Below are 133,483 nucleotides of genomic sequence, written 5' to 3'. Positions count from 1 at the left end.
ACACAATGCAACAATAAAAATACATTCCCCAAAGGGAGAGCAACAGATGAAGCCAGGCATATAAAATGGGAGCCTGATGTCTGGCCTGAGGCACGTCCGTCCTCACTGGGGACCTGTTGGCTGTTGGTAACAGGAGGAAAGGTACATGCTTATCCACACACCAGCTTCCCAGCAAGGTCAGAGGCACTGAAATAGACACGTTTCATGTGCATACTACTTACCTAACGAATCGTATCATGTGTATTGAGCAAGAGATTATCTGTAAGGCCTCCCAAACCCAGAATGGATTCCTATTCCTGCCTCTCCTTAAATCTTTTCTTTCAATCAGCCCAGATGTCACTTTTCCTACTTTCTTTTCTCCCCCGACCCCCACCCCCGACTGTGCCAGAAAATACAACATCCCTGCTGAGGGACAGGGATGTCAGGAAGTTTGGTTTCACCTTTCACACAGCTCTCACAAGTGGAGCTCTATAGGAAAGGCCCCAAGAGAAGCTACCACGTGTTGCCACCGCCCTCATCAGCAAGACAGTTGGTCCTTAAGCCCCATTCCAAGTCCATCACCATGATGTGGGTGGACGGCCAAGTTCAAAACAGCCAGGATCAAACTGCTATCCGCTTACGAAGCCTCTTCCAGTCTTTTCTGCAGCCACAGCTATGGAGGTCCATTCTTCTTGTGACGGGTGGAAAATATTTTCATTATTTGCCATCTCTCCATTCTCTGCCTGCTGAGGGCTCTCCTCCAGGAGAATCCATTGTTGTGCTGTCTCTGAGGAAGGAGTAACTGAGACAGTGGGAGGAAACGGCACAGGTTACACGCCAAGAGGGCTTCCCTAGTGACTCAAAAATCCACCTGCAACGCAGGAGATGCGCCTTCAGTCCCTGGGTGGGGAAGACCCCCTGGAGGAGGAAATGGCTACCCACGCGAGTATTCTTGCCTGGGAAATCCCATGGACAGAGGAGCCTGGCAGGGTACAGTCCGTAGGGTCACAGAGTCTGACACGATTTGGCAACTACAGACCTAAAAGACTCTGCAGGGATTCTGGGCAGGTGGGGCAGGTGTGAGAAGCAAGGGCCAGGGCAAGAGGAGAGCAGGAGAGGGGAGGACGTGCGGGCAGACAAACCACACGGAAGGGAGCGGAAGCCACAGAGCACTATGTGACTTGAAAGCTCTGATGCAGAACAGCAACTCCAAACCAGATGGCTCCTCTGGGGAAAGGTACCCCACCAGCCAAGTGAACAGGCTTTTAATCTGTATCCAGGTCACCTGGGGCAGACGATGTGAGTACACTGACTTTGACAGTTTGCTTTGACCAGAAAAATCAGGCTTTTAGGAAAGGAAGGTGAAGTGTAAGTTCCTCATGAATTGCCTAAGTCTGCAAGTCCTACTGAAGAGGTGAGAATAAAGCCCTATTAGCTTCCACTAGTAAATGTGCAGCATAACCACCTCCATTCCCCCTTAAAAGCACATTCCTGAGATGTTCCCGGCTCTCATTCCACTAAATGGCCGGTCTGGGGAACTGACAACTGCAGAGGATGTTTGCTTTTGTCCAGCATTCTCTCATTTGGTGACTCTGCTTGCTTCTGGTGTAGCCACGAGTCACAGTACCCCCGATCACCCTGAGTACGGACACACATGACCTACATCTGGCTTATTATCATGCCCCAGCCCTCAAGGCAGTCAGGGACCCTGGAAGGAGCATATGACCCAAGGCAGACCAGTCAGAATCTTCCTCTAGGATGGAGGTTTGTGTGTATATAAAATACACACAAACCTTGTAATAGGCAATGGGTCAAAAAGCCTTTCCTCTGGGGACAGTAAAGCGGAATGATGTAAGCCTGGAACTGTTTGTTCCTGCCCTCCCCAGCAGCGTGGAAGAAATCTACCTGCAAGAGCAAATGATGCAGCCACTGCAAACAGAAAAGACTATTATAATGTCATAATACTATTATGTCAACAGGACTATTCCTGTTGACGTTTGAATTCACGCCACCTTAACTTCTAGACATCCAATTACAAGCAAATGCTTCCTCATTTAAAATATTCTTTTAACTATTAAGCTAATCAGCATTGGACTTATCTTTGGCAAACTGTTTACAGTAATCAAAGGCAAAAGTGTCTATCAGTGCACCAAAGAGAAGTCATAGTTTGACTTCTCCCCACCCACATATGACCACTTTCCCCACCCTGTCCCTTTCTTCCCCCCAGCTTACACTGACGGAGGGTGTTGTATGTATTCTCCCCATACTCTCCATATTACATTAACTTGTGAGTTTGCCCGTTTCCTACTAAACTGTGAACTCAGCACAACACCCAGCCTGGTATGATCAGGGCTGGCTGGCTGACCCCACCCAGTGTATGTTTCAAACTAGGAAACAAATCTTTTTATTGTAGGACTGAATGGGGTTTGTAAAGTGATCAGTCAATATTTGAGTTCAAACATCCTCTTCACAGCATCCAAGGTCACCAGTGAAAGGGAAAGCTTTCAGTAGAGCTGTATTTACCTCACCCCACTCCCAGAGACGAACCATTTAACCAGTTGGCTCCAGATAGGGCAACTAAATGAAAGGGCACCAAATTCAAAGGTCCTCACAAGTCCATGTAACTATAAAATCTGTGCTCCACTTTATTCAGTACTGTCAACAGCACAGCTTTCTCTGGCATTATGCTAGAGATTAAGATACTAGTGCAGTTATTATTTTGCAGGACAGAGAAAGCTGACTCACTCAAACCACATTACCACTGCCACCTTTGACACCAAGTTTTCATTCCCTTAGAGGTCCCATTCACTTTACCAAGCCCAAATCTACTTAACACATCTTCCCATATTAAAGAGAAAGGAAAAACACAAGTAACACGGTGCTGTGATCTTTATTTCATTTAATGACCTTAAAACTAAGAAACAGAAACATGCTTTTAATATACTAATAGCATAATCTAATCCATTGCACTTTTTAAAAAGTATATTAAATTTTAAAGCCATTCAAAAAGTCTAGGAGGAAGAAAGTGCTTTTAACAAATCTTTTTTTTTTTTTAAAGAAAGCAAAATCAGAGAAGAAAATTTGTATATGCTCAAATTAGTATTAACTCCTTTAAGTCCGTGACAGCATTTATGTATCTAAACTGGAACACTTTGGGAATCAGATGCATTTTCCCCTGGTCATAAGAACACTACATTTATAATTTTAGTTCTGGCATGTGAAACTCCTTTCCCAAAAAGAAAAATTTCTTCTAAAATCTTTCTGCCCTTAATCTTGAAAGCCCCTGGTAAGGGGTACTCTGTCACTAATTTTCAAAATTATGATCCTCTCTGTCCTTTTTGCTCATTTTTACGTATGGCTTACGGTTTTCTGTGCGTGAAAAGATTCGGAGGTTTAAGTCACAGTGCCAAATTTTTGCATTTTCAAAGAAAAACAACTTTCAAACTAGTTTTTTTAATCCTAAGTACACCTGTTGGTAAATAGGATACCTGTACATTCATTTTTCAGAGAAGGCACTAGGACTTTCTAATTTAGAGAAACGTTTTCATAGAGCTTGGGTAATCCTCTGGACAAAATGCATCCTTGTCACTCCTAACACTAAACTCTCAGTGATTGTATCTGGCAGGAGACCACCTACTCTGAATCTCAGGCAAAAGGTGTTCACTTGCCACCCGGCAACACTGAACTGCACTTTCCCATCCCTCAGAGCAGTCTCTCCCACTGTGCTCTTCGAACCACCTGTGATGCTGTTTTTAAAAGTTGTGATTCCAGGGCCACAACCCAGACCCAGATCCAAAGGCAATCCCTGGGTACAACACTAGCAATTTAAATTTTTTTAAACATGCCTCCCAGGGCTGTTTTATGCAGGTCAAGATAGAAGAGAGCCACCATTCAAAACACAGCTATAATGTGACTTCACAGAAGGAAAACTATTCAACTACAATTGGTCTCTTACAAATGGGCTTCGGAATGTCATTTTAAAACACCACCTACACAAATAGTTGGTATGTTAGTAACTGAAGCTTTTCTTCACTATGCCCCTATTCCTTGACTAAAACTTTGACAGATCTAAACATTAAGCCAAATGATGCAACCAGTGTTGGCTACCTTAGATGGCAGCCATCCTAAATTACATTTCAATAGTTCCAAGGGGGAAAAAAATAGCTCTATTAAGATATCCATATAAGTTGCGTTATTTTGTTTAAAAAACCAGGGAAAAATAAAACTATTTGTTTTTTAATCACTTTTGCCTGGACTTAAATCAACTACGTAATTTTTCTGTAACTCATACATACTTATCCAAGACACCATTTTCATAAGCCAGGTGGAACGGTGGGTATGACCTGTTAACATGCACTGCCAGTACAAGGCAGTTTGTCTGTTCACCTAAAGCATTTTACTTCACGAGAGACAAAAAAAGGAAAGACCAGGTAAAACAAAAACTATACTCATAAGCAACTCTACCAAGAGTGAAACTACAGAGACCTCCAGGCGACAGCTTTCTTGGTATAAAATAAGGCGTGACTCTGAGGCTATTTCATCATCTTACGTGATAGTTCTCCCTCATTCCGTCTACACATCAATCTAGAAAGAGTCCTCAGTGAAAGAATTGAAATTCTGATTATATTACTTTTACTTAGAAGCTAACTGGAAGTATTAAAAACAACAACAACATTTAACCTCTCCTAAAATGAATTCTTTTCATAGAAAATTCTGAAAACCTTTTAAATGTTAGTAGGAATGTGCCCCATATACTCTTGCTGCTGTTGCTAAGTTGCTTCAGTCGTGTCCGACTCTGTGCGACCCCACAGATGGCAGCCCACCAGGCTCCCCCGTCCCTGGGATTCTCCAGGCAAGAACACTGGAGTGGGTTGCCATTTCCTTCTCCAATGCATGAAAGTGAAAAGTGAAAGTGAAGTCGCTCTTAGGAATGTGTAAACTAAAAATGCTTGCATGGAAAGGCAAGAGTGGCAGAGAAGCAAATACCAGGCAAAACCTTACAGTCCTAAGTAACATCCTTGACCCACAAACTAACAGCTGAGGGGAGGTAAGAAGAAAAAGGCATTCTTTTCAACCTGGTCATAAACCTCCCCAGGACTACTTACAGCCAGCAATGAGAATGTACCTTTTATTGGAAAAGTTGATATAAAGTTATCAATTCTCTTAAAAAAATAAAAATAGAGGCCAAAGGAAACTCATAAAAATCCTCACTGAGAAAACTATAAACAATTTCCAGAGGCAGAAAAAGTAAGACCAAAAAAAAAAGGCTTCCCCAGGGTAATTAAACAAAGTTATTCCTTTATGATCAAAACAGAAATTTGCTGAATTTAAACAGTAACTAAATTCTAAGGTTTCATTAAATCATACCTGATTGCATGTTTTTTATTTTTTAAAAATCAAGTATTTTAGTATTGAAATAAGTTTTAAACATAGCATCCTTTTCTCATCATTAAAAGTAGGCTAATTCTAGACAAATCTGAAATCTATAAACATGCTTATATAGTGCATTAAAAGCTAAGTATGTCAACATCTGTAAGGCCTTTAACAAATAAGTATCAATCTTCAGAAAGATGACAGGCCACCTGAAAATGCACCAAAATTTCAAAACTAAGGTTTTAATTTATTAAAGCTAAGTATTACTGATATGCAAGTAAACAGTTTTTAGAACAACTTGGAATTTTTCTAAAATTTAACCATGACTGAATAAAATAGCAAGAACTTCAGGGCAAGATGGTATGTAAATATGAAAAATACATTAAACACTTAGAATTAATTCAAAACTTACAAAAATACTTGAGTGGTAAAGTGTTAAAAATAGTCAAGAGAAATACTCTTTGATAAAGAGATGACAGACTAGAAAAGACTTTTCCACCATCCATTCATACTTCACCTGTATAGAACTTACACTCGGAATTTGCCTAAAACTCCCTACCTCCCTCCCACAACAAAAAAAATTATCTTAAGAATTAAGGCTCATTATACCTGAATGCTTATATAAATACTTGCAGGCAAGTTGTATGAAGTTTTAAAATCCACAACAATTCACCATGATAAAAAAAGGAAAAGGCAACTGATAAGACAAAAATTTTTATCACACAATCAAAGTAAATAAAGAATTTAGATACTTTCTAGATATTATATATCCATTCTTGGGTGGGACTTGGTCCTTACTAAGCCAAAGATATTTTAAAGCTACCAGACTAGTCACGTATAAAGTTAAATAAAGGATGATTCACTAAATAAAACTGACAGTTTTAGCTTCTTTATTAAAAATAACAGACTGTGAATAGGAGACTGCAAATAAACACTGTGGATAAAGACCTGATGTACTGCTAAGCCACATGGAACAGGACATCAATTAAAGGCAGCATGTTTGGTAAAAATCCTCCCTCTAGTTCTTGATAAAGTTCTGTTCTCATGAATGACAACTGTGTGTGAGTTATGTACAATACACATATGTTATAAACCTACAATCAGCGAGTCTGACCAAGGCACAAATTCAGATGACTTAACAGAGGTCACATGGTTCATTTAAACTCAAGTTTTTTCCTTAAAGTATTAAGCTCATTCCTTTTATTATGAGCAGCTCTGCTTTTTCAAGGCATGTTTGCCTCTTTTCTAGAAAGAAGCTATAGGAATGAATGAAGGAAAAAAAAAAACAAAAAACCCAGAATATGTTCTAACAAAACTGCCAGCCTGTCAGGAAACAGACCTTAAATTTCAGTGTATGGTAGATTTAAATACAATTTTTCCATATTATGTGGCAAACACAATTCTCTAATATCATAAGATTTAAAAACTATAATAGCATCATTTTTAGTCAGTCTTTAGTTTTGAAGCTTTTGCCAAGTTTTGTAAACTTTTAAAAAAGGAATCCTTCTCAAAAGAGTACGGTACAAACAAACTGACAATTCACCTCAAAACAGCATCTCTCACGTGCGTGTCCTCAATTTCCTCCCGATCACATCCTCAAAAGCATGGGTTCAATCTTAAAAGGCACTAAGCGGCACAAAAAGGACTTAAAATCTCATTTCCATTGTTCTTTTAGCTTTTTCCCCCATAAAGTGCACAAAGCAGAGAGTAATAAGAAAACAGACACAAGCTTGGATCTACACCAGCAAGGTAAACAAATGCTTCCAAGAGAAATGGAAGTGTGTTTAAGAATTTGAAACCACAGGAAAGGTCTGTTCATTTATTAGTGCCGTGTTTCAGCTCTTCCCAGATGGTCCCGGGTCTGCGTTCCTGGAGACCTGGGCCTGTGGCTGTCGCAGAAGCCCAGAAATCAGAGGGAGCTAGAAGGGTTCTTGTCTGATCCTCTCGTTAGGATGCTACTGAGCTTTTTTATCCGAGGGTGGTCTCCCAGCAACTGCATCCCTTACAGCAGTCTGAGTGGAATTACCAATGTGAGAAGTGGCCTGCAAAAGTCCATTTATTCAACATGTCAGTTAATAAAATTACAGCACAGTGTCAAAAGAGCAAGCCATGACAGACAAACTTTCAAAAATCTGTCTACACTGAGAAAGAAAATTAGGGAATGAAAATGCAGGGGTCAGGGAGCCTGTGGCGGCTGCTAATGCCCCAGAAAGTAGGTCAGCTGAACCTTTAGTGGGTGGGCAGCTAGCCAGCCTTCACCACAAGCTTCTAACTTAACTGATCTGTTCCTGCTACTCAGGAAAACAGAGTCTCAAATCTGTAAACCTGGAGATCATGTCAATGTCAAGAGCCAATGGTCTGATGAACCAATTTAAGTGAAAGAGATGCCATCCACTGGTAGATCTCAAAACAGAACATTTCACTAAATTCATATTTTTCAAAGCTCATGACTTTCTGGGAAGCAAACTAACCTTGGATGTAGGAGATAATCACACAGAAATTATGTCTGGTGAACACATATTTAAAAGTTTCCCGTGAAGAACACAATGTATGTTAAGTTGGAAAGTTTTTGCATTAATGAGCAGGTTTTAGGCATGGAAACAAAATATTAGGAATAAACATTAATATCCGAAAGAACGATAATAAAACATAAGGCCTATCCAAAAAAAAAAAAAGCATATTTCTCATGCCTTCTATCACTATTGAACTCTTCCAAAGGGAGATATTTTACAATAGAAGCACAGATATCTATCTGTTATCAACTGTCAGCCTCCTGGGTTGGCACCACTTACCTGCTCTAATACATACGCTGCACCAGAATCGATTGCACCGCCCAGCTCACGATACTGACCAGAGTACCTGATGTACCCCCAGGTGAGAAGCGCTATTAATAGCAGTCCAACCATACAGTTGAACAGCTGAGCCACCACCTCAAGACCAATAAAGCCAGTGAGGCCGGAGGCGATGTACAGAGCCACGATGCCCGTGAAGAGCACTGCGGGGGTTCGGAAGGTGCTAAAGACGTTCTTGCTACTGTTGTGCTTGCAGAAGTTCTCATAGAGTTCCTTGATCTCCTCCTCCAGCTCCTGCTGGTAACGAAGGCTAAAATCCTTCCCACCCATCTTTTTTGTCTTCTTAAAATGGTCCAGAGCAAGCTGTTTGAATTCGCAGTGCTTCTCCTCTAGAATGTCTGGAGACAAATAAGGTTTGTCTCCCCCACAAACCTGACAAGAACAAAGACAGAACATGGTAAAGAATCCTTCAGAAACAAGTGCCAAATAAAACAAGTGAAAACGCTGAAAAGCTTAGAAAATTTCAAGATCCTAAAAATGAACTTTAAAATGATGACTAAGATCAATAAAAGCCTGGGTTCAATTCTTCTGAAAAGCACACTTACTAACCGGGGTGATATTGATCGGTGAGAGCAGTGACACTGTAAGAAAGTCTTGCTTAGAAAGGGTCATAATTAAAAGGCCCCAATAACCAGGATAACCTGAATGTTGCCTCATTCAGGTTATGCATCATAAGATACACTAGGCAGGATCAAGCTTGGACTTAAGAAGTTAAACATATTGCCCAGGTTAGATATTTCAGAATAAGATTTATGTCCGACATACCTCTTCCATGTTGTTGTAATAAATGTCCTTGGCAGAGGCTGCAGCTGCTAAATTGTTGGCTTCAGCAGTGGCCTTTTAAGAAAGGAATCCACAAACTATAAATTCTTTCTCTTTTAATAATCTTCCACAAATAACCAAACAGAAGTTTTGTTTCCCTCTATTCCCCATTCTTCCTTCTTTATGATTCTTCTGTTATTTTTCAGGTTTCCACAAAGTCCAACTGATTAAATAAAATACACCTTTTCTGCCAGATTTTCCGCCAAAAAATATTCTCATACATAAGAATCTTTGTCATAAAACTAAACCTCTGAAATTATTTCCTTTGCTTCAATTTTGTATGTTAAGAAATAGATGTAACTCAGAAGAGAAAAAATTTATCTTTACAATACCAATCTCGCTAATTCCCTTTGTGAAAATGTTTGTCTACTAAACAAACATTTGGCAATAAACAACCTTATCTTCAGCATGCGTAAGTCAGAAATCGTATGCACTCAAAAAAATGACATCTTGAAAACATCAAAATGTTGATAATAAAACTTGCTGAAAATGAAAAACCTGATTAGTAAATAGATAAGTCAGGATATGCTTTATGAAAACAGACAATAGGCAATAGGAGAACGATTTGTCTAACGGAATGGGGTATGTTTAACCTGCGTACAGTACATTTGGGGGGAAGCTGTTCTGTTCTAACTCCACCACCATAAATACAGTCAAGAAAATCAGAAGGCAGTCACACTGCTGAAAACATGCTAAACATGAACAGACCTCAGCATAATGAAAAGGAGGACCTTCCCTGGTGGCTCAGTGGAAAAGAATCTGTCTGCAAATGCAGGGGACAGAGGTTTGATCCCTGGTCCAGGAAGATTCTACACACCATGAGGAAACTAAGCCTGTGTGCTACAACTACTGAGCCCGTGCTCTAGAGCCCGTGAGCCAAAACTACTGAACTAACTCACATGCCCCAGAGCCCAACTAGAGAAGCCACTGCAGTAAGAAGCCCAGTGCACTGCAACGAAGAATAGCCCCCACTCCAGAAAGCCCTTGCGCAGCAACAAAGACCCAGCACAGCCAAAAATAAATAAAAGTTTTTTTAAAAAAGAAAAGGGGAACTACCAGGACTGCCAAAGAACTGCTTACCTGAAGCATGGATTTGGGGTGAGGCAGATCTTCTCCTTGGTAAATTTTAATATATGCCTTAGATATAAACATAAAAACAATTATGAAAAACGCCATTCATCATATTTAACTGCAGCTTACTTTTCAGAAACAGTGACCATACAACTGCATTTTCCTAAAGACCTAGATCCACACGCAGGAATTAGCAAAAACACAGCACGCCTTTGAGTGCATGTTAGCATTTTTTTAGTTAACTAAAAATGTTCTCAAAGCAGCACACGCCTACCAAGGCTATGGCTCCCGCCAGACTCCCCATGCACGCTGGCCTCACCACCGCCTGTGGGCAGTGACCATCCGCTGTGAGGTAATCGTGTCACATCTAGGTGCCGTCTCCTACTCACAGCAACTTCCTAACCACCTCCTCTCCACCATCTTCCTTGAGCAACAGTCTTCATTTAGCCACAGTAATCACTCCTCTAAGAGAGTGCAGAGAACATCCATTTGGTGCCTAGACCAATACTGCCACCCAGTGGCCCACTCCTGGAAGGACAATGGAGTCTGAAAAGGCTTTTCCTTCCAACTTCCCTCAAGCTTTAAAATACCTGAACCGAGTTAGTTCATAACCTATTATCAGTTTCACCAAGAGTCAAATATTTTAATAATGTAAACCCCATATTTACCTTAAAATACTCCAGCAGTCCCCGACAGGTGACTTTTGAGCCATTGATCTCCTTTTCCATTAAGTTGGCTGGGTTTAATACATGCACTATCAGTGTCTGTAACTGCTCTTTGAATTCACTGGCAATGTCTGTCCGCAGGACCAAGAAAAAGGAAACAATGAGCCAAACAGATTTATTCAGCCAAGAGGAACATAAAGCACAATCTTCAGTCTATTTGGTTGTTCTACCATCTCTAGCTGAAAGATAGGGGAGGAGCAGGGGTCCCAGACTGTGAGCCTGACCCTTTCCAGCAATGACCAGGTTGCTGACGGGTCTGTTCTTATGAACGGTCTCCTTCCCTTCTGCAGTATTAAGTCCTCTCTAGTCCATAACAGAACATGCAGAATATCGCTACCCTGGCTTTCACTCTGCGAGATTCACGTCTACTTTCTACACATCCAAGAAATTTTACTTTTTATTTTACGGGACTTCCCTGGCAGTTCAGTGGCAAGGCCCTTCCCCTTCCAATCAGGAGGTGGGGGTTCAATCCCTGGTCAGGGAACTAAGATCCCACATGCCTTGTGGCCAAAAAGCCAAAACATAAAACAGAAGTAGTGTTGTAACAAATTCAATAAAGACTTCAAAAACGGTCCACATCAAAAAAAATTTTTTTTAATCTAAAAAAAAAAAAGCATTTCATTAACATTTCATTAACATATCTTCCGGAGAAGGCAATGGCAAGCCACTCCAGTACTCTTGCCTAGAAAATCCCACGGACGGAGGAGCCTGGTGGGCTGCAGTCTGTGGGGTCGCTAAGGGTCGGACACGACTGAGCGACTTCACTTTCACTTTTCACTTTCACACATTGGAGAAGGAAATGGCAACCCACTCCAGTGTTCTTGCCTGGAGAATCCCAGGGAAGGGGGAGCCTGGTAGGCTTCCGTCTATGGGGTCACACAGAGTCGGACACGACTGAAGTGACTTAGCAGCAGCAACATATCTTCAGGAGAATCCTTATCAGCACCTCAGGTTCTCCCTTTGCCACACCCTCCCCCTCCCCCTTAAAAGCATATAAATCACTATTTGTCCATTTGCTTTACTTTTGCTCATTTTTTTTTAACATTAAAGGAAGTAGAAGCACCTGAACCTCATGATATTTATTTTCTATCATCTCCTCTGGGCCACCCCAAAGGAAAAAGACTACTATTTCAGGAAACATGACAGCTTCTTTCCTGCTTCTATAGAGTTCCCAAAGAAGGTTCAGGAAGCTATTAAACAGAGCTCTTTCCTCAAAGTGAGAACTAGCTGGCCCAAGTATGAAAATGCAAGGAATTTGATTCATATGATCCAGCATCTTTGTAATTCAAGTTACTGAATTCAATTCAAACTATCAGCTAAAAATAAAGTAGACAGGAACCCACACAAAGGTAGGAACTCCTTAACACTACATAACCCAAATTTACAAAATGAAGACAGTCTTATGTATTCACGTAACAGATTTTGACCACCTTTTTGTGGCAGGCATTGATGTAAGACTTGGGGATAGAGCAGTGAATAAAACAAAAGTGGTTTACTAAATTTTTTCCAGCTACAAGGATCACCATAAAAATCTCCACAGGAAAAAATTTCAGGTTATTTTATTTCTAAAGATTATAGGGTCTTCTAAGAGGAATTACTAGGTAAGTGATAAAAATATAAATTTCTGGAAAATATTCAAAACTATTAAAAAAAAAAACCAACCGTCCATAAAACCCACCATCAGACAATCAAAATTAACATTCAAAATACTCTCCCCTTCCTTTTTAAGTCTCTTATATATTGCTGGAAAAGGTCAGTTTTCATTCCAATCCCAAAGAAAGGCAATGCCAAAGAATGCTCAAACTACCACACAATTGCACTAATCTCACACGCTAGTAATGCTTAAAATTCTCCATGCCAGGCTTCAGCAGTACGTGAACCGTGAACTTCCAGATGTTCAAGCTGGTTTTAGAAAAGGCAGAAGAACCAGAGATCAAATTGCCAACATCCGCTGGATCATGGAAAAAGCAAGAGAGTTCCAGAAAATCATCTATTTCTGCTTTATTGACTATGCCAAAGCCTTTGACTGTGTGGATCACAATAAACTGTGGAAAATTCTGAAAGAGATGGGAATACCAGACCACCTGACCTGCCTCTTGAGAAACCTGTATGCAGGTCAGGAAGCAACAGTCAGAACTGGACACGGAACAACAGACTGGTTCCAAATAGGAAAAGGAATACGTCAAGGTTGTATATTGTCACCCTGCTTATTTAACTTATATGCAGAGTACATCATGAGAAATGCTGGGCTGGAGGAAGCACAAGTTGGAATCAAGATTGCTGGAAGAAATATCAATAACCTCAGATATGCAGATGACACCACCCTTATGGCAAAAAGTGAAGAAGAACTAAAGAGCCTCTTGATGAAAGTGAAAGAGGAGAGTGAAAAAGGTGGTTTAAAGCTCAACATTCAGAAAACAAAGATCATGGCATCTGGTCCCATCACTTCATGGCAAACTGATGGGGAAACAGTGGCTGACTTTATTTTTCTGGGCTCCAAAATCACTGAAGATGGTGATTGCAGCCATGAAATTAAAAGATGCTTACTCCTTGGAAGGAAAGTTATCACCAGCCTAGACAGCATATTAAAAAGCAGAGACATTACTTTGCCAACAAACGTCTGTCTAGTCAAGGCTATGGTTTTTCCAGTGGTCATGTATGGATGTGAGAGTTGGACTATAAAGAAAGCTGAGTCAAAGAATCGATGCTTTTGAACTGTGGTGTTGGAGAAGACTCTTGAGAGTCCCTTGGACAGCAAGGAGATCCAACCAGTCCATCCTAAAGGAAATCAGTCCTAGGTGTTTGTTGGAAGGATGGATGTTGAAGCTAAAACTCCAATACTCTGGCCACCTGATGCGAAGAGCTGACTCATTTGAAAAAGACCCTGATGCTGGGAAAGATTGAGGGCAGGAGGAAAAGGGGACGACAGAGGATGAGATGGTTGGATGGCATCACCAACTCGATGGACATGGGTTTGGGTGAACTCTGGGAGCTGGTGATGGACGGGGAGGCCTGGCGTGCTGCAGTTCATACAGTTGCAGTCGGACACAACTGAGTGACTGAACTGAATTGAAACTGCTTTTGTAGAAGATTGTACCAATTTATATCCCTATCACCAACACATGAGAAGGCTTGTTCATTACTACGAACGCACGAGATTTTTATTGTTTTTAAAACCTTTAACCAGAGCATTGAGCTAAGTACATGTGAAGCTGTGGCTCATTTGAGGCCATTCACTACAATTGGGTAACAAACTTTGAGAAAAATAATTCCTGAATTAAGTTGGATCCTGAAACAGGACTGCAATGGTCCTGGGTTGGTAAGCGCCTAGCTGCCCGAAGAAGCAAACACAGATCAAGTCTCCTCTGGAGGAAAAAAGAAAGATCTGAATAATATACCAAAGAACAGCAGAGAGAGATCGGATGATCCAAAATAAGGAAGAATACTAAGATATGGAAGACAGAATACAAGGTTCACAACTTAAAACAGACATATAGAATCTTGACACTGCAGAGAAAGAACACCCAATCGAACACTAGACAAGAAGAACTTCAGGAGAGGAAACATGAGTGGAAATAAATACATGAAAAGATATTCAAACCCTTTAGTAATCAAAGAAATGCAATTTAGGATCACAATGAGATACTATTTTATAATCACTAATTTAACAAAACTAAGATGGCTGTTAATACCAAGTGTTGCCAAGGTCATGCATCAATGGGAATTTTTATAACACTGATGAAGGGAGTATAAATTGGAATAAGAACTCTGGAAAACAATTTGGCATTACCTAAGGAGAGTTCCTTGTACCGCAAGGAGATCCAACCAGTCCATTCTAAAGGAGATCAGTCCTGTGTGTTCATTGGAGGGACTGATGCTAAAGCTGAAACTGCAATACTTTGGCCACCTCATGCGACGAGTTGACTCACTGGAAAAGACTCTGATGCTAGGAAAGGTTGGGGGGCGGGAGGAGAAGGGCATGACAGAGAATGAGATGGCTGGATGGCATCATCGACTCTGTGGACATGAGTTTGAGTGAGCTCCGGGAGTTGGTGATGGACAGGGAGGCCTGGCGTGCTGTGATTCATGGGGTCGCGGAGAGTCGGACACGACTGAGCGACTGAACTGAACTGACTCAAGGTGAAGATAGATATATTTCAATTATCCATCAATCCCGCTTTTAAGCACATAACCTGGGAAATTCCCATATATCCACATCCACAAGAATGTTCATAGCAGTGCTATTCATAATAGCAAAAAAAACTGGAGCAGCCCAAGCTTCCACTGAGAATAAATTGTTATATTCACAGAAGGCAGTTATCCTACAATGAAACTGAATGAATTATAATTACATGCAATAATACAGATAGCCTTAAAAATAAAGCACACAAAGACAGTAACGACAACCCTATATGCAAGACAGCAAAAGAGGCACAGATGTGAAGAAGAGACTTTTGGACTCTGGGAGAAGATGAGGGTGGGATGATTTGAAGGAATAGCATTGAAACATGTATGTTACCATATGTAAAATAGATGACCAGTGCCAAGTTCAATGCATGAAGCAGGGCACCCAAAGTTGGTGCTCTGGGACAACCCAGAGGGATGGAGTGGGGAGGGAGGTGGGAAGGGCGTTCAGGATGGGGGGACACATGTACACCGTGGTTGATTCATGTCGATGTATGGCAAAAACCAGCACAATATTGTAATTAGCCTCCAATTAAAATAGGTAATTTAAAAGAAAACAAAAATAAAAAAATAAAGCTCACAGTGAAAATGCAAATTAGCCACATACTATATTTTTATAAAGTTCAAAAAAGAACTGAAGAAACTTAGCAAAAGACTGTTAAGTGAATCAAACACAAGGGCTTCCCTGGTGGTTCAGATGGTAAAGAATCTGCATGCAATGTGGGAGACCTAGGTTTGATCCCTGGGTCGGGAAAATCCCCTGGAGAACGGAATGGCTACCCACTCCAATTTTCAGGCCAGAAGAATCCCATGGACAGAGGGTCAGGCAGACTACAGTCCATGGGGGTCCCAAAGAGTCGGACACGACTGAGCAACTTTCACTTCACGTCACATCACATACAAGTAATAACTTTTTTAATTCAAGGACAGAATAAGCAAAACTTAGAATAGTAGTTATTTCTGTGGAGAGGCAGGGAGAAGGAAAGAAGCATACCAATATAGAAAACAGCACTGATAATGCTCTTAATAAGAGACTGGAAATCTACAGCCCTTGGGTCAAATATGACAGCTAACTATATTTATAAATAAAGTTTTATTGAAATATAACCATGTACATTTATTAATATAATTGTCTGTGGCTGCTTTCTTGCTACAAAGCAGAGCTAAGTAATTGTATGGCCCACAAAGTCTAAAATATTTACTGTTTAGTCCACTACAGAAAGTGTGCCAATTCTAGTTCCAGATACTAATAGTAAGTTGGGTAGTGGGTTGATGATATTCATTACATTTCATACCTTACATATACACATTATGTGTATTCTTTCTTATATGTAATACTGATGCATTATTTTGGATAGCAAATAGCAAATTTAAAAACTTAATGGTAGATCATTCTTTTATTATTTTTTTTAAGTGAAAATAAAAGTGGTTTATTATATTCCAACAATGTACTCTTTTTTTTTTTTTTACTTTACAATATTGTATTAGTTTTGCCATACATTGACATGAAGCCACTTTTAATTTGCTTTTATTGATTTTATTACTTGTTAGGCCAAACTCCCTCCCATATCTGTTCATCAGCTTTCAGTGAACTTTCAGGGCCTTTACCTCAGTCACTCGTCGGCCAGGAAACAAATGCAGTGCTCTTTATGTGCACTACGGCAAGTAAAATCTTTATCCGTTTTGTTCACCTTCTTATAAACATGTGTAAGATTATGATGGACTCAAAACCACAGCACTTTTTCTTGACAATTTCTTTTATTCCTTCTGATTTTTTAAAGAGTCCTTCCCCAATTCCAGAGGTCAAATAAAATTAATTTTCCCCATGCTTTCAATTTTATAATTAGAGTTTACTTATGTCTCATAAATTGAAATCTGCATGAAATCTTTTTTTCTAAATAGTAACATATACTTCTAATCACTGATTTCTACACCATCTTAAATAATCAATCATAAGATCTCTTGACATCAAAAAATGTTTGTTTTTTAATGAGCTACCTAAATAAACATACACCTATCTCCATCTAAATACCCTTAATTTCATAGTCTTCTCAGGATGGCACCAAAATATGGCCCTATACCAACTTTAAAAAGGGGTTGATCCCTACATTTAACATTTGATAAAGGTGACATTTCAACCAGTGAGGACAAGTTGGACAGTGTTGAGACACATAGGTAGTCATTCGGAAAATAAGCTGGATCCAAACTGGATCACTGGAAAAGACCCTGACCCTGGGAAAGACTGATGGCAGGAGAAGAAGGGGACAACAGAGGAGGAGATGGCTGGATGGCATCACCGACTCGATGGACATGAGTTTGAGCAAGCTCTGGGGGTTGGTGATGGACAGGGAAGGCCGGCGTGCTACAGTCCCTGGGGTCGACACGACTGAGTGAACTGAAGTGAACTGAAACTGGATTACAAATTATAATGTGAAAAAATGGGACCTCAAAATTTCAAGAAAGAAGTGGGACAAATTCTTTAAAACCCTGAAGTGAAAAACACACAAGCGTACATATTAATAATATGCTATCCTATGTATATTTACATTTGCTTTGCATATACTAAAGAAACTCTAGAAGCCTACAAAAATGGAACAGACTTTTCACTGAAGACATTTTAACCCTTTTAGGGATTTAAAACATGTGACTGCATTATCCACCTGGAAAAACTTTTTTTAAAGGTTTCAATGGTCATCACACGGAAAGACTGAGAGCTTCAGAAATATTTCACACAAGAAATAGCAGGATCCAGACACCACAGATGGTATTGTCCAGGGTTTTACCCAGATTTAACAGACCCTCAGCTATTAATGTTTCAATGAAGGCTGTACCAAAATATGAGTTTCAGACTTAAGCACAGACAAGAATTACTGTCACATGACTTAGACAATCTCAACATCTCATGGCGTACAAGAAAACTGCTCCCTACAATGCCTTCTATTTAATTTCTAGCTAAATATCTAAGTAGTTACTGTATTAGGTCTCTCTACTCTAGTAGAAAAGGAAGACAGTTTTCTGTATGGTGATGACAGTCATCCTGTGTCTGTTGAAAGGGAGTCTCAAAAATGAGCTAATCTCCTAGCTAACTACTGTAGGAAGAAGCATCTTAGCACTGATTATACCATAACTAAGATTGTGTCTGGCAGGTGTTCACCTCTAAATAAATGGTTATTCTTTTAAAAAATAAAGTAAGACCAGTAAAACAATCCCTGAAGTAATTAGGGGAACATTTGCAGAAACAGCTTCAGAATGAAGTTCTTAATAAATTTAAATGTTCTACGAAAACTACATTCAGGTCTTTTTCTGGATTACCCCAAAACATTCTCAGGCTAATGTCTTATCCAGGTTATATACAGCAGAGCTTCAGGATCTCAGCCAAGTCACTGTACAAGTATATGCTTGAGAAAATACAATGTCTAGGTAATTTTTTTAACTCTGAGAAGTGTTATCAACTCTACTTAAAGGTCCCCACAATGAAGTTTATGTGGTTCTCAGCCAGGCACTTGCCAAATATTCACAAGTCTCACACTATTTGCAATGTAACATCCTCAATTTGCTCTTCACTCAAAACCCTTCAATATCTTGTCTTAAAGGTTCCCTAAAATTACAAAATACCCGCATACATGCACCTTTGCAGAGCTAACAAGAATTCTTCATCAACAACCCTCCTAATGACTACAGTTCTCTTAACAGACACACAGGGCAAACTATTAACATATTTTTAAAGTGACATAAGAAAGGAAAATTTTATTTCTCAAATCCTTCCTTTTTAAAAAACAACCTCATAAATATTGTTTTAAATAATTAGGATCATACAATATATGCTATTCTGCACTTTCCACATTTAACAACATGTCATGAACATCTTTCTGTGTAAATACAGATGGATCCATCTATCTACTTTTTCCTTTTAAATGATTTATTCTCATCCCTTTGTGAGATGTACCATAATTGAACCAATTCCTCAGAAATATATATTTGGGTTGCTTCCAATGTTCACTATCATAATAATGCAACAGGGGTACCAGTCTTGTCCACAAATTTTTAATCTACTTATACATGGATAATTCCTTAGGAAAATTTCCTAAAAGTGAAATACTGGATCAAAAGTTGTGAACATTTACAATGCTGCTACTGTGGTACAGAGTATACAAATTTGTACCAACACATTTGCACTTTCTTGATTATTATTAGGCAACACATATTTTCATGAATTATGCCTTGACCATCTGTATTTCTTCCTTTGGGACTTGCCTTTCCATGTAGCAAGAGAGGATTTTAACCCTAAAAATGTGTATTACAGTTTTATCACACATAGTGAATAATTAAAAGCCTAAAGTTTGCTTATATAAAATTTGTTCCCTATTTTATAATATGAAGCTTAGCACCCTTAATGTTTAGTGACAAACCCTTCATACCTGTAAATCTGTGTACTCTGGAGTTTCCCCCACTAAAATGCATGTCTATCTGGAATCTCAGAATGTGATCTTATTTAAAAATAGAGGCATTACAGATGTAAGAAGTTGAGATCATACAGGATGAGAGTGGGACCTAAATTCAAAGAGCAGTGTCCTTACAAGAAGAGAGAACACAGAGAAGGTGGCCATGTGACCACAGAGGCAGAGAGCAGAGTGATGAAACTAAAAGCCAAGTTATTCCAAGGACTGCCAGGAACCACCAAGAGACGGACAGGACAGATTCCCCCCAAGAGCCTCCAGGAGGAACCTAGCCTGACAACACCCTGATTTTGGAATTTTGGTCTCCTGAACTGTTAGCAGATGAATTTCTTAAGAAATCTAGTTTATGGCGCTTTTTCACAGCAGTTCCTAGGAAACTAACATAAAATACATACCCAAGAGTGACAGAAAATTTCAAAAGTCAAGGTTACGGAACTTTAAAAAGCTCTTCCTGTTTCCTAGAATAACATGATGAAAATTAATTTTAAAACAGAATATTCTGAAATATTTCGATGTTGAATAATATGGAGGAATGTCATGTTTGTACATTATGTATGTTTAGGCCCAATAACCTGAAACCACCCTAAAGCAAGACAAAAGGTGTGAGGAGTCACTCCCACCCACCCTCTCTTCAACATCTTCAGTTAAGATTCCACTGGGTAGCTTCCCTACCAGTGATGAATATAGCAGAGCTCAGATCTGGTAAACGCATGTCTAATAATGGAGCGCTAAAACCCTAAAGAACAGCTCACCGACAAACTCAACTTCCTCACCTGTTCAACTCAGAGAATTCACTCACAACTGCTTCTGTTTCAGCACCAGTGTTGCTGAAACCAGATTTCTCTCCAAAGGCAGGCCCCAACCTTGGGTTTCTGAACTGCCAACCTATAGGCTGTGAAAGTTTCCCACTCAGGAAAGCTGCCAACTACATAAAATGTCACACAGGTGACAAATAAGAAGGTAAAGGTAAGCCTTTCAGACTCAATGTTTTTTGCAATAATAAGACCAACTGGAATGTAAATCTTATCCACTGAATTACGTAAGTTGAAAATTATGCATTTTATGTTTAATACGAAGTAATAAAAAACTTCCACTTCACGAGGCAAGTTCTAGTAACTAAGCAGTGTAAATCCTCTAAGTGACTTGCCCAGTACAGCAGAACTTCTGTTCTAGCACACTACAGCTTTGAGCAAGAAGGATCTGGACGTGGATCTCTTCCCCACCACCTACTAGCTGAGTACTCTGAGCAAGTTACGCAACTTTTCTAAGCCAGTTTCTGCATTTGTATGATACAGGGAATAGTATCAGTTCCACGGAATTACTGGGAGCATTAAATATAAAAGTAACTAGCAGAGTGTTGATGCTCAGTCGCTCTAATTGTCTCTGATTCTTTGTGACCCCATGGCTGTAGCCTGCTGGGCTCCTCTGTCCTTGGGATTCTCCAGGCAAGAATACTGGAGTGGGCTGCCATTTCCTACTTCACATAGTGTTGCTGCTATGGTCTGAATGTATGTGTCCTTCCAAAACTCCCATGTTGAAATTCTAACCCCTTAAAGTGATAGTATTAGTAGGCGGGGCCTTTGGGAAGTGATTAGGTCATGAGAGTGAAGCCAAGTGGGATCAGTGCTCCTACGAAACAGATCCCACCATGTTCCCCAGCCCATTCCCCCCAGGAGGATACAACCAGAAGTTCTGAGGCCAGAAACACAACCTCACCGGATCATGCAGGCACTCAGACTTCGGAAATCCAGCATCCAGAACTATGAGAAATGAATTTCTGTTTTTTCTAAACGACCCAGTCTATGGAATTTTGTCACAGCAGCCTGGAGAGACTGACAGCTGGGAACACAAAGGGCCTCTAAAAGTGGCAGCTATTATTTCAATTTTACTAGGAACCTAAGAAGCTCAAATGGGCTTCCCTGGTGCCTCACTGATAAAGAATCCACCTGCCAATGCAGGAGACGTGGGTTCAGTCTCAGGGGATCGGAAATATCCCCTGGAGAAGGAAATGACACCCTCTCTAGTATTCTTGCTGGGAAATCCTCTGGACAGAGGAGTCTGGTGGGCTACAGTCCATGGGGTCACAAATATAGTCAGACTGGACTTAGTGACAACAACAACAAAAGCTCAGATTAATTTATAAACAAAAGTGCTTGGTTAAACCATGTGTAAACTGAGGACCAGCCATTAAATGACTCAAGGTTTCAGTGAGGAAGGATCAAAAATAAGACAATGGAACCCAAGAGTCCCACCTCTGATTTCTCTAAGCTACCATCCGGTTAGCACTTCCTGATAGTAACTCATGACCCAGCACCAAGTTTGCTATAATCACAAATAAGATGAAAACAACAGCCATGCCATGCATCATACGACCTTTGTTTGGGACTTTAGTTTTACTTCATAAAAATGAGCTGACTAATGTTGAGTCTTCCTTTATCTAGCATTTTTATCTCTTGTAAACCAGGAATCACACATCATTCTTAGAAAGATCATTAATGGGTATAACCACAACCATTTCAGATGGAGAAACTAACATAATATAATTCTGATGGCCACACTAAGGTAGGAGAAAAAAACTGAATTAGACTCTAAACACTGTTCTTTCTAAAAGAACATAGTATTTCTGTTAAGGACTTACTATTCACAATTGATATTTTCCGGTCACTCTTTTTAATTCCAAAGATAAAAATCACAACATCATTATAAATAACATCATTTGCAACACACCTTTCAATTTGCCATCAAAGTCAGGGCTTGTGGCCACCTGGAGTCCCGGATGTGGTAGTAGAAAACAGGAGACGCTGGAGAAACATGAATGGATGTGATTCCGGACATTCTGAATTTCTTCATGTTGATGTTCTTTTACCTGCCAATAAAGGCCAACAATTTACAAATGACCATGTGCTTTTCCTAACCAGCACTCGCTAGTACAGGACAAAGGGAAGAAGACTTTCCAGCTCTAAGATCATAGTGGCCCAGGTGTTGTCCAATGAGAAAACTCAGAACCCTGAGAAGCAATAAACACATAAATTTGATTAACTATGGCTTGGCTCCTAGAGCTATAGAAGAACAGGTACTAAAGAGTTTCTTAAAAGAGTATTACACAAGACTTATGAAGAATAAGGAAAGATTTGTGGGCACGAAGGCCAAGGAAAGGCTTGTGGGCATGAACCAGTGAGCAGTAATTGACAAAGGACCCCTGTGTTTTAATTTTGGAAAACAGGCTAAGCCTGTTTGTATCCACACCAGAAACCAAAAGCTCATATAGACTCACATGTGAATTGTGAAATGGAAATTGCAACCAAAGCTTGGGCTTTTGCCTGGGGTTTTTCTCTCCTATCCCTGTGAGTTATATACACGGGTTCTATAACCTTACCATGATTCTCCAGGCAAGAATACTGGAGTGGGTTGCCATTTCCTTCTCCAGGGGATCTTCCCGACCCAGGGATTGAACCCGGGTCTCCTGCATTGCGGGCAGATGCTTTAACCTCTGAGCCACCAGGGAAGCCGTGAATAATATCAGTTTGTGCTAATTAATATTCCTAAGTGTTTAACACACAATGGAATTTTCCATAATCTGCTTTAAATACAGCAGTGGAGAGTGGTTTAGTCGCTAAGTCGTGTCCGACTCCTGTGACCCCACGGACTGTAGCCGGCCAGACTCCTCTGTCCATGGCATTTCCCAGGCAAGAATACTGGAGTAGGTTGCCATTTCTTTCTCCAGAGGATCTTCCTGATCCAGGAATTGAACCCAGGTCTCCTGCATTGCAGGCAGATTCTTTACCAACTGAGCTAAGAGGGAATCCCTTTAAATACAGTAGCTAAAGGCAAATGAGAAAGTTATCACTACTTTTAGGTAATTCCTCTGTTCTGTTCTGTTCAGTCGCTCAGTCGTGTCCGACTCTCCGCGACCCCATGAATCACAGCACGCCAGGCCTCCCTGTCCATCACCAACTCCCGGAGTACACTCAAACTCATGTCCACAGAGTCGGTGATGCCATCCAGCCATCTCATTCTCCGTCGTCCCCTTCTCCTCCCGCCCCCAACCCTTCCCAGCATCAGAGACTTTTCCAGTGAGTCAACTCGTCGCATGAGGTGGCCAAAGTATTGGAGTTTCAGCTTTAGCATCAGTCCTTCCAATGAACATCCAGGATTGATCTCCTTTAGAATGGACTGGTTGGATCTCCTTGCAGTATAAGGAACTCTCAAGAGTCTTCTCCAACACCACAGTTCAAAAGCATCTATTCTTCGGCGATCAGCTTTCTTCACAGTCCAACTCTCACATCCATACATGACCACGGGAAAAACCATTGCCTTGACTAGACGGACCTTGGTTGGCAAAGTAATGTCTCTGCTTTTTAATATACTATCAAGGTTGGTCATAACTTTCCTTCCAAGGAGCAAGCGTCTTTTAATTTCATGGCTGCAATCAGCATCTGCAGTGATTTTGGAGCCCAAAAAAACAAAGTCTGACACTGTAATTCCTCAGAAGACTATATTTCTATTTACCTGTAGACGCTTTTCCAAAAATGACATTCCTCCCTGTAATCCATAGTTGTATTCATAAGGGAAACTCCAGTCTCGAACCAGGAACATCAGTGTCTATTTAGAAAAAACAGCAGAACGCATTATAAAACTGCATAAATGTATTTTCAAAATAACCACTGAAACACTTCTTTGCAAAATGCCAGCTTCTTCGAAAGGAGCAAGAAAATGTGCTAAAGGATTTATCCACCCAATCCTACCCTGTAATGTCTCAGAAAACCGATAAAGACGAGAAGGACACGTATGAGCCGTTTGTGAGGTCAGTATATCCCATCTGGTATTTTTGTCCTCATGGGTTAAGAGGAAGAGATTGATGAAAATAGACTGATGAGCAAATGCTAAATTCAGGGGTCTGCTCAAAAGGCAAGTATGAAGAATATGGTGAAGGACAAGAAAAAAAAGAGCACTAGCTAATCATAAAATGAGATCTGTTAACGTCAGACAGGAAAAAAAACTAAAATAAAAAATACTGCTTAGAGATCCTTTAATCTTACTGAGGTTACTGTGCATTCTCATCCTCATAAAGCAATTAGCTAAAGCTGGGGTCAGCAAACGTTTTCTATAAAGGGCCAGAGAGTAAATATTTCAGACTGCTGTAGCAAGAAGCAGCCATGGACATATACAAATGAGTGTAGCTGTGTTCCAATAAAGCCTTCACTATGGCCAACTGACATTTAAATTTCAGATTATTTCCACATACCATGAAATATTATTCCTCTTTTGATTTTTTTCAACCATTTAAAAATGTAAAAAAAACCATTCCCAACTCACAGGTCATATAAAAACAGGCAGCTGGCCATATTTGGCCTGTGGATTATAGTTTGCTCATTTATGAATTAAAACAAAGATGTGACTTATATTTACAGTTAACAGTCTACCTGGAAGGGTTTTTGGAAAATTTCATCCATCGCCAGACGACCATATTCTGTGAAGAGCTTTAAAAAAGAAGAGTTATGGTTTGTATTACATAAAGTATTTTAATGGCTATTATTTAGCAAATAATTCTTTTAACAGATTGAATACTACTTCTATGAGACCAAAATTCTACACTCCCAAAGAAGTCACGAACCTTAAAATAATCTAGACTATTCCTCTCTCACAAATTCCTCATCCCAATTTATTAGCAAACCCAAAATCCAACCATGTGCAACTTCCACATGGCTTAGAATATTGCGATAGCTTCTCACTGTGTCAGCCCCACAGACTCTCCTCAATACAGCGGCCACAGTGGCTGTGTTATACCTAAGGTTAGTCAGACCACATGATGCCTCTGCTCGAAACCCTTCAACCTCATTGCGAATAAAAGCCCGACCCTACAGTGTGATCTGGCCACGCTGGCCCTCCTTGATGTTCCTCAAACTTGCTGCGTGCACTGCCATGCTAGGGCCTTTGTTCCGATGCCTCCTTCTGCCGCAATGTCCTTCCCCCCAAACACCACATCACTCCTTCAGGCATTTACTCCAATGCCTCCTTCCTAAGGAAGCCTCCCACAGCCATCTACCTAAAAACATGGCACCTCTCCACCCAGTATTTCCTGTCCCATGTCCTTTCAAACTCTTCTCCTCGCTTGTCTATACACTATGCCTTTACTCATCTTGATTAGTGTCTGTCTTCACTAATAGCATTTAAAGTCCACGAGGGCAGGGATGTTCTGCGCACTATGGGCCCTCCAGCACCGAGGACAGCATGGACCAGACCTGTAGGATGCATGCTGTTCGAATGACCCAATGAAGGAATTCTTTAACGTTAGGGTTTACACATTTACCTCTATTTCTTCATGAAGCTGCACCAAAAAGTATAGCAAAATGAAGTGCAAAAGTCATAAACTCACAGGACAGAGAGGAAGAGAAAGGGTATGAAAAAGAAGAGCTGTCACAAACACTCTGGAAGGAGAACAAATGAGAACTGTCTTGGGTTTTGGCATTCTCCACCCCACTAAGAATAAGAAATCTATGAGGCAGGGGCCAAAAAGTAACAAGCAGAGTCTCTCAGCAGAATCCCTGAAAGGCTCAGAAATTAAAGCACCAGTTACCCTGACAGAGGAGGTGAGGGAGCGGGGCTGACGACTAAGGCAATGGCTGGAAGTCTTTATATACGTTATATGCACATATCACGTCCTGCTTCCCCAACTGTGAGATGACACATTTCGGCTGTTTTAAGCCACCCAGGTCATGGTGCTCTGTGACATGTGTGCAGCAGTCCTGATGCATCACTCATGCCTAGGCGTGTCTGCACCCTCTCACGGACCGGACTACAAAATCCATACAGGATCGGGTCTACCTCACACACTAGCGTTATCTACAGCACTTGGTCCACTGCCGCACACTGATTGCTGCTGCTGTAGTTTAGCTGCTCAGTCAAGTCCGACTCTTTGTGACCCCACAGACTGTAGCCCACCGGGCTCCTCTGTCCATGGGATTTCCCAGGTGAGAATACTGGAGTGGGTTGCCATTTCCTGACCCAGGGATCAAACTCATGTCTCCTGCACTGGCAGGTGAATCCTTTACCACTAATCCACCAGGGAAGCCCTCACAAATTAGGTATTACAAAAAATGTGTGAAAGAAAGGAGCTTGGAAAGGAGTCAGTTTCGGGTGAAAAGGTATCAAACTCAAGTTTTGATGGATATGTATCACGGAGCAACAGCTCTCAACCACTGAATGATGGCACTGGTGTAGAACCACCAATTATAAAGTACAAGTAACTGCTAATAGTAACATTAAAAGCCAAAATTTCAGAATTTTTTTAAAGGAATATAAATTAAAACTAACTCAAGGTAGTCTCCATAATAAATGACACCCCCACTCTCATATTCTGATACATTTCTTGAATGTCAGTGGGAGGAGCAGAATTCGAGAAGCACGCCAGACTGCATCCAACTCTGGGATACCCAACGAAGAGGATTTCAGAGAGAAACGTGTAAGAACTACTGCTATGGAGACGAGAGGACAATGGCTAATAACAGTAACAGGGTTAATAAGTAACAGCACACATTAAGCACATACTATTTTCCAGGCAATGACCCTATGCCTTTGATAAATATCAATTTATTTCGCCTCACTTGAATTATTGCAGTAGGTTCATAAGCAGTCTCGCTGAATGCATCATTGCACCTCTAAAAATACACTCTAAACACAACAGTCACCACGATCCTTTTATCACATGTCAAACAATATCACTCCTCTGATGAAAACATGGCTCCCATCTCACCCAGAGGAAAAGCCCAAGTCCTTACAAAGCTTCATCACTGGAAGCTGAGGGCCTGCCTCTCTGACGCCCTTCTCCTGTCTCACCCTCCAACCTCACCCACTGGCCTCCCTGCTGTTCCTGGATCCCACCAACGACACTCTACCTCAAGGTCTTTCTTCTTGCTGTTTGCTCCCCTGCACCACTTTCCCCCCAAAATATATGCAGGATCTACCTACTCACTTTTTTTGGTCCCCTGCTTAACTCAGTAAGAGTATTCCTGACCACTCCAATCATAGATACGCAGAGTGAAGGATCACCATGAACCCACACCTTCCTCCACATTTCAATCTTTTGCTGAAACTACTCAGTTGTAAAATGCACCTTGGCATTAAAACTTTTAAATGACATTATTAACATTTTTATGAGGAATACACACCTGCAGCTGTTGAAGATCATCTTCTTGAATGTTCTGGGACAAATTATAAATCTAAAAAACACAAATTCAGATTGATACTACTCTAGTCTACTTCAGATGAATCCCATCTAAGTCTAAAGCAGTGAACAGAAGCTTGTACAGTTAAAGGTCTGCATATAAGAATACGAGGTCTATTTAAACAATAATATTATCTGTCTTTTTGGAGAACCATGCATATAAGGTTGAAATCGCATAATTCTTCCTTTATAGTTTAAAATACAGTTTTCATACTTTTTTCACCAAATCTACATTTCCTGTATAATGCAACTGATTTAACTTCAATTTCCACTTTTCAGACTTTTCCTGGAATATACTATATATATTTATGACCAAAGTGGAAAAATATTCATAATTTAGGCTGCTTCTTGAGCTTATAAGAGCTTCACTTATATCTGTAGTATGAAAAGAACATTTACACATCACCACAGGAATTCCGATAACAGAACAATAGCTGAAACTAGATGTGTCCTCTTTATCTTATTTCTTCTACAAAATTTTTTCCTAGTCAAGTGGTTTTACCTGAACGGAGCTAGTCATGGTGCTCAGAGCAAAGATGGTAGCACAGTCTTTCACAGTGGACTGGCTGTCAAATGCCCCCTGGGTATCCATCAGAACAACTGCAACCTATAAAACACACAAACACACACACACACACAAAATATGTTAAAGTGAGAAGGGGGAAGCACATGCTTATAGGTTCTATCAGAAAAGCACAATTACAGCTAACCCTTGAACAACACAGGTTTGAGCCACTTATATGCAGATTTTTTTCAATAAAGATAAGTACTCAGATGCCTTGCTTTTTTGACCAGAGAACTTTTCTGGAAAAGATTATCTGCTCTGACAGACAGTACAGAACAGAGGCTTTCAGAGCAATATGAAAAGAGAGGAAAATCACCCTAACAGTCAAGACAGCCAAATGTTGAAATCAATTAGCTCACTTTTCAAGCCAGTCCTGTGGATATTTTTGTTGTTGAAAAACAAATTTAAAATGACGACTTAGTTTAAACTCAGGCATTATCCAATAAAATAAAACACATGGCCTTTATGGCATTTCCCTGCAAAGTTGAATACTTCTTTTTAATTTATACGATTTTCTGGTCATTTGATAAAAGAAAAACAAACATTTATTTCAATCTTTACGAAAAAGAGACCACACCACAGATGCCAAATGAAAGCAACAGAATCAAAGCTATTGTTCACTCTATGTAACTAGGTTTCACGAAGCCTCATTCTTTCCAAAAAGAACTTAATGACCCAGTCCCACCTTAAAAGTGAGATTGATGTAAAATGTTAAAAAAAAAGATGTAGTACCTACCATAGTTATATAACTTCCTATAATTGAAAAGATATCTGCACTCCCACATTCACTGCAGCATTATTCACAATAACCAAGGCACGGAAACAGGCTAAATGTTTGACTGATGACTGGATAAACAAAATGGAGTATATATTCATACACTGGATTATTTTACCATCGAAATGAGTCAAGTCTCAATACACGTTACATCATGGTAAGGCCTTCAGGGCACCGGGCTAGCTGGGAGAGGTCATACAAAAGACCCATTTTTTTATACGATTCCAACTGTATGAAACAGCAAACATGGAGGAGGAAAGGAGATCGGCTATGGCCAGGGGCTGGGAGAAGAGGGAAATGGGACATGACTGAGTTTCTTTTTGGGGGTGATGAAAATGTTCTGGCATTAGATGGTAATACTTGCACAGTCTTATGAATGTACTAAAAATAGCTGAATTACACACTTTGAAAGGATGAATTTTATTGTAGGCAAATTATATCTCAATGAAAAAGAAAATCATAACATCTGCTAATAAGAAAAATGAGGCTAACTAGAGGGAAAAAGAAGAAATACTGAAGAGAAGCTCTTTGAGGAGTGGGAGTCCCATGAACACTTAAAGTGCTGGATATTTGGAGGGAAATGGTATTCATATATCATGTAGTGGAACAGTAACATGCCCTAACAACCTTCAAGAACAGTTTGGCAATAGTGCGAAATAGAGGAAATGGGTATTCTCTGACCCAGTAATTCCACTTTTAAGAGACTTTCCAATGTTTTTGACTAGACACCACAGTAAGAAATATATTTTACATTATAATCAAATATGCACATGCATAAAGCTGAAACTTAATTTTTATCTGTTCTATATATATTCTAATACTTTCTAGTTCTTATTTTTTAAAAACTGGTCATAATAGTCCAAGTTCCATGCATTAGACAAGGCACTCAAAACTGGTGCATTGGGACAACCCAGAGGGATGGGATGGGGAAGGAGGTGGGATGGGGACTCGGGATGGGGGACACATGTTACAACCGTGTTCAAAATTCTCCAAGCCAGGATTCAACAGTATGTGAACCATGAAATTCCAGATGTTCAAGTTGGTTTTAGAAAAGGCAGAGGAACCAGAGATTCAATTGCCAACATCCACTGGATCATTGAAAAAGCAAGAGAGTTCCAAAAAAACATGTACTTCTGCTTTATTGGCTATGCCAAAGCCTTTGACTGTGTGGATCACAATAAACTGTGGAAAATTCTGAAAGAGATGGGAATACCAGACCACCTGACCTGCCTCTTGAGAAACCTGTATGCAGGTCAGGAAGCAGCAGTTAGAACTGGACATGGAACAACAGACTGGTTCCAAATCGGGAAGGAGTACATCAAGGCTGTATATTGTCACCCTGCTTATTTAACTTATATTCAGAGTACATCATGAGGAATGCTGGGCTGGAAGAAGCACAAGCTGGAATCAAGATTGCTGGGAGAAATATCCATAACCTCAGATATGCAGATGACACCACCCTTATGGCAGAAAGTGAAGAAGAACTAAAGAGCCTCTTGATGAAAGTGAAAGAGGAAAGTAAAAAAGTTGGCTTAAAACTCAACATTCAGGAAACTAAGACCATGGCATCTGGTCCCATCACTTCATGGGAAATAGATGGGGAAACAGTGGAAACAGTGATAGACTTTATTTTGGGGCTCCAAAATCACTGCAGATGGCGACTGCAGCCATAAATTAAAAGATGCTTGCTCCTCAGAAGAAAAGTTATGAAAAACAAGAGAGCATATTAAAAAGCACAGACATTACTTTGTGAACAAAGGCCCATCTAGTCAAGGCTGTGGTGTTTCCAGTGGTCATGTATGAGTGTGAGAGTTGGACTACAAGGAAAGCTGAGCGCTAAAGAACTGATGCTTTTGAACTGTGGTGTTGGAGAAGACTCTTGAGAGTCCCTTGGACTGCAAGGAGATCAAACCAGTCCATCCTAAAGGAGATCAGTCCTGAATATTCATTGGAAGGACTGATGCTGAAGCTGAAACTCCAATACTTTGGCCACCTGATGCAAAGAACTGACTCATTTGAAAAGCCCCTGATGCTGGGAAAGACTGAAGACAGGAGAAGGGGACGACAGAGGATGAGATGGTTGGATGGCATCACCGACTCAATGGACACGAGTTTGAGTAAACTGTAGGAATTGGTGATGGACAGGGAGGCCTGGCGTGCTGCAGTCCACAGGGTTGCAAAGAGCTGGACATGACTGAGTGACTGAACTGAACTGTACACCCGTGGCTGATTTATGTCAATGTATGGCAAAAACCACCACCATATTGTAAAGTACTTAGCCTCCAATTAAAATAATTAATTTTAAAAAATAAAATGAAAAACTAATCAAAAAAAAAAAAAACTGGTCATAAGCAATAAATTGACTTCTCTACACTTTACTGGGTCATGGACACAGTTCAAGTAACTGTGGCCTGGAGACATGCTTGCACACTATTCAGAAAAACATTTTTCAGATTGCTCACTATAGCAGGGATTACAAAATGAAAAAAAGAAACAATCTAAATGCCCACCAATAGGGAAATGGGTAAACAAAATACAACATATTCATTTGATGATTACTATCCCTGGTGGCTCAGACAATAAAGAATCTGCCTGAATTCAGAAGACTCGGGATTCAATCTCTGGGTTGGGAACATCCCCTGGAGAAGGAAATGGCAACCTACTCTGGTATTGTGGTCTGGAGAATTCCATGGACAGAAGAGCCTGGTGAGCTACAGTCCATGAGGTCACAATGAGTCAACATGATTGAGCAACTAATACTTTATGAAACAACAGTTGCAAGACACTGGGCATCAGGTAACAAAGGATAATGATCCTTGAGAGAAAGGAAACAGATGAGGTCAGCCCTACAGGTGACACAGCTAACTGGCTAAGGCACAGGGAGGGGGAACCCAGGCAGAGCCAAGAGAGTCCCTGAGTTGAGGCAACGGGACTCAGGCAGAGCGCCTGAGAGGACAGGGCTACAGAGACAAAGAACACCACGGCTCGCAGAGAGCCCCCATCAAGCATTCAGCTGAGTCTTGACAAGCTCATGTGAATAAGGAAATTACCTGATGCTGGAGAAAGAGCCATTCAAAAGGCTTAGAGGGAAGAGTACTCACTGCTCCCAGAGGGCCAAGAATAGCACCTCTTCCCTCCAGTCAGACTACAAAAGCCCTGTAATTCTAAAGTCTTGCTTCAGTAGTAAGGAACAAATAGGTCTAGATTAAATACAGTTGTCTCATTTAACAAACCCTAAAATTTAAAAGCAAGACCAAAAAGGATCCATCACCTTCCAAATTTCTTAACTGCATCCCATATAACAAGCTAAGTATTTTATGGGAATTCAAAAATATCCAGCAGCCAACTAGTTAAAATTCACACATCTGGCATCCAACCAAAAGTTTGCAGGCATGCAAAGATATGACCCAAATGAGCATGCAGAGATACCACCCAAATGAGAAAAATCATTTAAAACTAACCCAGGACTGTCACAGACGTAAAACTAACAGAAAATGACTCTAAAACAGTATTCTGTATACCTGAACTTCACACATTCAGAAAGTTAAGTGCCATAAAAAACGTTTTAAAAAAAAAAAAAGACCTAAAATAAACTGAAGATGAAAATGCAGCCCCCAATGCAGGGGGCCCGAGTTCAATCCCTGGTCAGGGAACTAGATACTACATGTATGCTGCAACTAAGAAGCCCCCATGCCATGACAAAGATCCTGTGAGCCACAATTAAGACTCAGAACAGTGAAAATAAATAATAAAGAAAAAATATTTAAAGAAAAAAATACACTAGCTGGGATTAACAACAGATTTAAAAGACTGGTGAACTAGAAGACTTAGCAACAGAAACTATCCAAAAGGAAACAGAGAAATCAAATTTTTTAAAATCAACGGAGCATCAGTGAGCTATGGGACAACTTCAAGCAGGCTGACATACATGTAATAGGAATCCCCAAAGAGGATAAGGGACAAAAAAATATTTGAAGAAGCAATGGCCCCCCAAACGTTTGAATTTTATAAAAATTATAAACCTGCAGATTCAAAAAGCTCAACAAAATTCAAACACAAGAAACATAAAGAGAAATACACAGACATATCATAATCAAATTGCTAAAAAAACAATAACGATAAAGAAAAAAATTTTTAAAGCAACCAGACAAAAAAGACACATTAAACACAGAGACAAACAAAAATAAGGATAACAGCAGATTTCTCAGCAGAAACAATGTCAGTAGAAACGCGGGGGACTGACATCTCTGAAGCACTGAAAGAAAAAACTCCCATCCTAGAATTCCATACCCAGCATAAGTATTTTCAAAACAAAGGTGAAATACTTTTCAGACACAGAACAAAAGCTAAAAGAATTCTGCACCAGAAGAGTAGCACTACAAGAACTATTAAAGGAAGTCCTTGAAGCGGAAGGAAAAATGAACACGTAAAATAAATAGAAATCTGGACACAGAAACCTGGACGCAAAAAGTGAAGTACATGTGTAAGTACATGGCTTTTTTCTTATTATTTAAATATCTTTAAAAGACAACTGAACATTTAAACATAAATAAATAAAAATAAAAACAATGTTATTATAGTAAAATATATGACAAAAGTTGGGAGGGGAGAAATGGAATATCAATTGTATCTTAATAAAGCTGTTAAAAAAATTAAAGAATGGATAAAACAATATCTAAAGATTCTTCCAAGCAAAAGTTTCTAACATTTTATTTCAAAAAAAGCCTCATTCTCTTTCAGTCTCTTCCTACCCACCCCGTCGCCCCCATAGCTTATGGGATCTTTGTACTCTGACCAGGAATCGAACATGTGCACTTGGCAGTGATCACACAGAGCCCCATCCACTGGACTGCCAGGAAATTGTCTACATTCTCTTCCTTTAAAAAAAAAAAGTGTAATAATCTCCCTATTTTGCTACACATTTTTTTGTATGCATATCTAGGCACTAAAAAAAAATTAGAGGGTTTTCTAATATACTTTTCTCCTGAAACTTCACTAAAACAGAGAGAAAGAAACAAAATATTTAAAGAAATAATACGGAAGTTCATAAAATGAAACAAAAGCTGTGGAAACAGTGATCAAGAGTCATGCATCAATTCTCCATCTCCCAAAATATTTAATAACTTAACATCAAGGAAAAGGCTGAAATTGAACAACGTGATCAGTTCAGTTCGGTCGCTCAGTCGTGTCCGACTCTTTGCGATCCCATGAATCACAGCACGCCAGGCCTCCCTGTCCATCACCAACTCCCGGAGTTCACTCAAACTCATGTCCATCGAGTCGGTGATGCCATCCAGCCATCTCATTCTCTGTCGTCCCCGTCTCCTCCCACCCCCAATCCTTCCTAGCATCAGACTCTTTTCCAGTGATGGGGAGATACTAAATCTTAAGCCTTGGAAAGACTCAAAAAAATGAGAGGCACAAACAACCATGAAAACATGCTTTAGGGTGAGACTAAAAACAGAAGGAAGGGGTTAAAGTCTATTTAAGAAATAGTCGTAACCCCAAATTCTCTCTTTCCACTTGAGGAGACACATAACTTGCCCCAGCTGACCCTTACAAAGAAATTTGGGGAGAAGCTCTACAAACTGAAGCTTTCGAAGCTCAAGAGATGAGCTGCTGACAGCTGGAGGGATGGGTGGAGTGAACGCTGACAGGGTAAGAGTGTAAAGTGACTTCTGAACAGTTGACAGCATTAGCCTCTGGGAAGTGAAAATGAGCAGAGGGAGGACTAGGTCATCTTAGAAGCCTTATGTTACCACTGACTTTTTAAACTGCATTCACGCATTATTTTTAAATCTTGAACTTATATCATGTTGGTAAAAATCGTTTTAACTGGATTATCAGACTACACATTAAAGTTTTCGTTTTACCGTGTTTGTTAGTCTTTTTCTTCCTTACCTTCTTTCCACCTGGCTTCTCCACAGTGAAAACCTCACTCCACATCTGAATTCCGGTGGTTTCTGGGTCAGAGCCCCCTCGCCATGAAAACCCTGTCAACGGTTCTTCTGGGTCACCCAACCAGTTTGAATGGCCACCTTCCTTCTACAGGAGAAATAAAGAAATTTCCATTAAAACTTATTCAAGTAACTTTACACATCAAGGATAACTCATGAGGTGAGTTTGCTCTTTTGGACACAAAAGTCTCCACTTTCTAATTTGAAATGAAATAACCCTACCTTACCTGGAAATATAAGTATCGTAGCATGAAGTCCAGAAAGAAGGACTTGCCCTTTCGGAAGGCACCGGCCACCGACACCACCACCACATCAAGCTCTCGGATGTGGTCCTGTAAGAGGATGCTGGCCAAGGCTTTCTCTTCTAGCTCAAAGGAGTGTTGGTCTTTCTGAACCAAAACAACCTGCACTGGACCAGGCTTTCCACTCTCCATAGCATCACCTACATTGTTATAGAGATTAAAAAAAAAAGTTTCAAATAAATGTATTTTTAGCATGGAAGAGTAAAAACTTCTTAAACAGAGCACAAAAGCACCCAATCATAAAAGAAAAAAAAAAGGACAAATGAATTACACTTCGTTAAAATTAAGAATTTTGTTCATTAAAAGACATCATTAAGGGAGTAAAAATGCAAGTTACAGGCTAAAAGAAAATATTTTAACATCTAAATCCAAAGGACTCATATCCAGAATCATTATAGAAATCCCAAAGAAAAAGACAACTATTCCACCCTTAAGAATAGTAATAAGCAAAAGATTATGAACAGGCATTTCATTTAAAAAGGATATCCAAATGATCAATAATCATATGAAAAGGTTCTATACCATTATTTAACAAAGAAATGTAAATCAAAACCATAGGAGATCCCACTGTTTGCCCATCAGAATGGTACAACTGTAATTCTCACACACTGATGGGAATGGAACCACTCTGAAAAACGGTTAGGCAGTATCTACTAAAACTAAACATAACTATGACCCAGCCAATTCCACTCCTAGGTATATACATAAGAGAAATAAATGTGTATATCCATCAAAAGACATATACACAAGAATGTTCACATCAGCTTCATTCAAAATGGTCCAAAACTGAAAATAAACCAAAAGTCCTCCAAGAGTAGAAAGGGCACCTGCCACTGCCAAGCCTTTCACATACATCATTTTACTTAATCCTTAGACCTCTACAAGGTAAATAATACTGCTCCATTTTTAAAACAAAGAAACTAAGGCTTACAAAAGTTAAGTAACAGGTCCCAACAGGTCCTGGAGAAAACTTAAAAAGATCTGTAGGTGACTATGCTTTGCAGATCACTCTTTAAAACCTAGTCAAGGTTTTCAGCTCAGTTCAGTTCAGTCGCTCAGTCGTGTCCGACTGTTTGTGACCCCATGAACCACAGCACGCCAGGCCTCCTTGTCCATCACGAACTCCCAGAGTTCACTCAAACTCACGTCCATCGAGTCAGTGATGCCATCCAGCCATCTCATTCTCTGTTGTCCGCTTCTCCTCCTGCCCCCAATCTTTCCCAGCATCAGAGTCTTTTCCAGTGAGTCAACTCTTCGCATCAGGTGGCCACAGTATTGGAGTTTCAGCTTTAGCATCAGTCCTTCCAATGAACACCCAGGATTGATCTCCTTTAGAATGGACTGGTTGGATCTCCTTGCAGTCCAAGGGACTCTCAAGAGTCTTCTCCAGCACCACAGTTCAAAAGCATCAATTCTTCGGCGATCAGCTTTCTTCACAGTCCAACTCTCACATCCATACATGACCACTGGAAAAACCATAGCCTTGACTAGATGGACCTTTGTTGGCAAAGTAATGTCTCTGCTTTTTAATATACTATCTAGGTTGGTCATAACTTTCCTTCCAAGGAGTAAGCGTCTTTTAATTTCATGGCTGCAATCAGCATCCACAGTGATTTTGGAGCCCAAAAAAATAAAGTCTGACACTGTTTCCACTGTTTCCCCATCTATTTCCCAAACTTTCCATAAATCCACATAGCTAAATGGCTCTGAATTTCAAAGAATATCTTTGTGTGAGACATTGATCAATGCAAAGTCAAGGTTTTAGAGGCAAGCAATTCTCCAGCTCAAAATTAACACTAACTCGTAGTTTCTCTTCTAGAGTTAAAAACACAAAGATATTCTTTGAAATTCAGAGCCATTTAGCTATGTGGATTTATGAAAAGTTTACAAAAAAAAAAAAAAGGCAGCAATGGAACCTGTGAAATGAGGCAAAGCACTAGTTCCAGCACTAAAGGATATGTTCTTAGGTAGTTAAAAGGACACCTGTTGCTGTTTAGTTGCTAAGTCACGTCCGATTCTTTGTGACCCCATGGACTAGACCGCCAGGCTCCTCTATCCATGGAATTCTCCAGGTAAGAATACTGGAGTGGATTGCCATTTCCTTCTCCAGGAGATCTTCCCGACCCAGGGATCAAACCCATGTTTCCTGCATTAGCAAGCAGATTCTAATAACTGGGTATTTAATGAATATTAGGAAATTATGAATGAGTATTAGGAAACAAAACCATGTTCTAGTGGATTGTTGCTTAGAAAGAGAGAAAGTTAAAGAAAAAAAAAGCACTAATGAATTTAAAGTAAATCGAAGGACAAACATTGAGTTGAGCATAGTAGGGGTAGGTAGATATGGCCAAAATCATACATACGGTCCCAGAAACCCTTTCATCTGGGAAGCATTGAAGGCTGAATGATCATAGCAGGCAAAGTATACAAAAACAGCCTGACTGCCAGACTCCACCCTTTAAGTATGCACTGCTGCTCAGTTTCTAAACTTACAGTATCAGATAGCAACAAAAGGCTTGCCACTTTTTAATTTTTTGCGAACTATTAGAAAACAACCTATGCTAACTGCTACTGCTGCTAAGTCGCTTCAGTCGTGTCCGACTCTGTGCGACCCCATAGATGGCAGCCCACCAGGCTCTGCCATCCCTGGGATTCTCCAGGCAAGAACACTGGAGTGGGTTGCCATTTCAACCTGTAACTATAGATTAAATGTCATGCTGGCATTATAATACACAGATACTAACACTTTTCTTTCCCATTATTTCCCATTACAAAAAGGAAACATTTTTGTGAATAATCTCTTGGAATTCTAATTGACATAACAGCAGGTGAATCTGGGGCCTGAAGACCTTCAGTCTTTCATATAAAAGAACAAATGAGAACAACTTATTCACACCTTATGGATAAGGCACGGGGTTAAGTGCTGTGCAGTCCTCAAAGCAGCACCAAAGTCCCTGAGACAGCTGGCTGCTCCCCCAACATCCCTTTTTCTCCTGTTGCTGTCGGAATATTTTTAGCTGGGCACATAAATGCTCAGAAGAAACACATTTCCAAACCAACCCTGTATGCAGGGTATCACTATGGGCCTAAGTTCTGACTGGAAATGACACAGCGACTTTCAGATCATGCATCTTCCCCCTTCCTGCTGGCTAGATGCAGAAGGAGGAGCAAGTCACCCTGGACCAGGTGTGTGAGGGTTAACACCTCAGGAATATTAGAGCAACGAGAGAGGTAGGGCTGAGGACTTAGTGTCGCAGAACTGCTACTGCTGGCTCACTTTCACATGAAAGAAAAACATCTACCTTGTTTAAATCACTTATTTGGAGGGTCTGTGAGATACAGCCAAACCAAGGAACCAATACAATAGTCCCCCAGGGCTTCACAATTAACTTCGTGGTACTGGTAGTTTCCATTTCACGTATTTCACCATTAAAGTTTACTGAGCAACGTGAATTTCCAACAGAAAGCAGGCACACAATAAACAACTGATAAATAAGAATGAATATGTATGTAATATAGTCGAAAGCTACCACACTAAGGATGCAGGTGGTACTGTCAGGGCAACAGGCATGAAAGATAACGTTACCAGGACGACAAAGATAGAAAAATTCCGTGACAAAAATGTATGCACTGTACACAATGAACTGCGCATCAAGAAAAGATGAAGACCACTACGGACAGTCTTTTATTAAAAAAAAAAGATAAAGCCTTTCCTCATCTCTTCCTCTTTCTGCCTAAAGTAAAGTGAAAAGGAAGAGAACCAGGCTATATTTAGTTGAGTGAGCCGGGCAGATCCTGCATTTCTCTCCAGCAGTATACTAGGCACACAGGACTTTAAAAGATCTCGGTTTTGGTCCACTTAAGAGAAAAATCATTTTGAACTATACACATCAAGAATTCAAACAGAGGTGCTCACTTTTCACCATACCATCTTTATCTCTTACTTCCTAAGACAATAAAACTATATTATTGATCATCCAAGTAAAAATCTCATTTTTGGGTATCATGTAAATGTCCTTTGCTCAATTATCCTTGCATCTCAGAACCCTCCTTAATCAAAACCTCAGGGCCCTCTCCTTTAGCCATGCCAGCTTCCAACATTTCCTGCCTATTAGGTTGATCATTCAGGTCAACATCCCCAGAGTATTGCTTTGAATTGTCGCCTCATTTCCTCGGGCTGAACACCTGCATTACAGTACATAAACGTACCATGACAGCAACTAGAAACATTTTATGGATTGATGGCTCAAAGCTAAAATCTTAATTCTGTAAGTCAAAGCCTTTCACCATTCACCCTACTGCCTTAGTTTTTCCAACGCTTTATTCCCCTCATCCTTCCAGGTAAAGTTATACTCCTCCTAGGAGAAAGTTAGGATCCAGGTGCTGTTCTAATTTCGAAATTTCAAATATACAGCCTATTCAAGTATTTGTTTCCACAGCCTGAAATGTGCCTTCCGCTTGACTCCAGCAAACCCTTGGTCACCCTCATCACTCACCTGCACCCTCTCTCAGGCCTGACCTCCCACCCAGTCCTCTCATAGCCCATCACTTTACACTAAAAAGCAATCAAGAGAGTCCACAGGGCTTGAAGTCTTACTCTCTCACCTCCAGAATGTAAGATCTATGAGGAGAAATTTTTGTCTCTTTTGTTCAATGCTATGTCCCCCAAGAACCAGAACAGTGCCCACAGAGAGGAGACATCCAGTACTTATTTGCATAATAAACAAGCAAACTCCGCCTCTTAGTCACAATGTGATTGTGGATAAACATCTAACCATTTGTAGTTCCTTTTATTTATAAAACTAATACCATCTCAAAGCAACAGTGTCTGACACAAACTGTAAGCGTGCTCAGTCACATCCGACTCTGCAACCCCACGAACGGTAGCCCGCCAGGCTCCTCTGTCCATGGATTTCCCAGGCAAGAATACTGGAGTGGGTTGCCATTTCCTTCTCCAGGGGATCTTCCCAACCCAGGGATCAAAACCAGGTCTCCTGTGGCTCCTGCATTAGCAGGTGAATTCTTTAACACTGAGCCACCTGTGAAGCCAGTATGACACATATTATGGACTCAATCAAATGAACCTGTTTTCCTGTTTCCACTACTAGTAAATACTATTGGGAGGTGGGGGGGACGTTGAAGAGGGAGGGAACATGTGTATACCTATGGCTGATTCATGCTGACGTATGGCAGAAAGCAACACAATACTGCAAAGCTATTATCCTTCAACTTAAATTAATTAAAAAAAAAATACTAGTACATACTATTATTCTACTTGGGGCTTCCCTTGTGGCTCAGCTGGTAAAGAATCCACCTGCAATGCAGGAGACCTGGGTTCGATCCCTGGATCAGGAAGATCCCCCTGGAGAAGCGAAAGGCTGCCCACTGCAGTATTCTGGCCTGGAGAATTCCATGGACTATATATAGCCCATGGGGTCGCAAAGGGTCAGACACGAGTGAGCGACCTTCAGTGATTATTCCACTCATTACAACTTTATACTATACTGAGATCCTGGGGAGTAAGGAAACCGTCACATTCAGGCCCAGTATCTACCACAGGATAACAGCTCCCTCATATTGTGAACACTAAACCTAACGGTACAGGGTAAAAATTGTGGGAAAAGTCAGTTTCTTCCCTTCCTCCTCCCAGTCTCCTGTCCCCGTCAGCCTCCTGGAAGTCTGTCTCCATGCACTCATCTACCCATTCCCTTCTCACCACCTTGCCATCTGACTTTCTTCTCAGTCTCTCTGTTGAAACCATTCTCTGGTTCATCAGTGACCTCACCTGCCAAATGCAACAGGCCTTTCTTGATTCTCATTCAACCCTCCGCCTGTGATAAAACACAATGGCCAACGACTTCTAACACTTCTTAAAACCCTTGGCCTCTACAACAGTGCCTCCTCCTTCCCTTCCAGCCTCTTTATCAACCTCTTTTCAGCCTGTGATACCCACCAATGCCCTGCTTTAGCCTTGTGCAGTGCTCATCCTCTCCCTGGTTGAGCTCTCTACTCATTAATTTCACTAAAACCTGCTTAGTCATGTCCGACTCTTTGCGACCCCATGGACTATACAGTCCATGGAATTCTCCAGGCCAGAATACAGGAGTGGTTAGTCTTTCCCTTCTTCAGGGGATCTTCCCAACCCAGGGATCGAACCCAGGTCTCCTGCACTGCAGGCAGATTCTTTACCAGCTGAGCCACAAGGGAAGCCCATTAATTAATTAATTTCACTACACCCTCTACTTTGGTGATGCAGGTCATTAATTTCTAACCTGCACTTGGGTCCAAATATGCAACTGCCTAAGGCACACATTCACCTGGATATTCCACCATCAGCCCACTCTCGGAGGAGTACTACATAGAAATAAATGGGTGTAAGAGTCAGAGGACAAGTTCCTGTTCCAGTTCTCCCACTAACCACCTGTGTGATTCTGGGCATGTCCAGCCTTCAGTCTCAACAGTAAAATGAGTCAAGATTAAATCTCTACCATTTTATAACTCTGCATATAGTATCATTAGTCATTTAGTATCATCAAAGTGAATCCTGTCAGCCACTCCACTCTTTCAAATCTCTACCTTTCAGCCTCTACATCTTTCCTGACTCATATGCAATGTACCACCAAACCCGATCATTTCTTCCTTCTATAACTTCAGCTCCTGGTTTGGCAAAGATTGTTATGCAAGTGAGGGAGTATGTAGAGGAGAGAGGCCTTCCCTAACAACCAGAAGAGGCCTGGCTTCAGGGCCGTTTCCTGCTAACTGTAGCAGCATGAGTAAATCATTTCACTTACCTGTGTCTCAGTTTCTTCCACAAAATTAGGCAGGTAGGTAAAGCCATTTTTCAGCTCTAAAATCCAGTGCCTCTTGAACAACCAAAAATTTCCTGAATATCTAAATTGGCCAAACTTGCTACGGAACCTATTCATGCTTTGGTTTAACTTAAACTATATAGGCCTAGCTAAAGAACAGATCAAAATTCATGATTAAAAAAAGCAACGGGCACAGGAAGGAGTCCACAAAAGACTTGAGGCTCTTTTAAGGGGGAGGGACACCCCATTTGCAGTGAAATTACTTCCATTTCACTTGAGGCTCTTTTAAGGGGGAGGGACAGTGCTAGAAAAACCTTATATGCCTTCTCCCTTAGCAAAGCAATCATCTTCCAAGTTGACCTTTTCTGAGTAACACTCACTTATATGAACAATTAATAATATTTATTTAGTATATGAAGAGTTCATGCTTTATTATGTTCACTTACATGAACAACAGATGTGACATTTTATACACATACAAAAGATATGGCCTGACCAGTCGTATCTATCCTCAGTATACACTTTTTTTTGGGGGGGTGGAGGGCGCACCACAGAGCTTGTGGGATCCCAGTTCCCAGACCATCTGTTTACATTTAAGTAAACTTATAAACATAAGTTTAGGAAAAACTGAAGTTTAGTGAACTTAAAACCTAATTAAAAAAAAAAAAAAGGTGAGTGGCAAAACTATTATACTGCCAAATATTAGCGCTGTAAATAGCTCAAAGTAATACTCTATCAGTCATCACTTCAAAGTATGTAGAAATGGTGAAAATATCTGGATAATTATAAAGGATTCCAATAATTGACATGGAAGTTTTTTCTAAGTACTTTTAAAGCACTGACTTAGCCTCTTCTTTTTAACACACACCTTAATCCAGATTAATCACTAGGTTTGGTAAAGAATCTGCCTGCAATGCGGGAGACCTGGGTTCGATCCCTGGATTGGGAAGATTCCCCTGGAGAAGGGAAACGCTACCCACTCCAGTATTCTGGCCAGGAGAATTCCATGGACTGTATAGTCTATGGGTTCGCAAAGAGTCGGACACGACTGAGCGACTTTCACTTTCACTTAAATATGCTTATTTAATCGATGTATAACTGGACTCAATGGACGTGAGTTTGAGCAAACTCCAGGAAATGGTGAAGGACAGGGAAGCCTGGCATGCCGCAGTCCATGGAGTCACAGAGTCGAACACAACTTAGCAACTGAACAACTTCACCAAAAGGACAAATGGAATGGCTGAAAGACTAACAAGTGAAATTAATTATTATTGGGAAAAATTTGCAGAGACTATGCAAATTACAACACTAATTCTTCCTAGGTTTCTGAATTTTTAAAGGACAGATGAAAACAATGTAGCAGCACAGGCTAAATAAAAGTAGACAAGACTACTGAATTATAAGTGGCCTTTCTGACCCTATGGAAAACATACATTTTAAGAAACAAGTTTTATCAGAAAAAGCATTATGGGGGAAGGAAGTTTAAATGCTCCTCAAATATTTGAAAACAGTGATAAACTCAACGAAACCAGCTATTTGGAAGCAATCACAATTGCTATTTCAGGTAATTCAGACAGAAGTCAGTAGATCAATTGAACAGTGTAGACCAGGGTTTCTCAACCTCAGCACCACTGGTATTTTCGGTGCATAACTCTTTGCTGTGGGGAACTATCCCACTCACTGCAGGATATTTAGCAGCATCTCTCACCTCTTCTCACCAGCTATCAACTGCGCTCCCTCTTGATTGGGAGACCCAGACATGTCTCCAGGCATTGCTAAGTGTCCCAACTAGGCAAAACCTCCCTGGGTTAAAAACCACGGGGGCAGAGCGAGCCTCAGTTCTCATCCTTACTGTCCAGAGAGTTCTGAAAAGCAAACCCTAACTATACTTAAAGAAACATTTCACTGAGCAGCGTGCATGACTCAGGGTAAAGTTATGACCTGAGTTTTCCATTCTCCTTTTGAAATACCACATTTTCTAAAGAGCAAAAGCAACACACCCAAAACAGAAGCATTCCATTTTCATGCCTTGTTCTTGCTGGCAGTCTTTTAAAGCTCCCAATTCGCAGAGAACGCCAAAGAAAACACATCATCATATACAAAGGTACACAGAAGCTCTCAGCCAACTCTAGAACTACTGGGTGTGGGCTCCTTTTTGCTGATGGTGGGAGTGCCTTTTGTCTTAAGGCAGTATATTGGTAGATATACATATATTTCTAAGGTTGTTTCCATGAAAATACTATTTAAACACAACTCAAGAGAATAGTAGGGAAAATATACATTCTAATTAATTAAAAGGTTTATGAGGAAGATTATTTTCGTCTGTCGTAGAAAATTTTTTTATTTTAACATAGGTAGTGGTTTGGTCACTAAGTCATGTCCAACTCTTGCAAGTCCATGGATTGTAGCCTGCCGGACTCCTCTGTCCATGGAATTCTCTTGGCAAGAATACTGGAGTGGCTTGCCATTTCCTTCTCCAGCGGATCTTCCCAACCCAGGAATGGTACCCAGGTCTCCTGCACTGCAGGCAGATTCTTTACCTACTGAGCTATGAGGGAAGCCTCCACAGAATGCTTAGGGCACAGAATGTGGAACAAAAGCACTTTTTCTTAAGTCAATTCAGAATTTTGCAGTGCTTCATGGATTTATGAAAATCAATTATGTCAGAAATGCAGAGATTGAGTCTAAAAATGAGAAAAAAAAAAAAACCTTTTTAATAGAAAGAATTCAATATTCACCTTATTTGACTTTACCCTAAAAATAAGACCACCACCAAAACCAACCTGGTTATCTGAAGGTTTTAATTATCTGTATTCCAGTTGAATAAGACTTTCCTAACTGGCAATATTTGATTTGGATTCCTTATCATTTCAAAGAATTAAATAATTAATCTACTTCTCCGCTTTTTCACCTACTATGTCTGTAAAATCTACTTTCTAATTTGTACTATACTTTAGCCTGCCTATGGACTGTAGCCCTCCAGGCTCTTCTGTTCATGGGATTTTTCAGGCAAGAATACTGGAGTAGGTTGCCATTTCCTCCTCCAGAGGATCTTCCCAACTCAGGGATGGAAGTTCCGTCTCCTGTCTCCAGCAATGCAGGCGGATTCTTTACCCGCCAAGCCATTGGAGAAGCACAGAAGAGTAACAACTCGATACAAAAATATTGACATTACAAATTATACTTCCTATAAAGAAAGAAATCCAAATTAAGCAACCACCTATAGGGAAATTTTATTATCTATTAATATAAAAATTAAATTACTTGGGTTTTAGGGGCTTTTTCATTAGTGCCTGGCCTCTCAATGAGTTAAATCAGTCTGTGAGTGAGCTCCAAGCATTGGCAGGTTTTGAAAACCCCAAGTTATTCTAAAGTGCAGCAGAGCTGGGAACCACAGTTCTACAGCAAGTAAAAGATTTTTTTTTCCTTTTAACTAAAAGCTTTCCCATCATGTTTCCCCCTTGATGTATTTTAGAGAATATGCTCTTAGAATCTCAAAGTCAGGAGAATGTTTTAAAATTCAGACTAACTTTAACTATAGTTGTGTTGTTCAAACAATTTCTCAATATGAAACACAAGGCCACAGAAACTTTAAAGGCATGCCTAGTCATCAGAGGTAAATTTTAAACCAATTCTCAAACAAGTTCACACGCCCTAGGGTTCCCTAATATTTCAAAGAAATATTAGACTCTATGACCAAATTGTGAGTAATGGCTACCACTGAGGAACTGGGGAGGCAGAGAAGACATTACATTTCTTCTTACAAGTCTCCATTTTTTAAACAATTAGTGAGTATATCTTGTATGACTTAGGAATCATAAAAATGAAAAAATGCATGTGCTACACCTTAGAAAACCAATTCTGCAAAAGCCTATTCTAAACAGGGAAGCCTGGTGTGCTGCAATCTATGGGGTCACAAAGGATGGGACACGACTGAGCGAATGAACAAGCCCTGTTTAGTGAAAACTAAAACAATTATGCTAGCACACATCATCACATTTCTTCTCTACTACTGACTTTTCTTAACTTTATGACTCCAATAAGACAGTAAACAATAGCTAATAAAACAGTCTGCTCTGCGAACGAAATGCCTCATTAGGTAGAGATCTTCAGTCAAGCGTTTCCTTGACAGGTGTTAAAGCAGCAAGAGATTTCTACACTATGATCTACTTTCTGTGGGGACTGGAAGAAAAGCACTCATTTGAAACTCAACACTGCAATGCTGAATACGTGTCTCGGTTTAAAACTACTTAGGTTTTGATTCTCCAAAAGCCAGCCAGAATGTGAAACCACGTCTTTGGTCCGTTAGTTCTTTTCTCTCCTTCTCAAAACATTCTACCCAACTGCGTGTTCAAATTTCAGGGCTGTGATTTATTGAAGAGTCTTCAATGTTCTGTTGTTGCCTTTAGATTTCGCAAATGAAACGTCTGGTCATTTCAACAGAACACAGAGCAAACAAAAACAAACTCAGGTAAAATGACAGATGAAATCAAAACCCACGAATTTATGGTGACCATTTGTTTTTATTTAATACTTTCACTATTCTTTATGTCTTCAAGAAAGCAAAAGAACGTATTGTACCACACGTACTAAAAGAACTTAAAAATCAATTTAGGCCACATTCTATTATCTCCTTTAGGGAGATAAGTGTGGGCTGAAAACCAACCTTCCTAATACTTCTTGTAACTCAAGGTCGTTCGGATAAAAATAAAGTTTCCAACTCAAAGGAACACTTCGCAGCCCTCCACAGCTTTTTGAAAGGTTGAACAATACGGCATCTATAATACTTTCTCAGCTCCCTGGGCCCGTTAAGAAGGCCGGAGCCGCTCGGCCCGCGAGCGTGCGAAGCGCCCAGGCAGGAAGGGGACCGCAGCCCGGAGCGCCCAGCTCAGCCAGGGCGCGGCCGGCGGGGCGAAGCCTCGGAACGACGGCCCGGGACCACCGACCCTCGGGGCCGCCCCAGCCGGGGAGGGGAGGCGCCAGGCGGGCGGCAGCAGCCCCAAGGGGCACTAAAGTCTCCCCCGAGCGCAGGGCCCGACCTCCGAAGGTGGCCGAGGAAGGGGCCGCCCGTGCCCTACCGACCCGGCCCCGCGAGCAGCCCCTGGACCCGGCCAAGGGACACCAAGGAGGGGCGCGCGGTCCCAACCCCGGGACGAGGAAGGGCGGCGGCGCGGGCGTGCGGTCTCCTCGGAGCCACAGCAGCGGGGGTGGTGGAGGTGGCCACGGAGCGGGCTCGGGGGAAATCGGGCGCCTCACCTGCTCCTCCCGATGCAGCCGCTGCCGCTCGCTGAGGGGACAACATGGAGCCTCCGCCTCCAGCAGAAGCAGCAGGGGCGCAAAAAGGGCAGGGCTGGGGCGGGAACGAACCAGGCCCTGGAGGCGGGAAACGGGCGTGGCCTGGGCTCCAACAGAAACTAGCGAGAAGGAGGGGCGCGCGAAGCCGCGAGAGGGGGAGAACACACAGGGCTGGCGAGGGTCGACTGAGGCGCAGCGAGCGCCCAGCAGACTGGGGCGGGAAAGCGCACGCGGCAAAACCCGGCCACCGCCCGACGCGTGTGCGCGTGCGCTGGAGTCCGACCCTCTGTCCGGAATACCTGGGGCTGCGCACTGGGAGCAACGGTCCCTTGGGAATTGTAGCCCCTCGTTCTCTGGTTACCCGCCAACGGTTCCCGTTTGGCGAACTCATCCGGGGCGGGGAGGAAGCGGAAGAGAGGGACCGGGATTGTCGCGGCTCTTCGACGACTGAACTACAACTCCCAGCAGGCCGTGCGGGGAGAACCGAGCCGGCCAGTGGTCCCCGCCCAGCTCTTAGTCCTGAGGCCAGGCCCAGGTCCGAGGCCTTGGTGGAACCGGCATCGGACCCCTATCGGCTGCTTTTAAGAGGGTTTCGATGTTTAACGCTGGCCAGAGCCATAAGTAGACGGCACTCTACCCTAAGGACCGAAGGGAGGCCTCAACCACGGATGACGTGAGCATCACTAGTTTTTTTAATGATTTTGACTTCACAAGGAGAGGAGGCCGTGACTTCATTATCACCATTACAGCTACTCCCGATATTCCTGTCTCTGCCCAAGCCTGATGGCGCACCATCGCTACTCTTAACAGCTAACATAAGAACTTCCAGGGAAAGTCCTTCCACTGGCTTTGTTCTTTCTAAGCTATGGCCGTATTTTGTAAACCTCTGGCTTCCTGGAACTTGTGTTGAAGTTGCTTTGGCAATGACACTCTTACTTAAACTGTATGGTAGATCAATACAGAACACGGTTCTCCAAAAATGCTTTTATTCACACTCACATGTGATTGCAAAACTGGCAGTTGTCACAATTGAAGAATATTGTTATTTTGGATTGGTTGGGGTAGGGACAGTTGTCTTGGGGGTAAGTAGCTGATGAGAGGCTAAAGTGTCTTTTGCCACCACCACCTCTTGCATCACCCTCGCTTCATTCACTTGACACATTATTCTACTTTCTTTCTTGTCTTACCTTTTATTTATTTTTTTAAGTTTGTTATACCTTTTATAACCTACCCAGAACCTCCTTCCAGCCATCTATAGGCTGTGCTACGCCTTTGATTTGTGTTTCACTCATGGAGTGATTAGGCCAGCAGGCATCTGGTCCCATCACTTCATGGGAAATAGATGGGGAAACAGTGGAAACAGTGTCAGACTTCATTTTGGGGGGCTCCAAAATCACTGCGGATGCTGATTGCAGCCATGAAATTAAAAGACAGTTACTCCTTGGAAGGAAAGTTATGACCAACCTAGATAGTATATTAAAAAGTAGAGACAGAGACATTACTTTGCCAACCAAGGTCTGTCTAGTCAAGGCTATGGTTTTTCCAATGGTCATGTATGGATGTGAGAGTTGGACTGTGAAGAAGGCTGATCGCCGAAGAATTGATGCTTTTGAACTGTGGTGCTGGAGAAGACTCTTGAGAGTCCCTTGGAGTGCAAGGAGATCCAACCAGTCCATCCTAAAGGAGATCAATCCTGGGTGTTCATTGGAAGGACTGATGCTGAAGCTGAAACTCCAATACTTTGGCCACCTCATGTGACGAGTTGACTCACTGGAAGACTCTGATGCTGGGAAGGATTGGGGGTGGGAAAAGGGGACGACAGAGAATGAGATGGCTGGATGGCATCACCGACTCGATGGACATGAGTTTGAGTGAACTCCGGGAGTTGGTGATGGACAGGGAGGCCTGGCGTGCTGTGATTCATGGGGTCACAAAGAGTCGGACAGGACTGAGCGACTGAACTGAACTGATCTGAACTGAAAGAAGTAAAAATAATTCTACCTGAACATACCTAAAGAAGTCCTGTTTTGTTTTCTTTTCCCCTGCCCCTTCTGATTCTCTACAAACTCTCAAGTTTATTTGAATACCTCCTCCAGGCATTATATGTGAGTCTAGATTCAAGGTAATCTAACTGACCAATAAGAAACTAGATGTGAATATCAGGACAAGTGGTCACTGGGGTTTCACATTGTATGCACAGAAAGCAGGACCTACAAGATGTTACACAAATCCAAGATATATGCAGCATGCTCAGAGAAAGGGGCCAGCCACTAATGACTTGTCACAATTGCAATAAACAATTTAAGTTAAATTGAACATGGTGGTGATGAGCATATAGTATTAGTCGTTCAGTCATACTCAACTCTTTGCAACCCCATGGACTCCTCCATCCAAGAGGCTCCTCAGTCCATGGGATTTTCCAGGCAAGAATACCTGAGTGAGCTGCCATTTCTTTCTCCAGGGGATCTTCCCAAATCAGGGATCTAACCTGGGTCTCCTGCATTGCAGGCAGACTCTTTACCATCTGAGCTATCAGGGAAACCCCTATATTCCCCTTCCCCAACCTTCTGTATAAGACTGCTCAACATCTAACTTATGTTTCACTTTTCTTTTTGTCTCTTCCCATTAGAACATAAGTTACAAACAGACAGGAATTTCACTGCTTGTATCTCCAGTGCCCCCTAAACAGTGCCAGGCAGGAAGTAGAAACTCAAATACTTACTGAAAGAATGAATAAAGAAAGTACATGTTACACATAACACTGCCCACTCTCTTATTTGGTTCCTTTAATACTAAATACCTAATTTTTGCTTTTGAACAGCATACCCTGTTCTAATTTGTGTTAGTCACTCAGTCGTGTCCGACTCTTTGTGACTCTATGGGTTGTAGCCTGCCAGGCTCCTCTGTCTGGGATTCGTCAGGCAAGAATACTGGAGTGGTTTGCCATTTCCTTCTCCACTGTTCTATTTTAAGGGTTCCCAATAAAGATACATTGAAATGCACCCTGTCAGGAAGTGACAGCAAATACTGACTTTACATCTTGCTCAGTATAACATCATCAAGGTCAATGACAGCACTCAGCCTTCTGCATATATTGTAGAAGTTTTTGGCACTCAGAACAACACAATACAAATTATAGGTAGACTTTAGGATTAGCCGCAACTCAGAAAACAACTCCTGTAAACAAGAAGCCTGTTTTGTTATTATTGTTTCCTTCTCAAGTACTCATGGTTATCAAAACCATGGAGATAAACAATATAGTATGACCAGAGGCTGAGCTTTCCTTGTGGTTTTCAAGAAGTAAGTGACATAGAGATATGTTTGAATGGTCAAGGCCACTGGCTTTGTGGTCAGACTGACCTGGTTTTGAATTCTAGCTCACTAGCTGTACGATTGGGTGAGTTAGTTTACCTCTTTGAACTCGTTTTATCATCATCTGCCAAATGATTTGAATATTCAAGCCACAGAGTCGTGGTAGTTAAATGAGATATCTTTGGTAATTATGACTGATGCATGATTAGTGCTCAAAAATTGGTAATTATATTCATTCTGGAAAAGCAAAACAAAGTCATAAATATTCAACGTACTAAAGTATGTTACAAAAGACAAAAATAGCAAAATTGTTTTCTGCAATAATATCCACTGTGAATCAGGTTCCAAAGCTTTCCAAAAACAGAGTGTTTGTTATGTACCAGGCACAGTGCTAGGCAGTAATGCTGCCACAATACATAAGGCACCTTCTTGTCCTCCAGAGACTCACAGCCTTGTGGGGTAAACAGCCAAGTAAATAACCTTCACTCACTGTGCTGGGACACACTGCAGACTCCTCTCCTACCACCTACTCGCAGGATCCACATTTAAGCAACAGTCTAGGCACTCGTCAGGGACAGACTGGACAACTGGCATTCCTGGGTGTCATTTAAATACCTTACTTTGCTTGTGTATAAAATGAGGGAATAACTTGGTGTCCTAGTTTGTCAAAAGTCAATCCTAATTCTTAGGCTGTTATAAGTTGAATATCAGTCCCTCAATATAGTAACAATAAAACCTCTAAATCTATCAGCTGCCTCGTTATTGTTAACTTCAGTCAACAGCACAACTGTCTTCAGTTCAGTTAAGTCGCTCAGTCGTGTCCGACTCTTTGCGACCCCATGAATCACAGCACACCAGGCCTCCCTGTCCATCACCAACTCCCGGAGTTCACTCAAACTCATGTCCATCGAGTCGGTGATGCCATCCAGCCATCTCATTTTCTGTCGTCCCTGTCTCCTCCCACCCCCAATCCCTCCCAGCATCAGAGTCTTTTCCAGTGAGTCAACTCGTCACATGAGGTGGCCAAAGTTTTGGAGTTTCAGCTTTAGCATCAGTCCTTCAAATGTCTTAATGCCTCAAAAAGACACTAGAAAAGATCACTAGAATTTGCTGTTAAGGAAAGGAAGCATTATCATTTGTGTTAAAAAGGATGTGTGTGTGTGTGTGTGCTCAGTCATGTACTGACTCCATGGACTGTGTCCCCAAAGGCTCCTCTATCCATGGGATTTTCCAGGCAAGAATACTGGAGTGGGTTGCCGTTTGCTTTTCTAGGGGATCTTCCCAACTCAGGCATCAAACCTGAATCTCTTGTAGCTCCTGCATTGTCAGGCAGATTCTTTGCCAATACACCACCTGGGAAGCATTAAAAAGGTAGATAAGAATATAGATTTGCTATATTCACCTTTGCATTTGCCACAAAAAAGCTCCTAACAGCAGTTAACTCTGTGAGTGTAGAGGGGGAGACCAGTGAGTACAGAGAGGTTAGTGATAGATTAAAACTTTATAGTATATATACTTTTGAGTATAAACATATATGGCATGTGAATATATTAAATTTTTGATTGATTTTTTTTCCTTAAAAGTCAAGGGAAAAAAAACTGATAATAAAATGACCAAGAAGACGAGGTGGGAAATTAGCTTTGTAAATACCATCCTATAAAGACAGGACCAAGAAAGAAAATTTCCCAGCTCAGTGCCTCGGCAGTAAAAATTGCTCAGCAGAACTCCTGAGAAATAGCCGTACTCCAGTGAGCACTCTAACAATTCCATCTGAGCCCTTCCCTGCCTGAAAACTTATACTGAATCCTCATAAGCCTTCATTCTTTAGGGCTCTGCTTCTACTTCTCCGTACTCTGGCCCTAAAACATCTCCATTTTATCTCCCTTTTGTCCCAATTCAAGCCTTTGGCTCTAGTCAACCTGGGCTAACTACATTCAAAACATTTCACACTTCTGAGCCTCTAGTCACCACAGAAGGCTGTGTGGTCTTGTGTTGCATTAATGCAGCCTGTGGACAGGAAGGGCAAGAGGGGATCAAATCTAGGCCAAGTTATGCTGGACAAGCCAGCGCTGAAGCGCATCCTGGCCTGGGCTGGGAGAAAAGTGTGCTTTTTGTGTGATTGGTCTGTCCAGAAGGAGGTCTTATTGTATACCTGCAAAAAAGCACCCCTTGCATTTGCTTTGCACCATTCTCTCTTGCCTTTAAGGACCTCCTTACCACTCCAAGCTCCTATGTGACTTAATTTCTTCATAAAACCTCCCCAAGTCACTATAACTCCATAGTGATTCCATCTACTCTTAAATTCATACAATTCACTTATCTAATCATAGTGCTATAGTTTTGTGTTGTTTGGGAGTTGTTTGGGCTGCTATTTAATTTGTATTTTGTTTTAACTTTATGTGAGTATGTTCTAAGCCTCACCTAGCTTGTAAACTCAAGACAAACATATTTTTTGGATCCCTCCAGATTTCCCAGAATAGTGTCAAACACACAGCAAATGACCAATAAACATCTGTGTAACAGATCATGTACACAAATAACATCCCAATCAAGAGTCAGTCTCAGGAAAACATACTGGTACAGCAGATGGAGCAGGAAGGAAAGGCAGCTTTAGAAACTGGACCAAGCACAAAGGCCTTTTTTTAAAACATATTCATTTGGCTTCGTTGGGTCTTAGTTGAGGTACATGAGATCTTTAGTTGCAGCATGTGGGATCTAGTTTCCTGACCAAGGATCAAACCCAGGCCACCTGCACTGGGAACACAGACTCTTAGCCACTGGACCACCAGGGAAGTCCCCACACAAAGGCCTCTTGTGTAAAAAATCTGAAGGGTCTAAAGAGACCACCAAGACCACATCAGTGTCTCGATTTTTATCTTCTTTTCTCTCTTTCTAGATATGGAAATAGGGTTCCTTTCCAGACAGGATCTGCAGATCCTAGCAACTGCTGTCAGAGTTAGGGACCAGCATCATTCATTTCCTTATCCAGCAACTAATAATATAAATGCTTAAAATTTACGTATTTGTCAAAATGATAGCTAACTGGTTTGATTATCCTATTGGCTTGCATTTCTCTCTGTCATCCAAAGGACAAGCTGCTGCAGTATCAACTGGTGCTTTAAATGCTAGAGTAAGATTTGCCACAAAGTTATTTTCGGAAATATTCTTCTGTGCCTTTTTCTAAGAGTGTTTCAATGGCCAGAAGTTTTTTCTTTTTTTTTTTATTCTCCTGTCTCGGCTTTACCTGACCTTAAAATCTGTCAAGGGCAGATGTAGTTCACCGCCTGTTCTAGAAGATTTCCACCGGTCAGATTGCTTTCCCTTTCTGTGGCTGCTTGGCAGACTACCTCCCTCTTCATGAGGTTGCATCTTTACAGGATCTGCTGATCCTGCAATTGCCCTTGGGGTCATTGATTGCTGCTTTAGCAATAACAAGGCCTATAGCCTTAATTTTTATTACTCCTGGTCTACATTTCCCTTTTTAAAAGAATCATGCACATTGCAAATCATTTGGCTAGTTGTAGCTAGAAGGCTTTGAATTTTGCAAGCCAACCAGAGAAGCCAAAAAGGGTAAAATTCAGTATAAACTAGATAGTATCTGGTTTCAAATGCAGTTTCCACAAAGGACCCCTTTTAGGTGACAAACAAATTCAATTATATGTCTTTTGTGCTATATTCTCAATTTTTAAGCCCTAATTTTACCATCCCATAACCATAGCTAGGCTCTTCTGGCTCATCTTTCTTATCAGTTTAGCTTTTTTTTTTTCGTTTAGAATGTGTCTTCTCTGTTAGTTATTCGACAGGGAACCGGCAACCTTAACGAGATAAGAACGTGAAGCAGGTTCTGCGGCTGCATTGCAGTGTTACTGGAATAGTTTTTCATTCTGTACAGCATCTTTCTCCACCCACCAAATGGGAGATCGTACCATCTGTTCCTCATGGTGATGGGGTATTAGGATATATCCAGAAAAATCTATAAATCACCTTGCAGAGGGGGCCTACATTGTGGTTGTCACCATCGGTTGTCATCATCGAGTAGGAACGCATCAGACAAAAAACATCGGCTCTGGAATTTGTGGGAAAGATATGCTTCACTAATGGAAGCAAAAAGAAATTTCTATCGTTAAAACACATAATCAGCCTAAGCTAAAACAATCACAGAAAATTCCATGAGAAACACTAAGCGGCATGGCCCCCCTCAACTTCGACCGCAGTGGTGGGCGGAGCTTGGCGTTTGACCACGCCCCCTGCGCCAGGTCCCCGAGGGGCGCCGCCCACCCCTCCTAGGACCTTGGCGCTGAGCGAAGCCGGTTTTGCCCCTCCTTCCCTGGAGGAGCGCCGAGGGACAGTTCTTGCGCCTGCGCCCTGCGTCAGTGGGCGCCAGGCGACCGTCTCCGCCCCCGCCCGAGGGCCCTTGTGCGCCTGCGCGGTCACTCTCCCGCCCTCTCGCGGCGCTCGGCTGAGTCAGTCAGTCCGTCGGAGTCAGTCCTCGGAGTAGGAGAGGCGAGGCGACTTGGGAGAGCCAGCTGCCGGATTATTTTCTCTCCCCTCCCTGTCTCCCGTCCCACATCTCTCTTCAGCCCTCTCCCGCCTTCGCTCGCGCAGCCATGGCGGAGCCGTCGGCAGCCACTCAGTCGCCGTCCGTCTCCTCGTCGTCCTCCGGGGCCGAGTCCTCTGCGCCGGGTGGTGGCAGCGGGAGCCCGGGAGCCTGCCCCGCCCTGGGGACGAAGAGCTGCGGCTCCTCCTGTGCGGGTGAGGCGCGCCGGGGGACCCCGACCTCGGGAGGCGGGCCCGAGGGGCTCAGGGACGGCGCGTCATCCTCGCGTCCTGGAGGCTTCAGCCCCCGGGAAGGAGCGTCTGGAAAGTGGGCTGGGGGAGGGGGTGACAGGTCCCGCAGGCGGTGAGGAAATAACGGGGTGTGGGGGAAACAGACTGGGGGAGGGGAGGTATCCCCGCGGGTGGGCGTCAACGCCGAGACGGGGCCGGTGGGCGCCAAATCCGCCCTCCGAACCGGGGTGATTTAGTGGAGGATTAGAGACTGAGAGGATCGGGGCAGGTTGGTGGTAGGAGAAATGCCCTGTTAGGATTTTGAGGGGATGGCGGTGAAAGGGTTGGGTTGCACTGTAGGTTTGCAGACAGGTGTTGACAGAACCAGCCGTTCATGGTTGTCTTCCAGAAAATATGGGGTGTTTTTTTTTTTTTTCTTTCGGTTGCCCGTGGGGAGGATGAGGAAGTTTAATGGAAACACTGAAGCCGTTTTCTGTTCTGTTTTCATCCGCCTTTAATAATTTTTTTGTGGCCAGACTCGAATGCCCGATTTTTCAGAGGCTCGGAGGTAGAAGGAGGCGTGATGAGAATAGCTCAGGGAAGATTTGGGAGGGAGCTGCTGACGGTCCAAGATGGATCCGTGGCTGCATCTGCAACACAGCCTGCTCTTCACTGGCGCGGCGTGGGGGTGGGGACACGAGGTTAGCAGCTTATATTCTAGAAGAGAATAGAGTCATGCCAAGCAGTCGACATGTTTTAATTCCATGCTTTTTGTCGGCTATTATTGATCAAAGTATAACAAAAAGGGGTGTTTCCCGCAGAAAGAGGGGAGGGGGAGAAAATTCAGACAAAGCAGGGGCTGGTGGAACCCCCTTCTCCTCGAATCTTTATGAAAGACTAGGAGGGAAGCTGCAGGCCGCTTTTAGTTTCCATTGTATACTCGTCTGCCTGCTGGTGGGAGCTGGCTGGCAAGCTCCCCTCGAGCGGAGATCTGCAGTGCAGATGTCTTCTTGAGGGGGAAAAAAAAAAAGCACCGTGAGCAGGTGGTGGTGGTTCTTAAAGGAACTCAGTCTTTGCAGAAGAAGAAAAGCTTTTTGTCGAAGGACCATAAGCTCGGGGGAGTACAGATAATTTTGCTCTTTATTTAGCTACCTTAAAGAATTTTGAGACGTTTTAAAATGCTTCATTGTCTCCTTTGCGAGAATCTTGTGTTGATTCTCTAAATAACAAAATTTATCTTAGCTTTAAATATATTCTCTAGGTGTTTTTCAAACAGTGGATTTCCACGTAAATGCTTTGGTACCCGTTCGGATTTTCCAGTGTGGTTATGGACATTTCATCAGAGGAGGCTTCTGCAAGGCCAAGATGAGCTGTCCAGATAAAGGAATGAGGCAGCAAATTTAGAACCCCTGTCCCCTTTAAACCACTACCATTTCTCCTCCAAATTTTTGTGTTCTGGGCAAAGATCCAGATGAACAGCAGCTTCCTTATATACTTAGCAACTTGGTGTTTTGGCTTTAATCACTTGTCATTGGTTACTCTTATGTTGTTGGCCCTTTTGTGCATACCTTTTGATTTTCTTGATTTTAAATTTTTGATACACTTGAAATATAGATACTTTTGCCACCTTGAACTCTTATCCACTGCAAATATGTATTAATATTGTATAAAAATCATTAATACAGTTTTAGTGAGTTCAATGCAAGATTCTCATTTGTCAGGTCACTACTTGAAAAGTTTAGCTTAAGACACTGTAGTGTATGGTCAAAATTTCATTGCCAAAGCTCTTCCTCTTTGCTACATGTTTTCTCCATCTCTCAGAGGAAATGTCTCAGGCTTTTGCACCATGAAAAGAAGATGAAGTTTGTTCTTACAAAATTTGACTCGTAAAATGGATTCTTTAAAAATTTACTTTGATTGTTTTAAAAATCTGTAAATGTTAACATCAACCTTTAGCTTCATTTTCGTTCACCAAGCTTCTCTTGATTTTAGAAACTTTCAAAAAAAAATAAGAGTTTTTTATAAAAAGAAAAGTAAGTGGTCACTTGGTGCCTGCAGGAAACTCTTGACCTCCCTGTTTAGTAACAAATTTTAAAATTTGGTTTCTGATTAAAAGTGATCAGTGATAGCACTCTCATCCAGGGTTTTCAGTGCTGGTGCGGCTGGCGGCGATGTGTGCTTGGAGAAGGTCAGAAGCCAGGATTGGCTTTCCAGATTTCTGCCTTTGGAGAAGAACAGAGATTTCAAAGGCAGAAATTTGAGGTTGAGGTGAAAGATACATAAATAATTAGTGTTCTTTTTAGGGTGAAGTTTGCCTTATTAGTTATCAAGTATAGATACCTGTCTATTGCCTGAACTTTAAAAGTGGTTTTAATAGTTTACTGTTATAGCCTTTGAAATTGTTTAACTTGCTAGAGACTGTTCTTTATTATTGCTCTGAAAATCATGGTGCCAAAATAAAGCTACATTTCTTGTATCTGTTCATGGAAGTTAGCTCAAAGCAAAAACAGCTTGGACAACTAAACACACACACACACAAGTTTTTGCTTTAATTACTTCTTTCCTCACTCATGAAACTGAGTTGTTCCATGTACTTTTTATGGCTTCATTTTTACAGTTTGTTCTAACATATCAATCACACGATTATGTAATTTGTATTTTCAGTCTTAACTCTTAAGTAAAAAAAGAACTCTGACTATCTATTCAACACTGAAGTCTGTATTGTACACATGTCAGATTAGCAGTGAGTGTGTAATATGGTGATAAACACACAGACTTGAGTCCCAGAGATACCTGTATTTCAGTCCTGTCTATGCTTATTGACCATATGACCTTGTGCACATCCTAAGCCTCAGGAATGTGACCTAGACAAATTTACTGCCCTTAAATCCTAACTTTCATTGAATAACAATACCTAGTATTTGATACATCTGTTTTTAGGTTTAAAATACATAGATGCAAAGAACAATTGAATAAGAAGTGGGAAATCATAAATCTTCCTCACAGTAAAGGATGCTCTTATACTTTGTTCTTCTTTTGAATCGGTTTTTTCAGCTTTGACCCCTCATATTTATAAGAGCTGCCACTCCTTTCACTCAGCTGACCTGTTAAGGAAGTTGGGGGTGAAGCCAAGATGTTTCATAGGTCGCTTGGCATCAGTATGCTAAGATATTTTCTGCAGCATGCTGACCATACGTATAGTTATGCTACATTATAAAACTCCTGTCAGTGGAAGCAAGAGGACAGGAAAGGGCAAGAATGGTCATGTAGTATGGTTCACAAACGCTTGTTGATTTGAATGGTTTTTATTCCCCGGGAATAGAAGATACCTTTTAATGCTGTTTTCTTTTAGAGCCAGATTCACAAATAATTTAACCACTCTGATCAAACAAACCAGTCCACCTATATTTAACACTTACACCTTCCTTAAATTGAAATCTCTAAGGAATTGTTTATGTAGTACCTGGTAAGAGCATCGGTGTTTCTATTTTTATTATTTTAGAGATGGTCTGTAAACAAAATGAAACTCATATTATCTCTTTTGTTGTATTCTGTGGTGGTGGTGTTGTCCAGTCCCTCATTCGTGTGCAACTGTTTTCTGTGATGAGGAAATTATATGTCCTTACTGTACTGATAACAGTAGTCACCTGTTTAATCCTATGCAGTTTATAAGCATCTGTAAATGAAGCTTGGTAGTGAAGGAATTGGTGATGTGTCATTGAAGGGCAGAGGGAACATTAAAGTTTCCAGTTTTGTGTGAGCCAAGACATTGTTCTGTAGAAGGGCACTTCTCTTTAGCCATAAACCTAGAACTACCGTTTTTGTAATTCTGAGCTGAATTACAAAAGCTCCAAGTAAATGATTAACTATGTGTATTTGTTATATGTACATACCTTATAGTCTGTGTCCAACTTTATTGTTAATGATGAATTTATAACTGCCTCCTTAACTGTACAGATTTATGAAATAAATATAAATTTTGTAGTATAACTTTTTAGATTAAAATTACCAAGTTGATATTATGTTCATATGATTTAAGTCATTAAGGAGTTGCACAGGAGACTGAAGTTTTATCCCGTTTATTTATAACAGCTCTTCTAGAATTATTTTGGATCGTTGGTATGTTATAGGTGTTTTTGAAAAAGTATACATTGGAGAAGGAAATGGCAACCCACTCCAGTGTTCTTGCCTGGAGAATCCCAGGGACGGGGGAGCCTGGTGGGCTGCTGCCTATGGGGTCACACAGAGTCGGACACGACTGAAGTGACTTAGCAGCTTAGCAGCATGTATAGTAAATGGGCTTCCCAGGTGGCGCTGTGCTGTGTTGTGCTTAGTAACTCAATAGTGTCGGTTCGGTTCAGACTCTTTGCAACTCCATGGACCGTAGCCTGCCAGGCTCCTCCATCCATGGGATTTTCAGCAAGAATGCCGGAGTGGGTTTCCATGCCCTCCTCCAGGGGATCTTCCCAACCCAGAGACTGAACCTAGGAGGTCTCCCACATTGCAAGCAATGGATTCTTTACCGTCTAAGCCACAGGGAATTCCCCAGGTGGCACTAGTGGTAAAGAACCCACCTGCCAATGCAGGGCACTTAAGAGGTGCTGGTTCTATCCCTGGGTTGGGAAAATCCACTGGAGAAGAGACGGCAGCCTACTCCAGTATACTTGCCTGGAGAATCCCATGGACAGAGGAGCCTGGCAGGCTACAGTCCGTGGGGTTGAAAAGAGTCAAACACAACTGAAGCGACCTAGCACGCTCGCATGTATATTAAGTAAAATTAGCTGTAATCAGTATTGCTTATGATTGCATCATTGCAGTGTTTTATTACATATCTGTGACTAGTAACATCTGTTACTAGAGTGGGACATGTTTCTCTGTAATACTGCAATTTCAGAGAAAATCCCTTTATTTCTTACTTTTCTTTTTTTGGTTGCGCTCCACCACTTGCAGGAATCTTAGTTCCTCAACCCATGCCTTGGGTGAACCCATGCTAGGGCAGTGAAAGCACTGAATCTTAACCAGTGGACCACCGGGGAACTCCTGCAGAAAATCCCTTTAAATACTTTATAGGATTTGTGTTTCTGTTTTACATTTTATGATGGGGTGGGTAATTGTTAGCAGTTAGCTTCTTCTTGCGGAGAAGGCAATGGCAGGCCACTCCAGTACTCTTGCCTGGAAAATCCCATGGATGGAGGAGACTGGTGGGCTGCAGTCCATGGGGTCGCTAAGGGTCGGACACGACTGAGCAACTTCACTTTCACTTTTCACTTTCACACATTGGAGAAGGAAATGGCAACCCACTCCAGTGTTCTTGCCTGGAGAATCCCAGGGACAGCGCAGCCTGATGGGCTGCCGTCTATGGGGTCGCACAGAGTCGGACACGACTGAAGTGACTTAGCAGCAGCAGCAGCTTCCTCTTGTGATGGTCTCTTTAAATTTCAAATAAATATTCTTATCTATTTTTTCCAGTCTATTGGTTCAGTTTTCCTCATAAGCACATCATCATAACCTGGGGGTGGAGGTGTGGTGGTGGAGGCAGGAGCTCTCTGACTTCTTCCTCACTGGCAGTTTGCCCTTGAGGATATACTGAAAGGTATTCTGAAAAACATTTTTAGCAAAACTAATACGGAGCCACCTGAAAGCATTTCAACAGTGGGCATTGTCTTCATTTTACATAAAAGGCAGAAATACTTGATTTATGTCTTATACTTGTGTATTGCTTTATGGTTTCATTTATGCAATACATTAACTTAATTCAACAAATATTTAAGCATACATCAAGCATTGTGGCTATGAAGTTAAAGGTAGGATAAAACAGGGATTAAGGGTCCAACTCAGTTCTTTCAAATACGTATACTGCCTCTTTCAAATTTGAAACAACATGTGATAAAAATAGTTCTGTCACCCTCTTAAATTCAGTTATTGGTTAACCAAGTTCAGTTAACTTAGAAACCTTCACTTCTGGTCCCATGGTTTCTAAACCAGGTGGCTTTTTGCTCCACTTTTCTACAGAAACTTCTCTCATCAGATACACCAGTTATTTTCCTTGTTATTAAATCCAATGGTTACTTCACTTTCTCATGTTATTTATTTTTTAACCTCACTGTGAGGCGTGCGGGATCTTGGCTTCCTGACCAGGGATTGAACCCACGCTCCCTGCTTTGGAAGCATGGAGTCTTAACCACTGGACTGCCAGAGAAGTCTCTCTTGCTCGTTTTAAATGTGCTTGATTCCTCTCTTTCCTTTATGCTGCAGTCAGCAAATCTTACAGATTCTACAGTGACTACCAGTTTTCCCACGCTCCATCGCTGCTACCCTGGTCCAGGCTATTGTCATAGCTCTCCTGAATTACTGCAGTTGCCTCCTAACTGATCTCCAGACTTTCTCTCTTGGCTCTCCAGTCTTTTCTCCACACAGCAGCTGGTGTGAGTCTGTGAAAAATGTAAGTCAGATCATTTCACTCATTGGCATATGCTCTAGTCACTTCTGATCACACTCAGATTAAATGCTGAAGTCCTTAGAAAGTTCATGAAGCCCTGTAATATCTGGCCCCAGCCTGCCCCTTGCTCACCTAGCTTTAGCCGCACTGATCTTGTTATTTTTCACACCAGGAATACCTCTCTCAGTGTTTTACTTGCTGTTCACTGCCTAGAATGCTCTTCCCTCGTACATTCGCACAGCTCTTCGCTTTCTCACCTCCCTTAGATCTTTGCCTGGCTACCTTATCAAAATTGCATAAGAGAAAAACACCTTATAGGCTTTTCCTGCTTTATTTTTCTTATCACTTGTCATAATCTGTCTTACAGTATTTGACTTATTTATTTTGTATATTGTCTGTCTGCCACAAAATAGACGTTTCACCAAAGTGGAGATTTTTGCTGTTTTATTCACTGCTCTATCTCTGATGCCTGTCAGAACCTGGCACAAAGCAGGCCTTCGTATTTTTTCAATGAGAGCAAAGACTATCGTTATGGAATGGATGAGTAGATGGAGAACCTCTACTCCCAGGAAAAGGATGCATATAAATGAAGTATTGCATGAACTTTCACAGATTCATGAACTACTATAAAATCTACTCATAAACCTCAGGTTAAGAAAATTTTGTTTTTGAAAATCAAATTGTAAACTTTGCAAAACCTTCTGCATATGGAAATTGATATATTCATTTTGGTGCTGAGGGGAGACTTTTCATATAAGTGCATAATACTATATCCAAATATACTGTATGTTTAAGATTGTCTTCTTTTACTACTTACTTCTGGACTCTAGTATTTTCCACTAATGACTTTAAATCCAGAAAATTATAACCACTTGAATGCCACATTTTGATGTATTAGAGATTCACTTCTATTAAGTACTCAATAGTAAGCTAGTATGATGTGGCAGAATTTTAAAATGTGTTAAAATAAGTCTGATTTCCATCTTCTAACAGAATCTGAGATTTTGATTTAATATGTTTTAAACATTATTTGCTGAAGAGTAAAATATTCCTAACAACAGTAAATACAGCACTACTTAGAAGTTGGGTTATTAAAACATTTGTAACCAGTTTACTATTTTTATGCTTCATTTTGTTTCTTTGTCAGACTTTCTAATTTTGTTTCTTTTGCAAGAAGAGTTCTGCTTATTTTTCCTCTCAGATTGCATATGCATTTACTCTACATATGTACAAAGAAAGCTTTCCAGCTCTTTAATGTTGTAACAGAGTGAGCATCTTGACTTCTCCTAGAGTGAAATGCATAGCTACTACATTAGTAGGGCTGATATCCAAACTCAAAGTCTGTTTCTGAAATAACAATTTAAACTCTTGCTAAGGCTCTGTAACGTTCAAGCCTCCATATCCTGTGTCTTCTGCTGTATGCTGACCATCATATTCTGTGCCTTATGAAAGATACAGGGACATGTAAAATTATCCTTAGCCATAAGGTGCTTCCAGTCCAATTGGAATTTGTCCAATAGCAAATAAGTTGAATGGATATTAGATCTTATTTAGTTTATTGAACATTGTTAATTGGTCTATTTTTACAGTAGTTATGTTAGCTCTAGTAAATTAAAATTATTAAAAATTAGCCTGCCAGTTTATGTAGATTCTGCCCCATGCCTTAAGTGAGGGAAATGCTTAGTAACTTGCTTCCAAAGAGTACAGTATAGAAGGGTGGGGAAAAGTACTACCATGGAGAAACTTGGCAAACTCTACCTCAGTCAGGGGATCAAAGTTAACATCATCGCTGATAAATCATATTAATAGTACATACCTTGATATGGTATGACAAGGCAGCCCTTCACCTCAGTGAAGGGTTACCCCTCAGTGGTAATCCTCCCTAAATCTCATAACTTCAGTCTAACAATGAGAAGAACATCAGACAAACCCAAATTGTGGGACAGTTTGTGAAATACTTGAGCAGTCCTTCTCAAAATTGTCAAGATCATCAAAGTAAAGAAAGCCTGAGAAATTATCATAATCCAAAGGAGGCTAAAGAGACATGATGACAAAATGTGATGTGGTTTCCTAGATGGGATCTTGAAACAGGGAGGGTGCATTAGGGAATAGTTACTGAAATCTCAGGGAAGTATGGGCTTTAGTTATTAGTAATGTATCAATATTAGTTCATTCAGTTCAGTTCAGTTCAGTCGCTCAGTCGTGTCCAACTCTTTGCGACTGTGACAAATTTACCAATACCACCATACTAATATAACATGTTAACAACAGCAGAAACAGTGCTGAATAAAGGCAACAATCTTTTCTGTAAATATAAAATTTTCTAAAATAATTTTTTAATAAGAGAAAGCTTTAATCATGAAAGAGAAATTGTTTTGGGAAAGGCAAGTAGGTACGAGTAATGCAGTGGAGGTCTAGTGAGCACAAAAAGGTTTTAAAAAAGGAAAACATGGCATAATGTTTGGGGAGAAAATCAGTCTGCCTGTCCCTGGAGCTCTGATGGGGGAGAGGACAGTAATTGGCTCAGTTTAGCAGTTTTTACTGACATGCCATCAAGAATTGTGGTCATGAAAAACCAGACAAAGATGACACAAAAAAATAAAACCACAGGCCAATATCACTGATGAACATAGATGCAAAAATCCTCAACAAAATTCTAGCAAACAGAATGCAGCAACACGTTAAAAAGCTCATACACCATGATCAAGTTGGGTTTATTCCAGGGATGCAGGGATTCTTCAATATATGCAAATCAGTCAGTGTGATACACCATATTAACAAATTGAAAGATAAAAACCATATGATACTCTCAATAGATGCAGAAAAAGCCTTTGACAAAATTTAGCACACATTTATGATTAAAACTCTTCTAAAAAATGGGCCCAGGAGGAACCTTACTCAACATAGTAAAGGCCATATATGGTAAGCCCACAGCAAACGTTATTCTCAGTGGTGAAAGCTGAAAGGATTCCCCCTAAGATCAGGAACAAGACAAGGGTGTCCACTCACTACTATTATTCAACATAGTTTTGGAAGTCCTAGCTACAGCAATCAGAGAAGAAAAATAAAAGGAATCCAGATTGGAAAAGAAGAAATAAAGCTCTCACTGTTTGCAGATAGTGTACATAGAAAACCCTAAAGATACTATCAGCAAATTACTAGAGCTAATCCGTGAATTTAGCAAAGTTGCAGGATGCAAAATGAATACACAGAAATCACTTAAATTCCTATATACTGACGATGAAAAGTCAGAGAAATTAAGGAATCAATCCCATTCACCATTGCAACAAAAAGGATAAAATATCTAGGAATAAACCTGCCTATGGTATGGACCTAAGAGAAGCAGAAGATATTAAGAGGTGGCAAGAATTCACAGAAAAACTGTACAAAAAAGATCTTCACGACCAAGATAATCACGATGGTGTGATTACTCACCTAGAGCCAGACATCTTGGAATGTGAAGTCAAGTGGGCCTTAGAAAGCATCACTACGAACAAAGCTAGTGAAGGTGATGGAATTCCAGTTGAGCTATTTCAAATCCTGAAAGATGATGCTGTGAAAGTGCTGCACTCAATATGCCAGTAAATTTGGAAAACTTAGCTGTGGCCACAGGACTGGAAAAGGTCAGGTTTCATTCCAATCCCAAAGAAAGGCAATGCCAAAGAATGCTCAAACTACCACACAGTTGCACTCATCTCACACACTAGTAAAGTCATGCTCAAAATTCTCCAAGCCAGGCTTCAGCAATACGTGAACCATGAATTTCCAGATGTTCAAGTTGGTTTTAGAAAAGGCAGAGGAACTAGAGATCAAATTGCCAACATCTGCTGGATCATGGAAAAAGCAAGAGAGATCCAGAAGAACATCTATTTCTGCTTTATTGACTATGCCAAAGCCTTTGACTGTGTGGATCACCACAAACTGTGGAAAATTCTGAAAGAGATGGAAATACCAGACCACCTGACCCGCCTCTTGAGAAACCTGTATGCAGGTCAGGAAGCAACAGTTAGAACTGGACATGGAACAACAGACTGGTTCCAAATAGGAAAAGGAGTACGTCAAGGCTGTGTACTGTCACCCTGCTTATTTAACTTATATGCAGAATACATCATGAGGAACACTAGGCTGGAAGAAGCACAAGCTGGAATCAAGATGCCAGGAGAAATATCAATAACCTCAGATATGCAGATGACACTACGTTTATGGCAGAAAGTGAAGAGGAACTAAAAAGCCTCTTGATGAAAGTGAAAGAGGAGAGTGAAAAAGTTGGCTTAAAGCTCAACATTCAGAAAACTAAGATCATGGCATCTGGTCCCATCACTTCATGGGAAATAGATGGGGAAACAGTGTTAGACTATTTTTTTGGGCTCCAAAATCACTGCAGGTACTGATTGCAGCCATGAAATTAAAAGACACTTACACCTTGGAAGGAAAATTACGACCAACCTAGGTAGTGTATTAAAAAGCAGAGACTTTACTCTGACAACCAAGGTCCGTCTGGTCAAGGCTATGGTTTTTCCAGTGGTCATGTATGGATGTGAGAGTTGGACTGGGAAGAAAGCTGATCGCCGAAGAATTGATGCTTTTGAACTGTGGTGTTGGAGAAGACTCTTGAGAGTCCCTTGGAGTGCAAGGAGATCCAACCAGTCCATTCTAAAGGAGATCAATCCAGGGTGTTCATTGGAAGGACTGATGCTAAAGCTGAAACTCCAATACTTTGGCCACCTCATGCGAAGAGTTAACTCACTGGAAAAGACTCTGATGCTGGGAGGGTTTGGGCGCAGTAGGAGAAGGGGATGACAGAGAATAAGATGGCTGGATGGCGTCACCGACTCGATGGACGTGAGTTTGAGTGAACTCCGGGAGTTGGTGATGGACAGGGAGGCCTGGCGTGCTGTGATTCATGGAGTCAGAGAGTCAGACACGACTGAGCGACTGAGCTGAACTGAAGGAGACAAAGGACGTGTATACAGAAAATTATAAGATACTGATGAAAGAAATCAAAGACAACATAAACAGAGATATTCCATGTTCCTGGCTAGGAAGAATCAATATTGTGAAAATGACTGTACTGCCAAATGCCATCTACAGATTCATTGCTAGCCCTATCAAATCACCAATGGCATTTTCCCCAGAACTAGAACAAAAAATTTCACAATTCATATGAAAGCACAAAAGACCCCAAATAGCTAAAACAGTCTTGAGAAAGAAGAATGGAGCTGGAGGAATCAACCTTCCTGACTTCAGCTTGTGCTACAAAGCTACAGTCATCAAGACAGTATGGTACTGGCACAAAAACGGAAATATAGACCAATGGAACAAGATAGAAAGCCCAGGAATAAACCCACGCACCTGTAGGTACCTTATTTTTGACAAAGGAGGCAAGAATATACAGTGGGGCAAAGTTAGCCTCTTCAGTTAGTGGTACTGGGAAAACTGAACAGCTCCATCAACACTTTCTAACAGTATACACAAAGGTAAGCTCAAAATGGATTAAAAATCTAAATGTAAGACCAGAAATTATAAAACTCTTAGAGGAAAACATAGGCAGAACACTCGACATAAATCAAAGCAAGATCCTCTAGGACCCACCTCCTAGAGTAATGGAAATAAAAACAAAAGTAAACCCTAATTAAATTTAAAAGCTTTTACACACCAAAGGAAACTATAAACAAGGTGAAAAGACAAACTTTAGAATGGGAGAAAATAATAGCAAATGAAACAACTGACAACGGATTAATTCCCAAAATACTCAAGCAGTTCATACAACTCAAAATACCAGAAAAACAAACAACACAATCAAAAAGTGGAGGAAAGACCTAAACAGACATTTCTCCAAAGATGTACAGATGGCTAACAAACACATGAAAAGGTGCTCAACACTGCTCATTATTAGAGAAATGCAAATCAAAACTACAATGTATGGAGAGAGTAACACGGAAACTTACATTACCATATGTAAAATAGATAGTCAATGGGAATTTGCTCTATGTTTCAGGGAACTCAAACAGGTTCTCTGTGTCAACGTGGAGGGGTGGGATGGGGAGGGAAATGGAAGGGAGGTTCAAGAGGGACAAGTATGGCTGATTGATACTGATGTTTGACAGAAAACAACAAAATTCTGTAAAGCAGTTGTCCTTCAATGAAAAAATAAGAAAAGAACTGTGGTCATGAGAAAGAGTGGAAAGAATGCCTTTTGTGTGTGGGGGAGCTCAGCTAAAAAGCAGAAAGGGTAGCTAAATGATAAAAGCTGTTTGTTTGTTTTTGGCTGTGCTGGGTCTTCATTTCTGCACGAGGGCTTTCTCCAGCTGAGGCCGGCGGGGGCTGCTCTCTGTTGAGGTGCAGCCGCTTCTTGTTGGGGAGCACAGACATCATCCCGGTTGTGGCGCAGGGACAGTTCCGCGGCATGTGGAATCTTCCTGAACCAGCTATCGAACCTGTGTCCCCTGCATTGGCAGGTGGATTCTTACCTCTTCACGACCAGAGAAGTCCAAAAATAATTTGTTTTAAACTTAGAATAAGAAAAGATGTTTGAAAGAACTGATTAATTTCTCATCTTCATTATACTAATTTTAGATAAAATTTCAAACACTTCATTTTTCTTTATGTACTAGAAGTTTTAATAATCTATAGAAACTAGCACAAAGGAAAAAGCTTTGATGTTACAGAAGTCATTCTACAAAGTTGCTCCCAGAATAACTTATTTCTCTGCTGGTATTGAAGGAACAGTTACCACCAAAATAAGTAATTCAGTGAAACTTTTTACTGCAGTTTAGAAAATTCAAACAATCAGGTTTATTAGTGTATTTTCCTCCTATCTAAATCAAAAGTTGACTCTCACATCCAATCCAAAGCTTTTTCTGTCTTTCTCTCTCCCCCAGCAATCCACCTAACACAGGCTTGGTAAGAATTTGGAAACCTCCACTACCGTGCCTTTTTCCTATTTTTCCTCCCTATTTTTCCACTGCTTACCTACTCAGTGTGCTGCTGAAGGGAAAGGTTAAGAGGTTTGGGGACAGGATCTTATCGTCTTCATTCGATGGAGTTTTAAAACATAAATTGAGAGAGGAGGGGAGTATAAATGCAGGGTTGTTAAGGTTTGTTTGAAATTAAGAGATCAGCAACCTAAAATAATCACATAAATAGAAACCTCATGGTAACCGCAAACCAAAAATCTTTAATAGATACAAACCCGAAAGAGAAAGGAGGGAACTCCCTGGCAGTCCAACAGTTAGGACTCTGGGCTTTCACTGCTGAGAGCCTGGGTTCAAACTCTAGTTGGACAACTAAGATCCTGCCAGCCGAGAGGTGCAGCCCAAAAAAAGGAAAGAGAGAGAAAAAGGAATCCAAACATAAGGATTGGCTCTCTTTGATGACTAAAAAGAGTCATTAAATCACAAGGGAAGAAAACAAATAGACAAAGACAAATACTGTATGTTATCACTTGTATGTGAAATCTAACAAAAATGAATATAACAAAACAGACTCAGAGAACAAGCTAATGGTTACCAGTCAGGAAAGGGAAAGGCGTGGGCAAAATATAGGAGTAGATGAAGAGGAACAAACTACTATGAATAAAATAAATAAGCTACAAGGATATATCATACAGCACAAGGAATATAACCAATTTTAAAAATAACCCTATCATTGCTAAGCTAAGTCACTTCAGTCGTGTCTGACTCTGTGCGATCCCATAGAAGGAAGCCGACCAGGCTCCCCCATCCCTGGGATTCTCCAGGCAAGAACACCAGAGTGGGCTGCCATTTCCTTCTCCTTATCATTACTGTTACTTTATTTTGGCCACCACTCATGATATGTGGGATCCTAGTTCCCTAACGAGTGATCTTAACCCCCTTCAGTGGAAGCACAGAGTCTTAACCACTGGACTGCCAGGAAAGTCCCTAAAATAACTTTAAATGAAGTATAATCTATAAAAATTTTGAACCAGTGACACTAAATCCTTAATTAATAAAACTAACCCATGAGAAATAAGATTCAATAAATAATAAAATAATCATAGGGCTTAAAAATATATAGATAGATGAAAGAGAGCATCGGGGCTCTTTTCTCATTACTTAAAATTATTTACTCAAAATCATTTATTCAAAAAGTACCCTATCATGATAAAGATGCACATGTATGCAGAAGATATATGTGAAAATTTAAATAAAATTAATTCATGAAATGTTAATGGAAACAAAGCAGTATTTCTAAATGTTAAGTGTATTACTTTGTATAATTTGATCCTGAGGTCATATGTAATTAAATTAATAAACTGAATGTCATAAATATAACCACCACAAAAATATGTATACATAAACTTGATGAGTATATTTTCAGATAAGTAGCACATACGTTACAGACGAGCAAAAGAGACAAGTGATTTGACTGGTAGACAGATAGAGAAGAAGCACTGGCTTTTAAAAAACATTCAGGTTTAAATCTTGATTCTGACATTTATAAGCTTCAGTTTTTGTAAGGATTTGATTTAATATGTATACAAATACTTAATTCAGTGTCTATCATAGACACTTGGGACTCTAAGTGAAATGAAGCTATTTTCAAAGAGAAGGTTTTTGTTTGTTTGTTGTAGTTTTGACAGTTTGTTGCAGCTTAAATTATTATGAAGATTGAAAATCCAGTGGTGTAAAGACTAGTAAGATTATTTACTGAACGGTTTCATTGAGAGACCTGCTGCTGCTGCTGCTGCTGCTGCTGCTAAGTCGCTTCAGTCGTGTTCGACTCTGTGCGACCCCATAGACAGAAGCCCACCAGGCTCCCCCGTCCCCCTGGATTCTCCAGGCAAGAACACTGGAGTGGGTTGCCATTTCCTTCTCCAATGCATGAAAGTGAAAAGTGAAAGTGAAGTTGCTCAGTCGTGTCCGACTCTTCGCGACCCCGTGGACTGCAGCCTACCAGGCTCCTCCATCCATGGGATTTTCCAGGCAAGAGTACTGGAATGGGGTGCCATTGCCTTCTCCTGCTAGAGATCCTATCTTAGGTGTCCTTTTTCTCCCTCTAAGGTAACTAATCCGTTTCATGTAGGTGGGAAACACAGGTATGTGTTAGGAATTATAAGAAAAATGTATGTTCATAATAGAAAATTTAGTAAACAAAAATATAAGGAAAATTAAAAATCAATGGGTAGCATATCCTTTCATCTTGTACTTGTAACAATAATCTCTTGAAATAATACATGTTCCTCATATTCAAAAACTCAAGCAAGAAAAAAAAACTCATAATCCCTCTACAGAGAGTAAATATCATTATCCATTTTTCTTCTTAAATGATTTTGTATTTTTTACCGAAATGGGGTCACAGTATTTAAATTACTTTTGTAATGCTCTTTTTTATTCATTGTATTATCAGCATCATTTAGTATGAATAAATTCTCATCAACAGTACAATTTTTAATGAATAATATCCCATTGTATGGATATACTAAAACCTATTTAAGCAGTTCCTAGTAACTTTTATTAAATTTCCTTAATGTTTGTGATGAACAGTCTTTTAACTACATAGAGGCACAGATTTATTCTTTTACTTATAAATCTGATTATATATTGGAATTAGGTTTCATCAGGTCCACTTGTGGTCTTTTATCTCTTATCTTCTAGCAACTTCCTGGACCTTTTTCCTGCAAATGTTGCTTCTTTTTCATATTCAGTCTTTTCCCTTCTACTTGCACCTTTCTCTATATAAATAAACTTGTCATTTCTATTCCTTAAAAATCTCTCTTTCAACTCTCCCTCTCCCTCTCACTGGTGCCCAGTTTTTAGTCCTTCTCTTTATCATCCATACTTTGCACACTTGCTTTTAGTGCTTTTTAAACTTCCACTGACTCCTCCCACTAACCATAGTCATCAGTGCTGAATTACTTGATTACTTAAGTTCAGTGACTCGTTTCAAAGTCTTCACCACTCCTTGGCTTTTAACTCTGTTAATCATTCTCTAAAGCTTTCTTCAGGTGACAAAACATTTTCCCCCACATTGACTCTTTTCTGTCTCCTTTACTAGTGATTCTTTTTTGAATTTTTGTAAATATTGGTCATGTATCTCAAGATTCCATTGTTAACACCTCTTTGATTCTCCCTGGACAAATTCATTCACTCTGGTGGTGTCAGTTCTCACCCAGGTATTACCTATAACCCTTACCTGTCTCCTGAGCCTGTTCATATTGGTAAACAGTTTCCACTTAGATATTCCTTATTGTTGTTCAGTTGCTAAGTCGTGTCTCTTTGCAGCCCCATTGACTGTGTAGTGTGCCAGGCTCCTGTCCTCCACTACCTCCCAGAGTTTGCTCAAAGTCATGTCCATTGAATTGTGATGCTATCTAACCATCTCATCCTCTGCTGCCCCCTTTTCCTTTTGTCTTCAGTTTTTCCCAGCATCAAGGTCTTTTCCAATGAGTCAGCTCTGCATCTAGTGGCCAGAGTATTAGAGATTCAGCATCAGTCTTTCCAGTGCATATTCAGGTTGGATTTCCTTTAGGATTGACTGATTTGATCTCCTTGCAGTTCAAGGGACTGTAAAGAGTTGTTTTCAGCACCACAATTCAGAAACATCAATTCTTCGGCACTTAGCCTTCTTTATGGACCACCTCTTACATCCGTACATGACTACTAGAAAAACCATAGCTTTGACTATATAAGATATGCCTCTGCTGTTGTTGTTCAGTTGCTCAGTCGTGTCTGACTCTTTGCAACCCCATGGACTGCAGCACACCAGGCTTCCCATCCTTCACCATCTCCAAGAGCTTGCTCAAACTCACATCCACTGAATTGATGATACCATCCAACCTTCCCATCTTTTGTCATCCCCTTCGCCTCCTGCCTTCAGTCTTTCCCAGCATCAGGGTCTTTTCTAGTGAGTCAGCTCTTTGCATCAGGTGGCCAAAGTATTGGAGCTTCAGCATCAGTCCTTCATGAATATTCAGGATGGATTTCCTTTAGGATTGACTGGTTTGATCTCCTTGCAGTCCAAGGGACTCTCAAGAGTCTTCTCCAACACCACAGTTCAAAAGCATCAGTTCTTCAGTGCTCAACCTTCTTTATGGTCCAGCTCTCACATCCATATATGACTACTGGAAAAACCGTAATTTTGACTATACAGATCTTTGTTGGCAAAGTAATGTCTGTGCTTTTTAATATGCTCTCTAGGTTTGTCATAGCTTTTCAAGGATAAAACTTTGTTGTAGATATGCCTTAGACAGCTTATTTCTTAGTGGAAATTAATACAAAGAATTCCTCCTCATACCCTAGCCAGCCACATTTCATGTAGTTCTTCAGTCCATTGACTTTTGCTTCTCCAGTCTCCAACATCCAGTAATTCAAAATCCTGTCCCTTCTTTCCTGTCATATCCATCCCCTCATTCCCATCCTCACTGCCTTAGTTTAAGCCCTCATGTCTTGCCAAGATTATGCAGGAGCTTTTCAATTAAATCCATACTTTACCCCTGATAGCTCAGTTGGTAAAGAATCCACCTGCAATGCAGGAGACCCCAGTTCGATCCCTGGGTTGGGAAGATCCCCTGGAGAAGGGAAAGGCTATCCAGTATTTTGGCCTGGAGAATAACATGGACTGTATGGTCCGTGGGATCGCAAAGAGTCTGACAAAACTGAGCAACTTTCATTTTCACTTTACCCTGCTGCCAGAGTTCTTTAAAACACATGTGATATTGTCAATCCCTTCCCTTCAGTGATTCCTCATTACACATCATATGATATAATTCAAATTTCATTGTATCATATGATAATATATTGTATTTCATGATATTTAAAGCTATTTGGAATCTGACCATATGTTCCTTCTTTCCAGACTGCCTTCCCTTGTCATGTTCACCTGATGAACATCATCTTTTCTGCCTCTGCTGTATGCATTCTTCCCACAATACAAACAGTTTTACTGGTTTGTCTTTTTCAATTGCTTGTGGGCACAACCATCATCTCTGTACTGTTACAGTGCCTAGACTTAGTTACTTGTAGATAATATTTGATTTAATTATTAGTATTTGTAAATTAAGGTCACCTTTTTTGGGTGCAGTTGCCTGCATCAATATGGCGTATGAATACAATATGGTTTTGTAAGTTAGAAGAGCTCTTGCAATATTGTTACAAACTACTTCTGGTTATCTGTGTCCTGTATCAGAATAGATGCTGTTGCATAAAAATTTGTGTGTTGAAATTTTCCATTAGGAGGGTGTCAGGTGGAAATGAAAAGGTAGGTTCATGGGATCTTTTTTAGCATCAGGCTTACTTAGCGTTTGGATTTTCAGGTTTATTCAGTTGGCAGGGATTTAATGTTGAAGATAATTGCCTATAGACATTAACCCATTTGGAAACATTAAATAGAAATGCTTGTTTTAAGAAAGAAAAGAGTACTGTTTTTCAATGGTAGGAGTAAATATGATGCTTCATTTTAAGATAATTAAAAAACAGTGAATTTTAAAATTCTGGTCTTGAGTTACCAAATTACTGCCTCTTGTCCACTAAGTTCTGCCTTGGTGTTAACGTGCTCCATTTCTGCCAACTAAATAGTTTTCTTTTTTTAATTGAAGTATAGTTCATGTACAATATTATGTAAATTATAGGTGTTCAGTACAAAGATTCACAATTTTTAAAGGTTAAACTCCTTTTGTAGTTCCTATAAAATATAGGCTATATTCCCTGTGTTGTTTAGATTAGTACTTACAGATATAGCAATGGCCCAGTCCTTTAAAGCAATCTCCTCATTTTAAGTATATTTCTGATATTTGTGAAAACATTTTTATAATTACAAGAAAAAAAGGAGTTAAGCAAAGATCAGTATACTTAGGGGTACTTTTTCAGGGTTTTGTTTTTCACATGTTGTTTTATTAATTTTTTTTCCATTTTTACTGAAGTCAGTTTATATTCTTTGTTTAATTTTTTTTTAAGGCCAAAGGTTGTAATGAAAAGCAAATCTCCCTCCTGCCCTAGACCTCAAAGTTCCTTTTGTTGCCAGTTAACAAATGGACAACACTGTATGAACTTCAGTACTTTGCTTTTCAATTTAATATATCAACGTACATAGCTGTACCTCATTGTTTTTTGTAGCGGCAAGTATTCCGTTATCTGGAGGTAACTATTTAACTAGGCTTTTATTGATGGTCATTTAGATTATTTCTGATGTTTATAACCAGTGCTCTTATGAATATTCTCACTGATGTACATGTCTTTGTATATGTATGCATATGTATTTACCAAGTTAAAGAATATACTCAGGAGTTGGTAGGGGAAGTCTATGCATTTAAAATTTTGCTATATGTTGCCAAATTTAGAGAAATATAAGTCCCAGTTTTAGAGATCGGCGATTCCTTACGTTGGTCCTGTTTTTCCCAGTGGATTAATTGTGATTTAATTTTTTTTTTTTTTCAGTATTCAGGGTCAGTTTTACATATTTGACAGCTATATATGTTTACATGCTTATATTCATGGCTGACTCCTCAAAATGAAGTTAAAAATGGTTTTAAGCAAAACCAGTTAGTACTCAGATACCTATTTTTTCTTTCCCTCATGAAGTTGCAGGGGAGCATTATCCTTCTTGACATTATTTAAAAATTCTAGGGGTTCCTCTTTTCTTCCTTTGTGGCTGAGAATATCTGACAGAAAAAAATTGAATTAACTTTTAGAAATGCATTTTGAAAATGAAATAAGGTTTTGCTGCCAGGTGAGTGAAAACAGTAATTGGAAATATAGATTTGGGTTTTCCCCTCTTCCTTAAACCCAATGAAATTACAATGCTTTGCCAAATTAAAAAAAAAAAAAACAAGTTAAAGTTCAGATTCCTGTGTGAGGTTGTCAAATTCTCACGCTGTATATTTTCTTTCAGATTCCTTTGTTTCTTCCTCTTCCTCTCAGCCTGTATCTCTATTTTCGACCTCACAAGGCAAGTCTGTCATTTTTTGTGTGCATTAATAAAAGAAAAATGTTGAGAAAGAGGCTGTAACTGGGGAAATGAGGCACGAGTTTTCTGTTGCCCCCAAACTCCCTAAAATAAAAACTAAATACAAGTTAGCAACTCCTAATGACTTTCTCATAAAGCTCAATAGAGTAGAATGAGACTGGGTGGACCCTTTAACATAGCATAAGCTTTAGGTGTAACTTTGAGTATTTTAAAAATTAAAAGCTTGCCCAACAGAACTTAGAGTAGAAAGAACTGCAGCTCAGAAAACACACTTTCTCCAGAATGCATTCAACCTGTTGATTTGCAGTTATCTAACTTGTTTGGAGAGGTAGTGGATTTGGGAAAACTATATAAGAGTGTGCTTCCACTGAACTAACATACCATCCTAGCTAGAATACTTTAGTACGGACTATCTGAGATTCATCCCAAGAGCTAGGCCAGTTCCACATTGCCTAAGAACACTGAACAAGTCAGTTGAATTTTTGACAAGCAAGGCTTGTTTTCCTGGAGATTAAATTATGGTGTTTTGGGGAGTTTGTTTTTACTCTATCAACGAGGAAGGGAATCAGAGTTGATAGCTATAAGGAAGAGAGTGTGCTTTGTGCTGCTCAATTTGCATTTTTAAAAAGGGCTGTTTCTTTCATTTGTGCTCTTGTACTCCACCTCAGGGATAGGTCAACGGAAAATCATTACTTTAAAAAAGATAATTAAACTCACTAGATAGGTCTAAGAAGCCTTGTTCAGAGAGTTTATTGTCCTAGCTGGAATGAAAGTCAGCATGTGGTTTGTTAGGAAGACTTTCACCTTGTAAGAATAAAAAACCTAATGGGATAAAATAAACTTAGTAAAAGCTTTTTTCAGTCTGATCTGCTTCTTGGGAAACATGATAGACAGTTTATTTCATTCAGTTCAGACTGATAGCATTAGAGTCCCCAACTCTTTTATAATGTGCCTCACTGTGTGAATCTGGATATCTTCTGGGTCAAACCATGACCTTTGAAATTAACTTGTTTATATTAAAAGATAGATATTTTGTGAATGTTAGGAAATGAACATACAAACTGATCCTCAACATCTAGAGCCCAACTAGATTTATATTTTTAAGGGTATTTTTTTTCCTCATGAGAAATTTAATAATTTAGGCAAATAGATATTACATTTATTCTATTCTGGAGGATGTCAGTTAAAAATATAATGTAAATAGAACAAATAATTACATTTTCTCAAAGTATTTCAGATCTTTTAAGATACTTTCTTCATAGTCACTTTTTTCATATAGAAAGGAAATAATTGATAGCCTAAATAGTGTGACAATACAACCTAATCACAACATGCCTAATATATAGAATGTTGAGAAGATATGTCATAGTTTTAAAAATTACTTCAATCCATATTAGGAGAAACTACATACACACTCAAATCAGAGGTAAATAAAAGGGATTTTTCTAGTTAAAACAAAAGTTCAAGTAGGTTTCAGTTTCACAGTGACTATGAGAGTTTGTTAAAAAAAATAGATTTGTCATTCTTCCTTTTATAGTTATTTTGACCAGTGTAGGTTCAGGGTATGTTATTATTAAAAGGGTATTGTAAAAAAGCAATTAAAAATGTCATATCCCTGAAAGTGTTCTAATCTAGCCTCTATTACTAGCATTTCTCCTACAAAAAAGACATAATGGAAAAGCAACCCAGTTGGTGCTCTACTTCAGTGGCAGGTCTAGAAATCAGTTGATTCTGTTTTTTGAGGGCACTCTTTGGCAAGTGATTAGGTCTGTTCTAGGGTGGCCAAGACTGGTAGCTTCTAGTCTGCCTTAATAAAAGCAAGGGAAAGGAAGTTGTTGTAGTACTTAGTTAACTGGATTAAATGCCCTGGAGAGAATAACTGGGACCAGTTCCACCCAGCTGCAGGCCTTTCAGAGTGACTGTCACCAGCAGGTAACTTTGAGTCCATAACTGGCACTAACCCAGCTAATTTGTCTCTGGCTTCCATATCCCTCAGCCATTTAACCTTGGAGAATTGTGCCTTGCTTGATTCATGGGGTCGCGGAGAGTCGGACACGACTGAGCGACTGAACTGAACTGAACTGAACTATATATATCCAGGGCATATTAGGGCTTCCCTGGTGGCTCAGCTGGTAAAAATCCGCTTGCAGTGCGGGAGACCTGGGTTCGATCCCTGGGTTGGGAAGATCCCCTGGAGAAGGGAATGACCACCCACTCCAGTATTCTTGCCTGGAGAATTCCATGGACAGAGGAGCCTAGCAGGCTACAGTCCATGGGGTCACAAAGAGTTGGATACAACTGAGCGGCTTTCACTTTCACTCTTTCTTTTCAAGCCATATTAATCAGTATGTAGCAGTAATTTAAAATGACATTTTCATACTTAAGAATGACATTTTTAATGTTGAAATATATATTTATCATTATTGGACTTCAAGGAGAGGCATGTACTAAAACTTGTCTTTTGATCATGCTGCTAAGCTCATGGGATCTTGATTCCCAGACCAGGAGTTGAACCTGGGCCCATAGCAGTGAAAGTGCTGAGTCCTAACCACTGGACCACGAGGGAATTCCCAAAGTTGTCATTAATTTGGACTGAGAAAAAAGGGCAGTTAAATCTTTCAAAAGGAAATTATGTAGTCTTTATTAAGTTGTACTACTTTGAAGTATACAGCTACTTAAGCTAACAAGTTAAGCTTTTTGAAAACCAATAGATTTGTGTTGAGAATATCAAGAATAATCAGTTCTTCTTAAGTAAGTTGTATTCCTGAGTAGGTCATTTCCTATCTTTTGCTTATTGATTCCTTTTTTAATTCATCAAGCAGAGTTAAATTTCAACTTAATCCTGGAGCATATCAAAATAGGGGAGTAAGTGTTAACGTTTTCCTATACTATTAAATAAGGATATTAACAGAGGTATAGATGTAGTTTATGTGGTCATTTGGGGTGGGTTGTTTTTTATTTTGAGCTTTTACTGTGGTTAGTACTTTTTTATCTCATTTAATCCTCACAACCAATGTTATGGAGAAAGGGTATTGCTTCTTTTACTAATTGAGGAAATTGCAGTTTTAAACGGTGAAATAACTTGCTCAAGGTCACACAGTGAGTAAATGACACATGTGGGACTCTGAAGTCCATGTGTATAACCATTACCTCCAGTAAAGGTGATGTATTAGTGATATTACACTAATATCAGGTTTACAGGTTTTTTAGGATGTCATGTTAACATCATGAGAATACAAGAGACAGAAATGACCATTTTAACCATATTATTGCTGTTAGTGATGTAACTTAGTATCATCTGGGGGATGTACTCTCTCCATCAGACACAAAATCAAATTTGGTTTCTCCTTTTGAAATCTTTGATAAAAAGTGGAGGCTGGAAAATACTACAGTTTTCTGTAGAAAACACTGGAAGAAAAGTGGGTGAAAATAAGGTTATAAGGAGGATCTATCCACCACCCAGAATTGGAAGCACATTTGCAGTAGTGAATATTTGCATATAATTTGAGTAATGCAGTAGGCATCTGGAATAGGAAGTTAAATACTGAACTTTGGGGCAAGCATTGAGGGGGAAAAAATTGCCAGTTACAGCCTTTTTTTTTTTTTTTTTTTTAAACAAAAGCAAAACATTTTTCTTTGTACAAAATAGACTTTTTGTTTAGGACCTAGCTTGGCTGCAAAGTGTCTGCTGGCTAACTTCCTATTTTGATGCTTGGCTGAAAATTGCTGATACTGTTTTGCACGATAATTTGTCTTTCCCTCTTGTTTTGTGAACGTGAGAAAATTCAAGTGTAGGAAAACCTATACCTGAATATTTCAAGCCTCCCTTGTTTGAATAAGCATAGTATGTATGTGAAAATGTAACTTAGTGGCTTACTACAGGCTGGCAAGCTTTCTTCACTCCTGTATGCTTTTTCTATGTTACCAACTAAAAGTAATGAATTTCCTGAGGCTGGGTAGTAACCAAATGGTAACTGTAACATAATCCCAAGTTATTCACTCTTACGGAAGAAGTATAATATACACTATTCATTATTGCTTACCTGTTTCTAGATCACACTGTGTTTTCATTATTAAGTTACAAAACACTTGAATAAAAAAGCACTAAACCCTTTTCTAAAGGACAGTTTGGAGAATAAGAGAAGATATTTTGAAGGACAGAGTAAACAGTGTATGAAGAGGCTTTTTCAACTCAAAGTGTTGACTTGATGCACACACAGTACTCAGCTCAGAGCTGTGTCTTCATCCTGTGGTTGTGCTCCCCTGATGGCTCAGCGGTAAAGAACACAAGTGCAGCGCAGGAGACTCTGGTTTCATCCCTGGGTCTGGAAGATCCCCTGGGGGAGAAAATGGCACACATTCTAACATTCTTGTCTGGAGAATCCCATATACAGAAGAGCCTGGTGGGCTAGAGTTCATGGGATTGCAAGAGTCAGACATGCCTTAGCGCCTTAACCACATCTTGTTCTGTGAGATAAAATACTCTGCATATAGAAGAGGGGAAACTTTTTCAATTTCCATGCAAGATTCTCTAGTCAAATGGAGCTTTTGCCTTATTCCAATGAAAATTTTGAGTTAATATATTAACTCAATTTAATCCTCATAGCAATTCTTAAGTTAGGTGCTTTAGTATCCCAATTTTCAGATGGTGTTAAGCGACTTGACAAGGCCACACACCATTAGTAAGTGTGATGAAAGGATTTTGCAACTTTTAATAGGAATTTTGGGTTTGGGAGTGGTCTGGAAATTTAGAGTATGACCGCCAACTTAATTTCCTAGTCTTATTTAAGATAATATACGTAAATGGAGACTTCTGAGTAATGACTATTAAGTGTCATGCTGACTAATTGGAAGAGTCTTTGCCAATGGAGCTTAGTTTCTAAAGACCTATTAGATTCTGGTCTTTGTTTTATTTAATGTTTTCTTACCATTGTCACTTTACTTCCAGACCAGTTTTTTCCATGTCATGATACAAATCAGCTCTGTTCAAATTTGTTAGAATTTCAACTAGCCAAATGAACTTCTTTCCATTTGCTGAAATTCTAAGCAAGATAATTATTAAAATTAAAGCAAAAATGCTCACTTCCTTTGCTACATGTGGGGAAGCTTGATTGACTGTCATGAGAGCTAATATCTAGAGCTAAAAGCTAATAGATGCTATTATTTGAGGAATTACTCTCCTAATTACTAAGGAAAGAACGCAGCATCATACTCTGTTTAGCCCCTAAACGTGTCCCCCCAGAAAACACTGTCTGCTCCAAGTATTGTCACAAAATTATCACTCGGGAAGATGATAAAGCTATTTTTGTGTATATAATAGTTATGTCATATTAAAGAATCTTCAGTAAAATGAAGTCTGTCAAGAAGTTATGGCATTCAGTGCAGAACTTGGTATTCTGAGAAAAGATTTCTAACCTAATCTAGTTTTTACCTCAGATTATTATATATACCTAATTCTAAACTTCTAGAGTATTAAGAGTTAACGGAAGTTAGAAAAGAAACAAGGCTTAGAAAGCTGAGAATTTTGTGTCCTGACAAAGCATAAAATATTTCTACCTTCCTTTTGTGTGTGTGTGTGGCCGCACCGCATGGCTTGTGGGATCTTAGTTTGTCAACCAGGTCTTACTGGCAGAGAAAGCATCAAGTCTGAACCACTGGACTACAAGGAAGCTCCCTACCATACTTTTTTTTGTTTCTAATACTGTGTGCATTCTTTCATTAGCATCCAGTATCATTTACTTTCTTTTTTCATTTCATCAAATCCATCATCATCATCATCATTTTATCTGTTGACTTTGCTTCTTTTCTGTCTCTCACTCTACTGTAAGCTCCACAAAAGCAAGGATATTTTCTGTGTTCACTGGTTTTCAATCTAGATTCTAAAACAGTGTCAGGCTCATGATAGTGGCACTCAGTAATTAACAATGAATTCTTATTATTCATTCTGTCCACTTTTGTCTGTAAAATGACAAGTCTAAATCATCTGAAATCTCAGTCTCTATAAAACATATAAGCTGAGCATTCCCTGTGAGATGTGGAGTCAGTTTTGTTCAAGATTCCATTCGTTTGAAGGGAGGGGGTCCCAGTTTTACCTTATTCCAGATTTAGTTCATTAAATGTCTCGTGGTAGGAACATTCACCAGTAAATTCGATAATAATACATAGCTCAGACTGTGGAATATTCTGTTATTAATGTAGTCCATAGTTCTTTAAATTTCAGGTCTTTAAACCTTTTAACCTGCAGTGGTGAGCTTCATGTATCCTTAATCAATCTTGCTGTGTATCCATACTGTACAATGATAGTTGCAAAGACATGTTTACTGCATTAGAACTAAATATGAATTATAGGTTACTTCTGTCTCATTGGTACAGTTTGTACCACCAGACTTCAGCTATTTTTTTCTCAATTTACAAAGACTTTTCCCCCACATTATGGTTACACTGTGCTAAAGGTCAGAGATCCTGTTACATCAGATTTCAGTAATGTTTTAAAATATAGGAACTTTATCTGGCATTTGGAAACACTTTTTTGTAATAGTAGAATTTTGTTTCTTGCGGTAAGATATTTAAGTATTTCTTTTCATCTTTATAAAATGATTTTGAATAGAATAAAGTCATGATTTTGCTTTTGTCTATTATTCATCTTCTCAAATGAAAAAACAAGTTGAATAAAAGTAATCCCAAAGTTTTTCTCTCTCACATCTTCCCAATTGCTCATTCACACTCAAGGAAGGCATTTCTGCCCTGAGGCCTACTTAGGGCTCACCTGAGAAAGCTGAATCTTTGATTCATTCATTTGGAACTCTTTGTTTAAGACCTACTTTGTTCCAGCGCCAGAGATACAACAGTATATGAGAACGGTGGTGCTTGGGACATCGTTGCTGCCCTTGGGACAGTTGTTCTGATCTTTTCTCCAGTAAAAAACTTCCTAGGCTGGAGAGTTGGAAAACAGGGTGGTAAATCAGTGGCTACTGTGATATTAAAAATTGATAAGACCTAATTAATGTATTGCTTTCAGGGGAGTTCAGTTCAGTTCAGTCGCTCAGTCGTGTCCAACTCTCTGCGACCCCATGAATCACAGCACGCCAGGCCTCCCTGTCCATCACCAACTCCCGGAGTTCATTTAGGGGAGTATTTTCTGTTTTAAAAGATTTTCTGGAGTTCACTCTTCTTAATAAAGGAAACCAGTGTACACAGTTCAGTTTTCAGTTGACAAGTTGGTACAAGAGATTTTGGAACAGACCAATATTTTCAGTACCCTTTAAAACATTAAGGCCCTCTCTACCTGGGGCCCACCTTCCCTGTGAATAGAATGGAGTACTTCTAGCCTGATTTTTAGGCTGGGGGGTCTTCTGTATCTCTTGGGGAAAAAAACTCTCATCACTTGTTTTCCTTTTCAGATAGTGAGGCTCTTACCAGTGGTTTTATAAAAGGTGTGTGTTCTGAATTGTTCCACCTACAGATGAGAGTGTATCAGTACTTCATAATATGTTTGTTTTATATGGATTGCATTGTTTCTGCTGAATATTTCTACTAAATACCAAAGGAAAAGGAATAAACACTTCCCCAGATTATCCAATCTTTATTATAACCTTCTTCATGATTTACCATTAAAGAGAAAATATAGATTGATAAGTATTTTGTCATGAAAATTTTTTGTCATTTGCAGTTTGTAGCATGATAAGCCTTTTCTGTTTCACTGCTGGCAGTTTTATGCATGTCTTATAGGATAGCTGTTGTTCATTGTCTTGTTACATATTTATGTGTGTGTATGTATATATACATCCTGTGTGTGTATATATATATATATGTGAATTTAAAAATAAAAAGCATGCTGCTTGGCCTGACTAGCTAATGTGTAATTGTACCTGGTAAACAATTGTTTTTCTTTCAAATTCTGGCCGTAGAGGGATTGAGCTCTCTTTGCTCTGGTGAGCCACCTTCAGAAATTATGACTTCCTCCTCTTGTTCATCTTCTGAAATATGTAACACTGACCTTACAATACTACATGGAGTAAAAAGCAAAATGTTAGGCAGCCAAATTCTTTTAGCCCAAGAAGAAAAAGACTGCTTGGCTCTTCTAGATGGGAAAAAGATGGAAAAGCCTCCAGGGACCAGTAAAGACATAGAAGACTCACCAGTTTCTGCTGCAGGAGGAGTTCACTGTGACCGTCCTTCCATCCCACTCAGCTTCCTGGGTCATCCTGCTTTTCTCTCAAAGGAAGTTGGTCAAATGGAACAACAGATAAATAAAGATCAAGAGTCCAGGAACCCAAATGAGGAACCAAATAGGGATGATATAACTGCCTTGGATGCAGATGATAAGTTCACTATGCTGATAGCCCAGAAGCCAGCCACCCAGCAGCCTAAAGCAGAAGGCATTTGTCCATATCCCTTGTCTCCTTCTGAAGCTTCAGGAGGTGGTGTTATGGAAAAGGATTCCCCTGAATCACCATTTGAAGTAATTATTGACAAAGCAGCATTTGACAAAGAATTTAAAGACTTATATAAGGAAAGCATAAATGATTTTGGTAGCTGGGCAGTGCATACTAGTAGAGAATCCCCTGCAGACATTTCAGAGTCTAATGACAGAGTATTTCCACTGAGAAAGAAAGAAGCAGGGCGTTACCCAGCCTCTGCATTGCTCACCAGGCAGTTTTCACACACAACTGCAGCATTGGAAAAGGTATCTAGATGTGTGAATGATATGCATAACTTTACTAATGAAGTACTGACTTGGGATTTGGTTCCCCAAGTGAAACAGCAGAGTGATAAATCTGAGTACAACACAAAAACTACAGGACTTGGCACAAGTGAATATAATTCAGAAATTCCTGTTGTAAATCTTAAAACAAACACTCAGAAAATTCCTGTATGTTCTATTAATGGAAGCACTGCTAACACTAAATCACCAGGTGACTGGGTGGAAACATCTCTCCCACAGGAAAATGCTATGCCAGACCATTTTGATTCCACACAGGAAGTCACTATCAAACGTGTGCAAGACAATGTGCAGAAAAGAGACGACACACTTTCAGAGTTACCTGGATCTCCACTGGAGAAATGTATCTCTCTTGGTTCTGGAGTGGCCACAGATAAAGTAGTTTTACGCAACGGCCACCAGAAAAGTGGAATGAGTTGGCATACCTCTGTGTTGGGAGAAGTGACTGAAGCTGATAGTTCTGGTGAATCTGATGACACAGTAATAGATGACCTCACAGCAGATAATTTATTTGAGAGCAACAAAATTCAGGCTGAAAAACCTCTTTCCATCCCAAGTCCTGTTGTAAAAACAGATGGAGAAGTCAAAGAGATCCTCAGTTGTAACAAGAAAAACAGAACATCTGAAAATTTTGAACGGTCGGTCAGTGACTCTGAGCCACAACAAGTTTGGCCTGATCCTCTTGAAAGGAGCCCAGGTGAGGCAGTCTGTTCACTAGTATCTAATAAGAATGGTATGTCAGAAGTGAAGCAGTCAGGTAGTAAGCATGAAGTTGTTCCTGAAAAGCCTGTTGCAGCTGAGAACTCAAAACTCCCTTCAGCAGCGTCTCCTATAGAACTCTCACAAAGTGTGACAACCTCTGCCTATTTGGAATCATTGCATGAAAAAAATGTGAAAGATATAGATGATTCTTCCCCAGAGGACCTGATGGCGGCCTTTACAGAAACCAGAGAGAAAGGAATAGTAGGTAAAGGTGAAGGATATACCTTCGAAGCAACATCAGTGGAAACTAAGGACTTTAAAACAATTCTTCCTCTAGATGTTTTGCATGAGAGTAAGTCAGGTGGTTCTGAAATTAAAAACATAAAAAGCAAATACAGTGAACAAAGCAGAGAAACAAATGGGAGTGAGCTTCTGGAAGTTTTCCCTACCCAAGGTACTCCAGTAGCATCTCTCGACTTAGAACAAGAACAGCTCACAATCAAAGCACTTAAAGAACTGAGTGAAAGGAAGGTTGAGAAGTCAGCTTCTGTACAGGATAAAGGAGAGTCTCCTGAAGAGACACTCAAACAGACTTTAACATTTGCTTCAGAATCTTCTTGGCCACAGAGATCATATGATATCCTAGAACACAAAAACGTCAAGACTGGATCTGATCTTGAGATTTCCAAGAAGCCCACTATTATCAAAGAAACTACTAGGGGAGAGGTTATGTCCAGCCTTAACAAGACTGAACCGGTAAACAACCTTGTCCTAACAAGACTTCTGACAGACTTATCAGGTAACCGTTTACATTAGAAATACTGCATGTGGAAAAAAAAGAAATACTGCATGTGGTTAATTCTGCTATGATTGATTATTTAAAGGGCCATTTTTCTTAGTCTCTGATTTATTTCACTAAATTATAGCTAGAAAAAATATACTGTATAATGGGGAAAGGTAGATTTTTTTTTAATGATTGTTTGATTTGGTTTTCTTATACAAATGTTTCCCAAAGCAGGAGACTATTTGTTAAAATTAATATTCTCCTAAAGAAAAAAAATGTCATGATCCAGTTTTTTCAAGGTCCTCGTTTCATTATACGTTGACTGTAGGGGAGATTGCTGCTTTTAAGACTATCACTAAGCTCTTATTTACACAGATTATTATAAAATCTCCTTAATAGTAGCACTGCTTAGCCCTTGGGTTTTTTGCTTAACCCTTGTAAAATCTATTTAGCAATCAAAGAGAAAGGAATTCCTGCTGGGAAGATAATAAATGAAACTTTTAATTAATTTGATCTCATACCACAGAGATTTTATGCTCTGAAAGTAGGTAACCAGTACTGTAGTACAGTCGTGCCAGTGATACTTTAGGAGAACTCATGCATTGTTCTACTTTGGACCTTGTTGACATTGTTCAGGTCAAAACTCTTTGTATGGTACTAGAAACCCCTCTGCTTGTCTTCTGTTTATTTGAGTGATTACTTTCCTAGCTGCTGACCTTCATTTAAATTACTTCAGATACTCTGTTCTGGTGTCTTAGTGTAATGGAAAAAAGATCTATAAAGCTTCCAGAATCAGCCCCCAACCTCTGATCTGATATGAGGTTCTGCACTTGGTGTATGATCAATGTGGTCAGAGTTAGGTGCTATGCAGGGCTCTGCAGTTTTCCAAACTTTTTAAACAATAGATTCCTCTTTCAAATCAAATCAGACACAGAGTTATAATATTTAAAAGAAAAATGAGATTTTTGTTAAGAGAAAATTTTTAAGTGAGGTTGTACCATTTACTTTTATTATGCACAGAATAAGGAGGGGGCTCAGTCCTTAGCAGCCACTTCCCTCTGGTCACTTCTTCCAACAGTTCAGTTCAGTCGCTCAGTCGTATCCAACTCTTTGCGACCCCATGAATCACAGCACGCCAGGCCTCCCTGTCCATCACTAACTCCTGGAGTTCACTCAAACTCATGTCCATCGAGTCGCTGATACCATCCAGCCATCTCATTCTCTGTCGTCCCCGTCTCCTCCCGCCCCCAATCCCTCCCAGCATCAGAGTCTTTTCCAGTGAGTCAGCTTGTCGCATGAGGTGGCCAAAGTATTGCAGTTTCAGCTTTATCATCAGTCCTTCCAATGAACACCCAGGATTGATCTCCTTTAGAATGGACTGGTTGGATTTCCTTGCAGTCCAGGGGACTCAAACTCTTCCAACAAGGGTGCTGCTAACTTGCTTTGCTTGGTTAGGTTCCCTGCTGGTATCTGTGGGTCACCTTGAAGTCCACAGCCATGGGCTGCTGAAGAGCCATGACTGCTGCCCATCAAAGCCTGCAGCAGAAAGGCACCGTTTACTTCTTATTTTATAAAGATATTTCCTTACCAAAGACCACGGACAAGTTATTTAACATTATTAAATCTTAACCCTTAAAATAGAGATAATAATGGTACTTACTTTATAATAGTGTGAAGATTACAAGTGTAAATGCAGGTTATAAAGGGCCTCAGTTCATTCAGTTCAGTCACTCAATCATGTCCGACTCTTTGCAACCCCATGGACTGCAGCACACCAGGCTTCCCTATTCATCACCAACTCCTTGATTCATCAAATTCATGTCTAACAATAGGTGATGCCATCCAACCATCTCATCCTCTGTCATCCCCTTCTCCTCCTGCCTTCATTCTTTCCCAGCATCAGGATCTTATCTAATGAGTCAGTTCTTCACATCAGGTGGCCAATGTATTGGAGCTTCCCTTTAGGATTGACTGGTTTGATCTCCTTACAGTCCAAGGGACTTTCTAGAGTCTTCTTCAACACTACAGTTGAAAAGCATCAAATTCTTCAGTGCTCAGCTTTCTTTAGAGGGCCTGCTACTGCTACTGCCAAGTCACTTCAGTCGTGTCCGACTCTGTGTGACTCCATAGACGGAAGCCCACCAGGCTCCCCCGTCCCTGGGATTCTCCAGGCAAGAACACTGGAGTGGGTTGCCATTTCCTTCTCCAATGTGTGAAAAGTGAAAGTGAAGTCACTCAGTCATGTCCGACCCATAGCGACCCCACGGACTGCAGCCTACCAGGCTCCTCATGGGATTTTCCAGGCAAGAGTACTGGAGTGGCTTGCCATTGCCTTCTCCGTTAGAGGGCCTAGTATATAGTAAATACTCATTTAGCATCAAGTACAGGACCTGGCATATAGTAGGTCCTAGATCATTATTTGTTACTGAATGCATTGTTAATAATTATCTGTGAAAACACTGAGGCTTTTTTAAACTCAAAAATGTGAAATGGCAGTTAAGAATAGCTGTTATACTCTAGAAGTTGAAGACAGTTGAACTTGGATTAAAGAGACCTGAATCCGTTTGTTGCTTTACACTGTCTAGAAACGTGACTTTAAGCAATTGTTACATCACCTTTTGGGCCTTTAGTTTCCTTATCTATAAAGTGAGGATGTTGATGTAGGTGATCATCAGTACCATTTCTCTGACCCTGGTAAATACTAGCTTTCTTAATGAGTTGTTGTCAAAATTCTTAAACATAGGCTTTTGAAGTGATGAGGTGTATAGAAATTAGGTAACAATCCAGTGTCTAATTCTGGCAAATTCCTGCTTTAGTGTGACCTTTGACAATTAGCCAAATTGGTTTGGCATCTTGCTTTGTTTATATTGTGGTATTTTGCCCTGCTTCATAGTGTTATAATAAATAAAGTACTGTGTAAATACTAATTATTAGTAAATCTCAACTGAGTAATTTAATCTAGTGTGAGAGGTGAAAAGGACTATGGAAGTTTAACTTGTTTTGTCACTGACCAAATTCTATGATTAATAGATATTTTTAGATGATAATTAAAGAAAACTAGTATAATTAGACCAAGAAGCTAAAAGTTCTTCCTTTGAAGGTTTCAGAATTGAAAACCTTTTAAAATTGTCTTACATCATGAATAAATCTTTTAAGATGTAAATTATACTAATATATACCAGCATCTAGCTCTAAGCAGTGTATCTGAGCAGTCTTCATTTCTAAAGTAAAACCAATTCTGTAATTATATTCTGCCTAAAGTTGGGGGAAATAGGCAAAGGAAGCTATGGGAGTTGGTGATGGACAGGGAGGCCTGGCGTGCTGTGATTCACGGGGTAGCAAAGAGTCGGACACGACTGAGCGACTGAACTGAACTGAATTTTTCTTTTGCTATTCTGTGGTATATTTGGCAGTATATAACAGACGTGGAAATGATCTAGCAATTTTGTTTCTAGGTATGTATTCTAAGGGAAAAAGAAATTCATGTGCAAAAACAACTATAAAGATATTCTTTGTAGGGCTGTTTATAATAATGGCAGGTATCTTAGTGCCTTAACAATTAAAGCTTGTTGGAGTGTATAACATAATCTGTGCAGTCTAATGGTATACAGCCTTTGGAGTTGTTATAGGTTGATGTGAAGTACAAAAAGAAATACACTTGTATTTCTGTATATTAGAAATAACTTCTGTTGTTAATTAATATTTGCTTTTGAACTAAAGGACCCTTTGATTACCATCTGACCCAATTCCCCCATTTCCCCAGAGGGAAATTATCTTATAGTGTTATGCTAGTTTCTGCTCCACTACATTTTAAATGTATGCATATATGGTATTGTTTTGTGCTTTTAAAACTTTATTAATTTTATCTTTGTTGGGATTTCCCTTGTGGTCCAGTGGTTAAAATCTGTGCTTCCATTGCTGGGAGAGTGGGTTTAGTTCCCTGGTTGGGGAACTAAGATCCTTCATACCATGCAGAGCTCACCCAAAAAGTAAATTAATATTATCTTTGTACGCAACTTGTTTCATTCAACATTAGATTTTTTTAACTCTTTTCATATGGAGGTATATATAATTTTATTTTAATAGCTGTGTAGTAACCCATTTTATTACTATTTTTCTTTTAACTAATATTTTGGTTATTTTCTGTTTTACCATTGTAGACATTGCTGAAGTTAACATCATGTACTTATCTGTTTTTATACATATGCACATATTTCTCTTGGATCTTTATGCCACTGCTTATCAATTTCACTTCTGTGTATGTGCATTATTTTTCTAGTTACTGTCAATTTGCTGTCAAAGTTGGAGTTTCTTCTGTTATGCGAAAATGTTCATAGTTTATTAGTAAAAACTGTATTATTTAACACAGTAGAGTTTTTATTATATGATGAATACTTAAAGTAGAAAAAACAAGTTAGAAAACAAGGTTTTCAGAATGATACTTATTTTCATGTCATTGAAATTGAATCTGTATACCTACATACAGTGTGATTCTGAAGTAAATTTTTAAAAACAAGATCACAGTGATTTTTCTTGCAATGTGGCCAAGTAGGCTTTTACTGGACCTTTGTTGGGACTTCTCTGGTGGTCCAGTAAGTCCAGTAAGAGTCTGCCTTGCTGTGCAGGGAACACTGGTTTGATCTCTGGTCCGGGGAGATCCACATGCAGCAGAGCAACTAAGCCCATGTGCCATCAGTACTTGAGCCCATGCTCTAGAGCCTGTAAGCCACAACTCTTATGCCCATGTGCCGCAACTACTGCAGCCCACATGCTGCAGAGAAACCACCGCAGTGAGAAGCCTGTGCTCCCACAACGAGGAGCAGTACCCGCTCGCCGCACATGGAGAAAGCCTGCGCACAGCAACAAAGACCGAAGGATATAAATAACTGAAACTGTTTTTTAAAAAAGGATCTGCACGTCCATCGCAGGGGACACAGGTTCATTTCCCTGATCAGAGAACTAAGATCTCACATGCCACAGGGCACAGGTAACTTTCTTCATGTAACTATATATTGTGAACAGAATTGTGGGGACAGAAAGGGAGACTTGAAAGCACTGGGAAAATGAGCAAAAGTGGGCAAATTCTAAAAAAGGACTGACACTTTCAAGAAGAGACAACATGAAATTAATTTTCTATTTTTACTGTTTCTTGCCAGAGGAAGCCTGAAGTTGGCATCTGACAGGGTGGTTAAAATTTTAATAGAAGACTTATTATTAGGGCTTTCCTGGTGGTCCAGTGGCTAAAAATCGCCTTACAATGCAGGGGACAACAGTTTTTTCGATCTCTGGTTCAGGAAGATCCCACATGCTGCTGGGCAACTAAACCCATGCACCGCAGCTGCTGAAACCTGTGCTATCTAGAGCCTGTACTCCATCCACCACAGGAGACGCGGCCACAGTGAGAAGTCCGTGCACCACAGCTGGAGAGTAGGCCCCGCTTGCTGCAACTAGAGAAAAGTTGACTCACACAGCACCGAGGACCCAGCACAGCCAAAAATATAAATAAGTAAAATTATTTTTTAAAAAAGAGCAAAGTGGAATTCTATAATATAGTCGCTAAACTTAAAATTCACCAAGTGGCCTTAATACTAAAACAGAGATGATAGAAGAATCAGTGAACTTAATGATAGATGAACAGAAAACTATCCAACCTGAAGAACAGAAAGAAAAAATTTATTACCAAGCTTCAGGGAACTTTGGGACAATATTGTAAGACCTAACTTGTATAGTTGGAGTCCCAGAAGAGAGGAAAGTGAGAAGTTGGGGAAGAACATATTTGAAGATAATATGGCAAAAAAAAAAAAAAAAAATCAAATTTTTTGAAAAACACATTTACTGATTATAGAAGCTTGGCAAACACCTGTTAGGATAAGGATGAAGAAAACCATACCTTGGTACGTGTGTCAGAGGTTCCCAAGACTACTGTCAGGTTCACTGGTTTGCTGGAGGGACTCAATAGGATTCAGAAGCTGTTACACTCACCATACACAGCAAAAGGACACAGAATTGGCAAGGGGGAAAGGCACATGGGATAAAGTCCAAGAGGAACCAGGTAGAAGCTTCCTGGTGCCCAGCAGAGTCACACAGAGCTGTCCTTAATCCTCCCGTCAATGATCCATGACAGCTTGTGCAAAGTGTTGCCGACTAGGGAAGCTCACCAAGTCCTGGGTATTTAGGATGGCATGATGACCCCCGTGACTCACCTCAGCTACTCAGACCCCAGCCATCCAGAGCAGAAACAAGTGTTTGCCATAAATCATATTGTTCAGATAGACTTAAGTGGTCACACTGGTGCAGCATGGCACAAGGCCCCAGGCACAGAAACACTTATCAGCCAGCATATGCCACTGGCTCAGATTTCATCTCCCAGTCCTGAAGACAAACCTTTCTTTGGCATGTGCAGGGTTTGAGCATTCCAGAACTGCTGAGTTAATCCTTTCCTGCCCAGTATATCTTAGTCAAATAGCTTGAAATGAAACATAAGGAGAAAAATGACACAAAGAAATGACAGTTGTTAATTAGAGCTTACTTAACCGAAAACCATAGGCTTCCCAGGTGGTGCTAGTAGTAAAAAAACCCACCTGCCAATGCAGGAGACATAAGAGACGTGGGTTCAATCCCTGGGTCATGAAGATCCCCAGGAGGAAGGCATGGCAACCCATTCCAGTATTCTTGCCTGGAGAATCTCATGGACAGAAGAGCCTGATGAGCGATGTCCATAGGGTCACAAGGAGTCAGACACAACTGAAGCAACTTAGCATGCACGCACATTAAAAACCACAGATGCCAAAAGAGAGTGAAATAACACCTTTTAAAGTGCCAAACGGGGAGAGGGGGGAGTCAATCCAGATTTCTCTTTTCAACAAAAATACCCTGCAAAAATGAAAGCAAAATAGAGACATTTTCAGATAAAAGAAAACTAAGAAAATTTGTCACTAGAAGAGCTGCACTACAAGAAACACTAAAAGAAGTTCTTCAGGTTGAAGGGAATTGATAGCAGATAGAAACTGAGACCTTTCAGAAGGAATAAAGAGCACTGGAAATGGTAACTATCTGAGTAAATACAACAGACTTACTCTTTTCCCTCTTCTATAAAATATGTAAGACTGTTTAAAGGATAAATTATACTGTGTGCAGGAATTGTGATGTTTATTTGATAGAACAATTTATAACAAGAGTATGTGTACCTATAGGACAAGATTCTACATTTTTTATAAAGTGTATGATATTATAAATAGATTGAAAAGTCAAGGGTATATGTTGTGCTTTCTAAAATAATAATGAAGAGACGTATAGTTTAAATTAAAACTTTCAAATAATCAAAAAGAAGGCAAAAAGGAAGAATGAGGGAACAAAAGGGGAAAACATAGTAATGAAGTGGGAGACCTGATGCAGTCATTATCAGTATGTTAGTGGACTAAAGACTACAATCAGTAGAGTGAAAGACTGCATAAAAATGCAAGAACTACTTATATACTAACTGTAAAAGGACATGCACTAAATGTAAAGACACGTTCAGTTCAGTTCAGTCGCTCAGTCGTGTCCAACTCTTTGCGACCCCATGAATCACAGCACGCCAGGCCTCCCTGTCCATCACCAACTCCCGGAGTTCACTCAAACTCATGTCCATCAAGTCGGTGATACCATCCAGCCATCTCATTCTCTGTCGACCCCGTCTCTCCTCGCACCCCTAATCCCTCCCAGCATCAGACTCTTTTCCATTGAGTCAACTTGTCGCATGAGGTGGCCAAAGTGTTGGAGTTTCAGCTTTAGCATCAGTCCTTCCAATGAATACCCAGGATTGATCTCCTTTAGAATGGACTGGTTGGATTTCCTTGCAGTCCAAGGGACTCTCAAGAGTCTTCTCCAGCACCACAGTTGAAAAGCATCAATTCTTCAGCAATCAGCTTTCTTCACAATCCAACTCTCACATCCATACATGACCACGGGAAAAACCATAGCCTTGACTAGACGGACCTTGGTTGGCAAAGTAATGTCTCTGCTTTTTAATATGCTGTCTAGGTTGGTCATAACTTTCCTTCCAAGGAGTAAGCGTCTTTTAATTGCATGGCTGCAATCAGCATCTGCAGTGATTTTGGAGCCCAAAAAAATAAAGTCTGACACTGTTTCCACTGTTTCCCCATCTATTTGCCATAAAGTGATGGGACCAGATGCCGTGGTCTTAGTTTTCTGAATGTTGAGCTTTAAGCCAACTTTTTCACTCTCCTGTTTCACTTGCATCATGAGGCTCTATAGTTCTTCTTCTCTTTCTGCCATAAGGGTGGTGTCATCTACAATCTGAGTTTACTGATAGTTCTCCCAGCAATCTTGATTCCAGCCTGTGCTTCTTCCAGCCCAGCGTTTCTCATTATATACTCTGCATATAAGTTAAATAAGCAGGGTGACAATATACAGCCTTGACGTACTCCTTTCCTGATTTGGAACCAGTCTGTTGTTCCATGTCCAGTTCTAACTGTTACTTCCTGACCTCTAACAGATTTCTCTCAAGAGGCAGGTCAGGTGATCTGGTATTCCCATCTCTTTAAGAATTTTCCAGTTTGTCGTGATCCACACAGTCAGAGTTTTGGAGTTTCAGCTTCAACATCACTCCTTCCAATGAACATTCAGGACTGAAACTCCAATACTTTGGCCACATTTTGCGAAGAACTGACTCATTTGAAAAGACCCTGATGCTGGGAAAGATTGAAGACAGGAGGAAAGGGGACGACAGAGGATGAGATGGTTGGATGGCATCACCAACTCAGTGGAAATGAATTTGAGTAAACTCCGGGAGTTGGTGATGGACAGGGAGGCCTGGCGTGCTGTGACTCATGGGGTCGCAAAGAGTCGGACATGACCGATCGACTGAACTGAACTGAAGGTTTCAACTTAAGCTAGAAAAAGAGCAAAGTAAATCCAAAGGAAGTAGAAGGAAAGAAATCATAAAGATAAGAGCAAGAATTAATGCAATGAAATTAACAAAGCCAAAATTTGGTTCCTGAAAAATATTAACAAAATTGATTTCTTAACTGATTCAGGAAAAAAGAACACAGGTTACCAATATTAAACATGAAAAGGTAGTTATCATTTCAGATCCAGTGGATATTAAAAGGTCAATAGAATATTATGACGGAGAAGGCAATGGCAAGCCACTCCAGTACTCTTGCCTAGAAAATCCCATGGATGGAGGAGCCTGGTAGGCTGCAGTCCGTGGGGTCGCTAAGGGTCAGACACGACTGAGCGACTTTACTTTCACTTTTCACTTTCACACATTGGAGAAGGAAATGGCAACCCACTCCAGTGTTCTTGCCTGGAGAATCCCAGGGAAGGGGGAGCCTGGTGGGCTTCCGTCTATGGGGTCACACAGAGTCGGACACGACTGAAGTGACTTAGCAGCAGCAGCAGCAGAATATTATGAACTTTATGCCAGCTTAAATTAAACAAGTTCTTTGAAAAATACAGTTTACCAAAGCTAACACAATTACATACTAAAGTCCAGGCCCAGCAGTTTCACTGGGTGGGGGTGAGGCGGGGTAGGATGTGTTTCAAGCATTTAAGGAAAAAGGAGACCAACTTTCCAACTGAAGACTAGTATATTTACAATGATACACAAACTAGAGAAAGACACTACAAAGAAAATTATAAACTAATATCACTCAGGAACATAACAAAATGAGAAGTCCTTCACAAAATATTAACAGCAAATCAAATCCGGCACTATATCAAAATGTTAATGTATCATGGCTAAGTGGGCTTTGTTTTTGGAATAGCAGCTTGTTTTAAGATCAGAAGCCAATCAACATAATTTGCCACATTAACATATAGAAAATCTAGATCAGTATGTAAGTCGATACAGAAAAGATATTTGAAAAAGCTCAGCATCCTTTTCTGATAAAAGCTTTCAGCAAACCAGGGATAGAAGGTAATCACAGTCTAATAAACAGCATCTGTTAAAAACTACAACTGACATTATAGTTAATGCCAAAATATTGAACACTTCCCCTGACATTGGGTACAAGGTAAAGATGTCACCCTCACCATTTATATTTACCATCATACTGGAGATCCTCCCCTTTGGATTAAGACAAGAAATAGAAATAAAAGGAATGACTATTGGACAAAAAGTAAAGCTGTCTTAATTTGCAGATTATATAATTGTGTACATAGAAAATTCCTAAGGTATCTTCAAAGCAACTGCTAAGACTAACAAATGAATTATTCAGCAGAGTTACAGGATATTAGGTTAACACAAAATTCAGTTTTATTTGTTATATGCTAGCAACAAATAACGGAGAAGGCAATGGCAAGCTACTCCAGTACTCTTGCCTGGAAAATCCCATGGACAGAGGAGCCTGGTAGGCTGCAGTCCATGGGGTCGCTAAGGGTCGGACACAACTGAGCGACTTCTCTTTCACTTTTCACTTTCACACATTGGAGAAGGAAATGGCAACCCACTCCAGTGTTCTTGCCTGGAGAATCCCAGGGATGGGGGAGCCTGGGGGGCTTCCGTCTATGGGGTCACATAGAGTCAGACACGACTGAAGTGACTGAGCAGCAGCAGCAGCAACAAATAATAAGAAAACAAAAAATGTTTTTAAAGTTCCATTTACAATAATATGAAAGCACAGAATAGGAATAAGCATAACTAAAAGAAAAAAATATGCAGGACCTCTATACTGAAAATTACAAAACTGCAGAAAGAAGCCAAAGAACTATCTGAGAACCATGCTGTATTCATGGATTGGAAACCTTGATATTGTAAAGAAGTCAGTCCTACCCAAATTCACCTATGGATTCAGTACAATTCAAAGTCCTAGAAGAATTTTTCAATAGAAATTGACAAGCTTATTCTAAAATTTCTTTGGAAATATACAGACCTAACACCCAAAGATTTTTCAAATCTTGAAAAAGGGCAAAATTGAGGACTTGGAATACTTACTCCAAGACATTATAAAACTCCACTAATAAAGACTGGAACTTGCAGAAGAGTCAACAAATAAATGAAAGAAAGAATCCAGAAATAACACATTACCAAAAACTTGGTAACTTAACACAAGTTTATCATCTCAAGGGCTCGCCTGGTCACTTAGACGGTAAAGAATCTGCCACAGTGGGAAGCCTGGGTTCGATCCATGGGTTGGGAAGATCCCCCGGAAAAGGGATCGGCGACCCACTCCAGTATTCTTGCCTGAAGAATTCCATGGACAGAGGGGCCTGGTGGGCTACAGTCCACGGGGTTGCAAAGAATCAGACACGACTGAATGACTAACACTGTACTTGCACAGCTTTCAAGAGTCAGGAGATCAGGCACAGGTTAGGCTGGATCCTCTATTCAGGATTTCATTTTCTAGTTTCCTGGCTGTAGGGCAGCAGTCTCGGCTCAGCTCCAAGAGGCTGTGCTCAGATCCCTGGTCTTTGGACTCTCTCAGAACATGCTAGCTTACTTCTTCAAAACTGTCAGGAGGATTTCTCTCCAGGCTGCTACAGGGTCTTACATAACTGAAACTTAAGACACGAGAGTGACTGTCGCATCATATTCACAGGTTCTGCTCACATCTGGGGGCAGGAGGAAATATATACGACATGTACACCAAGGAGTCAGAATTTTGGGGGCCATCTTCGCATTCTGCCTGCCACAACCCCTACTTCATATGATGTGCAAAAATGAAGTGAAAATGGATCAGAGGCATGAACATAAAAACTAAAATCATGAAACTTTTAGAAGAAAGCAAAGAATATCTTCATGACTTGAAGGTAGCCAAAGGTTTGTTAAGTTAATGCACTCATCATAAATTAAAGGATCAATGAGTTATTTAGACTTCATCAGAAGTAAAGCTTGCTCATTAAAAGATACCACTAATAAGCCAGCTATTGACTAGGATAAAGTGCTTACAAAATATGTATCTGATGAAGGAATAGTATCCAGAAAATACTTAAAACTACATTTCAACAATAAAAGGGCAAATAACACAAGAAAATAAAGTGGGCAGAAAAGATTCTGATGCTTCACAAAAGGTAAACAAATAACCCAATAATCCAGTGAAAATGTTCACCCTCACAAGTCTTCATATAATTAAGATCATTAAACATCCACCTGAATGATTAAAGACTGACAACTAACTCTCCAACTATTGGTAAGAATGCAAAATAGTACAGATATTTTGGAGAAATGTTGCCCAGTTTCTTAAAGAACTAAACATGCACCTGCCCCGTGACCTAGCAGCTCCGCTGTAGAGAAATGAAAACATTCGCACAAACACTTGTGTATGTTCATAGCAGTTTTCTTCATCACAGCTATTCATCAATAAAGAAATAGATAACCTGTGGTGTAGCTACTTAGCTTTTGATACTTGCAACACTTATGGATAAATCTCAGAAACTATGAAAAGTAAAAGAAACAGTACAGCAACGATTCATACTGCACAATTCCTTTTATATGAAATTGTAGAACAAGCAGACTGTTGTATGTACAAAAAAGAATCAGATCAGTGCTGTGACTACCTCTCAGAGTGTTGGCTGGGAATGTACATAAGTAAACTTCTTGGGGCGATGATAATGTTCTGTAGTTTGATAGAGTTACGTGGGTGAGTGCATGAGTCCAAACTCAGTGAATGTATTGTCTGTTTAACTGTATGTAAATCTTATATCAAAAGAAAAACAATAAATATTGAACTTTGTTAATGATATGCGCACTGAAGATGATTTCCTGATATTTGCCATTTCCTTTGGAACACGTTAAAAAATTAAAATGGACTAGTGGACAGATAAGAGGAACAAATATGTCAGTAGGCGTAGCAAAGCGTTTATGATCATGGTGGTGGTTACACAACAATGGCTGTACTTAATGTCACTGAACTGATACTTAAAAATGGTTAAGATGGTAAATTTTCTTACATATACTTACCATGTTAAAAAAAAAAGTTAAAATAAGACATTGCTAGTAAAAATCTAGTTAGTGATTATATGGGTGTTCACTCTAAACTGTTTTCAGCTTTGCTATATGTTGGGAAGACATTAAATGCTGGGGTGGGGCGCGGAATAAAGCAGAGTGGAGGGAAGCCGTCCCAGTTAGCGATCAGATTCCCATTTTCCCATGAGGGAAACATTCAGTACAGCTAAGGAAAATGGAGAGAGTATCTCAAAGGTCAAGGGTATGTGTATTGTTAATATAATACCTAATACTTTTATGTTTAAAATTTCTTTTGCTTATTACTGGTAAAGATTTTAGGGACTGTCAGCTTTTTTAAAAGAAGAAAATAGTTTTATTACTTATTACGATAGTCTGAAACCCTGTCACTTATCTGCATTACTTGACAGACTGTCAGAGAAGCATACAAATCCAAGTGTAGAAATGTCACATTACCATAACATGACTAGCATGGAAGATTGAATTACAAATAAATACACACGAAGGGCATAAAATCGCTTTTCAAGTTTGATTGGGCTTTCACGTTAACTAGTGTTTTAAGTTTAGGTTTGATCTGATAACTTCTGCAGACTTAAGTCTAAACTTTCTTAGTTGGAGAATTAAGTGGTTGTCAAGCATGTGGAAATAACCAACTGGACCTAGAAGGAAAGAAAAAAGCTAAGAAACTAAAGCCAGCATTTTGTGTCTTTATCCTTTCCATCATGATTTAGCACTACATTTATTATCTTTAATTGTATTCTTTAGATAACTTAGTTCAAAAGTTCGTATGTTTAGATCCATCGATTCAGTTGGGAAAGGTTAGTCAGTACCATTTGTCTTCTGTGCTTTTAAAATCTAAAAGTGAAGGGAGGCATGGGAGAAGGGAATGTTAGATTATTTAAATAAGTGAAAAACTCTTTCCAGACAGTCTTTGAGAAGAAATCCTACAAATTTCCTTGGCCTGCTGCCAAGTGTATGCATGACCGAAAGTATGTATGTTTGTCATTGACAGAGTTTTGTATTCTGTCAGTGACCCTTCTGTGCCATCTTGAGGGAGTGTCTTTGTTAAGGATCAGTCTGTAGTAAAGCAGACTATTAACCCATTTCAGCAGCCATAGAATTCGGCTCTAAGTTTATAAATGCATTATTCAACGTCTTATAACAAAAAATGGCTTCACTTATAATGAATTATTAATAACAAAAGTAACCAAAGAAAATAATCAGTGTGGAAATGTATGTATACTTTTCTTTACAGAAGTAATTATTCATATAAAAAACTTAACTGTTCAATTTCCCCATTTGTTAAAGAAGTTTTCATATTGTGGTCATAAAGTTTTTTTCTTGTAGTTATTGCAGTCACTTTTAAATCTTAGAGATTTGTGTTAACAAATTTTGGAAAATTAGTGCTTAGAAGGTAGAACATGTTGTATGGATCCTTAGAGAGTTATTTTTGAAAATGAAGTTAAAGCTTATGGGCTATCAAACCTTAAAATTTCTCGGCACATTTATTCAGAATAAGCGTTTGAGCAGCCTTTCTCTTCTTCCTTTGAGGAGTACACTTGGGAGAGTAAAGTTTGAGAATGGCTTTGGGAATGGTTGACATTGGCATCAAACCAAGATGTCTCCCCGGTTTAGTAATAAAAGTCAGTAGGCAAGGAGTCAACAAGGTTGGCTGTTCTCATTGGAATTGGCAAGAACCGATTTCTTTCCCTCAGTCTTGAGGTTAACATTGGATATATTAGTGCCCTCTTTTGGTGTAAGAAGGTTACTGCATCCTTAAATAATACAGGCAAAAGGTGAGTGTGTTACAGTTGCTTAAGCATGCCTGACTCTTTGCAACCCCATGGACTGTAGCCTGCCAGGCTCCTCTGTCCATGGAATTCTCCAGGCAAGATTACTGGAGTGGGTTGCCATTTCCTTCTCCAGGGCAAAAGGTAGACATCCTTTAAAGTTTTTAAAGTAAAAAATATGCTGAAGATTTGGAAAATTAAAGAAAGCAATGAATCACTCATAATTCTACCAGCAATGTAAACACTCTTGGTTAATATAGACATTCATTGTCATATGCTTAATCTGCCATTAGCAAAATAAGATAACAGAAATTTTGACTTTGTTTACATAAACTTATGCAAAGAAGCTGGAAATGGATTCTAAGAAATACTTAGTAGAACATGAGACTTTAAATAGATTGAAACATAACTAGAAAAAAGTAAGGGTCTTTCAAATAAAAATAAATTTTAAGTTATAATAAAAATAAAGTTATAACTGAAAAGGTAGGAAAACACTAACTTTGCAGTTTGGGAACTTTTTTTCATTTTTTCCCAGCACCCACTGTACTAGCTCAGGACTTTGGAAGAGGCTCAGTTCAGTTCAGTCGTTCAGTTGTGTCCAACTCTGCGACCCCATGGACTGCAGCACGCCAGGCTTCCCTGTCCATCACCAACTCCCGGAGCTTACTCAAACTCATGTCCACTGAGTCGGTGATGCCATCCAACCATCTCACACTCTGTCATCCCCTTCTCCTCCTGCCTTCAATCTTCCCCAGCATCAGGGTCTTTTCCAAGGAGTCAGCTCTTCGCATCAGGTGGCCAAAGTATTGGAGCTTCACCTTCAGCATCCGTCCTTCCAATGAATATTCAGAACTGATTTCCTTTAGGATGGACTGGTTGGATCTCCTTGCTGTCCAAGGGACTCTCAAGAGTCTTCTCCAACACAATTCAAAAGCATCAATTCTTTGGCACTCAGCTTTCTTTATAGTCCAACACTCACACCCATACATGACTACTGGAAAAACCATAGCTTTGACTGGACGGATTTTTGTCAGCAAAGTAATGTCTCTGCTTTTTAATACACTGTCTAGGTTTGTCATAGCTTTTCTTTCAAGGAGCAAATGTCTTTTAATTTCATGGCTGCAGTCACGATCAGTGATTTTGGAGCCCAAAAAAATAAAGTCTCTCACTGTTTCCACTGATTCCCCATCTATTTGCCATGAAGTGACAGGACCAGATGCCATGATCTTAGTCTTCTGAATGGTGAGTTTTATGCCAACTTTTTCACTCTCCTCTTTCACTTGCATCAAGAGGCTCTTTACTTCTTCTTCACTTTCTGCCATAAGGATGCTATCCTCTGCATATCTGAGGCTATTGATATTTCTCCCAGCAATATTGATTCCAGCTGTGCTTCATCCAGCCCGGCATTTCATGTGATGTACTCTTCATATAAGTTAAATAAGAAGGGTGACAATATACAGCCTTGACATACTCCTTTCCCAATTTGGAACCAACCTTTTGTTCCATGTCCAGTTCTAACTGTTCCTTCTTGACCTGCATACAGGTTTCTCAGGAGGCAGGGATGGGGTCTGGTATTCCCATCCCTTTAAGAATTTCCCACAGTTTGTGGTGATCCACACAGTCAAAGGCTTTGGTATAGTCAATAAAGCAGAAGTAGATGTTTTTCTGGAACTCTCTTGCTTTTTCGATTCAGCAGATGTTGGCAATTTGACTTCTGGTTCCTCTGCCTTTTCTAAAACCAGCTTGAATGTCTAGAAGTTCATGGTTCACGTACTGTTGAAGCCTGGCTTGGAGAATTTTGAGCATTACTTTGCTGGCGTGTGAGACGAGTGCAGTTGTGTGGTAGTTTGAGCATTCTTTGGCATTGCCTTTCTTTGGGATTGGAATGAAAACTGACTTTTTTGGCCACTGCTGAGTTTTCCAAATTTGCTGGCATTATTGAGTGCAGCACTTTCACAGCATCATCTTTTAGGATTTGAAATAGCTCAACTGAAATTCCATCACCTCCACTAGCTTTGTTCATAGTAATGCTTTGAACATTGGAAGAGGCTAAGTAAGTGTAAGTGTTAGCTGCCCAGTTGTGTCCAACTCTTCATGACCCCATGGACTGTAGCCCACCAGGCTCCTCCGTCCATGAAATTCTCCAAGCAAGAATACTGGAGTGGGTTGCCATTTCCTTCTCCAGGGCTCCTGTTGGGGCGATTAGAATTGGATGCCTCAAGTCTAAGGCAGCCTCCCAGCTATGTTCATCATCACTGGAAGAGACTAGCCAAAGGTTCATTCTGTCTCAGTAAGATAGTGTATACTAGAGTAGCAGTTTGTTAGCCATTGACTCTCAATTAGGATCCTATTTTCCTGTGAATAGATTCCAGGAGGTAGGCTTTGTCAGGCCATGGTGTTTGAGTGTAGGGGATGAGGGAGAAGGAGAAATGAGCCCTATTTCTGTAACTGTTTTGGGTTACTGCTTGGAGGGTAGAATAAGTGGGTCTTGAGGTGTTCTAAGACTGATGCTGGGAAGGATTGGGGGTGGGAGGAGAAGGGGACGACAGAGAATGAGATGCCTGGATGGCATCACCAACTCGATGGACATGAGTTTGAGTGAACTCCAGGAGTTGGTGATGGATAGGGAGGCCTGCCGTGCTGTGATTCATGGGGTCGCAAAGAGTCAGACACGACTGAGCGACTGAACTAACTAACTAATTAAGATGCCTCTAGGTGACGTTGTCTTTTCTCATGGCTTTAGGATTCCACCTCTGTGTCAGTACCTCTCACCTATGCCAGTTCAGTCTACCCTTTTAGGCCCACTTGTCATACTGCGTTTACCTCCTGCCCTCTGCTTCCCTGTAACTTTTTACACACCATTCTCTTTTATTTAATCAGTGCTGACAGTGCAACTCTTCTTTCATAGGAAATTTAGCAACAAAGAGAAGAAAAATCTTTATTTCTTTGTAGCAGATTTTAACTTTAGTTCTTAATTTTCCATTTTAATGGTAGTAGGGATTGGCAGTCAAATGAATAATAATAATAGCAAACATTGTATTACTACCTAATCGGTAATGTTCTGAGCACGTCTACTCATTAACCCATTTAATGCAGGCAACATCACTATAAACCAGGTACTGTACTGTTCCATTTTGCAGATGAGAAACCCAAGGCACAGAGAGATTGTGTCTTGCTCAGCATCACACAAGCTAATAAATATGAGGATGAAAACCCAGGCAGTCTGGAGCAGGGTTTGTTCTTGGCTGTACTGACTCTAAAGCTGAGGATAAAGTGTGTCACCAGGTAGGGCGCTAGAACTAAGTGGAAGCCAGGAGGCATGAAGGGGCTTCAAAGAGAAAGCGGAATAATACCTAAAATAAGCATTGCTTAGTTCACTATCGTACCTAAAGCTGGATCTAACTAATGCCTTTCATAATCATCTCTGATATTCCCTCTAGCATCCAGGACCATAGGTTGCTCCTCTCTGAATGACACAGTAACCAGATTGCTAGAGTAAACTTTCCTTTGTTGGTAATTTTAAAATAAAATTTAATCTTCATAAGAATGTATACATTTGTTGTTTATAAATCATACTTCTGAGTAGTTTAAGGGGTTGGGAAACTATTCTGTTATTTATCAGACATTTTTACTTATAGGCAATACAGAGGTAAGCTTGGGCTGGTTGGAATATTATGAAATCTGAATTCATAGTAAAAGACTTCAAATTAAAAAGGCTTTTCTGTTCATTATTCTTCCTTTTCCTCTGACTGTCTCATGAATCACTGCTGTTTTTAATTTGTTAGAATAACCACTTGAAGACCAAAAATAATATATATTACCTCATGGTCGTTTAACTTAAAAAAAACAAACAAATGTGTTATTGTGGCTTAATTGCTGTGCAGTAAGTTGCACATATTTAAAATACATAACTTGGTAAGTTTTGATATATGTATACACCCATGAAGCTATTACTTCAATCAAGACAATGAACATCTCCAGCACACAAAAATCTCATTGCTCCCTTTTTTTAATCTCTCCCTCCTGCCAGGCAACCATTGATCTGCCTGCTATCATTAGACTGGTTTGCATTTTCTAGAATTTTATATATATATGGAATCACAAAGTATGTGCTGTTTTTTTTGGTTTGGCTTCTTTCACTCAGCCTAATTTTTTTGAGATTCATCCATGTTGATGCGTAATATTCTCTTGTATGGATATACCATTTATTGACAGACACTTGGGTTGTTTTCCATTTTTGCTGAAGTTTTGAATTTTCAGTTTTGCTAATTTATTTTACAAATCTGCTATGAACATCCATGTTTCATCTTTATATGGACACAATGTATTCTTTCCTCTTGGGTAAATACTTACCAGTGAGATGGCTGGATCATAGGATAATTGATTTAACTTTGTAAGAAACTGCCAAGATTTTTTTCCAAAGTAGTTTCCATTATTTTATATTTCAGCCAGCTGTGTATGAGAGTTGTAGTTCCTCCATATCCTCACCAACATTTGTTGTAGTCAGTCTTTTAAGAGTAGACATCATGACAGGTACATAGTAGGCTCTTATTGTGGTTTTAATATGCATTTCCCTAATGACTAATGGTGTTATGGTGTTAATCATCTTTTAATGTGTTTACTTGCTATCCATATAGCTTCTTTGATGAAAAGTCTGTTCAAATTCTGACTAGTTTGTATTGTGTTTGTTTTTGAGAAAGAATCACACATTCTGGATACAAGTTGTTTATCGGATATATTCTTTGAACAATACTTTCTCCAGTCTCTGGCTTATCTTTTTATTCTTTTAACAATGTCCTTCAAAAAGAGCAGAAGTTTTTAATTTTGATGAAGTACAGTTTTTAAAGTTTTTCCAATTATGTATCAAATTGATGTATATAAGAAATTTTTCACAGTTCAGGGTCACAGAGATTTTTGTTTGATTTCTTCTCGTAGTTATATAGTACTAAGTTTTACATTTTAAGTCTGTGATCCTTCTGTGTTAATTTTTACATATCATGCAAGGTATTGATAAAAGTTTGGAGATTTTTGCATATGTATATTCTGACACCATTTGTTAAAGACTCAGTTCTACCATGAACTGTCTTCTGCTTAGTCGCTTAGTCTTGTCTGACTCTGCAACCCCATAGACTGTAGCCCACCAGGCTCCTCTGTCCTGGGGATTCTCCAGGCAGGAATACTGGAGTAGATTGCCATGCCCTCCTCCAGGGGGTCTTCCCAACCCAGGGATTGAACCCAGGTCTCCTGCATTGCGGGTGGATTCTTTACAGTCTGAGCCACCAGGGAAACCTGTCTTAGCTAAGACAGGGAACTGTCTCAGCAGCTTTGTCAAAAAATATTTTGTCCATTTGACCTATTTCTGAACTTTGTAGACTGTCTATTGCTCCGTTGTGTCTTTAAGCCAGTACTATACTGTCTTGATAGTGGTAACTTTATACAACCCTTGAAATCAGACAGTGTTAGTCCTATAACTTTATTCTTCTTCAAAGTTGTTTTGGCTCTTTTAAGTCCTTCACATTTCCTTAGGAATTTTAAAATCAGTTTGTCTATTTCTATTTTTTTTAAAAACCTACTGAAATTCGGACGAGAATTACTTAGAATTATAGATAAATTAACAATTTAGCAATTTTGAGTCTTCTAAGCCATGAAGACAGGGAGGCCTGGCGTGCTGTGATTCATGGGGTCACAGAGAGTCGGACACGACTGAGCGACTGAACTGAACTGAACTGAAGCCATGAAAACAATGTTGTTGTTGTTGTTGTTCAAGTTACTAAGACATGTCTGACTCTTTGTGACCCCATGAACTCCAGCACTCCAGGCTTCTCTATCACTGTCTCTCTGAGTTTACTCAAACTTATGTCCATTGAGTCAGTGATGCCATCCAACCATCTCATCCTCTGTTGTGCCCTTCTCCTCTTGCCTTCAATTTTTCCCAGCATCAGGATCTTTTCTAGTGAATCGGCTCTGCATCAGGTGGCCAGAGTTTGGAGCTTCAGCATCAGTCCTTTCAATGAATATTCAGGGTTGAACTCCTTTAGGATTGACTGGTTTGATCTCCTTACTGTCCAAGGGACTCTTGAGAGTCTTCTCCAACACCACAGTTCAAAAGTGTCAATTCTTCAGCGATCAGCCTTCTTTATGGACCAACTCTCATATCCATACATGACTACTGGAAAAACCATAGCTTTGACTATATGGACCTTTGTCTCAAAGTGATGTCCCTGCTTTTTAATACACGATCTAGGTTGGTCATAGCTTTTCCTCCAAGGAGCAAGCGTCTTTTAATTTCGTGTTTGTAACCACCGTCTGCGTTGATTTTGGAGCCCAAGAAAATGAAATGTGACATTTTCCCCATCTATTTGAAAACAGTGTAGCTTTCCATTAATTTAGGTCATCATTAGTTTCTCTCAGCAGCATTTTACAGATTTCAGAGTACAGGTCTTATACATCTTTTGTCAGATTTATGCCTAAGTATTTCATATTTTTATGCTATTTTAAATGGTGTTTTTAGCTCAGTTATTCTTATTGGTTAATACTAATACATGGAAATATAATTTTGTATCCTGCAACATTGCTAAAATGTATTAACTTTTTTGTAGATTCCATCAGATTTTCTACATAGGCAACATGCCATCTGTGAATAATGACAGTTTTACTTCATCCTTTCTAGTTTGATGCTTTTTAATTTCTTTTTCTTGATTTACTGTGCTGGCTAAAGCCAGAAGTAGTAAGAGAGAATATCCTTGCCTTCTTTCATTAAATACGATGTTAGCTCTAGGTTTCTTGCAGATTACTTTTATTAACTAAAGGAAATTCCCTTCTATAACCTCATTCGCTGAGAAGTTTTATCAGAAGACATTGGAATTTGTCTTTCCATATCTCTTAAGATGATTATATGGTTCTTTAGTTTGTTGATGTGGTCAATTATACTGACTGATTTATGAAACACAACTTGGTCATGATATACTCTTTTTTAAATGTTGTTTATCTTTGGCTGTGCTGGGTCTTTGTTGCTGCGTGGGCTTTTCTCTAGTTGCGGTCAGCAGGGGCTACCCTCTAGCTGCAGTGTGAGGGCGTCTCACTGCGGTGGTTTCGCTCGTTCAGTGGCATGGGCTCTAGGGCATGCGGGCTTTAGTGTTGCGGCTGTGGACTCAGTAGTTGCAGCTCACGGGCTCTAGAGCACAGGCTCAGTACTTGTGGCACACGGGCTTAGTTGCTCCATGGCATGTGGGATCTTCCCAAATCAGGAATCAAACCCGTGTCTCCTGCATTGGCGGGAGGATTCTTTACCACTGAGCCACCAGAGAAGCCGATATCTATTTCTTGAGTGAACTTTGATGGTCTGGTCATTGGAGAATTTGTCCACTTCATCTAAATTGTCTAGTTTATTGGCGTAACATTGATCCTAATATCCCCTTATCTTTTTAATTTCTTTAGAATCTGTAGCAATGTCACCTCTCTGATTCCTGATATTGGCAGTTTGTGTATTCTTTCACTTTTTCTTGATCAGTCTAGCTAGAGTTTTATCTATTTTATTGGTATTCTCAAAGAACCAACTTTGGTTTCATTGATGTTTCTGTTGTTTTTCTGTTCTCTGTTCATTGACATTTGCTCTGGTTTTTATTATTTCCCTTCTTCTGTTTAGTTGGTATTCAATTAGTTTTTCCTCTAGCTTTTTAAGGTTGAAAATGAAATCACTGATTTCTCATCTTCGCATATAATACAGGCACTTAGCTGGATACCACATATTTTGATTTTCATTCAGTTCAAAATGCTTTGTAATTTCCCTGTTGATTTTTTCTTTTGGTCTATGAGCTGTTTCGAAATATTGTTTAGTTTATACAAAGTTTATCATTGGTTTTCTCAGTATCTTTCTGTTATTGTTTCTGATATAATTAGCATACAGTCAGAAAACATGAAAGTTTCTTGAATCCTTTTCAAGACCCAGAGTTAAGTTTATCTTGGTAAATGTTCTACATGTACTTGGAAAGAATGTATGGTCTGCTGTTAAAAGTGTACAGTTCTTTTGAATGTCAAATTGGTTGATAGTGTTTAAGTCTTATATCCCTATTGATTTTTTGTCTACTTATTCTGCCATTATTCAGAGAGGAATGTTTAAATCCCTGACTATAATTGCAAGTTTGTCTCATTTCTTTTTTTAATCCCTTTATTGAGATATAACTCATACTATACAATTCATCCATTAAGGTTTACAACTAAATGATTATTTCCATCACCACTATCCAATTTTAGAATATTTTCATTCCCCCACAGAAAAGAAACCCCATACCCATTAGCAGTCATTTCCCATTTCTAATCAGCACCAGTTCAGTTCAGTCACTCAGTCGTGTCCGACTCTTTGCGACCCCATGGACTGCAGCACACCAGGCCTCCCTGTCCATCACCAACTCCCGGAGTTTACTCAAACTCATGTCCATTGAGTCAGTGATGCCATCCAACCATCTCATCCTCTGTCATCCCCTTCTCCTCCCGGCTTCATCTTTCCCAGCATCAGGGTCTTTTCCAGTGAGTCAGTTCTTCGTATCAGGTGGCCAAAGTACTGGAGTTTCAGCTTCAGCATCAGTCCTTCCAATGAATATTCAGGACTCATTTCCTTTAGGATGGACTGGTTGGATGTCCTTGCAGTCCACAGGACTCTCAAGAGTCTTCTCCAACACCACAGTTCAAAAGCATCAGTTCCTTGGCGCTCAGCTTTCTTTATAATCCAACTCTCACATCCATACATGACTATTGGAAAAACCATAGCTTTGACTAGACGGACCTTTATTGGCAAAGTAATGTCTCTGCTTTTTAATATGCTTTCTAGGTTGGTCATAACTTCATCACCACAGCCCTAAACCACCACTCATTTGCTTTCTCTCTTTACAGAGTTGCAGATGTTTTATATAAACGTAATCATACAATATGTGGGATTTTGTAATTGATGTGTTACAGTTAACATAATGTTTTCACATTTTATCTATATTATAATATGTAGTATTGAAACTTCATTCCTTTTTATAGCCAAATAATAATTGCATTGTATGGATATGCTCATTTTATTTGTCCATTCATCAGTTGATGGATGTTTAGATTGTTTCTATGTTTTCCATGTTATGAATAATGCTTCTGTGAACACTGGTGTACATAAATTTTTGTGTTGTATGTTTTTATTTCTCTTGCACATTTGCTTAAGAGTGGAATTCCTGGGTCATATAATAATTCTGTGTTTATCTTTCTGAGGAACTGCCAAATTGTTTTCCAAAGCAGTTGCACCAATTTTTCATTCCCACTGGGGTGTATGAGGTTTCTCCGCATCCTTGCCAATATTTGTTATTATATTTTTTATTATAGCCAATTTAGTGGGCTCATCATGGTTTTGATTTACATTTCACTAAAAACAAAGATCATGGCATCTGGTCCCATCACTTCATGGGAAATAGATGGAAAAACAGTGGAAACAGTGTCAGACTTTATTTTTTGGGGCTCCAAAATCACTGCAGATGCTGATTGCAGCCATGAAATTAAAAGACGCTTACTCCTTGGAAGGAAAGTTATGATCAACCTTGATAGTATATTAAAAAGCAGAGACATTACTTTGCCAACAAAGGTCCGTCTAGTCAAGGCTATGGTTTTTCCTGTGGTCATGTATGGATGTGAGAGTTGGACTGTGAAGAAAGCTGATTGCCGAAGAATTGATACTTTTGAACTGTGATGTTGGAGAAGACTCTTGAGAGTCCCTTGGACTGCAAGGAGATCCAACCAGTCCATTCTAAGGGAGATCCATCCTGGGTGTTCATTGGAAGGACTGATGCTAAAGCTGAAACTGCAATACTTTGGCCACCTCATGCGACGAGTTGACTCACTGGAAAAGACTGATGCTGGGAAGGGTTGGGGGCGGGAGGAGAAGGGGATGACCGAGAATTAGATGGCTGGATGGCATCACCGACTCTGTGGACATGAGTTTGAGTGAACTCCAGGAGTTGGTGATGGACAGGGAGGCCTGGCGTGCTGTGATTCATGGGGTCGCGGAGAGTCGGACACGACTGAGCGACTGAACTGAACTGAACTGAATGACTAATGGTGTTATGCCTCTTTTTATATACTTATTGGCCATTGGTATATCTTTGGAGAAATGTCTGTTTGGATCCTTTCTCTTTTTTTTTTTCTTTTCTTTTTTTTCATTTAAGCTGTTCTTTTTATTATTGAGTTATAATTCAGTTAACCCTATTAGATAAATAATTTGAAAATATGTCCTATTCTATGAGTTTTCTTGTCATTTTCTTGGTACTGTTTATAACACAAAGGTTTTTAATTTTGATATAGTCCAATTTATCTTTTTGTTCTTTTTTTTCTTTTGGTGTACTAGAGTGGGTTGCCATTCCCTTCTCCAGGAGGTTTTCCCGACCCAGGGATCAAACTCGGATCTCCCACATTGCAGAAATATTCATTACCATCTGAGCCACCAGGGAAGCCCAATTTATCGTGTGTGTGTGTGTGTGATTTGTGCTTTTGGTATTGTATCTGAGAAACCATTGCCTAATCCAGGAGCAAGTGTCTTTTAATTTCATGGCTGCAGTCACCATCTGCAGTGATTTTGAAGCCCAAGAAAATAAATTCTGTCACTGTTTCCATTGTTTCCCCATCTATTTGCCGTGAAGTGATGGGACCGGTTGCCATGATCTTAGTTTTTTTAACGAGTTTTAAGCCCACTTTTCCACTCTCCTCTTTCACTTGCATCAAGAAGCTCTTGAGTTCCTCTTTGCTTTCTGCCATAAGAGTGGTGTTATCTTCATATCTGAGGTTATTGACATTTCTCATGGCAATCTTGATTCCAGCTTGTGCTTCATTCAGCCCGGCATTTTGCATGAGGTACTCTGCATATAAGTTAAATAAACAAGGTGACAGTATACAGCCTTGATGTACTCCTTTCTCAATTTGGAACCAGTCCGTTGTTCCCTGTCTGGTTGTAACTGTTGCTTCTTGACCTGCATACAGATTTCTCGGGAGGCAGGTAGGGGGTCTGGTATTCCCATCTCTTTCAGAATTTTCCATAGTTTGTGGTGATCCACATGGTTAAAGGCTTTAGCACAGTCAGTGAAGCAGAAAAAGATGTTTTTCTGGAATTCTCTTGATTTTTCTATGATCCGACGAATGTTGGCAATTTGATCTCTGGTTCCTCTGCCTTTTCTAAATCCAGCTTGAACATCTGGAAGTTCTCGGTTCATGTACTGTTGAAGCCTAGCTTGGGGAATTTTGAGCATTACTTTGCTAGCATGTGAGATGAGTGCACTTGTGCAGTAGTTTGAACATTCTTTGGGATTGGAATGAAAGCTGACCTTTTCCAGCCCTGTGTCCGTTGCTGAGTTTTCCAAATTTGCTGGCATACTGAGTGCAGCATTTCAGCAGCATCCGTCTTTGAAAGGATTTAAAATAGCTCAGCTGAATTCCATCACCTCCACTAGCTTTGTTCATAGCGAGGCTTCCTAAGGCCCATATGTCAAGTTATCTTTGGTTTTATAGTCTGTTGACCCAGCTGTTGATAACTTATAAGCCTGGTTTGCTTAATTTAGTCAAGAGTTTTCAAGCTTTTCCCACAGTTGCTCTACTGAAACATTTAAAGTAAATGACACTTTATTCCATTGTACTTGAGTAGCCATGACTAAAAACTAAGTTTCTATAAACCTATCCAGCAACCAGAAAAACCTTTGGCAGTGTGAATCATCATCCCTGGTGTAATTTGATTCTCCTTGATTTTTATTTACTGTCTCAAGGAGGGGTGCACCTGTAACTGCATGCTACTGTAAGGCTTGCCAGGTATGCAGAATACAGAGCGCACAGTCCCAGCCTTGTGACTCGTGAGAGGTCATCTAACTTAAGCTCCCTTTTCTGTTGGCAGTGCACGACTTGATTTTCTGGCGAGATGTGAAGAAGACTGGCTTTGTCTTTGGCACCACACTGATCATGTTGCTGTCCCTGGCAGCTTTCAGTGTCATCAGTGTGGTTTCTTACCTCATCCTGGCTCTTCTGTCTGTCACCATCAGCTTCAGGGTCTACAAGTCTGTCATCCAAGCTGTACAGAAATCAGAAGAAGGCCATCCATTCAAGTGAGTTGAAGTATCATAAGTAATGCTCTACAACATAAGGGAAGGGTTTATAGAGGCTGATCAGATCCAAATCAGACCTGATTAGAAATCAAGAATTATAGGGCCTAATGCAGCTGCATGAAACATCAACTTGAGACTACTTTATGAAGTGACCAAGTTAGGAGCCAGGAATTTTTTTGACAAACTAGAGGTTCACCTAAAAGGACTGTCTGAATTTCTGGACAGTGTCATCCTGTAGAGAAAGCAGAGCATCTGGACAGCACTCAGTTAGATGGGGTCCCAGGTACATGTTTAAGCCCCACATAGTTAAAACTTAAAGCAGCCTTGGAATGTTGTTGTTGAGGATGCATTCTTGGCAGTATCAGAACTCGGAGTGTATATTCTTGGTTTTATTACTGATTTCCTTCCTATTTCTCCTTTAGTTACCTTAATTCCAGGAGCACGTCGTGATGAAGTCAGTAGGTCATGCGTTTGTAGAATCCAGTTGCTAGCTTTTCCAACTGTGCTATGACTTTAACAAATGTTTTCCTCACTCCTTTCCTCTTGAAAGTCTTGGCCTGTAAAAAATTTTAACATCAACAAATGGCAGTATTTTATTATTTTCAAATGGCAGGTTTTTAAAACCCCTTCTCATGGAAAAAGAAGTATTTCTGTGATCTCTCAGAACTCTGACAGAATAGGTGTCTGGTTGCAGCTTTGGTCCTAGTGTTTTCTCCTGGTGAAAATAGAAGGAATAATTTAAGCTATATGTGGCATTTAAAAAGTTACTTGCAAATTAGTTTTAACAACTAAGTAGTTGTTGATTGATTGAGTGGATAAATTTTACTGTTTTGCCACAAGCTGCAATGTAGAAGTGGTTTTTTTTTCCTTCTCCTTTTGCATGACGCTGTTATAGATTTATAAAATGTGTTCTGCTGGGTTGTATTAATTACAGTATCTAATTTTTATAACTTTTGTGTTTGATAGTAATTATTTCCTTAATAGGAAAGAAAAACATGATTATTACTCTTCAGATTTTTCCCACAAGACTGTAGGCTGTTTGAGGCAGAAGCAGTTTTATTTTTCTGATATCCCTACACCTAGCAGAGGGTCTGGTACTCATGGGCACTCAGTAAGTGCTGAGTGAATGAACAGATTATGAGCAGGTGGTTACATCTCAGTTCTATAATGCATCCTAGGCACAGAACCCAGGTCTTTGTGTTTTTTTAACAAATATTTCATAATACCTCCTTTATCATTTTGAAATGAAAATGATAATATTAAAGATAATATTACCAGTAAATAATTTTTAAAACTGATCATAATTATAGTGAAAGTGAAGTCGCTCAGTCGTGTCCGACCGTTAGTGATCCCGTGGACTGCAGCCTACCAGGCTCCTCCATCCATGGGATTTTCAAGGCAAGAGTACTGGAGTGGCTTGCCATTGCCTTCTCCATAGATCATAATTATAAGGAATGATAAAATAGAAAGACGTTGCCAATAAAACAATAAACATTTCAGTCAATATTTTAATTTCTTAGAAACAACTCACCAAAAAAAACTAACGATACTTTAGATCAGATACTTGCATGTACATTTATAATCTCCCTTACAGATGTGATTTTCCAAAATGGCAACAAAAAAAAATCTTAAGGTTTCAGCATAAACAAAATACTGTTTTAGACAATTAGGGATATGTTAAAATTGTGGGGAAAATACTTTGTTTTTATATGTTCTGGGCTCTTGATAATTATAAGTAGGTTCACCTTCATGAATATCCTATGAGATAGTAAAAGTTATGCAGGACATTGGGCAGTTCTTTATTGTACATGACTGTCCCAGGCTGCGGACATAGGGCAGCTTTGCCTTTACCTACCAAATGACAGTCATGTCCCCCCCACCCCATGTCAGCAAAATCTGCCTCTGCAGATTTCACACACCCTTTGGGGGATTTCACCCTCTGAAGAACTTCTGTGCTAACAGATAGAGATTGTCTCCTGCCGTGTCAAATGTGTGACTGTTGTTTCTTCTTCTGGAAGAGCCTACCTGGATGTCGACATCACTCTGTCCTCAGAAGCTTTCCATAATTACGTGAACGCTGCCATGGTGCACATCAACAGGGCCCTGAAACTCATCATTCGTCTCTTTCTGGTGGAAGATCTAGTTGACTCCTTGAAGGTTAGTTGCCTCTACAGCTTTTGGTGGTGAGGCTGAGGAAAACCAGGGACTGAGTTATAATTCAGAGGAAAGGCAGTAAATAAGGTTTCATCAGACAAAAGCAAAATGTATGCTTGTCTCAATCAATCTATAAAAATGGAAGTAGGGGTTAGTAAAGAAGGTACTTTCTGCGCCAGGAGAACTAACATCAGAATAAGGATAATGTAGGTAATTGACAGAAATGCAGCTACAGTCTGTTTGGGGGCCTGAGAGAACGACTGAATTCTCCTGCTGCTACTAAGTCGCTTCAGTCATGTCCGACTCTGTGCGACCCCATAGACAGACGGCAGACCACGAGGCTCCGCCATCCCTGGGATTCTCCAGGCAAGAACACTGGAGTGGGCCGCCATTTCCTTCTCCAGTGCGTGAAAGTGAAAAGTGAAAGTGAAGTCGCTCAGTCGTGTCCGACTAGTAGCAATCCCATGGACTGCAGCCCACCAGGCTCCTCTGTCCTTGGGATTTTCTAGGCAAGAGTACTGGAGTGGCTTGCCATTGCCTTCTCCGCTGAATTCTCTTACGCACCCTCAAATGTATAATAGAAAGGAGGTAACCATCTTGAAATTATTAATGGCATACATCACTAAATTTATGAGGACTTAGCTAGAAAAGAATAACATCAAATAACCTGAATTTTGTAAGATCCCCTGGTGGAAGTCATGGCAACCCATTCCAGTATTCTTGCCTGGAGAGAGGAGCCTAGTGAGCTACAGTCCATGGGTCGCAAAGAGTCAGACACAACTGAGTGACTAAGCACAGCCCAACCTGAATTTTGCAGTATGATTATTCCTGCTTAACCCTCTGATGTTGGCCTTCACAGCTTGCTGTCTTCATGTGGCTGATGACCTATGTTGGTGCCGTTTTCAATGGGATCACCCTTCTGATTCTTGGTAAGGTGGCAGGGAAAATGTCTTCAGGCTCTATGAATTAATTGGTAAGAGTAAGAGCAGAGAGAGTTCAGCATGGCTCCAGTCCTTTGACACTGGCCCAGCCTTTAACATCCATAACCCTGACTAGATATTGGAGGAACCTGTGTTTGTGGGCACAGGTTTATTAAATGGTCCCACCTATAAAGAAACATCCAGACAACTAGAAATAAAGGAGAGTTGTCGAGATTTGGTTTAAATATGAGGATCTTCATAATTTGGAAATTATTTGTGGTACAAGAGGGAAGACTGTATACCTGTATCTAACTGTCCTTAATTGAGAGCTCTGGCCAGGATTTCTCATATTGATGAAGCTCTCTGTTTCCCTATATTTCATGAGGAAAAATATCCCTGTTACTTGAGACTTTGTGAGTGTCTCACATTTACACTTGCCATATCTCATGGTTCTTTCTTACAGCTGAACTGCTCGTTTTCAGTGTTCCAATTGTCTATGAGAAGTACAAGGTAAGCATTTGTCTGTTTTGAATCCGATAGGCCAGTTAATGTATGACTAATTTTAGTTCTTTCTTTATTTCTTTATTTATTTGGCTACATCAGATATTTAGTGGCAGCATGTGGGATCTAGTTCCCTGAACAGGAATTGAACCTGGGCCCCCTGCATTGGGAGCACAGAGTCTTTAGCCACTTGACCACCAGGGAAGTCCCTAGTTCATTTTTTAGGCATTGAAAGTTCACAGCAATCTTTTCCTAGCCATTTTTACAGTCTAATTATACAAGTCAAGTGCCTACAAGAAACTGGTAACTGGCTTCCTCTAAGAAACAAAACTGAATGTCTAGAAGAGATAAAGGTAGAAAGGGAATTTGCTGTGTTGCCATGCTGTGTGTTTTTGAGTTTTATCAGATGAGTCTGTTCCCCAAAAAAGCTGAAAAAAATGCTTAAATAAGAGCTGGTATCTGAGAAGAAACAAACCATTAAAGGAGTTGTGGGAATCCAGCAGTGTGAACAGACGTCTGCATTGTAGAGTGGCTTATACCGAGTGTGCTGGATGCTGTGCAGTTGTTCTTGATAGATGGTCGTCTGTCATCTGACTTGATTCATGGCTTTTTGGTATTAAATGAATTAGTCTCACCCGGACTCAAAACATATTTGTGTTTACCGAATGTAGATTAGACACACAGTTTCTGGTATTGAGAAAATGATGATTAAATTAGACTAAAGAATCTTACCTTCAGGAAAATTGTTAATCTGTGTGTTGCCACAACTGAATGACTTTTCTTCCTTAAAGACCCAGATTGATCACTATGTTGGCATAGCCCGCGATCAGACCAAGTCGATTGTTGAAAAGTGAGTACACTTAGGTTCCACATCTCATCATGACATGAGCTTTTTTTCCCCCAATTATTTTTAGTCTCCTATGTAAAATGCTAATGCCAAAGAAAGTAATTTTTATCCTGGGGAAAAGGAAAAGCTTGGTTAATGGTTTCATTTTACTAGAAATTATTTCATCTGCTCCTTTGTAAAGCATTCTTTGTATCTTAAACTGAAAAGGATCAACGGAGTTAGGACCACTCTGCCTTTCTGAACTGGTTTTTAAATGTTTGTAGTTGTCTACTCACCATTTAGTTTCACAAATATCAATATTAAGTCAAACTCTTCCTTCCCTTTTCAGAAATAAAGGTTGTAGTAAATAAATATATTAAAGCTCAAAACTACCTCTTTTCTAAGACTACATATCCTTCTGTTCTAATCAGTTTCATATTTAAATCAAATAATAAAATATTGGTAGAATTTTTATGACTCCCTATATCAAGGAACTGTAAGTTAATATTTTTCCGTATTTTCTTTAGATACTCTTTTAAGAAACAAAGCATCACAGCAGTTAAATTCTCTTTGTGCCCGCCCCCCACCTTTCACACCAGATTTCAGTGCTTTTTCTAGCTTTGCTATGAGGAAACCTAGTCTCTATCTAGACAGCCCAGACTTAATGCAGGATCTTTACCTACTTTTTTGCTTTCTTAGGTAGACACTGGAGCTAAAGCACAGCAAGGGCAGTTCACACAGATTTGTATATGGTTGTTGCTTATTCCTATAGAGCACCGCCGGCAGGCAGTGTGGTTAAATATACCTCATTCTCCGGCATCCCCAATGAAGGAAGCCAGGAGGTTTGGGCAGCGAAAGAGGACAGGCAGCAGGCTCAGCGGCAGGGAGGGGGTGGATCTTGGGGGGTACTCTTCAGCTCATCCCAGGCCAGAGTCAGCCCCTGCCTCTTTTCATCTGTTGTTCACATGACAGTAGTTGTCTTCTGGGATCAGTGTTAAAACAGAAATCTAGAACTAATGGCTGTATTTTCACTCTTTTTTTCTTTCCTTTTCCCAATAGGATCCAAGCAAAACTCCCTGGAATCGCAAAAAAAAAGGCAGAATAAGTACATGGAAACCAGAAATGCAACAGTTACTAAAACACCATTTAATAGTTATAACGTTGTTACTTGTACTATGAAGGAACATGCTCAGTGTCAGCTTGAGCCTGCATTCCAAGCTTTTTTTTTTTAATTTGGTGTTTTCTCCCCTCCTTTCCCTCTACCCTCAGTATCAAGCACAAGAATTGTTGGACTTAAAAAAGAACTGATATCTTAGAAAACCCAAAAGAATAAAGAAAGAGTCAAATTAATAGGATAAATCAGTACCTTAATGATGGTGGAGCTTTTACCTGTAACTTGAAAGGAGGGGGAAAATTGGAGGTAAAGGAGAAAATGAAAAATAAAAACACATCTCTTGGGTTCTTTTATCCAAATTTCAAGGACTAGTCAGTCTTCTCTAGCTTCCCATCATAGTTTTTCCCTTATTTTTAAGTTAAGAAATAATGATTAACTTATGAAAAAATTGTCTGGGGACAAGAATGGGATTCCTTCCCTTGTTTTTTTTTGTTGTTGTTGTTTTGTTCTGTTTTGCAGTCCTCTGATCCCATCTTCCTGCCCCACAACGTGAGCAGCTACTCCTAATCTTCTTATTCTTCATTTAATGATATAACTTTCAACTCTGTGGATAACTTATAGTTGATAGTGATGATTCCTGATTCCCAGAATACCATCTGATAACCAAGAATGGAGATGGAAGGTCGGACGGAGGAGGAGCGCACAGGAGCACTGCTGTAACTCCCGTGCGCCCTTAGGAGGGAAAGGCTCCGCATGTGGGACAGTGGTGTCTGTGTCATTTCTTCTGGACACCAGTTCTGAGCTGTAGTTGGAGAGCTTATTCCTGAAGTGCTTTCCTCCCTTTTTCCTACCCTCAAATTTAATAAATATGGTTGTACTTTTCTTATTATATAAAATAAATGTCTGTAACTGCTGTACACTACTGTAAACTTGTTAGAGAAAAAAAAAATTAATCTGCATGTGGGCTCCTCCGTTACTGAGTTATTGTAATCCTGTCTCAGTCCGTGGCGGGGAAACATTCTCAAGAGGTGAACTACAGAAACACAAAGGCCTTTTTCTCTTTTCCCTACACACTCCATCTTTAACCTGTGCTCATCATTTTATCCTGAGGACCCAAGCTGAGCTGGCTTGAGAGAAGACTGTATCTGTGGTTAAGATACCACAGATGAGTATAGGGAGGTGCATTTTGTGGTTCAGGTGGAGTTTTAACTTAGAGGCTAGCTTATTGGGCATGTGTTGTTTGAGGATTTCTTCTATTTTCAGGCACTTAAGATGTCTCAGCACCTGTACTGTGGCTCAGGGTCCTCCTTTTGAGAGTGTTTTCCAAGAAGCTTTAGGTAAGGGTGACCAGGCAGGGCCAGATTGTGTTGGCGGGCTCCATGCACAATTAAAAGACAACAAAACAGTTCACATTGATATCAGATGGAGGGCATTTGGGAATCTTTGATTCCCACTTGAGACTTAACGTCTTCCTCCCCTTCCAACATGAAAATTCAGTAAACGTGAAAAAAAATCATCTGTGAATTCTTTCAGGTTGTAACTGACAGTCATGATAATCCAGACGGAATATGCACTGGTGACTTTAAAGTAAGGGCTATAATCTTTGACGGTCCCAAAGCAGTGTAGCTCTGTAGAAGGTAGTGGAAGGACCTTTTCTTTCTACTTTGTTGAGGAAATTACTTAGGCATTTAGATGGGTAAAAGGTACCTTGCCTTACTCCACTCTTATTTTCTTAGCCCCCTTTCCTTTTGAAATGTTTTAACTCATTTCACGTCATTGGTAGGAAATGCATTCTCCATCTCCATTCCTTTGCCCTCCCAAGAAGTCAGTGCACTGATTGTCTTTTTGGGCTTCCCCTCCAAAGGACCTTTCCCTGCAACTGGAAGCCTCCACACCTAGCTTTTGTTTTGTCACTGCTGTGTTCAGATTGAGCGGACAGATCTTTGTGCCACACAGGAATTTTTTTTTTTAAGAAAAATCTATAGGTGAAAAATTACTAATGAAACTGTGTGCATATATATGTGCGTGCAACATAAAAGTACAGTAGCACCTAAGGAGCTTGAATCTTGGTTCCTGTAAAATGCAAATTGATGTGGTATTAATAAAAAAGAAAAAAAGAACAGTGACTGTGCTGTCATTCTGCTAACTTTATTCTTTATACACAGTTTGAGTAAAGTAAGAACCAAACAAGGCTTCCACTGGCCCCCATCCCCACTCTACTTTCGAGGCTTTAAAAAGTGACTAATAGTTGATACTAGTAATGATTTCCAAGACTGCAGAATTTCCATAGTAGACCAAAGTTGTGCATTTGGTTTCTGAAAGAAAATAAGAGCTCCTCTACGAGGTGACCATAAGAGAAAATGGTGAGTGAAGGGGCCGGGGGTCTGTTATCCCAGTTCACACCAACCTAGGCGGGTCCCCCCACCCGAATCCGAAGCAACGTGTAACTCCCACAGTCACAATGTACTTAAAATGAGCCTCAGTCACCATGGAAAATGGAAGCTTTTCCATCAGGTCTTTGCTGAAAGAACTTATCTTGGACTTGCTCTTTCCCAAAACTAAGGCTGCCATGACCCTTAAGCTGATTTTTTTTATTCAACATACCTCTTAGAAAACTTAGGCTGAAATTTTCAAAAAGTAACTGATGCAAACAACTTCACAAATACGCATACAAATGTTCAAATAATGTCACTAACATGGTATATAAATATGTATTCAGAGTAACATTTACATATTGGCCATAATAGCAAGCATACCATTAACAAAAAAAATTCATGAAGAAACTTCACCTGTTCATATCAGACTCCCAAGGCAAGGAGGAGGCACCTAGAGATGAGAACCACCTAATCTCCTGTTAATTCAAGAGGCTATAATAGCCGCAGAGTAGTAATAACTACAGTGCCACTGCGTAGTTCAGCGGTGCTCAGAACTTCAGCATGCCTTGTGATCACTGGAGGGCTTATCAAAACAGATTGCTAGGCTCCACGCCAGTTTCTGATCCATAAGGTGCCACCCAACAATTTGCATTTCTACTAACTTCCTAGTTTCTGTTGGCTACATTTTTTTGAGAACCAGTAGAGTGCCTGGGGCTGCTTCTCATTGAAGACATCCACTCCTGCCCTCCTAAGGCCTCTCCCTGCCTATTGAGAGCAAAAACCATTCTCACCCTGCTCTCTGCCCTGGCTTACCTGAGCTTCGGCAGAGGGTATGGATGACTATGATAGTTGCCCCAGTCTGCCTAATGTTTTTGAATAGGCAGAGCAGCAAACGTGGCAGAGCACTCCTGGATCTGAAAACACGCATGAAGGAAAATAAAGAATGGCAGTACCCAACCTGGGGCCATCCATAATCCCTGCTCTCTCTTAATACTGTCTCAAAAAACCTGGAGGCTCAAACACTCTAGGAATTCACTTTTCAGACGAGTGACAGCCCATGCATTATTTCCTGAACCCCTGGTGGCATCAACACAATGCCAGAGCCTTTGCCCAGCAGGGAGGCCTTGGGCCAGGCGGCAGTCAGCCCTACTTCTGCAGTTCTGGTCCGAAAAGCTACTGCTGGTACTCTCCAGCTGAAGCCAATGGTGGCAGGACTGCCCTGTTGAATACTTGCCCCAGGAGTGTGCTGCTCTTTGCCACCCCCAGGAGCCCACAACTGCACTGCGAGAGCCTGCATTGCCCAGCACACGCCTTCCTTCGGCAGGCCTAACGGTAAAAGAAATTTTAACTTACCAGAGATGGGGAGGCCATGTGGTGTAGTGCAAAGAACACTGAACTGGGAGTTGAGGTTTTTATTCTAGTCCTAGTACTGCTCCTACCTGGTGTGTGATAATTTCAGTTCCTGGACTCCATCTTACCTATCGGTGAAAGGGGTGGGGGCAGGTACTGGTTGATCTCCAAGGTCTTTCCAGCTCAGACAATCTTGAGTTATATAAAAAATGCTATAAAATCCGTGGTATAAAATTCAATTCCCAATCAGAATAAGTCGAGGGGGCTGGGCCTGAGGCACTTGAACCTTGGGCTCTGGCCTGGGAGCACTGAGATGAGGAAGGCTTTCCTCTCTGCTCTCTCATCCACAGAGGCGGCTGCCAGGGCCGCTGCCCCTCCAGACCCAGCCCTGAAGTCCCCACCCGCTGATCTCCCCACTCAGCCTTTAAGACTAAAGGAACCTGCCTGGCTATGTGAAGAGCGCCAGTGGGTTACTAGAGACTCCTCGGAGGAACCTGGTGAGGCACACACTAGTCTACGGTGTTCGGGGTCCTCCCGTCCGCGCCTCCCTCTCCTACCTTTAGGTCCTTCCTCCACCACCTCACAGCTTATCTCTGATACGCGCGTAATAAATAAGACATTTGCACATAAGGGTGACGAACAGCTCTCTCCCCGCCCCTCCCCCTCTCATATAAAAGCATTAAATACAGTTTCAAAATAAAATACAAAGAGCAAAAAGGGCCTGATCCCGGGGCCACCTGTTCTCCACAGGAGAATGAATGTACACATCCCTCTCGGACCTGCCTGGGAGATCGCGGGACCCGTTCCCGGCCCCTCGCGGCCTGGTTTTGCCGCTGAGAGGAGAGAAAAGAAGGCCGAGGCCCGGCCCCAGGCCCAGAGGGCTGTGAATGGGTGGCACGTCCACGGCGTACAAAAGGGGGGTCAGGGAGGGAACGGGAACAGAACGCCAACTGCCGGGACCTCCAGTGTCCCGGACTCGGACTGAGGGCGCTTGAAGCAGGCGCGCCTGACTGAGTTTAGAGGTGCAGGGGGACCTTCGGAGCAGGCGAGCAAAGGAAGAAAGTGCTAATCCCTTTACAAGATCGCGGCGCCGGCGGGCGTGGCAAGGACCGGGAAGGAGGGCGGGGCAGGCCCGCAGAGCCCGCCCCTCGGGCGGGGCTCGGGCTCGGCCCCGCCCCTCAGCCCGGCCCCCGCTGTGCCTTCCCCGCCCGCGGGCCGGCGGGCCTCCAGGCCCCGCTGCCCCTCCTCCCGAGGAAGGCCCTCGTCCGCAGTCCGGGCCACGGAGCGGCTGCGATGGCCAGTAACGAATGGCTGAGGGGCAATCGGCCCCGAGAGCCGTGCCTGCCGGCGTGCCTCTGTGAAGCCTGGGCGCTCCCCCAGCCAAGGAAAAGGGACCGGCGCGTCCCTTCTGCACCCCCTCCGCTCCACCTACTTGGGACCCTAATACTGACGGCGCCTCGCCCGCCCAAGCCTTGCCTGGCGGGGTGCGACCGGGGGCCGAAAGCTCTCTGTGCACAGACTGAGTCTTCCCAGGAACTTACGGCCTGGAGCGGCGAGGGCCCGGCTCCGGGTCCGATGGGGAGAGCGCGCTTCCCGCGGCGCCCGCACTAGCTTGAACCCGCCACCCGACCCCAGTCCCGAGAGTCTCCGCCCTGCCCGGCCAGCGGGGGTGGGCAGCGGCCAGGGCCGCGGGGAGCCGGGGGCGCCGGCCCGACACCGCCGCCCTCCCCCTCGGATGATCTACGCCCGACACACGGCGCCCGCCTTGAGGTCCGCGCCGCCATCGCGCGGCGCCGCCGGGGCGGGCGGCCCGAAGCCCTCGTGACCGTAGCATCGCAGCGCCGCCTCCTCGTAGGCCTCCAGGATGGTCTGGCGCTCCTCGGGCGTGAAGTCCATGGAGAAGGGGTGCACCTGCAGGATGTGCCGCTTGATGGTGCTGACCTTGAGCGTGGCCAGCGCGCCCCCGCACACCATGCACACCAGGCCGCGCCGGCTGCCGTCGTAGTCCATCAGGTATTCGCCCCGCCAGCGCGGCTGGTAGTTCCGCCGCTGCTCTCGGCTGCGGGGCGGGGGCGGCGGCGGCGGCGGCGGCGGCGGCGGCGGCGGCGGGAAGGCGAGCGCCCCGGGATCCGGGCCGTCCTCGTCGTCCTCCTCTTCCTCCGCCTGCCGCTCCGACGGTTCCCCGGGGGAGAGCGGGACGTCGCCTAGGACGGAACAGAGGACCGCGCTGGAGCGTCCCGGCCCCGTGACCCCCCCACCAGTGCCCTCCGGTGCTCTCAGCCTCCCGTCTCCCCTTCGACCTTCCACTGTCCCCACCCGCCTTCTACCCCTAGTCCCTCTCCCTCTCCACCTGCTCTGACCCGGCTCACCCCACCACTCCTCCTCCTCCTGCTCTGGCTGCTCCTCCTCTGGCCCTCCCCCCTCCTCGGAGGCTGCGGCTGTGCTGGGGGCGGCGGGGTCCCCGGGCGATTCGGGGCAGGGCAGCCCCAGGGCCAGTAGGTGGGCGGCCTTCTCGCTCCACTCCTGGGCGATGAGGGCCCCGACTGGCCCGCCGAGGCGCGCCGAGCCCGGGTGGCGCCGGCGGATGTGCCGCTTGATGGTGCTCATCTTGAGCGAGGCCAGCGCGCCCCCGCACGCCAGGCACACCAGGCCGCGCCGGCCGCCGTCCAACTCCAGGAGGTACTCCAGCCGCCAGCGCTCCGGGCAGGAGCGGCGGGGGTCGCGGCCCCGCGCAGACCGGCCGGGGACCCCCACCCTCTCGCCCTCCTCCGGCTCCTCCTCCCCTGCCGGCCCGGGCACCCTCTCAGGGACCCAGCCAGCCTCTTCCTTTACGTCTGGGGGGCTGAGATCCTGAGAGGACGGGGCTCCAGCAGCGGGGGCCGGGTCCCGGCTCTTGCTGGTCAGGTCCTGGGGGACGAGGTCATCGTCTGTTGGGGAAGGGGTGAGGGAGAGGGGCTCAGCTTGCTGGCTGGGTTGCCCTTACCCACGAAGAGGGGGTCCCTTGCTTCTCATCCCAGCCCTAAGCTAGAAGCCCCACCAGAATCTGTGTGTGCGTGTCTATGGGGACGGCGGGGGGGCGGGCGGGGGGAGAGGGGTGTGTGTGTGTCTATGTTGGGGATGGGGAGATGAGTACCCCCCTAACCAGAACCTCTGTGTGTGTGGTGGGGAGGTGTGGGTATCTGTGGGGTTAGGAGCGTGTGGGGGGGCGTATGGGGGTGTCTATGTGGGGTGAGGAGCGTGTGGGGGGGTATATGGGGGTGTCTATGTGGGGGGAGGGGTGTGTGTGTGTGTGTATCTATGTGGAGGGGGAGAGAGATGAGTCCCTCCCAGTTTTGGCCACAGACCTCACTTTGCAGCCCTTATATGAAGGGGTCCTGGCCGTGGGAGGGGCCTCGCACCTGGTGGGGACTGGGTGAGATCAGACAGCGCATCCGGCTGGCCACCCCAGGCCTGCAGCAGGGCGCTACGCTGGGGGGCCCTGCGCTGGGGGCCGCGGAGCCCCAGGCAGCTGGGATGCACCTCCAGCACGTGGGCACGGATGTCGTCCAGCTGCAAGCTGGGCAGTGCCCGGCCACAGGCCATGCACACCAGCCGGTTCCCCCGCGGGTCATAGTCCATGAGACACTCTGCCCGGAACCACTTCTGCAGGGACTCCTTCAGCCTCCGCTCCAGCCGCCGGGCACCCAGCCCCCTGCTGCCCCCAGCCCTCCGGGAGGCAGAGAGGCACCCACGCCGAGCCCGGGGTGCCCCTGGGCCCCCTCGCCTCTGGCGCCGGCCGCCCCCACCAGCTGGGGCTTTGCCTGAAAGGGTTGGAGGGAGGGAAGGAACTGAGATGCTGGCCCTCTGGGAGAGTCCCCCCACCACAGCCAGGACCTCCAGCCACAAGCCTCTCCCTCACTCTGAGCCCTCAGCCTAACCTTTGCCCTTCCCGTCCTCTCTCCTCAAGTCTTAACTCCTTCATCTCCTAACCTGCCTGCACCCAAACCCTCATTCCCACCTGACTCCCCACCAGGTCCCTTCCATAGACTTCACTGTCATACCTTTCCAGTACCCTCTGCTCCCAGGCCTCTCTCCAGCCTCCACTCCCTGGATCCTTCTAAAACTACAGAATGTCAAAACTGTCTGCGATGCTGGAGATCTTGTCCCACAGTCCCTCACCCACCACTGTCCAATAATCAGAGCTCACCCCAAAAAGGAGCAGCAGCTTGCTCCAGGAAACCAGCTAGTTGGCTAGGAAGCCCAGGCTGGCCCCATCCACCACCCAGGCCCCAGCTTCCCCAAGTTGGACATTACCTGGGCCCTTGGGCAGGCTAGCCTGGAGGCCAGCCCCTTCCTCCTCCTCCTCCTCGTCGTCCTCCTCCTCCTCCTCAGGCCCCTGGGCCCCCAGCCCCTCGGCCTCTCCGTAGGCCCCCAGCCCCAAGTGGGCATCCCAGCTGTTGCTGATGACTTCCTTCTCCCGGGGACTCCAGTGCAGGGAGTAAGGGTGCTTTTGACGGATGTGTCGCTTGATGGTGCTGAGCTTGAGAGTGGCCAGGGAGCTGCCGCACACCATGCACACCATGCCATGCCGGGCAGGGTTGAAGTCCATCAGGTACTCCAGCCGCCAGTGGTCATGGTAGTAGCGACGATGGTCACGGCCAGGAATTCGGCTTTTTCCAGGCCTCGAGGCCCGGGCCTCACAGTGGTCTGAGTATTTCCTGCCTGAAGATGCTGGTCCCCTGGCCCTGGAGGAGGGCAGGGGGGCACTCCCCCAGGACCCTAAGGCACCCCCTTCCAGCTGAAGATCTTGCCCTGAAGAGGGGGGGAAAGGGAGACAGTTTCTCAATCTCTAAGATTTCCAGGGAAAGAATCTAGGGCTTCCATTTTGCAAGAGAACAGAGGTGGGAGAGAGGTCTGTTCAGGGGCAGGAAAGGGACTCCAAGAGCAATCAAAGGGAGGTGGCAGAGCAGGGAGTCAAAACATTGGTCCTTTACAAAGAGTGAGACCCCTTTAAGAGAGGATCAGGAACAAAAGGATGCAGGGCACAGCTCTAATTTTTTTTTCAAAAAATGAAGGTGAAGGCCAAGGAGGCAGCAGGCTCTGCAAGGCACCCCTTCTGGATGAGCACTGTCCGGGTAAAGCCAGGGGGGCGGCCTGCTGCGGCAGTTACAGCCAGAGCAGAGCGGGCAGCGGGGCCAGAGAACAAAGGGGGCATCTGTCTGCACACAGGACCCACCGCCCGAGGCCCCAGCCCAGAGGGCCCCACCCAAAGATGATCTTTTTCCCTTTCTGCAATAATGCCTCAAATACACCCTCCTAAGAAGCCCATTTTAAGGGGTACTAAGCATTGTCAGGTCCCCAAATTAAGGGACCCCATGACAAAGCTGTCAGCACCTACAGAGAAAGGAGTTTTTAGGACTAGAGTCTGGGAGAGCTGATAACTGGAAGGGGCCGGGAGGAGGGCCACCAGAGAAGATACTGCAGCAGGGAGTGGCCACCACCCACCAGAATCCATTAAGTCTTTCTGGGGATTTATTTTTTGCTCTGGCCGGGAGCTGGCCACTGCCCAACAATCAGTGGGCAGGCAGTGGAGAGGCCACCAACCCAGTGGTGTCCCCTTTTGCCAAACTGAGACCCTGAGCAGTCCCCCCCACTTTCCCTATAGTTTGGACCGTATTTCATTTAGAAAAGGGTCTCCTGGCCAAATAGGCTGAATAGACAGGTGTGGTCATCCTCCCAGCAGAGAATCTCACCGTATGGAAAACAAAAGGCCGGATCAGAGGGGGCTCCTATCACCCTGTTTTTGTTTGGTTTTAAGTACATAGAAGAAAAAGAAAGCACTAGTTTCAGAGTCGGAAACCTGGGTTTGACTCCGGGCTTCAATGCTAACTTGCTCTGTGACCTTTGGTAGGTGACGTCTGCTCTCTGGGCCTGAGTGTCTTTGTCTGCAAAGGCACTGGATAGCCAGCTGGTCTCTCAGCATCCTTCCAGCGCTGGATGTTAGTCTAAGGTGGACTAGCCCTTTAAGAGCCGAAAAAAGGGGAGGAGCTGGGATTCTTTAAAAACAAAAGGGGACGGGGAATTTCTGGGAGGGGAGCTCCGGGATTAGGGGTGAAGCTCCAGAGCCTGGACGCAAGCTTCAGGGCTCTTAAGTCGTTGACCCCGCATAGAGAAACAGCGTCCTTTGAAAGCAAACGGGGAGGACTGGCTGGTCCCGCTATAGCTGACAAATTGTGGCAAAATTTCTGAGAAGGGAGGGGTAACACGCGGACAGAAGGGGAGTGTATCCATTGTGGGCGAGCCCATCTCTTTAAAAACTGCCCGCCCTTGGGGAAGGTACGGGTAGGTCCCCAAGAGGCGCAAGCCATGCTCTCTTCCAGAGATAACACAGGGGAAAAAGGAAAAGGGTGCCCTTCTCTAGGCGAGGCCCCAGAGGAGAAGACAGCCCAACTTAAAGCAGCGGAGTCCCCAGCTCACTTCCTCTGGAGGGAAGCCCCGGAAAGGGACCCAAGCTCTGGGCAGACTTTTTAAGAGACAGCTGGTTAAGGGAGACCACCTGGGAGTCTGAAAGAGAAAGGGACGGGGGACGCAAGTCCCAACAGCCTAGTGCGCGCGCTCCGCGGCGCCAGGCCAGGTCCTTCGGGGCCCCTCCAGCTCGGCCTCCGAGGCGGGGGCCGCGGGGCCCTTTAAGGGGGAGGGGATCCGCCCGAGCCCCGCGGGCCAACCCGGGGAGCTGGGCGGGGGGCTCCGCCGCTGGCGCTGCAGCCACGCTCCGCGCCCGCCAGGTGGCGCCCCCGCCCGCCCTGCCCGCGTCCCCCGCTTTGTTCGGCGGCGAAGAGGGGCCCGGAGCCCGCAGCCGCAGCCCTCCCCTCCCCCACGCCTGGGCCCCCGCCCGAGCCGCCGGCCCCAGCCAGCTCTTACCGCCGTCGTCCTCCTCGGGTTCCGCGCTGCCGCTCGATCCGGCGGGCGGCAGCCGTCGGCTCCGCGCCGAGGCCGCTGCTGGCCCGGGGCCGCCCCTGCCGCCGCCGCCGCCGCCGCCGCCGCCGCTCCGGCTCCGGTGGTCCCCGCCAGGCTCCATGCGCTGCGCTGCGGCGCGGGGCCCCGGGGCGGCAGGGCGCGGGGCCGCGGGGCCGGCGGCGGCCGGCGCGCGGCGCTCGGTGCACGGAGCCCCGGGGCGCGGGGCGCATGCACAGGGCGGCCGGCAGCACGGACGGCTGGCTGCTCGCTCGGCGGCGCGGGCTGGACCGGGGTGGGGATTCCTGTCTGGGGCCCCTGGGGCTCCTTTAAGGGCTCCTGGGTAAATTTAAAGGGGCCGCGCGCTATTTCCTCCTGCCAGCTCGCGGGGGGCTGGGGGGAGCGTCGGGAGGCTGAGAGCCCGACCGAGGCTCCGCAGCCGGCGCCCGCCGCGCACGTTAGGAGCACGGATCTCGCCGTCCTCGGGGCCCCGCGCCGCCGCCTGCGGGGCTCGGGTCCCGGCTCCTGGAGGGTCACCGAGGTGGCCAGGAGCGCAGCGTCCGTTGCGACGCGCTTCCACCCAGGCTTGGCTCGCAGCCACTGCCCCCTCGGGGCATCTCAGCGCCCGGCTTCCCGCACCCGCGCTGGCAAAGGGGGCCGCCCGGTGGGGAGGCCCGGGCCCCTGCCAGGGGCTGCCGCCTCCCGCGCGAGCTCGGCGCGGGCCCCAGAGCGGACTCGAATGGCAGGGGCCCCAGATGGCCGCGGCCCCGCCGAGAGGGTGGAGCCGCGGGGGCGGCCGCGCCCCCTCCCGCGGGAGCCGCCGGGGAGCGCTGAGAGCTCAGGCTTCAGCCCTAGAGGGCGGCCGGGCCGAGCGCCCTCGGAGCTGGCCTGGGCGGGGACCGCGGCCTCGGAGATCCGGGCCGAAGGGAGGGGGCGCGCAGGAGACCGCGGAGAGCCGGCCGCGCCGAGGCCCGACGCCGCGGGGCGTAGGGGGCCCCCGGATGGAAGCCGCGGAGAGAGGGGGTGCGCCGCGGTCGTCTCTGGCTCCTACCCTCGCAGGCCTGGGGGTGGCAGACGCGGCCCTGGACCCTCTGGCCGGCACGAGGAGGCAGAGAACGCTGACCCCGAGCGAGATGTCGGGCACCTGGGGACGCGCCCCACCACGGCTGGGAAACGCTGGGGCTGACCCTGCCTGCGAGCCCCGGGATGCCTCAGGTCCCGGGAAGCGGAGGAAAGGGGCCCGGAGAAGCAGCCAGGGGCTCGGCAGCCCGGGGTCCTTCCTCGAGGACCGGCTGGAGGAGCAGGTGCTTTCTTTGCCTGTGGTTGGTCGCCCACAACAAAGGCGATTCCTAGAGATCCAAATTACAGGGTGCGGGAGGCTGTGCAGGGTCTTATTATCTCAAGGTGGGTTTTATTCTCTTCTTTGGGGACGTGCCCAGCAATCCGTTAAAGTCACGCTTGACACACATTCCTTTGCTCACTCCACACCTACTGTGTGCCAGCATGCCCCTAGGCGCTGGGCGAACAGCAGCGAGCAAGACCCACAAGTCTGATGCTGACTTAGCACCCACGGCTTATGAAAAGGAAACAGTTCCGCCTCTTGGGGAGCCATGGGAAATTCTAAATTACTTTCAGCACAGGAAGCCCGTCTCCTGAATGTTTGTGAAGAGGGGCTGGTAACTAAAGTTTCTGTAGTGTCTAAAAGGTGGCTGTCACCACAGGTGATGTCCCATCTCTTCCTCATTCCCCATGGTGACCTGCGACAGACATCTCCTTGGATGAACACAGTCTTCCTCCTGCAGGGCTGTTCTGTGCACTGCTGGCCTTCCTACACCCCCTGACTTACTTGAGGGCAGGGGCCCTGATGCTGATGTAGTGCCAGATGGGGCCATGTGATGGGGGATTCCCTCATTCATGCGTTCTTCACCTCTGCCAGGCCAGGGACACAAAGGTGAAATAAGACACAGACCTGGCCTTCACCTGTTCCTAAATATGGTTTTTATTTTATATTTTTAAAAAGGTTTATTTATTTGACTGTGCCAGGTCTTAGTTGCAGAACGTGGGATCTAGTTCCCCGACCAGGGATCGAACCCCCACCCCTTGCATTGGAAGCACAGAGTCTTAGCCAATGGACCAGGAGGGAAGTCCTCCAAGTATGTTTTTGTTTTTTTTTTTAAATTACGAAGATAACCCATGCTCAGGGCTGACCACTGTGAGACACTTTTGGTAAATGTCCTTCTGGTTCTTTTTCTCCGAGTGTAAATAGGATAATCTTATTTGTTATCAACAAAAAGGTATGGTCACCACCTAGAGGCATTTTTAACAACCCCTGGCTCCTCTCCTTGCTCCCATTTGTGAGCACAGCTTCAGGACCAGCTCCAAGTCCATGGTTCCAAGCCATCTTCCACCCACATTTAATCCTCACAGAAATCCACGAAGAAGCTTTGCTTTGTAGATGAAGAAACGGAGACTCAGAATCTAGAGTCTCACTCAAGGCCATTCGTTCATCTGCTTATCCACTTATTCAGAAAGCATTGACTGAGCCTGTCCTGCGTACCAAACACCAGACTAGGGATACAGAGGTTTTAATATTACATAACACAGCCCTGGAACGTTCTGTTCCCCACTTCCTAGGAGCTCACAGTCTACTGGGTCTACTCTGGGAAGACATTGCAATCTGGATCACATTATGACTCTTGTTGGGTCCTGGGAACTTTTGTCTCCGAGTGTGTGCATATGAGTGTTCAGTCGTGTTTGATTCTTTGCAACCCCATGGACTACAACCCACCAGGCTCCTCTGTGCATGGAATTTTCCAGGCAAAAATACTGGAGTGGTTTGCCATTTCCATCTCCAGGGGATTTTCCTGACCCAGAGATTGAACCTGCATCTCTTGTGTCTTCTACATTGGCAGGCAGATTTCTTTACCACTAGCACCGCCTGCGGAGAAGGCAATGGCAAGCCACTCCAGTACTCTTGCCTGGAAAATGCCACTCCAGTACTCTTGCCTGGAAAATGCCATGGACAGAGGAGCCTGGTAGGCTGCAGTCCATGGGGTTGATACTAGTCCGACACGACTGAGCGACTTCACTTTCACTTTTCACTTTCACACATTGGAGAAGGAAATGGCAACCCACTCCAGTGTTCTTGCCTGGAGAATCCCAGGGATGGCGGAACCTGGTGGGCTGCCGTCTATGGGGTCATACAGAGTCGGACACGACTGAAGCGACTTAGCAGCAGCAGCAGCACCACCACCTGGGAAGCCTTTGCCTCCATGGGAATCTTCTAAAGAAAATTTTTAAAATGATTTAATGGATTTTTATGGGCCCAACAAATTTTTTTCTGATGTGAACGTTTTCTTTGACCCTTAAAGTGCTTTTTTTCTTCTGATTTTTAAATAAGTTAAAACATTCTCATGACCCTCTAAGATTATTGAGGACTCTGGGCACTGCGTTCCCACTGCCCAAAGGCTAGCCAGTCTTGATACAATAACAGGGTGACAAGTGCCAAGGAAGAGGTCCGCAACCAACTAGGGAAGATTTTAGGCAAGGTATGGCTTGAGCGAAGTCTTGAAAGACCAGGAGGTGTTGCCAGGATGAGAAACAGGGGCAAGGAAGATCTAGGATGAAGGAAAGTTTAACAAGGCAGAAGAAGAAATGGAAAGAGCAGGGACAAGAGCCTGGGGTGCCTTCCCGTGAGTCCTTGAGTTTGTCGCCGAGATTTGGAGAGTACCACTGGGCAGTCAAGAGGCAGCCCTGAGAATACAAGGGAGGAGAAAGTGAAGAGAGAGAGGCTGGGTACAGCCGGAGACATCCACACCAGCCACAGAAAGGCAGCAGCTGCAGGGCTGATGGAGAAGAAGCCAAAGATTTAAGCAGCCTCCCGGCATGTCACGGTGCTGTCTGCCCTGCACACAGGGGCGCTGGAGGGGGATGTGAAATGCTACCTGTTTCATTAATTCTGTCTCAGGATAAGTCAGCACACCTTGCGGGGGTAAATGTTGGAAAACACAAATTGGATCAGTATTTTTTTTAAGGAGGGGAAGCGTGTATTTGTTCATGGGACTGACAACTACAGAAGAGATACCTTCAGATATGACTTGACCCAAGGCTCAGCAGTGTCACCATGATCTTAGTGTTTGTCTGTGTCTTTTTGCTTTTACCCTGCTTCCCCCTTTATTGGTTCCCTTTCAGACAGCTCTTTCAAATGACCCTGAGCAGCTGCAGATGTATGACTTCACCACGGCCAAGGCCCTCAGAAAAGAAAAAGAGCTCCCTTTCTCCAGCAGTGTGAACAAAATCCCAGGTCTAACTCTCATTGGCCTGAAGTGGATCACGTGCTTAATCACATGATTATCCCTCAACCAATCACTGTGGCACATGGGATGTGCCATTCCCCTATGCCTGAAATCAGACTCCCATTCCCAGAGGAATCAGCATGTGCGCTGAGATGGGCAGATGTTGTAAAG

The 133,483-nt window shown here is 41.9% G+C and overlaps 3 protein-coding genes and 1 pseudogene across 4 annotated transcripts; 2 read left to right on the top strand and 2 right to left on the bottom strand.

The window, feature by feature from the left end:
- Positions 1-2,861: 2,861 nt before the first annotated feature.
- ATL3 (atlastin GTPase 3) lies at positions 2,862-47,826 on the bottom strand. Of its 2 annotated transcripts, none has more exons than XM_055415690.2 (13): positions 47,691-47,826; positions 35,213-35,427; positions 34,930-35,073; positions 28,191-28,295; positions 27,633-27,683; positions 24,888-24,944; positions 23,974-24,066; positions 22,192-22,330; positions 10,766-10,893; positions 10,107-10,163; positions 8,970-9,041; positions 8,145-8,576; positions 2,862-7,394 (listed from the first exon to the last, which is right to left on the bottom strand). In XM_055415690.2, the coding sequence occupies exons 2-13, from the start codon at positions 35,417-35,419 to the stop codon at positions 7,308-7,310; spliced, it is 1,572 nt and encodes a 523-aa protein (XP_055271665.1). In that variant the 5' UTR covers positions 35,420-35,427; positions 47,691-47,826; the 3' UTR covers positions 2,862-7,307. The 2 variants fall into 2 exon arrangements, with proteins under 2 accessions (XP_055271665.1, XP_055271664.1); XM_055415689.2 differs by lacking the exon at positions 47,691-47,826 and adding an exon at positions 47,353-47,628.
- A 7,332-nt stretch (positions 47,827-55,158) lies between these two features.
- On the top strand, positions 55,159-119,241 carry LOC129548837 (reticulon-3). The gene is made up of 7 exons (XM_055415688.2): positions 55,159-55,455; positions 112,637-112,844; positions 114,863-115,001; positions 115,858-115,927; positions 116,382-116,428; positions 117,211-117,269; positions 118,305-119,241. Exons 1-7 carry the CDS (start codon positions 55,311-55,313, stop codon positions 118,348-118,350), a joined length of 714 nt encoding a protein of 237 aa, XP_055271663.1. The 5' UTR covers positions 55,159-55,310; the 3' UTR covers positions 118,351-119,241.
- Positions 71,757-110,189, top strand: LOC148773853 (reticulon-3 pseudogene; annotated as a pseudogene).
- A 4,450-nt stretch (positions 119,242-123,691) lies between the features above and the next one.
- ZFTA (zinc finger translocation associated) lies at positions 123,692-129,272 on the bottom strand. The gene is made up of 5 exons (XM_055415687.2): positions 128,985-129,272; positions 126,378-126,875; positions 125,483-125,884; positions 124,454-125,011; positions 123,692-124,288 (listed from the first exon to the last, which is right to left on the bottom strand). Exons 1-5 carry the CDS (start codon positions 129,139-129,141, stop codon positions 123,825-123,827), a joined length of 2,079 nt encoding a protein of 692 aa, XP_055271662.2. The 5' UTR covers positions 129,142-129,272; the 3' UTR covers positions 123,692-123,824.
- Between the last annotated feature and the right edge of the window lie 4,211 nt (positions 129,273-133,483).

Source organism: Moschus berezovskii, chromosome 25 (assembly GCF_049115385.1).
Source record: "Moschus berezovskii isolate FMDL1 chromosome 25, NW_MosBer_1.0, whole genome shotgun sequence".
Taxonomy (NCBI): Eukaryota; Metazoa; Chordata; class Mammalia; order Artiodactyla; family Moschidae; genus Moschus; species Moschus berezovskii.
Note: the sequence above shows the minus strand (reverse complement) of the source record. Positions and strands in the feature narration are given on the sequence as shown.

Coding starts and splice junctions, on each gene's coding strand:
- ATL3 (XM_055415689.2), bottom strand. CDS start 47,398: ATGTTGTCCCCTCAGCGAGCGGCAGCGGCTGCATCGGGAGGAGCAG. Junction 35,428..47,352: donor GGCTGCATCGGGAGGAGCAG/GTGAGGCGCCCG, acceptor ATAACAATGTAG/GTGATGCTATGGAGAGTGGA. Junction 24,067..24,887: donor TTTTCCAAAAACCCTTCCAG/GTAGACTGTTAA, acceptor TTTTCTAAATAG/ACACTGATGTTCCTGGTTCG.
- LOC129548837 (XM_055415688.2), top strand. CDS start 55,311: ATGGCGGAGCCGTCGGCAGCCACTCAGTCGCCGTCCGTCTCCTCGTCG. Junction 115,928..116,381: donor GATCACCCTTCTGATTCTTG/GTAAGGTGGCAG, acceptor TCTTTCTTACAG/CTGAACTGCTCGTTTTCAGT. Junction 116,429..117,210: donor TTGTCTATGAGAAGTACAAG/GTAAGCATTTGT, acceptor TCTTCCTTAAAG/ACCCAGATTGATCACTATGT.
- ZFTA (XM_055415687.2), bottom strand. CDS start 129,141: ATGGAGCCTGGCGGGGACCACCGGAGCCGGAGCGGCGGCGGCGGCGGC. Junction 125,012..125,482: donor TCTCACCCAGTCCCCACCAG/GTGCGAGGCCCC, acceptor CTTCCCCAACAG/ACGATGACCTCGTCCCCCAG. Junction 124,289..124,453: donor GGAGGAGGAGGAGTGGTGGG/GTGAGCCGGGTC, acceptor GTTCCGTCCTAG/GCGACGTCCCGCTCTCCCCC.